The 144,179-nt window shown below is 42.3% G+C and overlaps 2 protein-coding genes across 3 annotated transcripts; one reads left to right on the top strand and one right to left on the bottom strand.

Moving 5' to 3' along the window:
* Window positions 1–28,230: 28,230 nt before the first annotated feature.
* On the top strand, window positions 28,231–88,368 carry FANCL (FA complementation group L). 2 transcript variants are annotated; one of them, XM_056853120.1, is made up of 14 exons: window positions 28,231–28,342; window positions 35,447–35,505; window positions 38,940–39,000; window positions 41,870–41,926; window positions 44,808–44,911; window positions 47,078–47,174; window positions 66,694–66,762; window positions 79,830–79,980; window positions 81,265–81,348; window positions 84,289–84,334; window positions 84,420–84,501; window positions 85,390–85,506; window positions 87,982–88,053; window positions 88,287–88,368. In XM_056853120.1, exons 1-14 carry the CDS (start codon window positions 28,247–28,249, stop codon window positions 88,350–88,352), a joined length of 1,161 nt encoding a protein of 386 aa, XP_056709098.1. In that variant the 5' UTR covers window positions 28,231–28,246; the 3' UTR covers window positions 88,353–88,368. The 2 variants fall into 2 exon arrangements, with proteins under 2 accessions (XP_056709098.1, XP_056709099.1); XM_056853121.1 differs by lacking the exon at window positions 41,870–41,926.
* Window positions 88,369–88,389: 21 nt separating this feature from the next.
* Window positions 88,390–138,454, bottom strand: VRK2 (VRK serine/threonine kinase 2). The gene is made up of 12 exons (XM_056853119.1): window positions 138,319–138,454; window positions 131,419–131,474; window positions 130,517–130,586; window positions 130,206–130,293; window positions 129,726–129,834; window positions 127,616–127,708; window positions 116,213–116,345; window positions 104,248–104,368; window positions 97,046–97,104; window positions 96,048–96,226; window positions 91,030–91,182; window positions 88,390–88,611 (listed from the first exon to the last, which is right to left on the bottom strand). The coding sequence occupies exons 1-12, from the start codon at window positions 138,452–138,454 to the stop codon at window positions 88,390–88,392; spliced, it is 1,419 nt and encodes a 472-aa protein (XP_056709097.1).
* Between the last annotated feature and the right edge of the window lie 5,725 nt (window positions 138,455–144,179).

Raw genomic sequence — 144,179 nt, 5'->3', positions numbered from 1 at the left:
AGGGCTAAGGAAGAGGGGAAAGGAACAATCTTCACTCTTAATGGGTCTAGAAATAGTATAAATACCAGCCACAGTCCAGCTTGCATTTTAGAATGCTATGGCTGGCAGACTGCAGCTGTCTGATGTAGCACTTCTCCATCTCAAAAGGCTTGAGATGTAAAACATTGAAACTCTGATCCTTGCGTGGACAGAAGTTCAGAGATATCTTGAAATATCAAGATCTGGATATTTCAACATATCTTACTTACAGTCTTCTTGTGAGACTGCTCTATTCCTAGAAGAGGATAGAGACCCTTAGAATTCCTATTCTTTGAATAGGAATCTAAGTGCAGTGATCTTTCCATGTAATGGAACACTGAGAGTCCATCAGATTTATGGATTCTTACAAACTAAGCCTATTTGGCTTACCAATGCTAAGAAGCATCCTGAACACAGGGCTAATAGCTAGACCTCTGGGATTGTGTCAGAACGTCCTCTACTTAACAGAGGGACTTCTGAACCTCCTCAGAGCAAGAGACCAGAGAAGTTCCTGAAGGGAAAGGAGATTCTCTGTACTCTGTGAGATATGCACAATGCACATACACAGATTGGCACAGCAAGGTATAGTGTGTCTTCTGTACAGAAATGTTATGATGTTTTGAATGATTTAAGTTAGGATGTTTCTAACCAAATCTTTCTCCAAAGAATTAACCATATTTTGACAGGATTTCTGTAACCTTATATTCTGAATGAAGGTGCATTGCACTAAGGATACTTTATGAATATATTCTGACTAAGATACTCCTTTATGGAGGCATAGAGAATGTGAATGATTACTTGCTACATAAACATGTTTAAGACTAATGATGTCTATCCTTATATGATATTTTAAGGCTTTGCAACCAAAAAGCATATATTGTATAATGTAAATAAATGTGTTTTTTATATATACTTCTACTCTTGTCCATTATTATAAATTTATTGGCGTGTTCAAGAGATGTCCTAGAAGCAATAACAAGTTTCTAGGAACCGTTGATTCCGGTCTAGTGGTGTCTCACTGAATAAGATAACTCCATTTCTCAGTAAATGGTACATTCTAAGAGTGTAGGCACTTAACGGCCCGAACCGCGACAGTTGGCGACCGCGGCAGGACAGAGCGAAGGGTTTGAATCCAGACGTGGGTTCAAATTCAGAGTGTTTTGCAAGCACACAATTTAAACCATTGGTATTTATTCCTGCAGGATCCTAAAGCATGGCTTAGGAGATTTTGGCTCTATATATTTGCAAAGCTTGTAGAAGAGACTACAATGACAATACCACAGTCAGGAATTGACTGACTTCATAAGGTGAAGGTAAAGGTAACATTACTTTGCAATCTACTGCCCTTTGTATACTGTACATTGAGCCAGGGCACAACTAAACCAATGGGCATTTCTCTAAGTACTTATAGAGAAATGAAGGCTACTATACTGTACTAGCCTTTTCAATAACAGCCTACAGGTGGCTGAGCAAGTAAGCAACTCTATGTGATAACTGTATGATATGCAGTCAGATATATTAAGATACATTAAGATGTATTGATGATTGTACTAAGGTACATAAGGTTTTAAATGTATTGATATGTTGAATTGAAGTACTAAGGTACACATACAATGCTATATGCCAGATTAGAAAATATCTGGAATTTCTGAAACATGTACTTATATAAGAGAATGTAAGACATGATGAATACAAATGAATATTAATGAAATGGAATGTATGTTTCTTTACTTGGTTCTTAACCCACGAGTGTTCAGGTGGTTGAAGGGATGTCTGCTACTCACTTTTCTGTTCCTCATTATGCTATTATGAGATTATTGTACTAAGGACAAACAGTTGTCTGCTGGATAGACAAACTGAAACCTGGGCAATTATGATCATAAATACAGGAGCGTTTGTCACACCCTAAGTAGTGGGTAAGTGGAGCGAAAAAAGGACAGAATGACATGTAGTATGATTGAACTCCTATTTGTTCCCCAATGTGTAATTACTTAGTAAATATCATGCATTATAAATATGATTGAAAGAAAATATACAATGATTCATTGTAAAAATATTTCGTTTTTATCTCCAAATAGAGTAAAAGGAATCTTGGTGTCTAGGAATTTGGATAAGGTTCAGCTGGTATTACTCAGACCAATGATAATGTTCAGAAACATGAAGATATTTTATATAAGTATATGTTATACTTTTCAGAAAGTACAAGTGTTCTAGATCTTACTTTCCAGCAGATGTGAAAGAAGAATTTGGTGAAATGCCATCACCAGACTGAGGTCATCTGAGAATAATGGACCATATATGTTTGAAGAAAATAATTGAACAATGATCTGAAGAGAATATTTTGAAGAGTTGTGAAAACCACATAGTGGAACATAATATGATGGAACACAGCCCAAAGGGATCATTGTTAAAGAAGTAAGTAAAACTGTATTTACTCCACAGCTATAAACAACAGACAGATGCCAGGCCTACTGTATCTGAACTGTATTGGAATCCATCTGCTACATAAGATGTGCAGCTGAAGAAGAGAATATACAGAGACTAACCTGATGAGTCTCTGATTGAATTGGCAGAAAAAGTCACCCCCCAGAATAAGTGACTAACTCTGATCTGGAACCTACCCCTGCTTGGTGACTTGACAATGGTTATCTACACCAATCATCAGAAGCAGGTATTGATGTCTGAAAAATGATGTGATATATGTTATGCGTGAAAACAACTGTTTATCCATCCAACCCATTTATATACTCAGAAGCAAGTATACCTCTAAGCTTGTGAGCAATTGATGTTTTGGGATACCACCCAGTATGTGTACATCGGATTGCAGCAAGTCAAAACCCCTGCATAGAGGACCTTTTGAGATAAGGACTCTCATGATAGACCTTTATGAGTTTGAGGCAAACTCCTCAGAGACAGTCTAAAATGCAAACTTATATGGGCTGGAGGAACTGATGATACCATAAATGTGATGAATCAATATTCATGTCAGAAGAAATATGGAAGAAACAACCATATCAACCATATTCGTCATTCAACAAAGGATTGAAGACAGCCTTGATAAAGGTACAGTGAACTTTTTTATATACTTTGCATCCAAGAAGAAAATGCAAGACTAGCATAAATGCTTTATGATAAAGAAGCAAGAAATAATTATGCTTCAGTATATTATAGTATATTCCAATGCCATTGGAAAAAGAATTAAAGATCAGTGAGTCTGTATGATGGAAGCTCCATATACAAGAGAAGCTGGAAGCTTTAACCTCATTCTATCCTAAGGAGAGGGACTTCAGTTTAGGAAGTCCAAGATATGTAGCTACGTAAACGGGACATTAAGACTCTTTTTTGTGTTGTTCCTCTTGGAGAAAACTTTGTGAATGGCCCACAAAAGAGTTCATTGCAGATGATTATCCAAGACTAAACGGCACAACAAGAAGAATTGTATTATGATGACCAGAATGAGAAATAATATTTTTTACAAAATGATACAGAAAGAAAGAAACTGTAATCTTATTCTTCCTGAAGATAAACTTAAAGTGGAAGATCATAGAACACCACAACAAAGTTGTAGGTTTATGCTCCAAAGAAGCTTTGGTGATAAGAAGAAATAGTCAAACAAGACTGTATAGATTTCTATATACTGATGTTCATATGCTGGCTAACATAGCTGAGAAAAGCTCACAGTTCAGCAAAATATGACTACAAGCAAGTAAAGTGCTTCAAAGAAGATATGTATCCAGAGATGGAAATAATATGGTCTAGAGTTTTGAAAGCTGAATACAAAAAGATTACGCCAAGGGTGTAAACAAGAATATTTCCTAGAGTATTTCATGACACCAGGTAATTGGAGGTAAAAATGATATATTTCCCACAGGGAATGTATGGCATAATTGATTATATGCCTAATTGAATGTAATAAATATACAATGTAATGTGAGGTATTGCCTATACTTGTATATTAAGAATGTGAAAGCTTCTCACACTTACATTTTACAAACATAAATTGTTCACCCATAATGAGTGCTGCCCACTAAGGGAGACACAAGTTCCTGGTCTCTGCAGTGAGCAGGTCTTAAGATTTGTGGGTGTGTGAGTATATTATAAATATACTATTCATGTTTGTTACAATTCAGAATGTATTAGTATTATACAGAATTGAACTATAACTGTACGGATGTCAATCTGAAGAACCCAAAACATGGTCTTTGACATATTTTTGTAGAATATTGCAATGTTAACCTTGCAGCTCCAATTTGTTTGAGACAAACGTTTGGCCATGCTTTTAAACCAAAAGCCAAAAAGACCAATTCTGGAATGGGTTTAATGCAATCCTACGAAATTATACATGATTGAGGGCTCATCTCAATCTACATGAGATTAACCTTTTTTAACAACGAACGAACGTTCTATCATTTACAGTACATTTTAAAACGACCACTTTTTTCCTGTGCCGAGGCTTGACTTTGGAAAAAATGAAGAGAGCTGTGTCTGGGCTTAGAGCCAACAGCTCCAGATAAGATATGCGTAAACTCCCTCCTCTCTCTCGTTCACTGAATAAGCTTTTGTGAAACCGAGGTTTCCTATGCAGTTATAACCATTGCTAACAGGGATGCATATATGCCACAATTTATATGTATCAAGCATAGAATGCTTAAACTATATATTGTCAAGGATTTTCATGGTCAAAGTTCTTGTAAATTATATGGGCTATATGACCCTGGTCTTGGTGTTTTCAGAGAAGTAACACTAAAGGACTATATGATTGCAGTTGCACTTATGAGCTTAGTTAAGCTTTAACGCTGGTTTGAAAAGTACAGCTACTGTTAAATGCTTTGGAATTGTGATTAACAGATTGTTTTTAAATACTTTCCTCCACTGAGGTAGGAAGAACTATGGATTTACAGATGCAAATGTTTGAAGGCAACTGATTGAAGAAGACATTATATTATGGCATGAAGACTTATGTAAAGGCATCTCCTTCATTGTACTTCATTGTTATTTTGTAATATTTTGTAATAGCCTACATGTAATGGCTCTGCTGTATAACAGTTTGATTTGTATTGTTATATGATAGTGATACTGTTTCTCACTGCTACTTAATTTTGGTGATTGATTCTATGGTATTCCATGAGCATGGGGGGGATTCATGAGGCATGCTATGCTCATGGATTCCCATCTCATATTCTTAAATGTATAAAATGAGGTAGAATACTGCTGTATTCAATACTTGGTTTCAGTACTTCTCTGAAATGTGCAGAGAAGCTTTATACAAAATTAAGTTCTTTTACTGTCTTGGACCCTTTAACTAAGGGTCTCTCTCTCCCTTAAGCCTCGGAGTGAGAACAGATAAGAAGATTTGCTTATGGACTATTTCCTAATGAACAAATGGATAAAAATGGAGGATTCAAAAAAAAAAATTGGAATGACAGATCCAAGAAAATTGAAAGACTCTACAACTTAATGAATGTACCTAAGTTGTGTTTTTGTATTTCTGTGACATGTTGAATATTTTGCGGGAATAAATGCTGCAAATGTTCATAGGAGAGGGTGTAGCAGTCTCTGACATGATCATGGTATCTTATGAACATGTGCAGAATTAATTCCATATAGGGCTTAAACACACATACACATACAGAGGTTTGTGTAATGTATAATGAAAGTCTGTGTCATGCTGACAGGCTAAGCTCTGTGTCGGGCTGACTGACTACTCTCAAGGTTAGCTCTATCAAAGCTAACTACTAAAGTTACTCTGGCTTTGTCCTTGAAGGGGCAGTGTAAAAGTCACCTTTCTGACTCAGCTGCCAGATGTCAGAATCTTAAATGGCCTTTTCAAGGTCTTAAGATATCTTAATGTACTAAGAGTGCATTAATAGTTGAACTTGTGCTTAAAGTATAGCCTAAAGGCATTATAAGTTCTCTCAGGATAAGAGTAACAAGCTTTCTTGCCTTTTGTAATCTGCCCAAGGCTGTCAGTTACTAAAAGATGTTACAAAGTGACAAATGTAAACAATAATTGTGTTTCATGAGTTCTATGGTTAAACGTTGTGCTACAGATTTCTAAGTAGTCTCATTTAATGCGTATAGTCCTAACGAAGAGGATGGTATAAAAATTAAATATGTAACTTGATCAGGTAACTCAGAAATGAGTATTTATACTTTAGGCACAGAGGACTGAAAGGGAAGGATGTCCATATTTGGACAACAAGATATCAGAAGACAGGAAAAGAAACCACTAAGCTCCTGGTATTGGATAAGAAAGGGAAAATAAAAGTACCCTTTTGAGGGCTAAGGAAGAGGGGAAAGGAACAATCTTCACTCTTAATGGGTCTAGAAATAGTATAAATACCAGCCACAGTCCAGCTTGCATTTTAGAATGCTATGGCTGGCAGACTGCAGCTGTCTGATGTAGCACTTCTCCATCTCAAAAGGCTTGAGATGTAAAACATTGAAACTCTGATCCTTGCGTGGACAGAAGTTCAGAGATATCTTGAAATATCAAGATCTGGATATTTCAACATATCTTACTTACAGTCTTCTTGTGAGACTGCTCTATTCCTAGAAGAGGATAGAGACCCTTAGAATTCCTATTCTTTGAATAGGAATCTAAGTGCAGTGATCTTTCCATGTAATGGAACACTGAGAGTCCATCAGATTTATGGATTCTTACAAACTAAGCCTATTTGGCTTACCAATGCTAAGAAGCATCCTGAACACAGGGCTAATAGCTAGACCTCTGGGATTGTGTCAGAACGTCCTCTACTTAACAGAGGGACTTCTGAACCTCCTCAGAGCAAGAGACCAGAGAAGTTCCTGAAGGGAAAGGAGATTCTCTGTACTCTGTGAGATATGCACAATGCACATACACAGATTGGCACAGCAAGGTATAGTGTGTCTTCTGTACAGAAATGTTATGATGTTTTGAATGATTTAAGTTAGGATGTTTCTAACCAAATCTTTCTCCAAAGAATTAACCATATTTTGACAGGATTTCTGTAACCTTATATTCTGAATGAAGGTGCATTGCACTAAGGATACTTTATGAATATATTCTGACTAAGATACTCCTTTATGGAGGCATAGAGAATGTGAATGATTACTTGCTACATAAACATGTTTAAGACTAATGATGTCTATCCTTATATGATATTTTAAGGCTTTGCAACCAAAAAGCATATATTGTATAATGTAAATAAATGTGTTTTTTATATATACTTCTACTCTTGTCCATTATTATAAATTTATTGGCGTGTTCAAGAGATGTCCTAGAAGCAATAACAAGTTTCTAGGAACCGTTGATTCCGGTCTAGTGGTGTCTCACTGAATAAGATAACTCCATTTCTCAGTAAATGGTACATTCTAAGAGTGTAGGCACTTAACGGCCCGAACCGCGACAGTTGGCGACCGCGGCAGGACAGAGCGAAGGGTTTGAATCCAGACGTGGGTTCAAATTCAGAGTGTTTTGCAAGCACACAATTTAAACCATTGGTATTTATTCCTGCAGGATCCTAAAGCATGGCTTAGGAGATTTTGGCTCTATATATTTGCAAAGCTTGTAGAAGAGACTACAATGACAATACCACAGTCAGGAATTGACTGACTTCATAAGGTGAAGGTAAAGGTAACATTACTTTGCAATCTACTGCCCTTTGTATACTGTACATTGAGCCAGGGCACAACTAAACCAATGGGCATTTCTCTAAGTACTTATAGAGAAATGAAGGCTACTATACTGTACTAGCCTTTTCAATAACAGCCTACAGGTGGCTGAGCAAGTAAGCAACTCTATGTGATAACTGTATGATATGCAGTCAGATATATTAAGATACATTAAGATGTATTGATGATTGTACTAAGGTACATAAGGTTTTAAATGTATTGATATGTTGAATTGAAGTACTAAGGTACACATACAATGCTATATGCCAGATTAGAAAATATCTGGAATTTCTGAAACATGTACTTATATAAGAGAATGTAAGACATGATGAATACAAATGAATATTAATGAAATGGAATGTATGTTTCTTTACTTGGTTCTTAACCCACGAGTGTTCAGGTGGTTGAAGGGATGTCTGCTACTCACTTTTCTGTTCCTCATTATGCTATTATGAGATTATTGTACTAAGGACAAACAGTTGTCTGCTGGATAGACAAACTGAAACCTGGGCAATTATGATCATAAATACAGGAGCGTTTGTCACACCCTAAGTAGTGGGTAAGTGGAGCGAAAAAAGGACAGAATGACATGTAGTATGATTGAACTCCTATTTGTTCCCCAATGTGTAATTACTTAGTAAATATCATGCATTATAAATATGATTGAAAGAAAATATACAATGATTCATTGTAAAAATATTTCGTTTTTATCTCCAAATAGAGTAAAAGGAATCTTGGTGTCTAGGAATTTGGATAAGGTTCAGCTGGTATTACTCAGACCAATGATAATGTTCAGAAACATGAAGATATTTTATATAAGTATATGTTATACTTTTCAGAAAGTACAAGTGTTCTAGATCTTACTTTCCAGCAGATGTGAAAGAAGAATTTGGTGAAATGCCATCACCAGACTGAGGTCATCTGAGAATAATGGACCATATATGTTTGAAGAAAATAATTGAACAATGATCTGAAGAGAATATTTTGAAGAGTTGTGAAAACCACATAGTGGAACATAATATGATGGAACACAGCCCAAAGGGATCATTGTTAAAGAAGTAAGTAAAACTGTATTTACTCCACAGCTATAAACAACAGACAGATGCCAGGCCTACTGTATCTGAACTGTATTGGAATCCATCTGCTACATAAGATGTGCAGCTGAAGAAGAGAATATACAGAGACTAACCTGATGAGTCTCTGATTGAATTGGCAGAAAAAGTCACCCCCCAGAATAAGTGACTAACTCTGATCTGGAACCTACCCCTGCTTGGTGACTTGACAATGGTTATCTACACCAATCATCAGAAGCAGGTATTGATGTCTGAAAAATGATGTGATATATGTTATGCGTGAAAACAACTGTTTATCCATCCAACCCATTTATATACTCAGAAGCAAGTATACCTCTAAGCTTGTGAGCAATTGATGTTTTGGGATACCACCCAGTATGTGTACATCGGATTGCAGCAAGTCAAAACCCCTGCATAGAGGACCTTTTGAGATAAGGACTCTCATGATAGACCTTTATGAGTTTGAGGCAAACTCCTCAGAGACAGTCTAAAATGCAAACTTATATGGGCTGGAGGAACTGATGATACCATAAATGTGATGAATCAATATTCATGTCAGAAGAAATATGGAAGAAACAACCATATCAACCATATTCGTCATTCAACAAAGGATTGAAGACAGCCTTGATAAAGGTACAGTGAACTTTTTTATATACTTTGCATCCAAGAAGAAAATGCAAGACTAGCATAAATGCTTTATGATAAAGAAGCAAGAAATAATTATGCTTCAGTATATTATAGTATATTCCAATGCCATTGGAAAAAGAATTAAAGATCAGTGAGTCTGTATGATGGAAGCTCCATATACAAGAGAAGCTGGAAGCTTTAACCTCATTCTATCCTAAGGAGAGGGACTTCAGTTTAGGAAGTCCAAGATATGTAGCTACGTAAACGGGACATTAAGACTCTTTTTTGTGTTGTTCCTCTTGGAGAAAACTTTGTGAATGGCCCACAAAAGAGTTCATTGCAGATGATTATCCAAGACTAAACGGCACAACAAGAAGAATTGTATTATGATGACCAGAATGAGAAATAATATTTTTTACAAAATGATACAGAAAGAAAGAAACTGTAATCTTATTCTTCCTGAAGATAAACTTAAAGTGGAAGATCATAGAACACCACAACAAAGTTGTAGGTTTATGCTCCAAAGAAGCTTTGGTGATAAGAAGAAATAGTCAAACAAGACTGTATAGATTTCTATATACTGATGTTCATATGCTGGCTAACATAGCTGAGAAAAGCTCACAGTTCAGCAAAATATGACTACAAGCAAGTAAAGTGCTTCAAAGAAGATATGTATCCAGAGATGGAAATAATATGGTCTAGAGTTTTGAAAGCTGAATACAAAAAGATTATGCCAAGGGTGTAAACAAGAATATTTCCTAGAGTATTTCATGACACCAGGTAATTGGAGGTAAAAATGATATATTTCCCACAGGGAATGTATGGCATAATTGATTATATGCCTAATTGAATGTAATAAATATACAATGTAATGTGAGGTATTGCCTATACTTGTATATTAAGAATGTGAAAGCTTCTCACACTTACATTTTACAAACATAAATTGTTCACCCATAATGAGTGCTGCCCACTAAGGGAGACACAAGTTCCTGGTCTCTGCAGTGAGCAGGTCTTAAGATTTGTGGGTGTGTGAGTATATTATAAATATACTATTCATGTTTGTTACAATTCAGAATGTATTAGTATTATACAGAATTGAACTATAACTGTACGGATGTCAATCTGAAGAACCCAAAACATGGTCTTTGACATATTTTTGTAGAATATTGCAATGTTAACCTTGCAGCTCCAATTTGTTTGAGACAAACGTTTGGCCATGCTTTTAAACCAAAAGCCAAAAAGACCAATTCTGGAATGGGTTTAATGCAATCCTACGAAATTATACATGATTGAGGGCTCATCTCAATCTACATGAGATTAACCTTTTTTAACAACGAACGAACGTTCTATCATTTACAGTACATTTTAAAACGACCACTTTTTTCCTGTGCCGAGGCTTGACTTTGGAAAAAATGAAGAGAGCTGTGTCTGGGCTTAGAGCCAACAGCTCCAGATAAGATATGCGTAAACTCCCTCCTCTCTCTCGTTCACTGAATAAGCTTTTGTGAAACCGAGGTTTCCTATGCAGTTATAACCATTGCTAACAGGGATGCATATATGCCACAATTTATATGTATCAAGCATAGAATGCTTAAACTATATATTGTCAAGGATTTTCATGGTCAAAGTTCTTGTAAATTATATGGGCTATATGACCCTGGTCTTGGTGTTTTCAGAGAAGTAACACTAAAGGACTATATGATTGCAGTTGCACTTATGAGCTTAGTTAAGCTTTAACGCTGGTTTGAAAAGTACAGCTACTGTTAAATGCTTTGGAATTGTGATTAACAGATTGTTTTTAAATACTTTCCTCCACTGAGGTAGGAAGAACTATGGATTTACAGATGCAAATGTTTGAAGGCAACTGATTGAAGAAGACATTATATTATGGCATGAAGACTTATGTAAAGGCATCTCCTTCATTGTACTTCATTGTTATTTTGTAATATTTTGTAATAGCCTACATGTAATGGCTCTGCTGTATAACAGTTTGATTTGTATTGTTATATGATAGTGATACTGTTTCTCACTGCTACTTAATTTTGGTGATTGATTCTATGGTATTCCATGAGCATGGGGGGGATTCATGAGGCATGCTATGCTCATGGATTCCCATCTCATATTCTTAAATGTATAAAATGAGGTAGAATACTGCTGTATTCAATACTTGGTTTCAGTACTTCTCTGAAATGTGCAGAGAAGCTTTATACAAAATTAAGTTCTTTTACTGTCTTGGACCCTTTAACTAAGGGTCTCTCTCTCCCTTAAGCCTCGGAGTGAGAACAGATAAGAAGATTTGCTTATGGACTATTTCCTAATGAACAAATGGATAAAAATGGAGGATTCAAAAAAAAAAAATTGGAATGACAGATCCAAGAAAATTGAAAGACTCTACAACTTAATGAATGTACCTAAGTTGTGTTTTTGTATTTCTGTGACATGTTGAATATTTTGCGGGAATAAATGCTGCAAATGTTCATAGGAGAGGGTGTAGCAGTCTCTGACATGATCATGGTATCTTATGAACATGTGCAGAATTAATTCCATATAGGGCTTAAACACACATACACATACAGAGGTTTGTGTAATGTATAATGAAAGTCTGTGTCATGCTGACAGGCTAAGCTCTGTGTCGGGCTGACTGACTACTCTCAAGGTTAGCTCTATCAAAGCTAACTACTAAAGTTACTCTGGCTTTGTCCTTGAAGGGGCAGTGTAAAAGTCACCTTTCTGACTCAGCTGCCAGATGTCAGAATCTTAAATGGCCTTTTCAAGGTCTTAAGATATCTTAATGTACTAAGAGTGCATTAATAGTTGAACTTGTGCTTAAAGTATAGCCTAAAGGCATTATAAGTTCTCTCAGGATAAGAGTAACAAGCTTTCTTGCCTTTTGTAATCTGCCCAAGGCTGTCAGTTACTAAAAGATGTTACAAAGTGACAAATGTAAACAATAATTGTGTTTCATGAGTTCTATGGTTAAACGTTGTGCTACAGATTTCTAAGTAGTCTCATTTAATGCGTATAGTCCTAACGAAGAGGATGGTATAAAAATTAAATATGTAACTTGATCAGGTAACTCAGAAATGAGTATTTATACTTTAGGCACAGAGGACTGAAAGGGAAGGATGTCCATATTTGGACAACAAGATATCAGAAGACAGGAAAAGAAACCACTAAGCTCCTGGTATTGGATAAGAAAGGGAAAATAAAAGTACCCTTTTGAGGGCTAAGGAAGAGGGGAAAGGAACAATCTTCACTCTTAATGGGTCTAGAAATAGTATAAATACCAGCCACAGTCCAGCTTGCATTTTAGAATGCTATGGCTGGCAGACTGCAGCTGTCTGATGTAGCACTTCTCCATCTCAAAAGGCTTGAGATGTAAAACATTGAAACTCTGATCCTTGCGTGGACAGAAGTTCAGAGATATCTTGAAATATCAAGATCTGGATATTTCAACATATCTTACTTACAGTCTTCTTGTGAGACTGCTCTATTCCTAGAAGAGGATAGAGACCCTTAGAATTCCTATTCTTTGAATAGGAATCTAAGTGCAGTGATCTTTCCATGTAATGGAACACTGAGAGTCCATCAGATTTATGGATTCTTACAAACTAAGCCTATTTGGCTTACCAATGCTAAGAAGCATCCTGAACACAGGGCTAATAGCTAGACCTCTGGGATTGTGTCAGAACGTCCTCTACTTAACAGAGGGACTTCTGAACCTCCTCAGAGCAAGAGACCAGAGAAGTTCCTGAAGGGAAAGGAGATTCTCTGTACTCTGTGAGATATGCACAATGCACATACACAGATTGGCACAGCAAGGTATAGTGTGTCTTCTGTACAGAAATGTTATGATGTTTTGAATGATTTAAGTTAGGATGTTTCTAACCAAATCTTTCTCCAAAGAATTAACCATATTTTGACAGGATTTCTGTAACCTTATATTCTGAATGAAGGTGCATTGCACTAAGGATACTTTATGAATATATTCTGACTAAGATACTCCTTTATGGAGGCATAGAGAATGTGAATGATTACTTGCTACATAAACATGTTTAAGACTAATGATGTCTATCCTTATATGATATTTTAAGGCTTTGCAACCAAAAAGCATATATTGTATAATGTAAATAAATGTGTTTTTTATATATACTTCTACTGTTGTCCATTATTATAAATTTATTGGCGTGTTCAAGAGATGTCCTAGAAGCAATAACAAGTTTCTAGGAACCGTTGATTCCGGTCTAGTGGTGTCTCACTGAATAAGATAACTCCATTTCTCAGTAAATGGTACATTCTAAGAGTGTAGGCACTTAACGGCCCGAACCGCGACACACTTAACTACCAGGAATAATAGTTCCCAATAGACCAAATCTTCATGAACTTTCCAATCCTTTTTTGTAAAGCTGTTTAAATAAGTGGCCCTCATCCCGGTTGGTTTTCCTGACTTATCTGTGGAGACCTGCCTATTTTCTAGGTCTAGAGGGTCTCCATAGTGGCATGTATAGGGTTGAAATATATCCACTGGGGGAGGGAGATCTCCTGCCCCCAGAGGGTGTTACCTGTTGGCTCTCCAGCAGCCAGTGTGAGGGAATTTTTGTTAGCCATAGAGTTCCCGGTGATTTCTGGAGAAGCATGACCACCCCATGTCCTCCACACACCCCTGGTCTCTCATTGCTTGCCAGGCCAGGCCTGACAACCCTATGTATGAAGCAACAACGGGTTCATACATGCAAGCCATCAATTGACACTGCTGTCATTGGGTGGGGCACATCCATGAGTGAACCCATTGCTGCCTTCTTACAGTGAGAGGAAAGAAAGTAGTCCCCCACACCCGTGTCAAATTGGAACCATCCTCCTTTTCGGTTGCTGCTGACTGTGAAATGAATGTTGTCCTTCCCAAGCACAGGAGATTAATTGTCAGTAATTGAACACAGTTTGGAGGCTAATTATGTAAAAATTGATATTAAAAGAATACTACTGGATTGATGGAGTTTAGCAGTTCATATTTAGTTTTACAAATTGCATGAGTTGAGAGGCAGCCGTAAGAAACAATAAAAATCCACGGAGAGCTGCTCAAGCAAATTAAGGTTTACTAGTCCTTTGAAAGACAAACGATCCAAGCGCTTGTAGTGTAGGGAGGGCAGTAAAAATTGTTCCTGACATTTACTATAGATTTAAAATATCAAACGGTCTTGGACGCCATATGTTGAACACATTTCATTCCCCCCCCCACCTCCTTTGAAGGTAAATGCTGTTTTATTCCAAAGGATGATAAGGAAGAAAGAAACCTGGGATATGATCTTCCAGATCTGGTTTTTCTACTGTTGTGGTAGAAGTATCTCTGGATCTGTGGGCTTCATACCAAGTCCTGGAGAACCCTAGGGTTCCCCAAAAGCTTATCAGGTGTTCTTCAAAGGGAAGCTTTCCTAAAGCTTGCCTACTACTCTACACTTCCCCTGTGGTGTGCTACCTTGTAATAAATAATGATTTATATTAGAGGTTTATTTTCAGAATAGGAAAGATGAGCTGTATTAATAATAAATTTAAATTTGATGCTCTGATCATGAGACCAGGGATTATTAACAGTTCCTACACTGAGGCGAATGAGAACTTTTCTACTCAGGGTCAGGTTTCTTGGTGGCAAAATTCCCACTCACCAGCCAGCCTACCTACATATTCATTACCATTATATGGCCTATTTATGACATTTTATAAATGCCTCATAAGATGCTATGTGTTGTACAGGATCAAGTGCTTAAAATTAGACTCCCTAGAGAGGGAGTCTAATCGTGACATGAAAAGGGAGGTATGCACTTGGGCAGAGCTGAAATCTTGTCCTTTCTTGCCTTACCTTTTCATAGACCATCATTTGAGGTTATTTTCTTTCAGTCCAACTTCTGCCCAATACTTCCTGTAAAGCTGGTCTTAGGGGAAAAGTAATTGAGGTGAGCAACCACTGGAGATAAGAAAGGGAAGTTGTGACATGGCCCTTCCCGGGGGGCTGCGCTCCCACTCTGGTGTTGGCAACTCTGAACCAGCAGGAGAGATAGGGCTGGATGCTGGGGCCGCCAGGGCCAGGAATCTGAAGATCGACGTATAGGCCAGGTATAGCCAGTGATGAGTGGTGGTATCCACAGCCCTGGGTAGGGAGGGTGTGCTGCTGGGGCCACACCACAACAGCTGTGTGAGGTGAGGGGAAGGAAGGGCCAGGCTCCAGGGGTGTTTCTAGTTGTTGGGGGCAGGCCTTAAAGGCAGTGGTTGCAGGAGCTGGGGGCAGCAGCTGGAAGAGAAAAAGATGGACCTGTTGAAGTACTGTGTATGGTGGAAAGTGAAGATGGTGTCCACCCCCCAGCTTACTAAGATCTTCCATGCTCCAAGATCTGGTGTGCCTGTCCCAGATGCCACTCAACCCCCCAACTGGGACCACGGACAGGTTCATGTTCCCTTTCTGTTTTTTACTGAAAAAAATTAGACATCCCCACTCTTGCTTTAGGCACATGAATAGCAACAGCAACTGCATTGTCATGTCTAGTTTGGCCCTTTATCTACTAAAATAGGTAGAGACCATATTACTTAGCAGGCTGGATGATGGCTTTTATTGGGATGCATTGTACAACAAAGGGGGGAAACCTTAACAGTGTTGAGGATCCCAGTGCGTGCGCAAAAGTACATATGCCATGTAAATTTCCATGGTTTCTGAGAGAGAAAGCAGAAGCTTAGTTAGACCAGATGGTAAAACTGGACATTGCTGAATGAAGTCACACAGCAGACTGATCTCTGTAATAAAACTGGTAAGCCAAGGATTTGTAGAGACTAAGAAGACCTGAGTAGAAGGGGTACAGGGAAGAAAAGCATAGGAGCTTAAGAATGTTTATGATGTCTAGACTTCAATATTAAGCGATTCTGCCATTTAGGATGCAGACCCAAGGTTTTAGCATGCCAATCTTTGTATAGGATGTACAGATGTGCTTCTGACAGACATTTTGGTAAGGTACTTGAAGTTCTCCAGAGCTTGGGGTAGCATCTAAATGTAGCATGTGTGTGAGGGACAATTCACACAAACTGTCACACTGAGAATGCAGGTTGAGAATGTGGATCTGCGAAAAGCACAGCTTGTGCCATGGCTAAAGTGTGGTTGATTCCACACCCACGCACACGCTCACAGAGTCTATAGGAAGGTCAAAGGGGGGGGGGTCTTGCCTGAAACTGTGTTTGCTCAGGCCACAGAGGACTCTTCTGGTACAAAAGGGATAGGGATGTAGATCATCAGCTCCTGTGACTGGCAGGCAATATGAAACCTCCAGATTGGCTACATCTGATATAAATATGGGAAGTCTGGTTCTCTGCTCATACCTTGGCAACACAGTAATACTTGTGCTCCCCACCCCGGACTTTAGCCTCCTTAAACTGTCACATTGATAGGGTTGCCAACCTCCAGGTACTAGCAGGAGATCTCCTGCTATTACAACTGATCTCCATCCAGTACAGATCAGTTCACCTGGAGAAAATGGCAATTGGCAATTGGACTCTAGACTATGGCATTGAAGACCCTCCCCAAACCCCACCCTCCTTAGGCTCCACCCCAAAAACCTCCCGCCGGTGGTAAAGAGGGACCTGGCAACCCTACACATTGGTCAAGTCCAGACTGAGGTATGGCTGATCATGGATTCAGCAGCCCAGTCTAATAGATCAAGCTATTCCAAAGAAAGAAATCAACAGTCCAGAGCCAAGCAAGAGTTCACCAAGGGTAACAGTGAGCTATATACACTGTAAGCCAGCCTGCCATGAGTTTTCTGCCATGTCATTAATGAGGACTGATGTGAATTCACTGGAACCAAGCTTTATACATGCAGCTGGATTTAGTTGCCTTGATGACATGGGCCAAAGTGGAAGGCTGGGAATGAATCCTGACAACAGCACAGTAGACATGAGCAGCCTTTGTGCTACATGTATGAGATGATTACTTCAACATGTGCGGAATTAACTCATATCCTAATTATATTCTACTTGGGTTGTGCCCAGCTCTCAAGCTAATAATAGATCCAGTAACAATGGGCTTAATTAAAGGGAGTTGTCATTCTAACTGGCTACGAATGTTGAAGGTTCTCCTTATCTGAAGATTTTCAAGGAAAAGTTGAATAACAGGAACATTTTCCATTCAGTTTCAGCTTTTTAGCTGTGGACATTACCTATTAAAAGTTTGCATAGTGACTTAAGTATTAAATATATACCTGTTTTTGGTGCACAGCCCTTCTTCTGGTGCCCCTGCCTTCTGAGTTTAGGCAGGTGGCCACCTGGGAGAGCGCCTTCTTGGTTGTGGCACGGGATCTCTTGGGACTCCCTTGGAGAAACTCATCTGTCCACTTATGTTGCCATCCTCTGCCAGTGGATGACAACTTTTTTGTTCCATTTGGCATTCCCTCTTTCCTGCTCAATGTTTTAATTGTTTTGTATGTGTATTTTAGTTCTGGTTTTATTTGTTTTAATGATGCATTTTTGTTGGTTTTAACGTTTTTTAAGATATGATTTTATTCTGTATATTTTGTTAGCCGCCTTTGTGACCCTCATACATTTTGTAAAACAAAGTAAAATAAATAAGCTATATCTGTTGGGAATTTTATGTCTTGGGGAAGAGAGTAGACTAGTGAACCTTTTCCACCTTCCAGGGCCAAAAAATTTTCAGTCTGCTTGGGGTAACTAGATTATGGTGTTGTTCAGCAATTATGGTGTTGAAGGAACCATATCATGGAATAGAAATCCATGTTATTGGAGTCAAACTAGAGAAGATGCTGGATGATCCATAAATAGCTCATTAGCATGTTCACCCCCCCCTCAGTAAATGGCAGCCATGAAGAGCCCTGATTCAGGCCAGAGGGGTTTGGGGGGAATGTTTTTGGGGGAGTGTATAGTTCTTCTACCCCACATCATTTCCCCAATTTCAAATACCCTCCTGGAATTATTTGATCTGCTGGGGGAAATATAAAGGCAACATTATCATGCATGTTTTAAATTGTTGGCCACCTTGGTTGTCCTTGTGAGGGCAGGATATAAGGCTTGTAAACATTAATAATAAATAATTACATGTAACTGTCTTTTGGCACGGACACCTCCAGTGTGTAAAAGTCACTTAGGAAAAAGAAAAACAAAACCATTTGCATTGAGACTTGCTACACATGTGTGCTTACAGTATCTGCCAATGAACCCAGATAATCTTGCAGTCAGTTCTTGTGATTACTTCTCAAATGGGTGCCTCTGACTGTGCAGGCCCCCAAAATGAGTAATAGTCTACTAATTTAAAAGATGTTTCCACCTGCGCACATACAAAGGGGGACAAACTACTCAAGATGCACTTTGCTAGGGATCATTGAGATCAGGAGCTCATATCATGAGTAAATAAGGGAGTTCACGCAAGGCAAATCTGTCCAGTGATCACATTTGTGTTGATGTTCTCAGCATGTCTATTGGATATCCATTCATGAATCTTCCAGCCTCTCATCTGGTTTGGCCTTCAAAGGTCTACAACAGCGTAGCAGAACTTGTTGCTTAGCTGAGACCAGTGAGTTAATGTTCTGGGTCTGTATTACATAGGGAAAATGGATCCAGTAAAGCATAGAAAACTATAACAGGTAGAGGTGATAGCCTAATCAGAACCTACCTCAATGAGAAGACAGATTATGAAACACTTTGATTAGTTGTTGTTTCCACACAGATCATAAATATAGGTGTTAAGCTAGGAAGTGTTAATATTTGTCCATAATCTGATGATCAAGAACAGATCTAGGCTAAGTTCCTCCTCCTGCTCCTTTTGTTGATGAAGGACCTCTGGAAAACTTCAGTCGCAACTTTGGTTGCTCAACTTTGTAAACTGTTTTCAATAAATCAGGTTCTTAGTATAACAGTAGGCAATTGTGCTTACCGGTACCTGGGTGAATTCTTCTTCTCACCCTTGACTGTAACTAAATATTAAAATAATCCCTTCCACGTGATCCCTTCTACCTACAAGGTCACCCTTCTAAGAAACATCTTCTGCTAGTATTTCCTTCATGGTTTTTAATGTTGCAGTTTAGTTAGAAGCTTCTTTATTTTTAAGACTTATTTTACTGTAGCATTATCACATCTTAATTTTCATGCAGTTTAATCACACTGGGTTATAAAGTATAACATCTTGGTACTTATGGTAGTATCTAGTGGAACTTACCCATTTGGTCCTTTTAGTACCCCCTGACTCATCATCTTACACAATATTCATTCATCAACATTTTAACAACCCTTCTTAAAATGTGATGTGATGGGATAATTTGGTTAAACATGTTTGGCTTTATTATTTCCAGGATGGTGTGGGGGAGAGATTTCTCCATAAACAGTGCTTTTTGAGCTGTAGGCTTACAAGGAACTGTGTCCCATTGAACTCAGTGAGACCTTATTCTGAGTAGGCACATCTAGGATTTTAGCAGCGAGACTGTTATGTTTTGTTCTATAGCACTTCTCAGCTTTGCAGTTTTTCCACTTATCCTGATAAATTTAGCAGATTGGATAGGCTGAGAGGCAACTTGTGGCTGAGGAGGGCCTCCCACATCTAAACTCCAAATTTTTATCTACTTTACCACATTGATACTTAAAGAGGAGCTGTAGCTCAATGATATAGCATCTGCAACTTTGCATGCAGAATGTCCCAGGTTCAATCCTTTGTATATTCGGGTAAAATGATCAGGTAGCGGGTGATATGAACAACCTCCACCTGAAACCCTGGACAGTTGTTGCCAGTTACAGAAGCAATAGTAACCTTGATAGACCAAGAGTCTGATTTGGTATAAGGCAGTCCAAAATACTGGGGAAAAGGATATATCACTGTAAAGTACAAAAAAACCCTAATATTTAAAACTTTAATTTAAATAATTAAAAACTGTACATCAAAATACAACAATCTTTGGTTACATATATACCTTTCCCTAGTGTAAAAAAAACCCTTTAGTAAATTTGGACTTGTACACATGGGGACGTCATATACTTACTAGCATTTCCCCTATGAACTCCCCATTAACTGCTCAAAACCAGTGGGTCATGGGAGCTAGGAAGGAAAGTAAAGTAAGTCTCCCTTTATCCCTGGAAGCCAGATCTCTATATTCTGGTTCTTCATATCACCTCATTGGCAAGGTATACATTGGGGTGGAGGGGCTCTTAGAATATATGAAGCTATAATACATATAAAATGGTGATTCTAATGAAATAATATAAGTGTATACATAACAGGACATAAAAGTTACCTGAAGAGTTGTAATGAATGAAAGAATGGAAACTGAAGTTGTGTTATCCCCCACCCCACCCCCCCACCCCGCCTTTGAAATGCTGAATGTTAAACCTGGTTGAGAGAAAATCACTTTAGTCTGATAACCGGATTACATAGAACAAAAAAACCAAAGGAAATTAAGAACTGAAGAGCATAAAATTAAGGTGGAATGCAATTTAAAGAGTAAGTACATGATGTAGGCTTTCATTTTCATCCCCCCCAGTGTCCAACTAATTAAAATTACAGTCAAAATGAAAGAGACCAAACTTGTAAATATCTTTTTGCTAATGATTTTGTCTTTTTAATCATCTTCGTATTCAAAGACTTTACTTTATTCATTTAGAGCTTTACAATTCAAAAACTGTTTTGCTTCAGTAAAAATCTCCTTTCTTAGTTTTCTTAAATGTTTCCTCTTCAAAAAGGAATTCAAAGATTTCTCATTTGCCTCTGAGGTTTGTGCCTATTCCAGTGAAATCATACATTGTATTGGTTTGCCTGGTCTCACTTTTGTTTTAAAATGTATTTTTCACATATGATCATAAATTTTACTTTGAGTAAGATGAACTTTCATTTCATACAATTTATATTTAAAGTACACTTTAATACACTCAAAATGTAACCATCACAAGCCCCTTATTTTATTTATTTAAGAACATAAGTTTGAGGAAGAGGCAATAGATGTTACAGAAACAGTGTGGTTGATGGTTCAGGATAAGCCATGCTTAAGAGATGGGTTTTGAGGAAGGATTGAAGGATCAGAGAAGCAGGAATTATATTGGGTTGCAAGATCACATCCTGAGCCAAAGGCCTTTTACAATTTGAATACCCACCAACCATTTTCTGAAGGGGAAATGTTCAGCGGACAGTTTGGAAAGCCTCCAAGTATTTTCAAGGTTTGAAAGGGATTAACCGCATCCTTTTGGGCCTTAAAAATCAGGGCAGCATATGGATTGGTCTGGTCTTCCAATGCTGCCAATGTCTGCAAAGGGAATATTTTTATAATTCAAGGAGATGTAAATGAGGCATTAGAGAATCTATGTTCTTTATGTGTAGAAGGCAGCTGATTTATATGGTTGCTATTGGACACCTGCCAGGAAGAAATAATTCTGGGGAGCCAAGATTGTGTTTTGCATACATGCACAGATACACTCAAGGCCACTTGGTGTTATTTTGTAAAGAAACAAATGCAGACAGCCATAACTTATTGGAATTATCCCCACAGTCCTCCATAATCCAGCGCTAGCATAGAAATTGGCATTGTACAGATGTCATACAGCCAGTTTTGGACAGGATGTTACTCCCCTTGAAGCATCAGATTTGGGGGTGCTCTAGCTGTGCCGAAGAAGCAGATTCCAGAGGTGGCCAGGAGTGCTTTTTTGCCACCTTAAATAGGTTTCCCAATGGTTAAAATGACCTGGCTGCAGTGACACATGCCATAGTAACATTATGATTACATTACTGTAATGTGCTGTGCTCTGTGTGAGGCGATCTCAGGAAAGTGCCCAGAAACTAGTTGATCGATCCTGCTCTCTTAATCAACTCCAAAAAAGCATTACAAAGTGACTACAGCATTATCCAGTGCAATAAAAACAACATGAGGTGATGCGGCAGGTGGATTGTATGGCATTATACCCCATTATACCCCGCTGAAGTCCCATGGTTGGGCAGGTATATACAGGATTAGGCATTTCTTCAGGTATGTTAGTCCCAAACCATGTAGGGCTTGGGAGGTCAAGACGAGCACCTTGAATTGTGCCCGGAAACAAATTGGAAGACAGTGTAGGTAGACCAAGACTGGAGTGAGATGGTGTTATGTATGTATGTGTTAGGCCGGTGAGCAGGGGAAAACCTAGGAGCTTGAGTCCCTGACGAAGGATCCTAGACCTGCATGTGCCATTGGCCCAAGCCGGCACACACCATTGGCCCTAAGCCGACACGCGCCATTGGCGACCCGGGGGTTGTTTCCCCCCTATCACTGATCGGGGGGGAGTGACCGCGGGCGGCAAGGGGGGCATATAAGCAGTGCTGGTTCACTGTATTCTCTAGTTCTGTTCACAATAAACGTGTTGTTGTTGGGATTCCGTCTCGACCTCGTGTGTCCTCCCCACGCGGATTTAACAGTGGCGACGAAGGCTGGTAGGCAGTCCGGCTATCCTGCTGAGATCACTCTCACTGAAATCACCTTCAATCTTCCGCAACCTCACAGTGCCCGGTAGGCAGGCCAGCTCGCCTTGCTGAAATCTCTTGACACATGAAGAGACACGCCCGACCTCGCCACCGCCTCGGAAGCCCCACGTTCCCCAGAGCCACGGAGCTGGAGCAAGTTGCGGCGTCGGAGACCGAGTGCGCCGAGGAGAAACCACCAGTGACTGAGGCATGTGCCCCAGAGACCCGTCTGGAGGAAGGACTGGCCGCCGCAAGAGCATCCAGCCCAGCCTCCGCCGAACTAGCGGCAGCTGCCGTTCCAGCAACTCCCGTCCCAGCACCGCGCCGTTCACAGCAGGCACAAACAAGACCAAGCCATCTCAAGGACTTTGTGTGTTCATGTATTGTTCGGACTTAGGGGGGAGGGGTGTTATGTATATACATAGTTAGGCCGGTAAGCAGGGGAAAACCTAGGAGTTTGAGTCCCTGATGAAGGATCCTAGACCTGCATGTGCCATTGGCCCAAGCCAGCACACGCCATTTACCCTAAGCCGACATGCGCCATTGGCGACCCGGGGGTTGTTTCCCCCCATCACGGATCAGGGGGGAGTGGCTGCGGGCGGCCAGGGGGGCATATAAGCAGGACCGGTTCACTGTATTCTCTAGTTCTGTTCTGTTCACAATAAACGCGTTGTTGTTGGAACTCCGTCTCGACCTCATGTGTCCTCCCCACGCGGACTTAACACCTACAACCCACTCCTGTCAACATCCTGGCTGCAGAGTTCTGTACCAATTGAAGCTTCTGAACACATTTCGAGGGCAGCCTCATGTACAGCGCATTGTGGTAATCTAATCTCAATGGAACCACGGCATGTACCATAGTGGCCAGACCTCTTCTGTCTATGAACGGCTGCAACTGGCTAACCAGTCAAAGCTGACAAAAGACACTCTTGGCCACAGTTGCCATCTGCTTCTCCAGCAGTTGACCTGGGTCCCAGAGCACACCCAGAATATGGACCTGTTCCTTCAATGGGGGTGCAACTCCATCCAGAATGGGTGACACCTTAAATCCCAGGTCAGACCTTCCGGCCACCTTGTCAGGATTAAGCTTCAGTTTATTATCCTGCATCCACTCCAGAACTGCCTCAAATGCACTGGCTGAGGGTTTTCACAGCCTCCCTGGGATCAGCTGGAAGTGCAAGATATAGTTGAGTGTAAATTGCATATTGGTGATAGCCCAGCCCAAATCTCTGGATGACCTCACCCAGTGTGGTTTCATGTTGATGTTAAAGAGCACAGGGAACCCCATAGATCAAAGAGCTGAGTAGCAGTCCCTCAGCTCCACCTTCTGAATCTTACCCTCCAGATAGGACCAGAACCACTGCAGAACGGTACCTCCCAATCCTAGTCCAGAAGGATGCCATGATCTATGGTACTGAAAGCTACTGAGAAGTCCAGGAGAATCAACAGAGTTGCACTCCCTCTGTCCATTTCCCGGCACAAGTCATTCACCAGAGTGACCAAGGGTGCTTCAGTCCCATAACCATGCCTGAAACCAGACTGGAAAAGATCTAAACAATTCACATCCAGGAAGGCTTGGAGTTGTCCAGCCACCACCTGTTCAGTCACCTTGTTCAAGAATGGAACATTTGAGACTGGTCGATAATTACTGAGATCTCCTGGGTCAAGGGTAGACTTCTTTAGAAGTGGACACACCACAGTCTGTTTCAAGGCTGGGGCAACCACACCCTCTCTTAAGAAAACATTAACTACTTCTTGAACCCAGTCAGCTAGCCCCCTCTCCGGAAGATTTAAGTAGCCAGGAAGGACAAGGGTCATACAAGGAGGTGGTAGACCTCAAACTTCCAAGGATCCTATCCACATCCTCAGACTGAATAAACTGAAAAGCATCCTATGGACAAGTTGGCACTCTGGCACCATTCGACCCTGTTAACTGCTAACGTAGAGTCCAAGTTGGAACAGATGCAAGAGATTTTATCTGCAAAGTGCAGATATTATATCTGCCCCTAGTCAGGTCATGGTTCCCAAACCCACTTTACAGACAGATGTAATGTTGAGGAACTAACATTCTGAAGCACTCCTCCCCTCAACAGTGCAAAAGCTGAAATTCCTTCTCCTCTTCCATGCTGTGCTCCAGAAATCAATCAGGCCCTGGAGCACTTGGAACGTTGGTTCCCTGATGTCACATCAGTCTGTAAAATGGGTGGGCAAATCCTGACCAACCTTGTGGCAGATCTAACACTTTGTTTGGCTCTGATAGAAGCAAGGATAGAGGGCCCTTGAGACAGGGGTTTGTTCAGCCTTTGTTCAAGGACTATACAGTGCTCTTTCTCAGGTTACCTCTTACTTCCCACCTTACAACATCTTCTCAAAGGTAAGGTCAATAGATAAGACTTTTTTTAAAGAATGAAAGAACCAGTTTCTAGCTTTTATTTATTTATTGGATACGTATGTATATTCTGCTTTTCTGCCCTTGCATTCAAGGCAATTTACAATTCAAAATAGCACCTGCAACACAAAAGGGAAAAGAGGATAGAAGGAAAAGGGAAAACAAGCAAATTTAGGTACATTTGATGAAGATACACTTAAATTACATTCACAGTGCTGCACCTGGTAAAACCTCAGAAATTGGCAAATGGGAGGAAAAGCAAAGATGGCCAGTTATTTTGATATGTGTGTGTATGTGTGTGTGTGAAGTGCTGTCAAGATGCTTCTAACTTATGACAACACTTTGAGTCAATGACCTCAAAAACATCCTATCATTAGCAGCCTTGTGTGGGTATTGCAAACAGAGGGCCGTGGCTTCCTCTGTAAATACAGTAAGTCCATCTCATGTTGGGACTACTTCTTTTCCTATTGCCTTCAACTTTTCCTAGCATTGTACCTCAGCATCTGGAGTTCCTTCTTTGGAACACCTCTCCTACCTTCTGACTGGGATATAAGGACTCAGATATCTCCATTCCAATTTGTATCTGACAAAGGGAGCTTTGACTCTCTAAAGTTCCCCCCCACCCATCAAGTCACAGTTGACTTATGGTGACCCCGTAGGGTTTTCAAGGCAAGAGACGTTTGGAGGTGGTTTGCCATTGCCTGCCTCCACATCACAACCCTGGTATTCCTTGGAGGTCTCCCATCCAAATACTTGCCAAGGTCGAGGCTGAGAATGTGTGACTGGCCCAAGGTCACCCAACAAGCTTCCATGGCATGAGTGGGGATTTGAACCTGAGTTTCCCAGGTCCTAGTCTGACACCTTAACCACTACTCCACACTGTCTCTCTCTCTACTTCTTGTAGCTTACACTCTAAAAGCTTACACTCTAAAAATCTTGTTGGTCTCTAAGTTGGACTTGAATCTAGCTGTTCTATTGCAGACTAACACAGCTACCCTCTAAAACGATCTTCATTGAAGAAATCCAAACAGTGCAAAACCTCAGCCTAACCATTCTGCTCTGTCACATTTTTTATCCCAGCCTTCCTTTGAGAACCCTACACTTCTTCACTTATCCATTTTATCCTCATAACAACCATGTGACGTTTTCAGGGCTACCTAATAGGATTACTGTGAAGATAAAATGAGGAAAAGAGAACCAGGCACCCCTGCCTTGGGCTCCTAAAAGGAAAGGATAAAAGTGTACTGCCCTGATCTGGATGAGCCAGCGTGGTGTAGTGGTTAAGAGCAGTGGACTCTCATCTGGAGATCTGAGTTTGATTCCCCGCTCCTACACATGAGCGGTGGACGCTAATCTGGTGAACTGGATTTGTTTCCCCACTCCTCCACATGAAGCCAGCTGGGTGACCTTGGGCTAGTCACAGTTCTCTCAGCCCCACCTACCTCACAGGGTGTCTGTTGTGGGGAGGGGAAGGGAAGGTGATTGTAAGCCGGTTTGAGTCTCCTTTAAGTGGTAGAGAAAATTGGTATAGAAAAACCAACTCTTCTTCTTAACCCGATCTTATTAGACCTCGGAAGGTAATCAGGGTTGGCCCTACTTAATGCTTGGATGAGAAACCCCACGCCCCAGGAAGTCGTGGGTTCCTACGCAGAGGCAGCCGGTGGCAAACCACCTCTAAATGACTCTCGCCTTGGAAACCTGCAAATTGATGGTCCTTTCCACCACCACCAAAAAAAAAAAAAAAAATGTATTGAATAGGTAGGTAAGGATAAAAGATTTAGGACAGTGTCCCGGGTTTTTTTAAAATCCCGTTTACAACTGTGCTAAAGCATCAACCTTAAGTTGTTTCCATTTGACCGTAACCCAGTAAGGGCAAACTCACCAACAGTCACAATTCCCGGAAGAAACCGACTACTAGGACAGGGGATAATTCACAGTGGGTAGCCGTGTTAGTCTGTCTGCAGTAGAAAAGAGCAAGAGTCCAGGAGCACCTTAAAGACTAACAAAAATATTTTCTGCCAGGGTATGAGCTGCCAGGAAAGCTCCTACCCTGCCAGAAAATATTTTTGTTAGTCTTTAAGATGCTACTGGACTCTTGCTCTTCTCTACTAGGACAGGGGAGACCGAGACTTCATGGAGCCCCGCCCCTCTCCTCCTCTGTCCAATCACAGTTAAGGGCGCGAGAGGCAGGAAGTTTTGAACACAACAAAACAGTCAACCCGATACCAGCAACCTCTTCTTGCTTCTAAATTAGGCGCGGTCTGCTTTTGTGATGTGGCCATGGGCCCGTTTCTCTCCACAGATCAGGAGTTTTTTTTTTTTTTTTAGTAGTACTAGTAGAAAAGGGGAAGAGTCCAGTAGCACCTTAAAGACTAACAAAAATATTTTCTGGTAGGGTAGGAGCTTTCGTGAGCCAGTGGCTCACGAAAGCTCATACCCTGCCAGAAAATATTCTTGTTAGTCTGTAAGGTGCTACTGGACTCTTGCCCTTTTCTACTACTGAAGACAGACTAACACGGCTACCCACTGTGGAATATACTAATGCTCGTCTGAATTCACACTCCTCTACTTAAAGACAGACGGATTCACATTCTAGCTGTATCTGAAGAAGTGAGCTGTGGCTCACGAAAGCTCCTACCCTACCAGAAAATATGTTGGTTAGTCTTTAAGGTCTACTGGACTCTTGCCCTTTTCTACTACTGCAGACAGACTAACACGGCGACCCACTGTTTTTTAGGAGCGTGTGTGTATTGGCGGGGAGGATGCCTTTCAAATGATTGGCTCTACTCATCGGCACCGTGCGCCTGCAGGCAGTGCGCATGCGCCCCCGCAATCTTTCATTTCCCCCCTAAGGCGGCGTCCGGTGGGGGTTTTGACAGGCAGTTGACGCATGCGCGCTACTTTCGAACCGTCCGGCGCGAGGAAGGGGGTGGGGGAAGGAGCGGGAAGCAGAGCAACGGCTTACCGTTTCCGTTTGGGGTGTCCGGCTGGAAGGCCGGCGGGGGGGGGGGCGGGCGAGAAAAGCAGGCAATGGCTGCTGGGTTCGGGTCGCTGCTGCGCGAATGTCCGCTTCTCCTGCCCCAGAACCGGGAAAAGACTGTTTACGAGGGGTTTGTCACCGCCCAGGTACGGAGACTCGGTGCTCAAGTCCCAATGCGGCGTGGGGGGGGGGAGGGGAAGGCGGGAGTTCATCCCGGCTGTCAAGGGCTGTCGGACTGACCTGCGCGGATTTTCTCACCCCTTAAATTTATCCTCCTGAAAGCCCTGCGAGGTGAGCCGCGTTAAGAAGGAGTGCCCAGAGACGACCCCCCCCGTCCTACTCGTGAGTTTCATGGTCATTGATGTGGTAAAATGGTCCGTAGAGGAGGAGGAGGCCCAAGACCGTTGTTTGCAAGGAAACAGTTATTTATTCGGAGCAGCTGCTACCCAGAGCACTCTACCGAGTAAAAATCTCTGAGCCCCGATTGTACTGAGGAAGGGATATTTATCCACATTCAAGATATGACAACCCATCAACATTCAGGGTAAAGCTGATTGCACTCCAGACATGGAGGCGGCAGTATAGTCACGGTTCTTGTTATAGTTTACTGTAACCCTCCATGACTCTTCCCCCAATTCCTTAGCACACAGACACACAGAGATATTCTGCCCAGCAACAAGCTATTCCCTGGCTGTCCTAATACATTTCAATACATTTTACAGAAAGGAAAAGAGATTATTGCAAATTGCTAAATCAGTGGCTCTTCCATAGTCAGGGGAAGTCTACCCTGTGTTGGCGTATGTTAGGAAGCGTTTACAGCTCAATAGACGAGTAATCACAGCAGACTCAGCACATATAAATGTGCTCTTTTATTAACAGTGTCAAAGTGCTCCGCTTGGCTATCAATAATCCACGACCAACATCCATACAAGTTCTGTACAACATATATACATTACTGGCCCTGTCCAGCAGCCAATCAACAGTTAGCCACCCAGTGGTCAGATCTCATCCTGTTTAACCCAGTTCAGTCCAGCTTTACTGCTAAGTCAGCAGCAGTCATGTGACACCAGCTGTCATCTGGCTGTCACTCAGATAACAGCAATCTACCTGCTTGCTATGACCAGTCTTAAATTCCAACACCCTGCTGTCTCACCATCCATTGCTCTGCCCTGGAAGCTTTCTGGGTGACCTCGGGCCGCTTGCTGGGTGACCTCGGGCCGCTGGGACAACCTCGGCCTAACCTGCCTCGTAGGGTTGTTGTTGAGGATAAAACGGAGGAGAAGGATGTAAGCTGTTTTGGGTCCTCGTTGGGAAGCGCGGCAAGGTATGAATGAAGGGAGTTTAAGTGAGGTGGCCCCTTGTTCCGCTGGCAGCCAAGTCAGGTCACTTCCCTACCTAATGGTTGTCGACAGGCGCTGAGAAAAATGTCCTGTCCCTTTGGCAGTGGTTCAAGGTTTAGAAATAGGGATGAGATAAATAAATCCGCTTAGTAAATAACATCATTTTAGGTCTGTATTAAAAGTCTAGGGCGTTTTTTTCACCAGGCCTGTTGGCAACCTAGCCCCCACCGCAGTAAATAAGGGGAGGATGAGATGAGAGTAGGCCCTCCACTCTCCTTACTTCATAGATGTTCCAAGAGGGACACTCTTTCCTTTAGCTGAGGGGTGTGTAATATTTTAGCTTCCCTGGGCCACATTGGAAGAAGAAGAATTGTCTTGGGCCACACATAAAATTCACTAACATAACACTAACATAATGTTTTAAGTAAGTTTACGATTTTGTGTTGGGCCGTCCTGGGCATTCATAGCCGTCCTGGGCCGCCGATTGGACAAGCCTGCTTTAGCTGGTCATGTGCTGGGGTGGGGGTGGGGCTGTGTAAAAATGTAAACTCCCTCCCTTAAAGAAAGAGTGTATGTGTGAATGTTTCTGTGCAAAACTGACAGATTATTTTTTTCAACGGGGGGAATGATTTGGAAAATCACTCTCGTGCTTCCCCTCCCCCCAAGGCAATGTGCATGTATCCTGTAGAGAATATGAATGTGACTTTCAGTGATCTAACCACTTGGGATGTTTACTGTACACTATTAAGGCTGGTCAAATTCCCATGGGTGGCGTTTGAGCAGCGTTGGTGGAACAGAACCACTACTGAGTTGTGTAAGGGCTATTTTCCGGCCTTGCTGTTAAACTTTCCCAAAACACTTGGCGTCCCCCTGTGGGAAATAGAATGCTGGACTTGTTGTCCCTTTTGGCATTCTCTCTCGCAACTGGTGGGGCTTCATTCCAAGTAATGTTGGAAGAACTGATTACCTGCATTTTTTCATCAGAATTAAGGACTGCTGTGTGTGGCAGGGGACCCTGTGCCACCACACACACTGTTGCCGTGATGTGAGCTTCTCTTTGCTGGAGGGGAGGGATCAGGGCATACAGATACCCATTTTGTGCCTGTGTGCTTTCCCCATATGGTGCATCACAGCTCTAAGAAGGGAGGATTTGGATTAGGGGAAGGGATTAATCCTGGCCCCAGCATTCCACAGCTTCGGTTTGGATCATGTGTCTTTAGGGCTGCAGCCTGAGGGTTCAATCCCATGGGAAGGTCTGCTTAACAGCACAGTGCAAGAGCAGTCCCTCTTACCCACTGGAGTTTGTGCAGGATGATTTGTTATTACTGCTACATCATTGTGCATAGTGCAGAGTATAGGACAGTTGCCTGCCCTAAGGAGTTGACAACTTATCCTATACAACTTAAACAATGAGACTTGTGAGGTCAGAGGCAGGTGTACATGGGAGAAGAACTGCGTTCATTTCGGTTATGGGATTTCCCAGCAGACTGTGCTTTCAGGATGCAATTCTGCTCAATTAAAATTGTGATAATTTTGCCATTGATTTCTATAGGGTCCCACCCTTAAAACACTTCATTATTTGACATCTGTTTGCTAGATTTCCTTTTTATACAGATATATGTATTTTTTTAATCGAAGGAGATAGTGAAGTAACTGGCTATACAGACATTGCTGTCACATATACAAAACAAACATTAAAAACCCATAACATAATTCCCCCCATTAACTGAGACTTACCTAAGCTATTGTATGTCTAGAATGTACAAAGTTTGCATATGATATGATATTTTCCAGGATAACTATGTTGTCTTAACTATGTTGTTTGCATATGATATGATATTTTCCAGGATAACTATGTTGTCTTAAAGGTTTTTTAAAATACCTTTCAGTACTTTAATGAACCACTGAATCAAAGATATTTGACCTTTACAAAAGGTCAAGATTACATCTGCTATTTTTAGGGGCCATTTAAATGTAATAGAGTGAGATTTACAATATACTATGAAGGTAAAGGTTATGGGCAACATTAATTGTTTCTCAGTTCTTCAGACGACACTGTGACAGCTTCTTGGAATGCCTTTGTGTAACTTCTGGAAATAATTATCAGCTAACCTGGTAACTGCTTCTAAATTTAGTTAAAATACTTCCCAAATAAGATTTGGGGAGGGGCCATGGCTCAGTGGTAGAGCATCTGCTTGGCATGTAAAAAGTCCCAGGTTCAATCCCCGGCATCTCCAGTTAAAGGGACTAGGCAAGTAGGTGATGTGAAAGACCTCTGCCTGAGACCCTGGAGAGTTGCTGCCTGTCTGAGTAGACAATACTGACTTTGATGGACCAAGGGTCTGATTCATTATAAGGCAGCTTCATGTGTTCAATTCTGTGGTCTATTTGATGCAAACAAAAAGTTCAAGTTTCATCAGACTTCCCGAATGTGATCAGTTGAAATCTTTATTAAAAAGCTGTGCCTTTTAAGACTGACTGAAATAACATTGAAAAAGCAAGAGCTTTTTCACAAATTACTATTTACTTCATCAGATGCTAGAGCGGAACTGGTTAAAAATTAGTTATTATTAAAAAGAAGGATTTTTTTGCCCATGAAATTTCATATTATTTTTGCCAAGGCAAAAATGTCTGTTCTCGAAAATCCTGATAACTTGCTAAAATTGAGCACAAGTTGCAAACCTTAACCAGTGTTACTACTGAAACTATTAACTAACTTTGGCTGATTTTCCAGTTAAGTCTGTTGGACTATATGAGATCACTCATGAGGGTCAAGCAGTCCCCTCTAAATGCTTCGCACCTATGGACTCCTGCAGTATTTTAATACTCTGAACCCTGCTTTGCGTTGGAAAGGCAGTATATAAATTTATTTATTTTTAAAGTTAAATGCTGTAAGACAATTTAAAATAATATTTTAGTATTCTTCATTATCTGAGATACAAAATAAATTATAGAAACGTAATGACTTGTAGGATTTTCTCTGAAGGCTGCAGGAATCTATCTGTGGAAGTAAATTCTGTTGAACTTAGAGATATTTACTGTGAAGCTGCTATCCTAAGGACCAAATTAGATTATACACACAAACTCATGTGTTTCAAACCAGTGACCACTTTGATTATGGAAACCATAGTTTGAGGACGGGAGAGAGAGCCAGCGTGGTATAGTGGTTAAAATGTCAGACTAGGATCTGGGATACCCAGGTTTAAATCCCAATTCTGGCAAGGAAACTTACTGAGTGATCTTGGGCCAGTCACATACTCTCAGCCTCGATCCTGGCAAGTATTTGGATGGGAGACCTCCAAAGAATACTAGGGTCATGATGCGGAGGCAGGCAATGGCGAACCTCTGTTTGTCTCTTGCCTTGGAAGCCCTATGGGGTTGCCATAAGTCAGCTGTGACTTGACAGCACTTTACACACACACACACACTCATACACACATACACAGTTTGAGGAAGGAATGATTTAGAGCAGAGAAGGGGGTGCTTAACATGTCCCCTCCCCCATGTGTTTTTGTTGCGTTTGGTTCCAAATGTGTATTTAACTCTGTAAATGCTCGCCTGCAACTCCATGAGAAAAAGGCTGCTGGCTGGCAATTCTGAAGCAGAAAGATGGTGAATTACGGAAAGTGTTAACATCACCTCTTTGCAGCCACTTCTCCGCTGTGTAATGATCCTGTCTCAAAGCCCTTTTTCCTTCAGCAGAGCAGGTGCTGGATTTTAAAAACAAGTTTGCATGAGAGATCTACCGTATATACTCATGTATAAGCCGACCCGCGTATAAGCCGAGGTGCCTAATGTTACCCCAAAAATGGGGAAAAATTAGGCACCCGTGTATAAGCCGAGGGTCGGCTTACACAATGCCCCTGCCCCAGGTCGCCCTCCCGCCCGGCCTCCCGGGCCCTCCACACCCACCCTGACCCCAGCGCCACCCTAGGGGGGAGGGAGAAGAGCCCCTGAACCCCTTACTCACCGGGAGGACGAGGCCCGCTGATCAGCTGGAGGTGGCGGCAGGGAAGGCACGCAGGCCGGAGGCGGCAGCGGGGCCCTGCCTGAGTACAGGCAGGCCCCACTGGCCTCTCCCAGGCCGCAAAGAAGGCGCGGGGGGGGGGGCGGCGGGGCCTGCCTGAGCGCAGGAAGGCCCCGCTGGCCTCTCCCAGGCCGCAGAGAAGGCGCGGGGGGGCCATGGGGGGGCGGTAGGGCCTTCCTGCGCTCAGGCAGGCCCCGCTGGCCTCTCCCAGGCCGCAGAGAAGGAGCGGGGGGGCGGCGGGGGGCCTGCCTGAGCGCAGGAAGGCCGCTGGCCTCTCCCAGGCCGCAGAGAAGGAGCGGGGGGGGGGGCGGCGGCGGGGCCTGCCTGAGCGCAGGAAGGCCCCGCTGACCTCTCCCAGGCCGCAGAGAAGGCACGAGGGGGGCCCGCGGGGGGCCCCGCGGGGCCTTCCTGCGCTCAGGCAGGCCCCGCTGGCCTCTCCCAGGCCGCAGAGAAGGCATGCAGGATGGCGGCGGCGGTAAGTTCCCCCTCTCTCCCCCCTCCCCTCGCCTACCGTATTGACCCGCATATAAGCCGAGTTGGCTTTTTTCAGCCCTTTTTTGGGGCTGAAAAACTCGGCTTATACACGAGTATATACGGTAGCTTGGTGCTAAGTATTCTCATTGTACGCTGCACTGAACCCCTACTCTACCTCCTTATTGACTGAGTGGAAAAACAGCATGTCTTTTGCACACATTTAACAAGCCACTGTAAGGGGATTGCTTGACAAGTTAGACTTGTGTCCTACAGGATACCTTTGTCTTTTGATCCACAATACAGACGCTGCTGTTATATTGTGCATGTTTAAATTTGCAGTTTATATAGATCTCTAATAACAGTTCCCACTTTAAAAAAAAGGCTTGTATTGATTTTATGAGCGCTGAAGCGGACTTGCATGACTGACTTCAGTTCTATGGAAGAATAAAAGGATGAGGATGTTATTAAGTTTGGGTCTTTGCATCCAATGAGGTAAAGTGTGTTCCACCCACTTTTCATCTTTTAAACTGTATTCCCACGAGCAGCAGTCCAGGAGCAGTTCTGCAGTTGGTATTCCACTCACATATGCTCCTGGGGATGGGGAAATTACTGCTATTTCTTATTATCCCCCCCAAAAACTCTTTAGATGCTCGCTCCTGTTCAAAAGAGGTGGTGGTCTCAGCCTCAGAAGAACTATGAAACCTCTAATCCCCCTAATGTTACTAAAAACAATGCAGCAATGATGAGTCGGGGCATTGCTGTTCTTTTTTCTGATCCTAGATTACTGCTTCACTGCTTGATTGCTCAGTGGTAAACCATGCAGCCACTGGTTAGGTTTTTTTTTTAAAGCAATTAAAATAAAAGCACCTCATAAAATTGTGCAAGAAGGTCAGACTGAGTTGTTGTAGGTGTCTTAAAACTACTGTTACTCCCTTTGAATTTATCTATGACACTTGGGCAAGTCTGCATTTTCCACAGCAAGCACAGTATAGCAGTCAAAATTCTATGTAGGAAAATGAGTATATTCACCCAGGTGTTTGTTTCTTTAAATGGGATATCCGTATTACAGGCATGGCAGTATACAGTTTATGGGTTGCGCAAATATTAACTCTGTGGTTGATAAAACTGAAAATAATCCCAGCTACCTTGTTGTTTAGAGATTTTCTAGCAATGAAGGATGTAGTAAAAATGGTAACATCTTTGTATCTTAAGTACAGAAGTCAAAAGGGAAATGAAAGGTACATCAGTGATTTCTAAAGCGTTTTTATGTATTTGTACATTTGAAGATTAGTTTTTGTCTTCCAGTTTATACTGTGTTACCATAGTGTCTTGATCTGAGATTCTATGGGTTTGGAGAGTAGATGTCTGTAGATGTGATGCCTAATGAGCGGTTACCGTACTTTTTCCAGGGCACAGACTTTCATATAAGGATATTGTTGCCAGTGGATCTTCAGTTGAAAAATGCAAGGTGAGGTTCATGATTTTCTACAACCCCCGTCTTTTATTGCCCAGTAATTTTTCATTTTGATGATATATCTTGTGTGATGAGCAGTGATGTCTACTACAGTTTGCAGAGATCCTGAATATCAGCAATTTCAATTGAATGACTTGCCACTAGTTAGTTTACTTAACATTGCTGGTGTTGAGACAGAACACAAGAAGGCTGGGAATGTGCAGTAATTTTCTGTTTCTGAAGACCAGAGTGCAGTCACCGAAGAATGAAACCCTGAACATTGTATGTGGCCTAAAAGCCAGTCAGGCTGGAATTATAAGCCAGTCAATGACTGTTGCAAAACTGAAATGTTTTCGGTTAGACCAACCAAGGGATAACGTTGTAGGGCCTACACCTCGCAAATCCTGGGTCTCCAGTTCATAGCCCACTGATTAGAATCCCAATTCCCTCTTAAATTCTTTGAAAGGCTACTAGATACAGATCTCCGGGGGGGAAATGGCGGCTCTTAATTTGAAGATGTCTCAGCTCATTGCATGTTGTTTACATGAAGTGCCTGCATATGTGGTGACTATATGGACATGCGTGTCATTCAGATCCCAGAATTAAATAAGTTGAGGTGGCTTGGAAGCATTGGATTCTGTGCAAAGAAATAGCTTCACACCGAAATTGCACTTCCGGTATGAATTGGGGTTGCCACTGCTTGTTCAAATTTGAAGTGACTATGAAGTCTTAAATTGCTCTCCATCAGTTCATAAATATCTGGGAGTCGGGCGAATGGGTGGGTTGTATGATCATTATGCTTTTCTCTTGATCACTAGCATCATGCAGATCAGGAAATAAATTTTTGCCTAGCATGGGTTGGCTAACACTTCTGGTCTCTGTGTGGATGTGTTGTATTTGACTTTCTCTGCAGTTGTATGTAGGTTGGCTCACTTCCTTGAATCAACTGGATTCATGTTGTGACTTTATTTTATTTTATTTAGTTTATACCACCTCCTTTCCCAATCTAGGCAGGCTCAGGACAGCTTCCAACAGGCAATATATGTGATACAATATAATGTGAATTAAAACATAAGATTAAAACATAGAATTAAAAGTATTTTTGTCCTTTACTACTCTCTGCTTATGTAAGAGAATAATTTGGAATATGTACAATAATCTGAAACTATCACTGTGTAGATCATTGTGGTTGGGGCAGGAATTAAACATATGTATGAGTTATTTGTACAGTTTTATGTATAACAGTATACACAGGCAACCATACACTGTTTCTCCCTATATCAGTGTACGCTGTATGAAAAATAACACATGTATAGTAACCCTGCAAAGACTACCTTGTGGTAATATTTTAATCTTATGGAAATCATATTATTTGGAGATAGTGGTTATAAAATTTAAAGTATCACCAAACAAGCTTGATTTGTAGGAAACATTTTAAATGTTTGTCCCTTTATTATGAAGCCGTTGGTAAGATGCACACAAACAGCAGTAAGTTTATTGTTTGAGAATCTATGACTTATACTGCACACTTTGAAAGGTACATTGTTCTCCGAGATGCAAAGATTAGATGGAATTTGTGCTACAATTGAATGAACATAATAATAAGAACTGATAGAAGTGGATGGTTACCCAGGTTATGAAGAAGGTTATGAACCATTTAAATTAAGCTCAATGGTCAGTGAAAACTGGTTCCTTTTCTCTTTTCAATTATTTCACCCTATGTGTTTATCTGAAATTATGTACACATGTATCATGCATATAAAGGTATTATAATAACTACTATATCTGAACGACTTAAGTTGGCATACTTAATGCCATATTGTTTCCACTGGTGTCAATAGCCCTATTGTAGGTAGCCCTATTTAAAGATTTTATGGTTCATGTTGTAAAGGAATGTGGTTTTGCCCCAGTAGATTTTTTTTTTTTTTTTAGCTTGCTGGAGGTGCAGCATGTAATGTTGCAAGCCGCCATTTCAAACATGAATTATAGTCCTTACTAATGAGGCTGTTTAATTAAAATAGGGTAATGATTGATGTTCATTTTCCTATCCCCTTGAACAGATGTGGCCTGATTGAGGCATGCTGTCTGTCCCTTATAGCCATTGGAGAACATGTAGCTTCAGTCTCTGTTCCTGGGGGCGTGGCCTCCTGGATTAGAAAATAATGAGGGTAGCATAATTACCCTTTCAAGATTCATAAAAGAGGTTAGTGTGAGATCAGATATAGGAGATTCATGTAATGCTTTAAGAGCCATTTAAATATTTTTTTCTGGAAACAAGTTAAACTGCTTAAGCAGGTCAGCACTCTGTTAACAAGCATCCTTCTGAATATTGTCAGTAGAAGAAAAAATATTTTCATGTCTAAATACGGTGATTTTTTTATTGTGCATTATTTGAATGAGGAAAATTGGACACGTTTAGTTTTATGAAGGTTTTTCTGAATGTTCTGTTGAAATTATGTTAATATTTGCATCTTTTTATTGATCAGGTAGTCATAATTGGAGATTACCTGCACCAGGTTACATATAGATAAGTTCAAGACACAGGCTTTCTGAAATAATGTTATAAGCTCATGTGAGTTTTCCAATATATTGCTGTGATTCCAACAATATCAATTCCTCCTCTGAAGTTTGATATAATGAAGTATAGGTTAAGGAGAGACAGAACACAATAACTAAGGCCATTTATGCATGGGAGGTTTTGCCTTGGATTTGCCGCTCTCTAGACGCGCATTTTCCCCATCCGAATTCTCAGAACTCTGTATGGGGGCTTATTGTGGAGTTTTGAGAATTTGAATGGGGGAAATGTACATCTAGAGAGCGGCAAATCCAAGGCAAACCCCCCCCCCCCATGCATAAATGGCCTAGGTGGAATTTGTAAGAGCTGTTAATGTTTGTACACCTTTTTAATTTCAAATTTGTAGCCTTTCTAAGTGCATCTTATCCCCAACTTGTTGAACATGAACTCAGAAAGAGTTGGCCATATTTACTCTTAGGAAGTATTATTTTCAACACAGAATTTAGTATTGTCGAAGGCATTAGCACATTATCTTGATACTTACAGGACAATACTTTTGCAGGACAATACTCAGCTCAAACCCAACCCCTTTCTGACTATATATTACTCTTCCTACACCCTTGACACTGAGAGACACTGTCCTTCAGTGTTACTACTCTGAAGATGCCTGCCACAGTTGCTGGCGAAACGTCAGGAAAGAAAATTCCAAGACCACGGTTACACAGCCCGGATAACCTACAAGAACCAACAGAATTTAGTGTTTCTGTAGCGAAGTGCACTTGACATGTAGGAGAGCAGTGCCCGAATAAATGCCACTTCCTCTCATGCCCCTTCCCACATATACAGTTTTTCAGTCTTACTAGAGGGGATTGTCTTGCTGTTTGAATGTTGAACAGTTACTTATTTGATCAGGATTAAATATTATGTTTTGTAGGATACAGTGTAGCTGGCAGCTGAAAAGGGTGTTGGGTGGATACCAGCAGATTCTAAAACAGGTATGTTAGTGAAATGTGCTAGTCGGAAATAAAAAACAACAGCAAAAACTTGTCAAAATATTTATGGTAAGAACTTGCATCTCTAACTATTTACTAATCATGCCTGATTAGTAGTAGTATAATCCCTTACATCAGAGTGCTTCAGACCTGGTGGATTACAAGTGGGGGAATCTGTAAAGATTTGCAGGGAGAAATTCATCCCACCCTCATATTCTCTTCCTGCACTATTTTTTCTTTCACTTCCCACCAGCTCCCATAGCCTTTCCCATTTCCCTGCTTCCTTCCCTTCCATCTTTTACCATTTTTACACACACACCACCTTTAACTGTGAAACCTAGGTTCAGAAGGCTTGACAATATTGTTATGGTTGCCGAGCAACCCCCCAAATGGCCACCAAGATCTTAGAGCAGGGGTGGGGAACCTTTTTCCTGCCGAGGGCCATTTGCTCATTTATAACATCATTCGGGAGCCATAACCAGGTGTAGATCTCCTGGCATGGGGGGGGGAGAAGCTAGGGTTGCCAGGTCTCCAGCCACCACCTGGACGTTGGCAACCACAGGGGAGGCCACGCAGAGAAGGCCTGGAGGGCACCCCCCCTCTCTCCCCCCTCCCAGGCGGGAGGGCAGCCAGCAGTGGGCCCCAGCAAACAAGGTGCCAGGGGGGCGCAGCCCGCAGCTGATCCTCAGGGAAGGAAGGAAGCAAGGAAGGAAAACAGAAATGGAGGGGGAGAAAAGGACGGAAGGAGACAGACAAAGAGATGAGGGGGAGAAAGAGTGACAGAAAAAGAGGAAGAGAGAAAAGCCTCCCCCCCCCCCACACACACACCTGCATACGCCGGCCCCGCGCGACCGGGCCCCAGCCTCCACACCCTCCCACCCCGAGTCCACAAAAGGCCCTCCAAGCCCGATCAGCTCCCGCGCGCATGTTCCGCTGCTGGGAGCCACCGGCCTTCCTTCCCCCGCCCCGCCGCTTGGCAGGTGGCAAGAGGGGCTTACAGTGTGCTGCTGCTTTCCTGCATGCCACGACTGTAGGGGGCAGCCTTGGGGGAAGCGCCCCCCTGCCTCTCGCCGACAGTCGAGAGGAGGTCCAAAGGGCGCCGCGGCCCCAGGAACACCCTCGGGGAGGGCCGCGCTGTGCTGTTCCTCTGCGTCTGGGCCCTGAAGCTCCCGAGGGCCACTGAAAATGTCCTCAGGGGCCGCATATGGCCCTCGGGCCGGATGTTCCCCATCCCTGTCTTAGAATGTAGTCGCATGAGATCTCCGTGAGAATTCATTTCTTAAAGCATGGACATTACTTCTGATAATTTGGGTTTGTTTAGTCCTGCAAGACTCCCACCCACCCTCATCACAGCTCCAGGCCCCCACCACCTACCTTAAGCCCAGTGAAGGTTCCTGGGAGCTGGTCTGAGCACACAGCTGGGCCTGGAGAGGATTGTGGTGGCGGCCAGTTGTCAGTTCAAAAGCTAAGTGCATTGTGTGCACATGCACAGACAATCCTTTTTTAAAAAAATCAGAGGAATTTAAACTCCCTGTTTTTGTTTTGTTTTTACTTTTCAGATTTTTCTGCACACTTGGGGAGTACTTGGGGATCACATGTTGCTATTAGTTATGTAGATTGCAACCAGCATGATCCAGTTGTGATAATGAGCCTGCATTAGTGGGGAGAATCCACCATCTGGCTCTTGTGCACTGTTCTTAACTACTGTTCCCTATTAGGTAGAAGCTGGTGCTCAGGGTTGGAGAGTGATTGGAAGTTGCTCTCCGGTAACCCAACCTTTGAGGCTGGAGAAGGGAGGGAACATAGCCTTAGTGATGGAACTTTTTGCTGCACTTAAAGGTTCTCTATTGTGGGTTGTGTGCCTTTTGGTCTTGTCTGTTGACCTGCTTTAAATGAAAAATACTTCACAATCTAATATGTTTTAAACATTTATACTTCACCTATGTATATCTTGCATTTATTACTCTCTCAGTATAGGTTTAAAGAGGAAGAAAATATGTTTAAGTTTGTATGCATAATTTTAAAGTTTTCTGTTGCTGGAGATCCTTTTTTTAAAAAAAAGATGCTTTAAAATGGATGCTCTCAAATGGAAAGAATTATATGAAGTTTTTTTATATATTAACTAGACATCTTTATTACATTAAAAAACAGGAAAATGCCTTTTCAAAAGGACCATCAATAACAGGTGCATCTAACCTCATATTCACATGCTGGTGCTATTCTAGTAATAACAGGGATATTAAAATGTCATGTTTCTCTTAGAATGAGAAATAAATAGAAGATATGTACATGTGAATTTATAAGCTTTTCGAATACGTTACATTTAAAAATATTTTTCATTAAAAGCAGGTCAATAGACAAGAGCGAGAAAAGGCATTCATCCCAGAATAGAAAACCTTCACTAAGGCAGAGAGCTGTATTGTCATAGTAGTTGACTCGTGACAATTTTGAAAAAAATCACTAGAGGTCTTTTTGGAGCCTAAGTTTCACATCTGTTTCACCAGGTACAATTGGTAATGTGATGAAAGACACTTGAAACTATTTGTATCATTAACTATAACTATAATTCCAGGAAACATCCATTTCAAGGCTTTTTTGCTGGCAGTAAGACAGTTCCCACATACATTCTTCTGTAGAATCGATGGATGAATGGCATGTGAACGAGCTGTTCCAAATCAACTTGTTCATCCCCTCAAACACAGTACTTCAGTATTTTTCACATTCACGTGTGATCAAATGCTGATCATTGATCAATTAACTGAATCATTCATTTGCTATATGATAAAAATGTTTAATAGAATAAAATCTGTATCATCAACTAATTGTAAAAACTAGTTTCATGAAGTAATTAAAAATAACATGTATTTTCCAGAGATTGCAGCACTCTTTGGATCTGGTCAGTTTTATGGTGGAGCTGAAGACTATTTTGGTGAGGAACTATATTATAGGAGGTTGTGTGTAGGAATACCTCATTATTTGTTATTTATCTTGTTTAAACAAGAGACCCTATTTGCTAACAATCTGGCAATTTCTTTGATGATCCTCCTGGAAATAATTATGTGTTGGCCGAACAATGCAAAGGCCAATACCATAGCTTCCAAAACTTTATTTTGTAAATTCATTGAAAGTCGAATTTTTTTTTGCTCATACAGCTGTTGTAAACACATCTGTTTCATGTGTGATTAGTAAGCATATACTTGACATGGAAGCAGGCGGATTAGCAGTTATCCAGGACACACCACCAGAACTCCTTGCTTTATAGAAAACAGTGTTGTTTAATTTACAGTGCACAGATAAAAGACAAACCGTCACGTACACTTCTCTCCACCAAACTTCCCAACACAGAGTTACAGTTACATAGGCTTATATACAAAACTCCACCTGAAACCAATAAAGCCACCTGTAGACCTGGCCACAGTATTATATCATCCTTACTGCTTCAAACCGGTTAGTTGCAGTTCACCCTAGATCCTGCAAGGCTATTGCTGCCTCTTGCATCCTAGATGCCTCTGATCTGACAGCTACCTGTCAGCTGTCTCTGTCAGATTATTATGGGCAACTTGTTACTCTGACAATACTCTAACTGAATATCTTTCTGCATAAGGTTGTAATGGTGGAAATTAATGCTGAAATAAAGATCCTGTGGTTTTTTCCTGTATAAGATCTATATTGGAATATTACTACACAAGGAATAACTGAGACTGTTCCTCTACCTTCTGTTTCCTGTCATTGGCCCATTATGGGGCATTATAAAGCCATGTGGATACTTTTCTTATCTGATTAATTGTTTGGGAGCACGTAATGTATATGTAGAGTGCAGGATTACTGTATTATTGTGTTAATTGGTTCTTGTAGGTTATCCGGGCTGTCTAACCGTAGTCTTGGTATTTTCTTTCCTGACGTTTCGCCAGCAGCTGTGGCAGGCATCTTCAGAGGAGTAACACTGAAGGACAGAGAGACACTGTCCTTCAGTGTTACTCCTCTGAAGATGCCTGCCACAGCTGCTGGCGAAACGTCAGGAAAGAAAATACCAAGACCACGGTTACACAGCCCGGATAACCTACAAGAACCAATGAACTCTGACCGTGGAAGCCTTTGACAGTATTGTGTTAATTGCCTATGTGGCACTAAATCTACACATGAGAGGCAAGCTTTATTTTCTTATTTTAAGAATATCAGGATAATGTTTCCCAGTTCACAACTGCCAAGCAGACATGGGATGGCAATCATTGTAGAAAGAGTAAAAAACTTCCTGGTCACAGCTTCCAAAGAACATTATTTCCATTCACATCAAAATATGAAGTTCCAAAACCCGTGAATAGAAGGAGGAAAAGCAGAGTGTCCTGAGCCTTTACTACATTTGGATGCGCTTATCGGAGCTTGACAGAAGTTTTTCTCAGCCCATATTTAGGCTCTTTGTTGTTTGATAGTGCAATTAAAAAATTTCTCAAAGTCCCTTTTCTTTTCCTGAATGTAGTTTCTTAAACAGTGTGGCAAATTCCCTTAGGATTCTCAAACTTAGAAAATTTGTCATGTAACATTTTCATTACAAAAAACTTGCTGTGCAATTATTGCTCTTTAAAGTCTTAGCTGAAGGCTGCAATCCCTGTACTATTGCTATACTTTTAGTTAATTTTTCATATACTTGAGCAGTTGCTGGTGTTTGCAACTTTCTCTATAAACTCTCGCACGTTTCAGTGGCTGACAGCACAATCCTAGATCAATGAGGGGTGTAACCCCATTTATGATTGCACTATGAGTGAGGTAACAGTCAAACTCTAAAGAAATATGATCATTTTTAAGTAGAACATAAATTACTGCACATATAGAGTTGTACTCGTCATATGGGAGATACCATAATCAGTATCCAATAGTGCCCTCACGCAGAAGCAAGGAATCCACTATCTGATATTATGATAAAGATTATGGCCTTTTATGCATGGGTTGGATCTCCCTGGTTGGACCTGGGTTCATTGCACATTAATGTAACCCGATTTGGGGGAAACTGTATGCATTGGCTTGAATGATCAGGGACGAAACTGTGTGCTAATCGAGCCATGAGTACAGAAAAATGGTCTCCCAAGCTCAAATCAAGCCCCACCCCTTTAAATGCTGCTCTGTAATTGGCTAACTTCGCAGTACTCACCGTGGGATAAGATTTCCTTCCCCCCAAACCCAACTGCTGCGTAAAAAAGCATTTTAAGAACAAAAAACAAAGCAATCTGAAAGCGCGGGGGGGGGGGGGAATCCAAGCCTCGTTTTTAAAAAGCCTTTCTTTTGCTCAGAAAGAGCTCTGAGGTAGCAGGAAGCACTTGAATCCCCGCCTCTTGCTTTGTGATTGGTTGTGAGAGAAACAAGTCTTCTGTGTTTCTCCTGCTTGTCATCTGCACGTTGCTTGGAACCGGGCTGAGCTCAGGGTATGGGGAAAAGTCTGATTAACAGAGGAACGGGAAGGCCCAGGTTGGTTTTGCGTTCGAACAGCGTCGAGCTACCAAGGAATGGGATATTGTGCATACTGAAAAGTTAGATCCTGGCTGAAACAGGGAATATAGGAGGTTACAGCGACCATGCATAAATGACCTATGATAAAGGCTATTAGCATTGTTTTCAAACAGGAAAATCATTAAACAAAACAAAAAAAATCAAAAAGTGAACCTACCACTAACTACCACATGACATAACTACTGAAAATATTACTTGTTGAAATCCCTTAGAAATGAAAGTGAATGCTAAATCCAACAAAACAATTTTTAAAAAGGCATTAGAAACAACTGCACAACTATAGTTAAGATGTCCTCTTTTTTTAACAGGAACTTGCCTTGAAGAACACCCGGGAGTTGCAATCACCAGCTCTGCCACCACAACAACATTATTCTGGTCTTATCAGTGATATAGAAACTTTGGGTTGGAATAAGTATGCTATTTATTATTAGAATTCTTTTGGGAAAAGGTTAAGTACAGCTTGCCCATTTAGGAAGTAATCCTGTTTGTATCGTTACAGGTAAAATTCAGTATTTTTTATGAATGTTCCCTGAATCAATGTTCCTAATACATTTAAAGAACTAACTGAAAAGATTCCATATAAAAGTCTAGGTTTGTATTCCCCTTAGGGTAGTTAGAGAGGAAACAAAAGCAGCTTTGTTGGGCTCCTCTGGATGTCCTGCAGGAGGTCTTGCACAGTTAACGCTGCCTTGCAGCAAAGTGGTCTTAGTGCTTTTTGCCAGATCCCAATTACAAACACAGTGAGAAGGTCAGAACTTTTTTCTTTTGGAGGTGGAGGATGTCCTTATTGAAATGCAATTTCTACTGTTACAAAGGCAGGGCTAACTTCTACCTTCCTGTCTCCAGTAGTGGAGGTGATTCCCCCTCTTGGTTTGTTTCCTGCCTTGATGTAGGAGAGAAGGTTTCTGTTGGACTGTTTTAGCCAGTGGTTCTTGGTTGTTTTTTCCTTTGTCCCTCGCATATGTACCTTTTTTAAAAAGAGGCAGGTTTATTTTTTTTGTTGCTTGTGTCAGGTGAAGCAGTGGTAATGTAGCAAGCTGAAATGAAGCTGTTGTCAGCTCTTTCATCTGAAGGCACTTTATTTTAGCCATTGCCCAGTTGGGCTTGTGGTTGGCAGGTGATTTGTACCTTGAAACAACCACTGGCAGAGGGACTGGAGGGCAGGTAAACTGTGAGCCTCCCTGAACTGCAGGTCTTGTTCCATGAATGGAAATAAAGGGCCTATCCTCTCCATTGGGCCCCACCCCTCTCCACAGCCTCTGCATGCTCATCTCAGCCCTCGGGCAGCTACCAGGAAGAGAGCAGCTTGGCCACAGAGGAAAAGAGAGTAAAACCACCATCTCGCCAGCCACCGGGGAAATGAACAGGTTAGCCACGGTGGGATAGTGGTGGTTTTACTCCCCTTTCTCCATGGCCAATTTGCTCTCTCACCTGACATGCTGTGCCTCATGCTGAAGTAAGCATGGAAAGACAGAGGGCGAAACTCTTTCCTTCTCTCAAAATAAAAAAAGACTGGTTAAGGTTCAACAGTGGTAGGGAAAGACAACCCTACATGCTCAGAGGTACTCTGGGAATCTTAAAAACACGTAGTTATAGTTACATATTATTAACAGATATATCTTATAGTATTATATCTATGTGTTCAGTGAGGTGGTGCAAAGGCTATGTAGTAGTCATGTGGCTCTTTTGATTGATGGTAATTGTGAATGTGGCTCTTTGCAAGCTACAGAGTGACTACCTCTGCTATAGAAAGATTGCCCCATATCTTTCTTTCAAGGAAACAGAGATATCATAGGATATTTAGCCACCCTATCTTTTCCTCCTGTAAGTGGATAATTCAAACCAGAGAGAAATCTGGAGCCAAGCACATATGTAGCTATTGATCAAATGTAGGACCATTACCATCAAGTCATTATACATAGTCTGCCTAGTAAATGTCGGGATGTGACACCACCCCATGGGTCAGGAATGACCCGGTGCTTGCACAGGGGACTACCTTTAAGCCCTTGTACTTTCTCACTTGTTTGCCATGGGACTTCTGTGTACATTTGACAGGTAACTGTTAAAGTGTTATACATTTAAAATCTCACAAATTGCAGGTGAGTTTGCAGCTACAATTCAAAATGTTATTCCAAAGATCTCTTTTAATATATGAACCAATATCCATTGAATTGTCTACAGTGTATGGATTTACAGTGAAAGAAGTTCATTGAAAAAAACAAGCATACAAAGTCTTCTACTTTAAGAAACTGCAGAAATGGATCAAATAGTTTGACAGGAAGTTTAATGTGTACATAAGTAGTGGCTGACAGGAACATGCTGTGTGTGCCAAAGGTTCCAGTGATGGAAAACTGAAACATAGCGCTCACTGACCACAGCATGAGCCCTGACACACAATGTAAATAACCCAGAGATATATGACTGTATTAAGCAGCAGACTGGTGTATTAACAGCAGTAAATCTACAACAGCAGAAATGGCTGTCATATGGATGATTTCTGATTAATATATTTGTAACAGACATTTCAAGCAAGTTACAAAGGGATTTACACAAGAGCTTGTTTCCTTTCTTCTTCCAGGGTTGTGTTTGTAGATCCTAGTTTTACTACCATCAAGTTGAAAGCAGAAGATTCTTGTGGTCGGCATCATCAGATCACCTTGAAGTTAAATCCAAAGGTGACTATTTTGACAGTGTTGGGGAGAGATAATGTACATGTTAACAACATTTGTGCCCCAAATACACTGTGTTTTGTTGGAATTGATCAGTTGATTAATGTTTTTTTTCCAGAACTTTTATTGCTGGATCTCTAATATAGATAGCTACACCTCTTTTCTTTTCCAACGCCGAAGACGCATAGACTTTACCGAGCCTTTTATCATTGAGTAGATAAGTGTACTTCCTTTTTATATGCGTTTCCTGCAAACATAGTATGTTTGCTTTATATTTTGCCAGACCATGGAAAATTTTCTTCCTCTTCTGTGGTGTGTTCAAACCATTAACATTGAGTGAGATTATCTGTAGACCTTCCATTGTATATTCTTATTTGTATGCTACAGCTTCAGCTGAGCAACCATTGTCATGTCCAGATGAGTGGCTCTTCCCATTAGTTTTTTGCGGGCTTGTTTTGCCCGATTTTTCACCTTTCTTTTTTCTTTCTGCCAGAAGTTCTTATTCTAACTCTTCTGCTTCCTCCGCATTTCTAATTAATCTTCTTTCTCTTGGCAGCTGAACACTCAAAAAGTATGGCCCAATCCACTTGTACCAGATTTCTAGGTCACGAAGTAGTTTACGTAGTGAGTCAAATTCTCGTCGTTTCTTTCTCACTGCTAATGGGATATCTGGAAAATTGCTATTTCTTTACCTTTGAAAACTAGAGGTTCCTTTCTTTGTTTGGTCATGATTTCATCCTTTACCTTTTTATCAGAGAATTTTATCAAGATTTCTCTTGGTAGTTTTTTCTTAGATGCATACGCCGAGTTGACTCTGTATATATCTCTTATATCTATCAGTTCTTCCTGAATTTCCAAGTAGTCAGCCAGGGTCTGGGACATTGTTTCTTCTAGAATTTCAGGCTTTACTTCTTCCGTGACCCCCTGGAAACGAAGATTCATCTCTTTCGATTGCATTTCTGTGGATGCCAATCTGTATTCCGTATCTTCTTTCCAGGCTCTGTGTTCTGATTGTGATTTTTCTACTCTGATTTGTCTTTCTTTAAGTTTTTTGATATCTTCTCTATTAGATGAGATCTCTTTAGTATTTCCTCTAGTTTTTTTTTAATGTCCAGTAATCCTGTAGTTATTTCTTGTTTAACTGTCTTCATTTCAGTTTGTACCTTCTGAACGTCCGTCCTGACTGAAGAGCATTCCCTTGTTAGCGATTCCAATTCTTTGTTCACTCTATCCATCTTTTTGCTGACTTGGTCCACCTTAGCATTTAATCTTTCTTCAGTTCCTGCTATTTGAGTTGTGATAGCTGCAAGTTGGGTTGCCAGCTTTTCCAGGGTCTTCTCCATATTAGATTTTGTACTGCTACCTGAGGGCTGTTCTGCTATCTCTTCCTCTTCTTCTCCTTCAAATTCCTCGTCCTCTTCTTCGGTTTCTTCTTTTTCTCGAACCTCAAGTTCTTTTTTGGAGGGTATGATTTTTCCCCCTGTTTTTCTGTTCTTTCTCATCAGGTTATATCTATATACACGTCTCCTGGTTTGTAATTCCTTGAAAGTGTCTGACATGCACAAGTATCTACAGTAATAGCTTCTAACTGTGTTTGGTATAGATATTCCTATTACTTTTAAGAATCTTATAAATATACACAGGATTATCAGTATTTCAAGTTATCACATGGACTAGCATTTGATTAAGTATTCACTTAATTTTTCACATGTATCAAATCACCCTTAGCTAGTGGATTTTTGTTTTTTATGGTATTTTCAGCAAAACAAATTAATGCAATTGGATTACCAATAAATAATGAGAAGTTAATGCATCAACCAGTTTTATATAATTAAGCTAATTAATTCCAAAAATTAGTCACTGATTTAATTATTATTTCAATGCAAAAGTTTATCTGTCTTAATTCTTCACATCACTATTCACCCACCAAAGATCTTGCATATCAGAGAACTTTAAAGTTGTACTAGAGTTAGTATCAGGCTAGTTGCACGCTTGCCCGTGCCTTAATGCTGCAAAGCCACCTGGGAGATGTAGTTTTAAGCTTATATTACTGTTTAAGTGGCCCCGGAGATCCTTGTTGAGCCGCCAGAAGGGAATGTGTTAAGGTGACCTGCACCACTTTTCAACGACAAGCAGGACCCGCCGGCTCTTTCTCGCTGCCCAGGCAAAGCCAGTCAATTCTGGAACCTCTGCCGCTGCTTTTCTTCGCCGCCAATCGTCACCAGGTCTCTCCCTGCTTCCCGTCCGCCGATTCCGCCTTCTCCGTGGAGTCCCCTCTCAGGCCGCCGCCTCACGCCGCTCCCTTGGCCGACCTTCGGGATCCGCGAGCCTCCGCCGCCTCAAGTCGCCTCGGCCCTCCGTCCTCTCCACCAAATGCCGACCTCTGTAAGTCACGAGCCGCCGCCTCGGGTCGCCGTCTTCTCCCTCTCGGAACTCCAACAGCCCTCGGTAAAGCAAAAAACAATAATTAGTGATATACTTATCAGGATAATATCTTTCCTTTACCACGTTCAATACAATAATAGGATTATTAAAGGGAAGGGAAAGGGGAGTGCAGGGGGTAACTAAGGGGGGGGTCGGTTGGTAGGTTGGAACTGCAAGGACTTGCCTGAGTTTGCCTGCTGGTACGTCTGTAGCTCTTATGGAGTCGCGACGTTCCCCTCTCTATCGAGAGCCGGGTAATGTGAAGAGAATCTTCTAACCCCGGGCTAAAAGGAGTAGTTTTTAGCCACAAAACAGGCAATTTCAATCCCGCTCCTGCGAGGTGCGGTCATTCCTCCATCTTGACCAACCGGAAGTTCCAGTTGATTAATGTTAACTTGTTTGTCTGTTTCAGTATTTCAATACTTCTGCTTGCAGTAGAAATTTCTGTAGCCCAGTGGAGATTTGTGAAGATCTTTAATGTGAAGAAATCAAGCAGCACAAATAGTAAGCATTCCCGCCAAAGGAAATTAGTGATTCCACTTATTCTCAGAACCTTTTTATGCTGGTTCGAGAATTCAGTTTCTCTCTTCCAATACATGGTTACTGGGACCACAGACCTCTGAGTGAGGAGCATCTGCCAAAATTAGGCTTTGTCAGCTGGAAGAGCATCCTAACTGGACTTGGCCTGCTCATGTTACCTGCTAGAGGCCAGGAGTCTGTTCTCTCAAAATGGATTGGTAGATAGGGTCCCAGTTCCCTTACGTGTAAATGGAGAGCAGGTCAGATCCCATCTCTGCCCCTCTGTAACACTGTTAGTGTAGCCCAGTGGTCGGCAAACTCATTAGTCCAGAGAGCCAAATATTAACAGTACAACGATTGAGATTTCTTTTGAGAGCCAAATAAACTTAAGGGGGGGGGGGAAAGGTGTCAGGAGGGGGCTTAGTCCCAGCCGTTGGGAGGTTCTCTGCCCGGGAGGATGTCGGGGCTGAGACAGTCTCTTCCGCCTCAGACCAGTCCGAGGGGGAGTCAGAGCTCAATTCTCCCTCGGACGTTTGTGCAAAGAAAAGCCGCGTGGGCAGGAGCTGCCGGCGGGGGCGGGGGGACGCCCCGGGGAAAAGAAGAGGCACCCCAAAAGCGAGTGCGTGCGGGTGGCGGCACTGTTCTGCTTCACCTTAGTCCTCGGGAGTGGGGGTCCGGGGGGCCACCCTGGCCGCGTGTGCCTGGGGACCGGCCGCGGCGCGTTCCTTGGCTCGCTCCTGAGCCCCTTACCAAGCTGGAGTTTGAATCAGCCGCCGCCGCCAGGCATCCCAGCCCAGGACGCAGGGCCGCTGGATGAGCAGGGGGCGAGGGTTGTGTGGGAGAGTCGGGAGGCTTGGGCGCTCCGTCACCTTCCCCGCCTGCTGCTGGGCCAAGAGTCTCTTGAGGCCGCTGCTGGCCCTTCCTCCGCCGGACCGAAGGAGCGGGAGAAGGCGGCGGCGAGGAGGTCGCTGGCCCGGCACTGGAGACCTCCCTGCTTCCTGCGTTGGGAATGGAACAGTCCGGCGACGGGAGGCGCGAAGGGGGACGGGCCCGTCCAAGTTCCGAGCGGGGCTGCTGGGGAGATCAGTGCCAAAACGTTGGCTGGGGCACCCTCAAAGTAGTTGCAGGGGTCGCCCGCGTCTTGCGCTACCGGGACAGAAGGCGCCTTCTCCACCTTTTGGGGCGGGGAAGCGGTTTAAATTAAAAGTTTGCCATTTGGGAGTCTTCCGCTGGGGAGAGAGACAGACCCGTTGGTGCCGCCCTGGATGAGATGCTGGTGAGTGAGGGGGCAGAGCCGCACTCAAGGGGCCAAAGAGCCGCATGCGGCTTGCAAGCCGCAGTTTGCCGACCACTGGTGTAGCCATACAGTTTAGTTCAAGCAGAGCCCTCCTGTACTTAGCATAAGACTGTGAACCTGTTTTTCTCTAATCACCACCCTCCCTCCCATTTACCCAGCAGCATCTCCATTGTCTGTATGGCATTGGTTTGGGAAGCAACAGGCTACCTAAGTGTAGGTGTGGTGTTGGCGGCCTCTGCTTGAGATGGATCACCTGATCACTTTGGAATGTTCCTAGCATGATAGCAGCCAGGAAGGTGAGGAGAGGATTCTGCTTGACGTCTCCTGAAACAAATGGCTAACAACTTGCTGATCATGTGTGGGAAAACAGGATTATAGGGTGGGTAGGGTGAAGGTAGGGATATTATTCTTTGAATCTTACTCTTCTGGCTACAGTCTCTAGGACACTGTTATCCAGGGAATGAGGAGGTACATGTGCATGGCCATTCACACAAATGCTGCCTTTAGGGACTTCTGTGTCTGTATACACAGACTGCAGACTGATGCGGCATTTTCCCCATAACAAAATGAGAAAAATTGTCTTTAAAAGGTTTAAGTTTTATTAACTGCAAATGGATAGATTTAAGGCAAGGCAGAAAGGAAATTTGAAAGGTAGTTGGCAATCAAAATACTTTTTTTTTTTTGTTGTTATTTTATTTATATATTTGAGGGGTACAGGGAAAGAAAAAGGGAACGGGGTAAACGTTAACATTATAAAAACAATACAGTATTGTAAAGTGATTTCTAAATAAAATATAGTTACAAAATAACTTTAGTTTGTTATGCTTGCATCAGGGTAATCTCATTTTAAAAATTCTTATTCTTTTTGGCAGTTAATTAAGATAAAAAAATATAAAACAGAGTTTATTGTAATATTTTAGCATACTTCGTTCGTGTTAATTGCATTTCATATAGGTATAAAAAGATGCCCACTTCTCGAATTGCTCAGTGGATTCACAGGATTTGGGATTTAGTTCATAAGTCATTTTAGCCATTGTTGCATATTCCAGAAGTTTTTCTTTCCAATCATCAATTTCAGGTATATGGGTTTGTTTCCATGTTCTTGCTAAAATTGTTCTGGCAGCTGTTGTGGCATATTTGAAAACGTCATGCGATTTCGAAGGTAAATTTGACGGTACTATACTGAGTAAATAAAATTTTGGATCAAATATGAACTTCATATCTAACATCATTTGTAGTTCTCGATGAATTCTTTTCCAGTATAGTTGTAGTTTTGAACACGTCCACCAAACATGAAAATAAGAGCCGTCTGATTCTTGACATTTCCAACATGCACCTTTTTTCCCTGGAGTTGTCATCTGGGAGAGCATATTAGGAGTCAGATACCATCTGTAGAAAGTTTTATACCAATTTTCTTTCACTTCTTGACAGACAGTATATTTCAATTCGGAAGAACAGAGTTTTTCCCATAAGTCCATATTAATCATTTCTCCGAAATTTTGCATCCACTTTATCATATTTGTTTTCACTTGTTCTTCTTCTGTATCGTATTTCAAGAGAAGCTTGTATATTTTTCCTAATACGTGTGAGTCATTTTTAGATATTAACTGCTCAAATGCAGTTGGTTCACGAAATGGTTGTGGGTATAAACAGTCTTTTTGCAAATTGGACCTCAATTGTAAAAAAGTTAACCAATTCAACTTTTGAAATTTTTCTTGAAGTTTAATCATGTTCTTAATTTCTCCCGTAGGCTCTATCATGTCATTGTAGGTAAAATGAACACCCGGTTTCAGTTTAACATTATCGTGATAAGCTTCAATTGGTGACATTATAGATGGTGGAGAAGGACTTATTCTCTTTTTGTATCTTTTCCATACTTTCAATAACACTGTTTTGACATCGCAATCTTCTTGTACTTTGTCTTTTTGAATTTTTGATTTGAGGTCCCACAAAGCTTTATGAAAGCCTTGTCCCAAGTCCGCCCGTTCTAAAATAACATGCCGACTTTTAGGCTGTTTTATCCATTCGGTTATCCAAGTTAGGCAGGCAGCATGGTAGTATAATTTGAAATTGGACAGTGCCAGCCCTCCTCTTTTCTTTTCGTCTTGAAGGACTTTAAATCTTACTCTCGGTTTTTTTCCATTCCAGACAAATCGGTTAACTTGTTTTTGCCAATTTTCTAGTATCCTGTCAGGGATGTCAATCGGCAAAAATTGAAATAAAAAATTTAGTCTAGGGAGAACATTCATCTTTATCGTCGATATCCTTCCTATCCATGAGATGTTCATCTTTGACCATAAACTCAAATCTTTTTCTATTTCTCCCCAGATTTTCAAGTAGTTTGACCTTAAAAGTGTATTGTTTTGTGAGGATATGTTGACACCCAAATATTTCACTGATTCTTTAGTAATTCGGCATCCGGTAATGTCTTCAATATGCTTGTCTTCATCTGCTGTTAAATTAAAAGTCAGAATTTTCGTCTTTGTTTTGTTGAGTTTATACCCGGAGTATTTTGCATATTCGATAAGATGATTATAAACATATGGGAGTGTTTGCTCAGGGTTTTGACAAATTAAGACAACGTCATCTGCATAGCTTTTAATTTTGTGTTCTTCATTTTCTATTGTTAAACCTTTAATTTTTGGATCATTTCTTATGTAGTTTGAGAAGACCTCCATAGATAAGTCGAATAGAGTTGGAGAAAGAGGACAGCCTTGTCTAGTACCTTTTGTGATGTTTAGTTCTGTGGACAACTGACCGTTGATCAAGAGGCGAGCTCTTTGCACCGAATATATCGTGTTGAAGACTTTAAGTAAAGTTTCTCCACAGTCCATTTGTTGTAATGTTTTACCAATAAAGTGCCAGGAAACATTGTCGAAAGCTTTTTCTGCGTCTAAAAATATCATTGCTGTTTTTAATGATTTTGACTTTGCATATTTTATTGCACTAAGAACCAGTCTCACATTGTCTCTCATTAGTCTCTTAGGAATAAAACCTGTTTGATCTGGGTGTACAAAATTTCCGATATATTTTTGAAATCTTTTAGTGATTATAGAGACAAAAATTTTATAGTCAATGTTCAATAACGATATTGGTCTGTAAGCTTGAGGAAGATATTGATCTGCAGCTTCTTTTGGGATCAGTGAAATATGTGCTTCTTGCCATGACGGGGGAATCTTGCCGTATTCAATTACCTCGTTGTAAAGAGAGTAAAACCGGAGTTAGTTGATGTTCTAACAGCTTGTAGTATTGTGGCGTTAAGCCATCCGGACCGGGTGCCTTGTCTAATTTTAAATTATTGATGGCATCTACAATTTCTTGAGTTGTTATCTTCTGGTTAAGTATCTCTTGTTCTTCTAGTGGAAGTTTGGGTAGTTGTGCACCTACTAAATAAGTTGAAAGTCCTTGTTCTCGCAGATCATCTTTCAAATAGAGTTGTTTGTAGTACTCCAGAAATATTTTTTCGATTTCCTCTTGTTTATTGTAAGTTATCCCATCAGCTTTAGCACCGATTATCTTCCTTTTCTTCTCTTATTGTCGAAGTTGATTGGCTAAAAAGCGGCCTGGCTTATTTGCTCTTTCAAAAAACCTTTGCTTGGCATATTTAACTTTTATTCTGATTTCTTCTGTTTCTATCAACTCTATTTGGTGCTTGGTCATCTTAATATCATGTAAGATGGTTTTATCTGACTTAATTTGGACTTTCTTTTCCAATTTTCTTAATTGATCTTGTAATTCTTTGAATTTCTTCTGTCTTTTTTTTTTTTTTTTTTGAATTCAGGGCTATCATTTTCCCTCTTACAAAAGCTTTACTGGCGTCCCATATAACAAGATCAGACATGTCTTCTGTTTTATTTAAAATAAAAAACTCTTTCAAATCATGCTTACATTGTTCGAGTGTTTGCTTGTTCCGGAGTATTTGTTCATTCATCCGCCATCTTCTGATCCCTATTTTGCCTCTTATTAAGGTCAGTTCAATTGGATTGTGATCTGACAGTATCCTGGGTGCTATAAGTATCTTCTCCACACTTGTTGTCATTGATCTAGAGGTCCAGCACATATCAATTCTTGAGTGTGATTTATGACGATTTGAATAGAAGGTATAATCTTTTGTTTTTGGATTTTTCGTTCTCCACATATCAATTAAATCGAATTCTTTCATTGATTTAAAAACACTCTTCGGCAACTTCCCAGATGTGCTGCTATGAGTCTTGTCAATCGTAGGATTCGCGACTGCGTTGAAATCTCCTAGGATTATGATTTCTCCTTGATGGCATTCTGCAAGATTCTTAAACAGTGCTTCGTAAAAAGTTTCTTTAGCGGCATTCGGAGCGTAAATATGTACTATTGTGAAGCAAATTCCATCTGATCCAAAAAGAATTAAAATCTGATAGCGTCCATCCGGGTCTGCTATGTGGGTTTTTACTGTCAAAACTTTCTCATTGATGTAAGTAGCAAGGCCTCTCTTCTTCACCTTCGCCGATGCAAGATAAGGAGTTCCAAGATGATTTGTGTGTAGAATTTTTTCATGATTTTTTTTTATATAGGTTTCTTGAAGACAAACAATATCTTTCTTTTGCTTTTTTAGGCTATGAAAAACTCTTTTTCTTTTATTAGGAGAGTTAAGACCATTAATATTCAATGATGTTATCTGCAGATGATTCATGATGAAATTAAGATTCAGTTCTACAGAGCAGCTGCTTGATTTAGTTTGTCTCCTTCGGAAGTCTTCTTGTTTTTTCTAAGTTCTCGCTTCTCAAGCGGTTGTTTTTTTCCCTTCTGAGTCGGTTGGAGTTTGCTAGGGCCTTCTCCTGGGGAATCTTCGGAGTCTTTTGGAACAGTATCTCCTTGAGTTTTTATTTCTTCAAGTAAATCTTTTGCTTGAAGTTGATTATGGATTATCCTTTTCCCTTGCGGCAAGGAGCTCTCTAGTGAATATGGAATTAGCCAACGAAACCTAATTTGTCGCTTATCCAGTTCTTGCTTCAGATCGTTATACTCTTTTCTTTTTGTTAGGACACTTCTCGGAAGATCGGTTAAGATCTGTATTGAGTTCCCTTCCCAAATCAATGGATCGTCTCTTTGTGTCTTTAACAGCAAGTCTCTGGTTCTTTTATGAACGAATCTCACCAATATATCTCTTGGTTTTTTATACTTGGTGGCATAGAATGAGTTTATTCTATAACAGAATTCCAGAAGAGTATCGTCTTCTTCAAAATCGTAATTGTCATGGAGTAATGACCTAATATCTGATTCTAGGCTTTCTTTCCCGAAGTGTTCAGGAATCCCGCGAAATTTAATATTCTTATCCCTAAGCTTCACTTCATGAGCATCAGCTTTAATTGAAAGATCTTGAATTATTTTTGATTGTTCTAAAAGTTCTGTGGTGTGGTGTGTTACTGATGTCTCGATTTCGTCTTGCTTCTGTTTAATTTTAACAATTTCTTGGGAATTGAGTTCAAGTTTCTCTTCAACCTTGGAAATACTTTGAAGAACCTTTTGTTCTGAATCTTGTATTGATTTCTGTAAAGAAGTTTTCATATCCGGCAATCAAAATACTTGTCAAGTCGAAATAAAACAAATATCTGCGTTGGCAAGTCCTAATCAAGCAATTACTAAAAACTTTGATAATTAAGATTCCCAACTATATCTCATAGCTAGTCCATGAGAATGTGAGAAGGCTTGGAGATCTGCGTAGGAGGGTTATGCTGGAGATGTTGAAAAATAGAGGTGAGGTGGCGGGAGTCAGAGCCAAGGGCCTGGTGAGGGGCTAGACCAAGGAAAACTTCATGGCAATAACCAGGAGCCATGTCAGAGCAATGGGGAGGAAGGGCATGAGGACCATGGACTATAGTGAGAGAAAGAGAAGAGATTCAGAAAAATGGAGATGTTCATCTTCGTGACTTCTGTGTAGTCCCACATGGGGCTGTATATGCGCAGGCCAGCCACAGAGAAGAGAATTTCCAAGCTTTCTAGCCCAAACGAATGCAGTATTTTCCTGCCCAAACTGGCATGTGACGGAGGCAGGGAGAGCGCTCTTCCCTCAGTCCTCCCTTTGCAGCTGTGAAGAAGGACCATCTCGCTCTTCAGCTTTCTTCTTATCTCAAAAAGTTTTTTTCTGGTGAGACTAGTCCCTTTTCTTTGGTGTTAGAATGGCCTTGTTTAAAAAGTGAAGGGAGCATGGGTTAAAAATAGCCTAGTCAGATGATCATGAACAGTGCCTGACCCGTCTGGCACAGGTCAAGCACTGTTGTGGCTTGCCTCATCCGCCAACAGTTCACCCATAAGGCCAGATGAGAAAGGGCATCTTGACTTAAAACATTTCTTTGGAAGAAGGCATTGGGGGCCTCAGATAAAGACCAGCCTGTTCGGAAGGTCAGACGATGGGAGACTTGGGTCTAAACTGCCTTGGTGGGATCTGCACCCTCTGTTTCACTGTTGGAATCCGGAGCCCCCTCAACTCTGAAGCTGGTGCTGGTTCCTCAGAGGGCATCTGAACCACCTGCAAAAAAGACCAAGACCAAAACCAAGCACAAGGCTAAGGACTTACCTTCTAAGTGTTCCTTGCCATCGAAGACTTCTGCTCCTTAACCAGCTTGGCCCTGGACTCCCATCACTGCCTCCGATATTGGTCGCAAGTCTGCGGTTGTCAGATGATGAGATCGTGGACATCCAGCCATCTTTTCTTGAAGCAGTTCCACAATCTGTTAAGAGGAAGGAGTCAGTCTCTTTGGATCCATCAGTCACTGTGTTTCCTTGTGGTTGGGGCCTGCCCTAGGCACCATGATTTCCATACCCCTTAGCTCTGTCTCCTATGTACTGGCTGTCTAATGCCCTGGGAGCACCCTTTCCCGTATTACCAGGCTCCGAATCTTGCACCAACTGTCAGTTTCAAGTGGGCTCCATTGGTTCTGGCTTTGACATCTTTTGCCCAATAGACATCGACACAGTTTCACACCCTACTGAGTGGGAACAGCTGGCCTCTGACTCTGAAGAAGCCATGGAGCCATCTGAGGTGGGGTCAGATGCTCCATTGGATCCATCCCTGGATGAAGTCGTTGGAGACTCAATACCTGTTTCTTCAACAGAGGATCTTCGCCTCTAATGAAGAGTTCATCAGAATGGTGAAGTTGCTAGAACTGGGTGTCTGCTGGGATCTGCAACCATTGGATCCAATTCTCAAAGTTTTGTATTCATCAACCCCAGGACCTGAAGCTTTCCCTATGCTAGAGGGGCTGCTGGACATCACACAGGGAGTGTGGTCCAGGCCAGCTTCTGTGTCCCCCTATGCCAGAAAGCTAGAAAATATGTACAAAGTGAGGGAGGAGGGATGGGAATGTTTGTTCTCTTATCCAGTGATTAACTCTTTAGTCACTGAGATATTGCTACCCAAACACTTTTGTGGGGCTCACACTTTGCCCTTTGACAAAGAAGGGCAGAAATTAGATGGTTTGTGGAGAAAGATCTAATCCTGAGGTGCCCTGACCCTTCATATGGCTAACTTCAGCACCATTATGGGCAGATAGCAAATGTTTCTCTGGGATATGGATGTTCCCTGATAATTGAAAGACCTTAGCTAAAGACCGGCTGTAGACGTTAAACGGGGCAAACAGCAGATCAACGCTGCACGCCATGTGGCAGACTCTACCTGCATCAGCCATTGTATTTTAACACCATTCATGGCTACGTTCGACTCTCTGCCTAATGACACCAGGACATGAGTGGAAGACCTTGGTTTGAGGACAGGGAACATTTTAGTGCCCAGATCAATGAAGTGCTGGATAAGCTTCATAAAAATAAGCTTACTGCCAAGACTCTTGGTATCACTGGCCCACCTGCATGGATGTCCTGGCTTCAACCTGTTTTCTGGTCCTGGAGGTTCGCATCTGTGGAACTGTTTTATTCTGTGACCAACACCAGATGTGCCCTTTTCTGCTCCTTGGGGGTTTCAGACCCAGAGTCAGTGGGGGATGCATTCCAGATTTGCTGGTTGGTACCCATTTCTACGCCCTCTCCCCCATCCCAATACTGAGCAGAGTTACTTCAAACCTCAAAGTCGAGAGTACCACCTGCATTTTGGTGGCCCCTTTCTGACCCAATTGGGTATGGTTTCCAGTCCTGCACAGCCTATCAAGGGGAAGGTATATCCCCTTCCCGGTCAGGGATGACTTCCTCCACATAGGACTCCTTTTACATCATGGGGTACATGCAATACATCTCACAGCTTGGAGGATCAGGGGACTCTAGTTTATTCTGATTGGGTTGCTTTGGTATTTAGTTCAGCGAGTAGACCCTTGACCTGGAAATCTTACATTTACAAATGGGGCAAGTCCAGCCAGAGGTCTGTCTCCTACATATTTGAGTACCCAGTGAATCTAAAAATGAGGGGTTAGCTGAATTTTTCGTAAGAGTGCATGTAGCAGCCATTTTGGCCTTTCATGTTGATGGTTTATTGGTTTTCTCGTGTAAAATGTCTAAAAGGGTTTTTGAAGAGGCTGTTCAATACGTATCTTCCAATGTCCCCATCTGTTCCACAATGGAGTCTTTCTCTTGTCTTATCAGCCCTTTTGAATAAACCATTTGAGCCTCTGGCTACATATGACCTATATTTTCTGTCATACAAGAGCATTTCTCTTGGCTGTTGCCTATGCTAGGGGTGTTGGGGAACTGAGACCCCTCAGTTGTTCACCATCCTTCACTAGATTCCATGGGGACAAAGTGGTACTGTGTACAAAGTTGGGTTTCCTCCCTAAGGTTGTTTCCACTTTCCATATGGCCCATGATATTCTCTCTGTATTTTCCCCCTTCCCCCCAGAACTGGAGGAACAGTCACTACACACCTTGCATGTGAGCACAGCGTTACTTTTTTATTTGTATTGCACTAAAGAATTCTGTAAGTTGGATAACCTGTTGGTGTGTTTCACTGGCTCATAGAGGGTATGAACTGCCTTGGCGATTTGGCATACCTCCTCATTGTCCAGGGTAGAGTGTCCTTTTCCAGTCAAGGCACATTCTGCCAGGGCCCAGGCTTTCTCAGCAGCATTCTTGGGGAAGGTACTGTTGGTCAACATCTGCCAGGCAGTGACGTGGTTGTCAGCTTCAGCAATCATGAAGCACTGTACCATTGATGTCAACTCCAGGAGTGATGCTGCTGTGGTGAAAGCAGCGCTGTGGTCATTGTTCCGCTAAGGACCCCACTCCTTCCTCCTGCAGTAAGTGAGCTTGCTACTCTCCTATGTGGGACTGCACCAAAGCCACAAAGTTGAAAACAGGGTTGCACATACCTGTAACTGCTGTTCATTAAGTGGTCTTCTGTGCAGGCACACATCCCTTCCTCCTTTCCCCACTGTGGGATCCTCTGCTGTGTATGTCCTTCTCCACAGTGGTGAAAGGAAGACTGATGAAGGAGAGCTCTCCCTGCCAGCATGCACCGGAAGGGTGTAAGAGCGCTCTTGTAGCTTAGAAAGAGCTAGGAATCGTGAGAATTCTCTTCTCCATGGCTGGGCTGCGCATGCCGTATGTGTCTGCACAAAAGACACGTGATGGAACGACAATGACAGGTAAGTGAAATCCTGTTTTAGATCTTAGCTACCAGTCTTGAAGAGTGCGGGTCGTCTCCTTAGCACTGGAGGTAGGCTTAGAAGGAAAGACCTGATCTGAGTGGTTAAATCTCAGACCTTACATACCTAATTTCCAGAGGGAGCGAGTTCATGGAGTGAAATAAAATTATCTACTAGTTCAAAGCATCAAAAAATTATTTTCTGTACTAGAAGTGTTTGAGGCTAAAGTTGGCTTATGGGAAAAGGTAGTTCAAACACAATATTTGATTCTCTTTTTATTGATGTGTTGGTTTTCCAATACAAAAGAGTAGTTTGCCATTATGATTAACTCAGGAAGGAGACTAGATTGCCCTCTTCAATGTGCCCCAAAACAGTTTAAGTCTTCTGTAATATTTGTCTTTTTCCTGTTATTAACACTGACCATTCTTTATGTGGCTGGAATGATCTTAACTAGTCAGGATGTTTGCCTTTAGGATAAATTTTCCTGCAAATGGTAAAACCTTTGCATTCTGCCAATTTCAGCTGGTGTTTTATTTCTTTATCAGATTGAATTTGATCAAGGCTGCTTTTCCTCCTGGACTTTTGGCATCTGTGGTTCTGAAAGCAAGATTCGTGTATGTGTGTGTGTGTGGGGGGGGGCTTCACATGGCCCTCATGTTCTAGAGCAGAGATCTCCAGCGGTTGGAGCCTGCGGGCACCTTTGGAATTCTGACACAATATGGGAAGCGCAGCCACAAAACAGTTGCCACAAATTGGCTGCTGTAGGAGAGCCAGCCACAAAATGGCTGCTGCAGCTTACCTTCTATCACACAGGGATGATCCTTGTGCAGTGGTGACAGTTGCTGCCAGAGCAATATTTTTAAAAATCTGCACCACCAATCAAATTTCCATTGGTTAATCAGAAGCCTTACTTGGCAAACACCCTACCTAGCCCTGCTCAAGTTCTTGGGTGCCAGGAAAGGTGTTAGCAGGCGCCACATTGGGGATCCCTCTTCTAGAGCATCATATGGCACTACATGTCTATAGGGATCCTGGACTAACAGTACTGTTGCCTAATTTGCCACACCACTTTTTCTCTCATAAGATATCCTTGTCGCCTAGCTCTAAATGGAGAGCAGACTGTCAGGAGGTGTGATCTCTAAACTAACATTTTGATTCCTTTGTATAAATTTAATGAGAATTTACAGATTGGAATTCCAGTGCCTTGGATGTATGTATTAAAGTATTCCTCTCACACTAGTGGTCTCATTAAGTAGTAATCTTGTAGAAACCAAGCCATTTGCAAATATGGTTCTTCTCATGCTAATTCCCTGTAGCTTTGTTTTATCTGAAGCTATTATGTTTGGTAAGAAACTAAGAGTATTAGTTTTGCTGTTCAGTATCCAGATTATGCAGGTTGTCCAGATATAACTAGTAGTCATTAACTAAAGCGAATATGTTGCTTGGTAAAAAACTAACAGTATTCTAGCTTTCCTGCGCAGTCAGATTATGCAAGTTGTCCAGATGTAACCAGTGGTCATCAATCAACTCTGTTTCCCAAGATTATAGTGATGAAAGGATCAATTATGTTTGTCCTTTTTAAAAATGTGTCTGGCATTTATACTTGCCATGAGAGAAAATTAATATATAAAACGTGTGCCTGGTGACATGGGAATTTGATTTCCAGCAATATGTGTATTAAATAACAGAGCAGTGATGCTTATATGTTGTATTTATTTAAGAAGGCAAGAAGACCAGCCATACTTAGGCACATTTATATCCCGCTAAAATCAATGGGAGAGATTTAAGCATGTGTTTGAAGTCCCATCGAGGTCAGTGGGTTTAACTGATGCTTATATATCTTCTGTTTATTTTATTGGGACTGAAACATGCTTGACTTTGACTAGATCTTGCCTGACATCGTTTACATTATAAACCACCTCCAAAAAGTAGAGACCAGTTTTTACCTATACAACCTGCCACTTATATAGTGATTGAGAAACAAGTGTGTTCTCTTCCTGTCTGTTTTTAAACAAAATATAGATCTGTATAAATTATCGCAAATGTATATATTATATTTAATATAAAATTATAATTTTGAAAATGAAACATAGATATATTAAGACATATAGACATTTAGACAATCTGAGGTGCTTAAGCACACGCTCAGGATTTTTTGCCTCTTTTGCATAACTAGCTGATTCAGGTTGCAATCTTAAACCTTCTTTGGCTCAAAATAAGTCAATCTCAGTGAACTTCTCGGTAAATATGATTATACTACCTATTATGTTTTTGGTCGTCTTTTCTTCCTTTTGTGTATCCTTTTTCTAATGCAGAACTAACTAGTTCTGAATTTATACTAATTTCACATTGACTACCTGATTATTGTGCACTTTTTAGACTCTGGCTTTAATTGCATTAAAAGCAGAAAGGGAGAAAAGCTATCATTCTGTACACCTAACTAGAGAGAGAAAATTTCTGGAAATATTGAAGCAATGGGATAGCCCACCCCCCTTTAAAAATAAAAAATTGTGGGGGGAAATTATTTTCCTGACAAACTGAAACTTCTTACTGCCCCCCCCCCCAAAAAAATCAGGTCATATTTGACTTATGGCAGCCCCTGGTCGCCATGAGTCGGAAGCGACTTGACGGCACTTAACACACACACACACAGCCCCTGGTGGGGTTTTCAAGGCAAGAGACGTTCAGAGGTGGTTTGCCATTGCCAGCCTCTGCATCATGGCCCTGGTATTCCTTGGAGGTCTCCCATCCAAATAATTGCCAGGGTGAACCATGCTTAGCTTTTGAGACCTGAGAAGATCAGGCTAGCCTGGGCTATCCAGGTCAGGGCCATTTTATTGTTTAGATAGCATTAAATGCATCACTTATAAATTAGTACAATTTTATATGCTGATTCTTTGGTATATTTATGGAATTTAAAAGTATAAATATCTTCGTTTTCTGTAAGAAAAAATTGTAGCATACCCAATACTTAAGAAAGAGTTTCAGACTTCTGCATTCCATTCTACCATAGCACATGTATCTTAATGTTTGCCATCCAAGCGGTAGTAAAAAATAAAAGTTGAAGGTAGGAAATAATTCTGTAGTAAACAAGTAAGTATGTTTATTTCAACACACACTCTCCCACAGTCACAATATGTAGGGCTACTAACATATCAGTATTGAATTAAATGTTGTAACTTTTAAAACAACGAATTCTTCAATGTAGGCTCATTCAACATAGCATATTAATTGTTGTAATACCATCTAAACCAAAATTTACCGTATATACTCGCGTATAAGCCGAGTTTTTCAGCCCAAAAAAAGGGCTGAAAAAGCCGAACTCGGCTTATACGCGGGTCAATACGGAGGAGGGGGAAGGGAGAGGAGGGAGGGGGGAACTTACCATTCTCACCGCCGCCACCGGGCCCGCGAGGGTTTCTCCGGCAGGCAGGGGCCTCTGCAGGGCCGGCAAGGCCGCTCCGCCGCCCCCGCCAGGCCCGCGAGGGTTCCTCCGGCCGGCAGGGGCCTTCTGCAGGGCCGGCAAGGCCACGCCGCCGCCCCCGCCGGGCCCGCGAGGGTTCCTCCGGCCGGCAGGGGCCTTTTGCAGGGCCGGCAAGGCCACGCCGCCGGGCCCGCGAGGGTTCTTCCAGCCGGCAGCGGCCTCCTGCAGGGCCGGGAAGGCTGCGCCGCTGCTGCCGCCGACGACTCTCCTGGTGAGTAGGGGGTTCAGGGGCTCTTCCCCCTCCCCCCCTTGAATGGCACTGGGGTCGGGGTGGGTTGGGGTGGGTTGGGAGGTCCCGGGAGGCCGGTGGGAGGGTGACCTGGGGCAGGGGCAAGATCTTCCCTGCGCTCTAAAATGGCGGCCGCCATTTTAGAGCGCAGCTTTACCAGAAAAGGGAATTTCTTATTGACCCTCGGCTTATACGCGGGTCAATAAGAAATTCCCTTTTCTGGCCTCAAGTTTGGGGGGGTCGGCTTATACTCGGGTCGGCTTATACCCGAGTATATACGGTAAACCATTTAAACCAAATTCAATATTCACTGGAATTATCATTATCTAATGTTGTGGATTTCTTATGTTAACAAATTCATGCTACACATTTTGACTTAAACCCTCTCTTTTATTTCACTCACTCCAAAAGGGGAGTTTTTTCAGCATTCCCTCAAGTAATCCTCAGACTGTTTCACTTCTTTGAATGAGAAAACCCTTGCATTTTCACTCATTCTAAATGATAAAATGTCCCTTTTTTTTTTAACTTTGGGGGGATGGCCAACAGAGGGAAGATATCTTTCCCCCCTGAATTTTAACCTTCCCCAGCCCTCTATATCTCTGCACCTAACCCAAACATTATTCCCTTCCAGTTCTAGAAGTTTACATGCACAGGAATGTTCTAACCAAGACCTTAAGGCTGGGGAGGGGTGTTGGTGGTAGTCCTCATCCGCTTCAGTTGAGTCTCCCTAACCCCTTCCTCACTTCACTTCACAACTTGTTTGAAAGTCATTAGTGTAACTGACTGAAAAGAGCATGATAAAATGGCAAAGCGTAAGAGCTTTCTGCAAGCCATAAAAGTTTCCTTTAAAAACTGGAAGTATAGCAGGGAACATAAACCATGGTAGGTATAATAAAATATAAGTGTAAATTTGAATACCAAGTAGCCAGAGAAATAAAAATAAATTTAAGTGTAACATAGGTGAGGAGCAGGTGTGAGAATCAGGGAGAGATTACCAGAAGCGGATATAAAGTTATAAGAGAAGCTAAACTTCATTACCATAAAAGCCAATTGGATGTGGTCTACTACTGAATTAAGTTTAGCAGGGTCCATAGCATTAGAAAACAAAGTAGGATGATAATACATTCAGAGTAATAGGTGGCAAGTATTCAGGATTAATGTTGGGTGGATTCATTTGGAAAGGTTTAAATTGTATTTATATTTAACCTTACTCCTGCCTAACATCTCAAATATTCGTGTTCTGCCTCTTAATCATGAGTTTCATTAAAGTGGATTAGGTGAAAGGTAGTAGTCTTTTCTTCTGTGCTCTTATTTTTCTGTCCTCCAAACTTGATGTTTTCAGTTATGCTCAGTTATATATATCCCATTTATATTAGTGGGGTTTGTATGTACATAAAGGGTGGTCTTTAACAATTGAAACTGATGGAAATTCCAGCACTCTTTCTATGACATTCACTTTGTCACCATCAGTTTCCTCACCATAGCTTTGACGAAATGTATATGGCAGCAATAGTAGCTGTGTACATTTCAAAAGCATTGGAAGACTTGTAGGTTATCTGGGCTGTGTAACTGTGGTCAAGACCACGGTTATACAGCCCAGATAACCTACAAGAACCAATGAACTCTGACTATGAAAGCCTTCGACAATACATTGGTTGTGGTGATAGAAGCTTTATGCAAGTTCAATATAATTTGGGGTCAGATCTGGCAAGTGGCTTACAGATATTCCTGACAAAGCAAATATCCTTCTGTGTTTTACAAGAAATGTGATAAAATATATATTCCTGTACGCAGGGTAAGAGTTAAAGGTAGAATTGCCACCTCTGTGTTTCCTTAAGGAGGACCCATGTAATTGTTTATGGCACCCTAAGATAAACTGATTGGTTCAAATTGTATTTACCCCCTTTCTTCTGATTTGGATTTATTTAACCTATTCTCAGTTATGTGTATGTTACAAAAATTATAAGAAGTAAAAACAATTCAGTAATTTTCTCTTCTCTCCCCACTTACAGTATCCCGCAGAACCACCAGATTGCCTTGTGGACTTGCCAGTTCAGTTCACTGTTACAGTTGATACCCAGGTACGTAACTTTTGAAAGCATCTCTCAAAGTTTATGTAGCAAAGTATAACAAAAATGTATGAGCGTATTTCCTGTTTCTTTTTATTGGGTGAGAAAAGAAGGATAATTAACTGGATCTTCAGTTTAGTATTAATAGGCTAGGATCCAAAAAAACTATGAAATTAGCTTTGTGAGTCTAAGAGGCACTTGTTCACTTCCAAAGTAATATTTCCTACCATTCGTTCCCTGCCTCATAGCAAACTGCTTTTGATAGTGAGGGGAATTCGAAAGTGTTTTGTGACTTGGTGGTGTGAGGGGGAGGGAGGTATTGGTTCTTCATTGAAGAAAAAAAATTCCACTGGGCCTAAGTGCAAGTGCCTTGTAGTGAATAGCAGTGGGCCATGCATTCAAGCGACCAGTTTCTTGTGTCCCGTTTTAACGGCTCTGACCCTAATTCAGCCACAAATGAAATCAGAAGAATACAGACTTCCTTAGCTTCTGCAGAGCAAGATTACTCTTTCAAAGACTTACATTGTGAGAGAAAGATTATATGCTTAATCTTGGGTCAACTGGAAAAGTATTTGCAAAGAAGCAAAAGAGAATAATAAATAAAGCTTCCTTTGAAAGCATGGGTCAGATCTTATCAGTCCACCCTGCTGGCATGAGTGTTATTCCGCCAGCGCAAAGAATCTTCTGCTAATGCAGTAGGCTGTCCTGACTGCAGAGGGGCTCTTGTGCCAGTCAAATACACCAGCAGAAAGGACTAGAAGGATCCAGCCAAGGAATTTTAACTGCCTTGAGCACATTTGTTTATATAAGTGGAAGCAGTAAATTCCCTAATTGTATGGGACTATGTAAATGTAATAAGTTATCAGAGGAGGGAAAAATGCAAACTAATTGTAAAGAACCATATTTATGGTAAGGAAAAACAGAATTGTGTTATCGCAGCAACAATACACTAGACATCCACCCTCCTCAAAGCATCCTCAACTTACAACTGAAGCTTTCGTTACCTCAGCAGCTGAATTAAATAATTGGACAAATTTCCATTTCTGTTTAAGGGAAATGGTGAGGTTCATTGATGATTCACTCTGTTTCTTGATCAGATGGGGTTCCTCAAGTGCAACACAGTGATTTATGTTAAAATAGGAAATGCTGAGCAAAGGCCTAAGATGAATTGTATAAATGTGGTTGAGAATCTTTGAATTTCAATTCAATAAAATATGTTCACATGAAAATATTTTTATATAGGAAAAAGCTAGTATTTCTGACAGGTTGTAAATACCATACTCAAACCTGGCAGAATGCATCCTTGCTAGGAATCTTTTCATCCTTGTCAGATATAGATATTCAAGTACCATAAATTACCTCTACAGAATTAATAGTTTGTGGAAAGAAAATGCCCCCCTCTGGCAAGAATGCAAAATACTTAATTTTGCAGAAATTTCTCATATTGAAGACATAATATCATACCATCAAAATACACAATACTTTACAGAAATAGTATGAGCAAAGTAGCTAGATCTGCACATGGCATATGTACAGAGCAATCCTGGGAACTGCAGCTGTGCCTCCACAAAGGCTTCCCGGCTGCTGTGGAAGGAAAAAGGGGTTTAAACACAATAAAGATCTTAAAATGGGGGGAAAGGCCCCATTGCAAACAGTGATGCTGCACCACCAAAAATGGTGGCGCAGCAATGCTGTTGCATTAGGGGGCGTTCCCAGTGCGACTGGGGTTAGGAAGCTGCCTAATGGCAGCTCTGCTCCCCAGAACACTGAGGCCATTTATTCATGGTCAATTTTGATGCTCACTCAAAGCTCTTTTTAAAAATGCTACTTTAAAAATGCCTATTCACAGTCCCGATGCAAAAGGAGAAATTCCACCTCACCACTCGTCTGCTCCTTTGTTCCTGATTGCAGAGTCATTAGCATGTGTATAGCTAATGCGCTGCTGTTGTTTTGCATGGTTCTTTGAGGAGGATTCTTCGAGGCAAACTCCAAAGATCGCATTAAGTGAGCTCTTTAGTAATGCGAAGTGGCTTCGCAGTCACTTCCAGAATGACGGTTCAGCATGTAAAATTTAAAAAAAAAAATATGTGGGGCAATTCAGCCTGGAACACGCTGCTAATTACCATGAATAAATGGCCTGGGAGAACACCAGTGGGAGGCTGCGCAGGTGTCCAAGGGATGCACTGCTGGTGCAGTCCAGGGGCGGTGGTGAAAGTGGCCCTGTGCTAGTGTCCATGCCAGTTGCGTGGCACAAGTGGCATGCATGAGGGCATAAGGGTCTCACTGGCTTCTAAGAGCATTCAGCCTCCCCCCTCAGGATTGCACAGTAAGGCACTTAACAAAGGTGAGACCTACATGTTCTTTGGTTAATGCAAATCAGAGATCTGTAGAAAAATTACACATAGGCAAAAATTGGCATCCATGTTCACCCCCCCCCCCCAATTTTCAAATCAGTTGAGATTTCACAGAGTTTGCAGTTCATGTGTTTAATAAAAGGAGTGGATAGTGGTAGATATATGGATATGTCCCTATTTGGGAGGCAACGATGGTTAATTTGAACTGCTTCTTATACAGCCTCTAGTTTTGGAAGCATATTCACGGGGCCTTTCAACACCCTGGCTTCCTTTTAAAACATGTTTTAGTCAACTGGAGCTGCCAGTGGTTGAATTTATTTTATTATTTCATTTCTTTTTATTTATGTTATTTATAGTCAGCCTTTCTCCCTGAGACTCAAGATGGATTACACTGTGTAAATCAATGCACTTAACAGGATAGGACATCCAATAAGCAATGTAATAGGATTAGGACTGCATAAATCTGAAACAAGACATGAGTGTTAACGTATGTTAAACTGTGCAGAAATTACATAGTAGGATAGTATGCACTCTATACAATAGTATGCACAGCCCCTTTCTGTTTCTCAACCATATAGCCCTTATCACCTTTGTAAAAATGCCCTCCTGAATAATTCAGTTTTACATAGTTTGTGGGATGTCAGGAGAGTGGGAGCCTTCCTGACCTCATCAGGCAGGCCGTTCCACAAGGTGGGCCCCACAACAGAGTATACACTTATACGGGCAGTTGGTGATATTGCCCATTTGCCGGGGGGGCAGTAGGAGGCCCTGATCAGATGAGCGAAGCTGTCATGGTGGTGTAGAGGGGGAGAGGCAGTCTCACAAATATGAGGGTCCAAGGCCATGAAGGGCTTTGTATGTTGTACTGCAAGCAAAAAGTCTCCAAACATGCCCCATGTACAATTCTCAGTCCCCTGTACTCCTTCACATTTCCAACGTATAGCCCTTTCTTACTGTAATCTGAAAGACATCTTCAGAGGTGTCAGCTTTATTGTGTAACTCAGGTTGACACTTTAGAAGAAAAGTTTCGTTAACTTTCTTAAATAAAGAGCAACACAAATATCTTTAGTAAGGCTCTCCTTTATTTATATATTTGATGTATATTTATATATTTGATATCCCATAATCTAGGTTTATAAAAATCACAAGGCAGTTTACAGCAGTAGCGTCTAGAGCATTTTTATTCCACCTCTCCTCTGTTAAGGACTAATGAGATGATAACAGTATACAACAGTTGTTTCAGCTGCCACTCGGTGCAAGGGGCCTTTGTCTCTCTTTCCCTTCTGTAGGATAGTGGGCCGTTAAGAGAGAAGGAAGGCCAGGTGACAGTAGGCTAGGCAGGCGATGGAAGAAGCTCGTGTTCTTTTCTCTCTCTCCCCACTGCAGAATACCAGGCTTCTGATGGAGTTCAGTGGTTTTAATACTAATCTCTCAAGAGCAGCTACCAGCTAACAAAAAAAAAGTGAGGAATAAATGTTATTTGACAAAGTAGAAGAAGAGGAGTTGGTTTTTATACCCTACTTTTCTCTACCTTTAAGGAGTCTCATAGTCATTCCTGAGCTTTCGGCGGCCGGGGACAGCGTGGCCAAGGCGCTGCCACGGTGCCTCCTAAGCCGTTTCCTGGCCACCGAAAAGCTTTAAAAAGCCTTTGAAAGGCTTTTTATTTTGAAATGGGGCTTTTTGCCCTTTGAGAACAGTGATGCTGCGCCTGCAAAAAAAACAGTTGCAGCAATGCCGTTCTCCCTGCTGGCATGCTGGGCCGAAAGGGAACAGGAAGCTGCCGTGGCAGTGCCAGGAGACCGGTGTCCTGGCCTCCCCACCGGCGTTGGGGCCACTCAGAGTGGCATAAGTGGCCCTGGCACTGGCATGGGGGGCCCCAAGACCGGCACAGCCCCTTTTTGGCCTCCTGAGGACTTTTGTCCTCAGAGGTCAGGAATGGGCTGTCAAAGCAGCTTACAATCAATTTCCCTTCCCCTCCCCACAATAGGCACCTTGTGAGGTAGGTGGAGCTGAGAGTTCTGAGAGAACTGTGACTAGCCCAAGGTCACCCAGCAGGCTTCATGTGGAGGAGTGGGGGAACAAGCCCAGTTCTCCAGACTGAGTCTGCTTCTCTTAACCACTACACCATACTGCTAAGGATTATGGCCATGCTCTGCTCCAGACTTCTGCTTTTGACTAGCTGATGTTCAAATGCAAACTGTGCTAGCCTTCACATATTCAACAATTTACAAATGTAATATTCTTGTATACTGTGTTAAGGAGAACAGCTGGACTTATCGCTTGATCCTAAACACCTGTTATGGAGCATTTATTAGGGATATTTGCATTAAAGCTAATAGGTAGTGCTTTGATACTGGTGTAGCTGTTATGACCCATCATAAACACTTTTGTGATGACCCGTTAAATCTCTATCTAAAGCTATTTGTGCACACTCAGTATACTTTTAAAAATTACAAAAAAATTACTCTAGCTGATGGAGGGGCTGATTTTTTTCCTAATCTTGCTGGAGATGTGAAGACCCAGGGGAAATTTTTTCCAATAGAAAAATTGGAAATTTGGGGGAGTACTGGAAAAAAATAAACTCCTATGAAATATGTTCTCTTTTAGAATGAGTGAAATACTTTTAAAGACAAGGGGACATGTGGTTGACATGTTTTGTTTTGCCATCAAGTCACAGCTGTAGGGTTTTCAAGGCAAGAGGTGTTTGGAGGTGGTTTGCTATTGCCTGCCTCCGTTTCATCCTGGCGTCCCTTGGAGGTCTTCTGTCCAAATACTGGCCAGGGTCAGGGCTGAGAGTGTGTTACTGCCCCAAGGTCACCCAACAAGCTTCCATGGTGCAAGTGGGGATTTGAACCTATGTTTCCCAGGTCCTAGTCTGAAACTTTCATCACAACACCATGCTGCCTCTCTTGCACAACTCTTAAATTCAAGATGCATTTCTACTCCTAGAAGGATACCTAATCTTCATGAGGGGAGCCTACAGAGCTGTCAGCTGTTTCAAGCTTTTCAGCTGTTTCAAGCCTTCTGTTGTCTTTTTGACCTGACTTGTGATTGACCTTTTTGCCTATCCCTCAAACCACTGTGATACGTTTAACTACAGACTGGGTAAAAAGTAGCTTATTGCCCTACCTTGCATGAGGGAGGAAAAAGATCGGAAGGAGGTGGAGCAGAAACTGCATCAAAGCCTCAGAGGAAAACTGAACATCTCTAGCTGTCTCTAACCACATAGCAAAAAATAAGGTACATGTGCTAAGAAAGCATCGGGTGCATCAGCTTGCAGTTTTCTCTCAGGTATTGGGTATAGTGGCAATTTTCTTTGTATAAAACTTTAAGCATTTATAATTTTTAAGTTACATACATATATAAAATATAACAGTTTTATATGATCAGTAAGTTATAAATGATGCATTTGATGTGTTAAACCAGTAAAATTAGTTTAGGTTTGACAGTAAATATTACATATATTTCCATTTACCCCAAATTTCCACTTTTTCCTGAAAAATGCCCCCCCCCCTTTGTGGCTTCCAAATTTCTGGAAATTTTACATCTCTAACTCCGGCAAGTGTGCTGAAATGCAAAATACAAACATGCAGGGTATTTGGCTTCCTGCCGCAGCTGAGTTTTTTACAAAGATGTGCAGCTAATTCTACATGTACACACCCTCCACACTTCACAGGGTACACGTTTTGTACTTTGGTATCTAAGTACAAACCATAAAGGGAGAATCCTTTGACATTGTGCATGCCACATTTTGAAAAGGATACTTCTTTGTGGTATAGTGTGGTGTAGTGTGGATGCGTGGCAAGAATATATGGGATGGCTGTCTCTTGGTTTAGATGTTTTGGGTATTCAGCATGCATGTTCTAATCCTTGATAGGCATTTAATTCCAACATCTGTAGGTCACCTTAATGAAAACATTGACAAGACCCTGAACTCAAACGGTGCTAATGTCACTGTTAGAATACCAGCACACTCTTGTTAAAGAAATGTAAATAGATTTCAGGTACCATAATTGATTTTTTTTAACCTAACAGCTGTTCCCTGCTTTATGTTCTTCAAGTACTTTTGGACTTTAGACTTGATGGGGTCCCCCCCTCACTTTATATAATAATAGACGTGGCTTTATGGCATCTGTATTAAAAATGGGTAATTTTCCTTATGGTCCCTGTCTTCCTGCTGGGTTGATAATGTTTTGATGTATTTTTCTTGTGCTCTGATGAGAGGTCTGCTGCTGCTGCTCTGACATATTCATTTGGATGAATAATTATAACGTGCACAATGTCAAGCTGAAGATGGTAGGGTTTTGTGCGTCATGACAAGCCTAGTAGCCAGTGCAGGTGTCTCACAGCATGATCAGTAACAGCCAACGTATTCTGGCTCAGAGGAGACATTTTAGAATAGTAAGAAATCAGCACCAAGGGCAAGGCTGCTGCCATTGTTCCACGTGCCAAATAAATGGAGAGCTTCCCAATGACATGTGCTAGAACATTTACTTGCGTCGGTCGCATGCTTTATTTTTTTTAATTAGCCAGATACGTTTGCTATCTGCTCAGTTTTTGAAAGGAAAAAAAATAGTTATTGCATGTAATTATTCAGGGTCCCTAATTTTAAAGCCTTGTCTTTCCCTTTGAAATTTTAGTTAAAATATGTTCGGTAAAATATGCTATACTGGATCTTCAGAATAAGCTGGGTGTATTTCTAGCTTCTATTGCTAAGCCTGCAGTAGGATTGTGGAATATTGAATCAATAACACGCACAAAGGCTTGGATAGTTGACAAGGGGAGCTTTTTAAAGATTTCAGATTCAACACTGTTTTTGCTGGTGGATATTAGGGTTGGGAGGGGGTGTAGAAGAAGGGGTTCAGCTTCAGTAAATGACAAATGGAAACCATTTTCCAAGCAAATCTGAAAGAATCATAAATTACTAATAGAAGAGACCTAGCAGGTCATCCAATCCATACCCCTGCTGTGTCGGAACCTGTTCGCCGCAATGCATTTTTCTCGTGTTTTTGTCTTAATCCTCCAATCAATGTAGTGGATATTGCCTAGCCCAGCAAGTCTTTCCCACCCATTATTTAGTTGAAAAGAATTTTAGTTCCCTCTTCAGTTGTAGTTATAGACTTTTCTTCTCAGTTAGGAACCCAAAGGGGAGACTGCAAATCATGGAAGAATCTAAAATCAGTGGATTTGAATTTACAGGGACGGTTTGAAGCTTCCACATGTGTGTGGCTGGCGCAAGCAACCTGTCCCTAACAATTTGCAATAGACTCTGAAGAAGCAAGAGAAGTCCACGATATAAATCCTGCTTTGTGATGATTTCCACCTTCTGTATATTTATTGTCAGTATAAAGCAAGGGGCTAGATGTAACAGTCCTAAAAGATCTGCATCCCCTCCAAGGTAAATCAATTTAGTTCAAACTTCACTGGTAACTAAAGCAAAAGCAGGTATGTAATTTCATTAAATAAGCAAAAACGTAGCTGTGAATGTTTATAGGTGTTTGAACCGCTTTAACAGGAGTGATCTGTTATCTTGGATTGTGTGTGCACTTTTTATGAGCCGCCTTGAATTCAGGAAAGGCAGGGTACAAATCGCTTAACTGATGAATAACATCAGTTAAATATCTGTGATCATCTTTATATGTTATGAAGACTACAGAAGAAGGTACCTATTTGCCTACACCTCAATAGAGGGGCTGTTCTATTTGAAAGCTGTTCATTTCATGGGGAAATCTCAATGTCAGCATCAGTCACTATTGGGGTTGTAGTGAAAGCTCAATGTCATTTCAGTGTTCTGCAGAAGTGCAAAAGACAAATCTGGTGCTAATAATTAGCAAAATTATTGAAAATAAAACTTCAGCTACTGTTTCATGCCATTAAATAAATCTACGATGCAGCCACGTTTAAAATACTGTGTGCTGCTCTGGTTGCTGCTCCTAAAGAAATACACAGGAGCCTGTGAAAGTAATACAGTGATTAAAATGGTAGCATGTTTGGTATACCTTTCCTGCAAGGAAAGCATGCACAGTAGCAGCTGAGGCTGCCAGTAATCATGGGAAATTTAGCTCTCGTAGTTCCTGAAGGCATCAGATACGCCAACAACTACTGCTCCCACGGTTCTTTGCTGCCCCCCACACCACAGAGAAGGGCAACTAAGGTCCCAGCTCTGACCTCTTGGCAAATATGGTTCAGAGAAAGGGGTTGGTGAGGGTGGAGTGGCATCGAAGCCTCTAGGCCCCATCATGCTCCTGATAACATTCTTGGAAATACAACAGGGCCAAGACTTCAGCATGCCCTTTATTTTGAAAACTACTTTAATCAACCCATCCAAGTCAGGTGGTGGTAGTGGGGAGCTTTCCTATTGACTATCCAAAGCTGGCTTTGATATTGCAATGCATATATACTCTCACTAGGGCTGCCAAAGAGGCAACAGCTGGTTTAATTAATCCACCAATTCTGGCAGCATGTCCTTATCTTCTGATGTCCTCCAGGTGAATAGAATGATATTTCATAATTTTTTTAAAAGGAATATTGACCACAATCCAAGGCAGAATTAAGCAGCCTTAAGCGCATTGGAATTAGTGGGGTTTGACAGAGTTTAACTCTCTTTTGGATTGTGGCCATTGTGTCTCAGTTTATGGTGAACATGAGCCTGACATATTGGAATGCAGATAAATGCAAATTGAGAATTTCTTTCAAGTAGAAATGCTATTAATTTTACTGGGTGAGCTAAGCGTGTGCTGAACTTCCCTGAAGGAAATGGGGCATGAGTGATTAATTCTGGCTGGATTGTGTCCAAAGTAAACAGAAGTGTAAATTTAGCAACTTTCTCTATATATTTTTTAAAAATACCTAGATATTCAGTGTATAAGAAAACTCCCTTCAGAATTGTTTCTTCTATTTTGATACCAATGATGCCCCCTCATATGTCTACCTGCTGGCATAATGTTGCTGTAATACTACTATACTGTGGTGTTTTGTAACTAGTGGCAGTGGTGTGTACTTATGCAAACACTTAAATGTTGGTGTACCATCTTGGGATCAAGAGTTCAAAATACAACTTGAACTGGGGTGTGTGTTAAAAAATCATGCTTCTAGATAATAGAAAGATTGTCCCTTCATAAATGGATCACTGACTAGCCTGAGACATTTGCTATATCTGAATAAACGAGTATGGCGAGAATTTTGCAAGGATTTTATTTGCGAAGTCCCTGCTAGTATAAAGCAAGTGTGTTCCAAGAAACAGCACTGCTATCTTGTCTAACTATGTTTTGTTTGACTAGCATGAAAACTGATATTTGGCAAGGAGTCTTTTGTGACTACGGCTGCATTCCTGAAAGGGGGGGACTCCTTAGGAGCCAGCGTGACCCCATGCTGGCGTAGGTGCCACCTTCCCATAGAAAAAGGCCACGGGGCTCCACCGGCCCACACTGCCTGTGCAGCCACACTGGCATGGATTTCCCGGAAGGGAAAGCCTGTGTGTGTGTGTGTGTGGGGGGGGGGGGCGTTCCAAGGGGCAGAGCTGACATTAGTCAGCTTTTGCCCCGGGAACGCCCCCTCAAGCAGCGGCGTTACTATGCACCTTTTTTGGTGGCATAGCCCTGTTGCTTTCTATGGCAGCATTTCCCCCTTTTTCATTTTAAAATGACTTATCTTCCCTGCAGCAGCTGGGATGCCTCTGTGGAGGTGGCATGGTTGCACTGCTCCCGGCTGCTGCCTAACTGCCCCCTCCTTCAGGAACGGGCTGCCCAGAAGCAATCTGATGTGTACTTACCTGGGGGTAACCTCTACTGAACACCTTGAGCCTTACTTCTGAGTAAAGATGTGTAGGATTGTGCTGCAAGTTTATATACTGACATGCTATCAGTAGTACAGAGCATGATGGATCCAGTCCAAAGGGGCCCGTGTACATGTAGGTGGAAGCATGGGGCTTGCTATAGAACCTGCCTATTATAGCCCTGCCCAGATACTCCACTTTTCTCATGGTGACTTCCCTTTTGCTCACCCTTCTTTAAATCCAAGCCTTCATAGCTTGTCACTTTTTACATTGGACACACAGTGGATTGTGACACTGCAACTCATTTTACAGGAAATCAAGCAGCAGATTGACTATTTGCTGTATTACCAAGCAGTTTTCACAGACAAAAACAGGAGCCATGCCGATTGTTTAAAGGAAAAAGTGGTTAGATATAAACTGGTTGAAATGTAAAATGGGTGATAAACTCTTCATGATTTGCATGACAAAGTAATATGGCTGATTTTAAGATAAAAAGATTCAGATATGCATATGGAATGTCAGTTGGCGACATCAATGATGCATGCAAATAAGATCAGATGAGCAGATCATTTTAAGAAAAGATTTGGCCACCTTTTGCGGAACATCATTGAAAATTGCAATTAGTATTAAAATTAATTGGATTCAAAACTTATCTGTGGATTCTAATCCCTTGATGTTTCTTTATTTCTACTGGAAACCCTTTCAATTCCCTAAAGATAAAGATAAAAATGATTATTAGAGGATTTATCTGTATGTGATGTAGGAAAATGTGAAAAATCAAAATGGAAAGCAACTGTTGCAAGTACCAGAAAATTATGCTATTAATTTAAGTGTCATCAGAGCACAAAAGATCACATTCCAAGACTCTGTGAAAATTATTAAAATACTGGAAATACAAGTACTTAAGATGAAGATATTATGCTCTAAGATCTGGTTAAGTGACTGACACTATTATATCACTTCAGGTATTATAAAAGTAACAAAATGCTTTTAAAGATAATAAGTGTTACGTTTTGAGATTGGCAGTATTCACACTTTTCTGCTTAAGTGCTTTCCTACTTTAATATAATTTAATAACTGTAGGGGGAAAAATCCAACATTTTTCTCAAGCTTATACCCTTCCTCTTCCTCAAGGTTTTCCTCATATATAAAATAAAAAGCCATTTAAGCAATTTCCAAAACCCCTAAAACTTCATGTGTCTTTAGTAAAAAAAAAAAAAGGCACGTTTGGGAAAAGTGTTGTTTTAAAGTGCAATTCTAACATGCCCTACTTTAGAACAAAGTGCTATATAATTTTTTTTAACTCACATGCCGTGTCTTTTCCTACCATAACTAAATATTCATATATGCCACGGGAGGAAAACTCTTTAGTGTACATTTTGGTGGAGTAGAAGCTTTACCAGATGTGTTTGCTAATCCTGCTGAAGCACCCTTGCCATTTGAGTGCCTGTTTTTAAAAGGGGTGTTAAATGTAACAAGAGAATAGCCATACAAGTCTCTGCCTCCTATGTGAGTCAGTAGTTGTTTCCTTTAACATATTTTGGTTAAGGAGAAAAGGCTGATATTATTGGAAGCAGTGGCCCCAGACTTACCTGGGGCCACATTTGCAGGCCAGGAGCATGGAGAGGGAGGTTGTTGGGCCAGGCCTGCACAGGCAGCATGGCTCCTTTTTCTTCCAGGGGCAGAAGGGGGGTGGGAGTGTCAGGCGGTCCTGACAAGAAGGGTCATCTTCTGGGTCTGCCCCACCCTCCTTACTTAGCTGGGCAGCCATGTGTGTCTCGCCCTCTCTGGGCTCGAACTCTCCCACCCAGTGCTTGGGGCGTTATGGGTGGCATTTCAGATTATCTTTTGTTGCTCTTAGGCAGATCATGAGAAGAAGAGCAGGAAGGGATGAGCCAGTGCTTGGCTTTCGTGGCCCTTGCTTACATGCCCAGGGTAGTGCCGATCACCACTTTGGGGTCAGAAAGGAATTTTCCTCCAGTCCAGGTTAGCCAGGGATCCTGGAGGTTTTTTGCTTTTTTCTGGAGTGGGGGTCACTTGAGAGTGGAGGTAATTGTAAATCCCCTGCATTTGCAGGTGGTTGGACTAGACGACCCTTAAGGCCCCTGCTACCTCCATGTGTAGGTATGCTCTACATCTTTGTCACAGTTTAGTTGGCAGTTTGAGCACTGGGATGGATCCATGGGGCTGGGGAGGTGCCTGCAAGTCCACCTCCCCATTTTGGGGACTCTCTTAAGGGATCCAGACCCTTGGTCCATCAAAGTCAGCACTGTCTACTCAGACCGGCAGCGGCTCTCCAGGGTCTTAGGCAGGGGTCTTTCACATCACCTACCTGCCTAGTCTCATCTGGAGATGCCGGGGATTGAACCTGGGACTTTCTGCATGCCAAGCAGATTCTTCACCACTGAGCCACAGCCCCTCCCCAACTGTAAGGTTTAATTGCAACATATTTCTAGACTTCCTGGTATTTCAGTTAACTTGATATTCTGAATTGTGCATAAGAATGAGTTACAGTGAAACTGTGATGCAAACCATCCTGGCCATGATCTCTCAAGTAAATGTGATAATGGGGTTACCCCTCCCAATGGAAAACTCTAGAACCCATTTGTTATGAGTTAATTAATTAAATGGTACTTAGTTTTAGAATTAAAATAGCTTTGAGAAATACCTGGTTTCAGTAGAAAGCAGTGGAAATTAAAAACAAACAAAAACTGAATCGTAACATAGCCAAAGAAACACAGCATTTGGTGGCCCATTCAAAACTCAAGTCTTCAGAGGAGAAAAAGTAGGGGAAAATTCCAATCTTTTTACTGCTACACATTTTACAGCTTGATGTGGCAAGACTTTGAAGTGTTGGAGTGGGCTCTGGTTTGTTTGTTTTTTAAACTATTCTCTATTGGTCTTGGTAAAATGCCATCTATAAAATTTGTTACAATTTCCTTCTCTCGTAGAGCTCCTTATTAAGCATTCACCGTCAGTTTTTGGCAGCGTTGGAATCATTGAAGGCATTTTGGAATGCTCTAGATGAAATTGATGGGAAGACCTGGGTCCTTGAGCCAGAAAAACCCACAAGAAGCGCCACAATGCGAAGAATTGCCATCGGTAAGAAGCATAGAAAGGAGAATATGGTTTTGGCTGTGGATTCACAGACAGGAAAACCAAAAAGCAAGATGTTTAAAATTATTTTTCTAACAAATACATGATTTACAATGGAACACCATGATGAATGTCAACGAAGAAATCCAATGTGGTTTCTAGCAGTTCAGTATCAAATAGTAACATTTCAGAATTTAGAGTGCAAGTTCCTCAAAACAAAGTTTTTAGAAATGTTCACATGTTCTGTAAATTGCCACATAGATGAACTGAGCTGTGTCAGCAATCTGACTGCCACCCAATTAATCAGCTAAGCTGGCAATTGACTAAAATCTGAAAAGTATTCTTTCTGTTTTTAGGTGCTTGATTCTCATGGGTGGAAAATAGTCAGCAAAGTCATTAAAAGGCAGGCTTTTTTCATCTTGGTCAGTAATTTGTCAGGTTTTTTTTTTTTTTAAATTGGTCCATAAAGTCAGTATTTCTATGTTTTTGTGACTGCAATTTGTGGATTTTTTTTTCTTCATTACTGCATTTTGGGGGAAACGTGATGTTATATCTGAATGGGGACGGGAAAAAGTGAAAAACTGTTTTGTGTTGTGTGCGCTAAAGGATTTAGTATCAAATGGGGGTTTGAAGCACTTGAACAGCATGCCCCATCTCGTAAACATGAGGATAAGTGCAGAAATCAACTGGTTGGCTACATCTGTCAGCGGTTCATCCTGGTGTGCCGGAGGAAACTAAGTTCTGGTAGCCATGCTGTGGCTAAAGATTGCACAGGAACTACTCCACTTTACAGTGTCAGCGATGGTGCAACAAGAGCAGAACTTATCTGAGTATTGAAAAGCGATTTCAGCTGACTTTGCTTTTGAGCCGTCTTGTGAACATATTGGGGAAACCTTCGAGTTTTTGGTTTCCAAATGCAGTGACCCAAGATTTTTCCCTCTCAAGGACAAAGGCACGGTATCTAACAACAGATGCATGCGCTGGCCCCATTCTTCAGAAAGCAGTTGCTGAAGGATTTTAATGGTGCATATTACACCTTGGGCTATGATGAAACTACCAATGCAGCGGCTAACAAAGAATTACAATTAGCTGTTAGATGCTGATCACTAACCAAAAACATGATCGTGACCAGGCACCTCCAGACTTTTTTTATGGGATCAGCAACCGCTAAAGATATTTATAGTCAACTGGACACAGTTTGGGATTATGTTCCTTTTGAGTGTGTGTCAAGTGTTGAGTGAGAATAAAGCTGTTTTTGATATTAGATCTGTACATCCATTGCAATTTCAGGAAACAACGTTTCAATTAATGTAGAGATGGATCCCAGACACCCCACCATGCCTCCTGAATGCTTCTTTCTTGGACCAGATCACGGTAGGGTGCCATCTTTCTTAAACAATTTTTTATCAGCCACATTAGTTTTTCTGTAGCAATGTATATGACTGCTTACTTCAAGTGAACTTCTTAGCAAATTGACAGTGTCATTCTAAGCACAGTAACATTCTTCAAAGTCCAGTTGACATTAATGGCCTTAGAAGGGTGTATCTCTGCTTTGGATGGCACAGTGAGTACATTTTTTTCAGTCAGACCAAGCTGCAATCATGAGATGAAAATTAATTTTTCAAGAAATGTTGTGTTGCTCAGAAAAATGTTTGAAGACTCACTCAATACCCATCCTGAAGATGCATTTAGAGAAGATATCATGTACTTCATATCTTCCTTGCTGTGCTGCGTGTCAACAACACTATAACAAACTAATGCATGCATGGATGAAGTATTGCTGGTCCTGCCATGTCCCTTCTCTGTACCAAGTAACATTTTGGGTGCAGACCTGTTATTGTTCAGTTGGTTTCACAGTGTGGAGGTACTAACCAGTCTTCCAGTTAAGTTCATATTTCTGTACCATCCTGCACAATCGTTTCATCCATTTTCAGCATTCAAGGTAAAATAATTTGTCAGCAATGACAAGGCAGAAAAGATGAATCTCACCCTTCTGCCCTGGTTTCTTTCTCAGCTATTGGAGGGTACCAGGGATGCACCAAAAGAGCCATCTCAGTATGCCTTGTTGGTTGGGCTCCTTTTGCCAAGGACTGGGTCTGCCCCACTGCTGAGTGTATTGCTAAGATGTTCACCTGTTTTCCAACCCGATAAGAACATAAAAAAGGGCCTGCTGGATCAGACCAAGGCCCATCAAGTCCAGCAGTCTGTTCACACAGTGGCCAACCAGGTGCCTCCAGGAAGCCACAAACGAGTGCAGCAGCACCATCCTGCCTGTGTTCCACCGCACCCAAAATAATAGGCATGCTCCTCTGATACTAGAGAGAATAAGTATGCAGCATGACTAGTATCCATTCTAACTAATAGCCATGAATACCCCTCTCCTCCATAAATATGTCCACTCCCCTCTTAAAGCCCTCCAAGCTGGCAGCCATCACCACATCCTGGGGCAGGGAGTTCCACAATTTAACTATGCGTTGTGTGAAAAAATACTTCCTTTTATCTGTTTTGAATCTCTCACCCTCCAGCTTTAGCAGATGACCCTGTGTTCTAGTATTATGGGAGAGGGAGAAAAACTTCTTCCTGTCCACTCTGCATGTGTGTGACTTCTAAACCATTTGGGTAGTCAGAAAAAGATCCTAAGCTGGTCTGCCTTTTCCCCTGTCTACAGAGGCTAAATGAAGCTGACAACGTTGCTATAGCAGTGTTTTGCCTTCTAGAAAGAAAAATCAAGCATCGTAGATTTGGTCTCTCTCATCCTCCCCAATAAAATACATATGGTTCCCTTGGGTAGAGGTGAGCAGAATTTGGATAGCCCGTCCACTTTAAGTTGACCATCTTTCATGCAGTGGTTGTTGTGAATCTTCTGGACTAGGTGCCCTTTGAGGTAATCCAGCAAGGCACTTCTTTTGTTCTGGAACAGAGAGCATAGTCAGGATTGCTGAATAGAGATTAGTTAAAATTGTGTTAAGAGAACCCCAAGTATTTGTTCTTGCTGGATAAATTGAAAACACATCAGTGGGCCAGACAGATTGTAAATTTTCCAAAGGCAGGCCAGAAAAGCCTAAAGTCAGCCCATCACTAGCCCTTGGGACTCCTGCAACTTACTCAGGGCCTGCTGAGGACACCCCTTTTTCCTGTCCGCTCTTGCTGTTTTTCTCAAGGAAGTTAATAACATTCTTATAGGTCCATCTGTTTCAAGGAACCAAAGATTTCTTGATGTGGGGACTGGGTAAATACCAGAACACCGTCTGCTGATTCAGAAGCGCAGGCTTTGAGGTTTTCCTGGCTGCCCTGTCATTACTGAACAGCGTGGAAGTTTCCAATAAGTTCATGGTTTTGTTCTAGTTTGAAGGCAGTAATAAGGTAACCCATGTTATAGCAGGAGCCTGATTACAGATTATATCAACATTTGCATGTTCTTGCACAGCAGGTTCTGTAACTAGGCAGAGTCCTATATCTGTATCCTTTGCAGCCGTCATTCTTAACATACATACAGAACCCATGGCTAAAGGTGTGGAAAGAGTACATGGATGCAGCCCCTTCTAAGCTAAATTTGAAGGCGATAACTAAATACTTGTGTGATGTTGCTCACACATACTTTCTCAAGCAGTATGAATGAACAAGTTTCTTCCATTGACTGTGTATATAGTCATGGCCAGAATTTTATTTAGATATATATCTTGCTTTTCTCCCAAAGTGGCTTATACCAGTCTCCTCTCCATTTTATCCTCACAGCAACCCTACGAAGTAGGTTAGGCTGAGAGCGAGTGTCTGGTCCAAGGTCACCCAGTGAGTTTCCATGGCACAGTAGGAATTGAGATCCTAGCCTGACAGTTTAACCACTACACCACTATAGCAAGACTATCTTATACAGCTTTCCTAAGCAGATAGTATTGAGGCTACTTTGCCATCTTTTGTGGGCCACTGTGTGAGAACGGTGGATGTAAAAAGAGAAATAAATATGTTGGATCCAACCAGCTTTTTCACTTAACCTCATGTAATTTCCCTCCTTGCTCCAGCCCTAGAGCCACATGGCATTTGTCTGTGTAGTTCCCCAGAACACTTACTTTTTTAGCAGTGGAAAAGCCGGCTGGATCCAACTCAGTGTATGCCCAGTCACTGAGAACATGCTCTCTGCAACCAGACAACCAGCTGTAACTCTAGCATGAAATATTAGCTACAGCTAGTTGTAGCCGCACTCCTAGGCTGACTCTGTATCATCGGTCCATACTGCTTGCCCTAGAGTATGGATTTTTTATAATTAAATAAAACACTTCTGTGAGTAATGTCAAAACATTTACCTTCTGTTTTTAGTTGTAAATCCTTTGAAAATGAAGCTGAACAGCAACATACATATGTGGTAAGATGTTTGGATTTACATTTTTAATTCACAGCTTTTTTTTCAGTGGGTACTGACATTTTCTGTTCCTTTTTCCCCCTTTCAGGGATCCAGAAGTCAGTCTGTTACAAAATTTGAAAGAAGTTTTAGAAGTGGATTTTCCATCCCAAGAAGCTCTAGATAAATCTGTATGTTGGTTTGTGGTCATGTTCATAATATTTTGAATACCTTAAATTGGCAAAAAAACGCAATGAACATTTTATGACCATTTCTGGAAAAGAATGGAGGCAGTTAATAGGATATATTTTTTAAAAAAATATTTAATTACTAAGATTATTTCTGTGCTACTGCTCCATAGTTCCTGCTTGAAGTGACTTACAAAGTATAACACACAATAGAATATAAAGCTGTCAAACCTTACAAACTTTTAATGTAAATATATCCTTGGTGTTAATAATAGATTATAAGTGGCAGGCATCACTATTTACAAAACACAAAAGAAGGTAATACTGAATCTAGATGTGATCTGGGATCATCCTAAAACTATCTTATGCCATTCTTGGTAAAAGTCCAGTAGCAACGTAAAGACTAACAACATTTCTGGTAGAGTATGAGCTTTTGTGAGTCTCAGCTCACTTCTTCCGAGCTGTGACTCACGAAAGCTCATACACTACAAGAAACTTTGTTAGTCTTTAAGGTGCTACTGGACTCTTGCTCTTTGCTGCTGCTACAGACAGACTAGCATGGCTACCCAGCTATCTACCGACCGTGATCTATCATCCTTAGTAAAGTTAGAGTCCTAAACATGTAAGCAAGTGTGTAATCTATTTATAATTTACTGAAACTGACATGTCTGCTTAGGCCCCTTTCACACAATGTGGCCATTAGATAGTGGCCAACTGAGACAGAATGGGTCTAATCCATATACCAAGTTCTTTATAATCACCTATGTCGGTTTGTATTAGTACAGTACTGATAGCTTTCATATTTAAGTTCTCTTACTATCCTAGAACAAACATATCAGGGTTTGTGATGCATATCAGGGTTTGTGGTGCCACTCTATTTTGTCTTTTAAGGATTTCTCTATGGACTGTGGGATCTGCTATGCTTACCGACTTGATGGGACTATTCCAGACCAAGTCTGTGACGATTCACGCTGTGGCCAGCCTTTCCATCAAGCTTGTTTGTATGAGGTAAGGAGATCCAAAGTGTCCAGTCAAGTAGTGGTCCAACCTTTCCTGACCTGGACAACTCATGAAAGGAAGAGGGAATGCCTGGTTTCTAGGCCAGGGTTACAGGTAGCAAACAAAGTAAATTTTGGGACAGGAAATTCAAGATGGTGTACCATAGTGAGGAAGAAGTCAAGGGCCAGAGCCATGGAGGTATCCTTTTTGTCATTTAGTGACCTCGTTTTGCTGTCCTGCAGCTCCTCTCAATAAGGCCTTTTGGAAAGGCAGCCCAAAATGGCTGCTGTGCAAAGGCCCGTGACCCAGCAGGTGGGGCTCTGTAACTCAGACTAGATCAGGATCCCCAGCCTCGTTGAATCTGTGGCCACATCAGAAATGTTGATAGCTGGTAGTGGATGAGTGGGACCAATCACAAAACGGCTCCACAGAATGCTAGAAGTTCCAGCCTAAGCATCGTCCTCTCATGGAGGCAGCTGTTTTTGAAGGGGTGTTCTCTGCAGACACAAAGGTGATGTCCCAGGTACTTCTGAAGTACCTCAAGCTCTAGTGAGCTGGCAGAAAGCCAGGAGGGGATCTTTGCTATGATGAAATGCTTTGGGGAAGGAACTAGCAGGCACCAAGAAACTTACTGGTGGGTCCCCATAGGCACCATGTTGGGGACCGCTGCAGTAACGTACCTGTTCCTGCAGTGTCTTCCCACACGTGAACTGATAAAAATTAGGATGTGATTCAATATTTTAAAAGTGTATAGCAGACTAAGGAATTATTGATTAGGATGCAGTACTCATCGCTGTCATGGCTTGTATACTCGCACCATCTTTTAAGAACTGAAGAGCCTTGCTGAATCAGACTAGTGATGCATCTAGTGTAGCATCCTTTTTCACAGATTAGCCAACCAATTACATTGGAGAACCAACAAACAGAGCACAGGAGAAGGCCTTCCCTTGCTGTTGCCTCCTAGCACTGGTACTCAGGTTCACTGCCTCTGAATGTGGAAGTCCCAGTCACTAGTAGAGCCATCTTCCATGAAGCTGCCTAAATCCCATTTTAAGGCCATCTCTGATCATGGCTGTCACTAAGTCCCCTAGCAGTGAAATCCTCTTTACTATGCTTGGATTTAGAATAGCTTGTGAAGTTTGAATCTACCTGTTTAATTAACAAGTAAAATGTTAAGTTTAACAGTTTTCAAGTTTTAGTAAATTGTAAATTTTTAAAACGAATGCTTTCTTGACTGATTTAATGATTTTGCATAAGTTATACCCTGTCTTTCAGGCCTCCATAAGGGCCACCAAGGTGGCTATTTGTGTCACACAAGATTTGGTAGGGCAGTTGTGTTGGGTGATTTGACATTATCCCAAGAGACGCTGGTGTGGTGCCTCTGCTCAAAAGCTATTTATATTTTAAGCACAGTTTAAGGGGGCTTATAAAATACAATTTTAAAACCCATTAAAACTTTTTTTAAGAAGGCAGTTAAGAACAACTTCTAAGCAAAAATGCAGATCCCAAGGGCTTGGCACAATAAAATTACTTTCACGTGATTCCAAAATGGAGTGGGAAAAGATTACAAGCAGTCTGCCTGAGGAACCACATTCCAAATTTTGGGGCCCACAAGGTGGAACTTGTAGCAATGTCTCAGTGGTTGATCTTAATTGTGGGAGGGGGGAAGAGTATGGGAAAAGATAACTCCCCACATCACTCTACATGTAGGTGGGAACTGTTTGAGGTCATTGTGATAAAAATGATATAGCTAGTACTGTTTCTGTTCTGGATTGATCAGACACCCTTTAAGTACGGTTGAGGCAAAAGAGCTCGAGGGAGCCAAAAGTGTGAGTTTCCACATTCCCAGCTTCTAATTTAAGCTGAGATGCTACTTGTGTAAAGCATCCGTGTGTGCTCACTCAGCATGCCAGTGCCTTTCTACGCCGTGGATCTCTGGTCTGCTAATAAAACATGCACACATAATAGCCAAGGTTACAAGTGATGGCGGTGAGTGCAGTTGCACAGCCATTCTTGTGCCTCACCATTATTTTTGCACCAGGGCTCTGTGGAACTGACTCAGAAAGAGCAGTGGTTTGAAGCGGTGGACTCTGATCTGGAGAACCGGGTTTGATTACCTACTCTTCCACATGAGCGGCAGAGGCTAATCTGGTGAACTGGATTCGCTTCTCCACTCCTACCTTGGGCTAGTCACACTTTCTCAGCCCCACCTACCTTACAGGGTGTCTGTTGTGGGGAAGGGAAGGTGATTGTAATCCGGTTTGATTCTTCCTTAAGTGGGAAAGTCGACTTATAAATACCAACTGCACTGCTTTACTAATCAGAACAGGTCATAGAAACACCCACCAGGCATTCTGTATGTTGACTTCCTGTAACTCAGCAGAGCACGTTGTGCTGATTTCAGACACTGAGTAGCGGAAGCCCTGCCAGTATTGAAGAGCTGTCCTCAAACATAGTCGATAATAACCTTGTGTTTCTCAACAGTGGTTGCGAGGACTCCCTTCTAGTCGACAAAGCTTTAATGTCATATTTGGTGAATGTCCATATTGCAACAAGGTAAGGCAACAGTTTCTTGTTGAAACATAAGTTGGAATGAAAAGCCTTCATTGCAAACTTATAGTTGTAAACACTTGTATTTGAAACACTCGAGTGAGTTTGCTTTGTAGGTAGATGAAATTTAATAAGTTGACTTAAAACTGGAAAGAAGTCTGATACATTATTCTTTGTAATCTATCAAATACACTTTCTAATGACCTTCCCTTTCCTCTTCTGCTTTGTAAAAATTCCAGCAAATCACCCTGAAAATGTCTGAAGAAAGCTTGAAGTGGAGGTTCAGACAACCGGTAACTGCCTAGCCCAGAACTCTTGAAAAGAGACACACTGAAGGTGATCTCAAAGGAAGTACAAAGCAAGCGGTATCAACAATAGGAGAACAACAATGGCTATAATATATTGGTACAGTTCTTCACTTAGTACAGGAGCGCTGAACCTGGAAGAGCTAGACAAAGGTTGACAGACTGGTGAATAAGTAATTCCATTTTGTATGGATTTTTCTTCAACTTTCTGGAAAGTCTTGTGGAATGGACATGTCCCAGGTGGAGGTTCTTTTCTTTCCTGAAGAACAAATAAGGTTTCCATCCTTGAACACAATTGAAGAGCAAACATTTACAGCCGGTATCCTATTGTCTCATATCATAAAAGTTTGTGTCTGATGGCTATTGGGGAGGAAGCCAAATGAATGTGGGATTTCTACCGAGTTAGACTTGTAACAGGGAATACCATTTTCTTCAGTGGTAATAAGCAGAGTGCATGCAATTAATTGTAGCATGCCTTTGCCTGGGCTGAAACCCCATACACTCAGTTCAAGGGGTTCTTCAGTCATTTCAATCTTCTCTTCTACAGCAAGGGAGAGGAATGGATTCAGTCATTCTCTGCCCTCCCACCCCCCACAGAAGTGACTTATGCCAACTTTATGCAGTGGCACCTGCAGTTGTACCTTCCTGTGGGGTTGGCTGAAATGCAGAGGAAGGGGCTGAAACACCCCATTTATCCATGTTTATGGTGGGGCAAAAGTGTTCTGAGGAAGAGCGCCAGCCTTCCACTGTCTCCATTGACCTATTACCTACTTAGTAGTGCTCTGTTTTATAGCCCTGATCAGCAGCTGCTTCAACTTAGGTTTTTCAATTATTTCCTAGGTTGAACAAGATTATCTGCTTGCTAATGGCCTCTTGTAGACAGAAAAGACCTGCCTGAAAACAAATCTAGTCAGAAGCAGCAAGCCAGTACAAAAAAAAGTTAGATGCCAGAAGTCATATGGTGAATATTTTAGAGGTTCTTTGCACAGACCTACATTTTCTTTTGTGTTATTCTCCAAGCTCCTTTAGAAGCTAGCATACTCTGACAAATATTTGCTAAGGGGTAAGTAGCATCAATAGTGCGCAAAAAAAAAAAAAAATGAAATGGTTACAATCAAGGTTATTGTATGTGTGTGTATATATCTGAATGTAAATGTATGCTGCCAACTGCTAAACTGTAGAAACCTTTGTTACATCTGCATTAAACAGCATTTTAAGCTTTCTTTGAAGTGTTGTACTGTGGAACTTCCATTTAAAGTGACACTGCAAAGCCAATCCCGACATCTTTTGTGCTTTCATTCATAGCTGATTAAGGTTTTTGTTGGTATGAGGCTGTTAGATCGTATCTACAAGAGAGACTTTGAGCTAATATTGTAGGCACCTTACCTTAGGTGAAAGGCATGGAGATAGTAGCAGCTGTGTCCAGCAAGATACCAACTGTATGCCCTTTGCAGAGACTAAGGATTGGCCACATGTCTACCAACTTTTGATGCCTAGCTAGAGGCACTGCTGTTGCCAACTGCTGTAGCTTAAATTGGTCTTGGAGTCTGGAGGCCAGTAACTGACTGGTAACCCCAGTCCAACTAATTTCTGCTGCAGTTTACAGCCCTCAACTACTTGCTGGAGCTATAGATCAGCCACAGCTGAATTTTTCAAATCTACCAGACTGTTCTATGTCAAAGCAGAAAATTGACCATTGGGCATTCTGAAGGAGATAAAGCTGGATTTAAACTTGCATATTTTAAGTCCAGGCCTGCTTTTATAGAATATGTAGGCAGGGCCAAAAAGAAAGCCCTTGCCCATAAAGATGTTCCACATATGGCCAAACATTAAACATACTTGCCATCTGTGCTAGTCAATTTGGCAGTAGCATTATTAGGCCAAAGATGATGGTGAGGCAGGTGTGCCATTGGTGTAGGTATACTTATAAACTGGACACACATGCAAGTAAAGGGTTTAGTTCTGCCCTATATAAATGAGACCTAGTTTTCTCAAACTTTCTCAGCATAACAGAGAATAATCCAATGAAGTTTCTAAATGGAATGTACAACAATTTGAGAAGCACCATACAAAGTGGATGTGTAAAACAGATTCCAGTGTTCTTGTATAAGGCATAGATTCACCATCCTATACTACTTTTAAAATGCATAGACTGGGCACACACTCATCTGAAAGCACCTCCTATTGAGAGCTCCCGGCACACAGAAAACTTAATTTCACAAATAAACCTTTGGTTGTTGTCCCTCTGTTTCTCATCTGTATTTAACCTTTGGGGAGAAGAGGGAAAAGGCAGGGCAGCAGAGCTGGACAAGCAAAGGTTTAAGAAAGCCACATACAATTTAAAGCAACACTAAAAAGTAAGCCCCGTGGCGCAAAGTGGTAAGCTGCAGTACTGCAGCCAAAGCTCTGCTCACAACCTGAGTTCGATCCCAACGGCAGTCGGTTTCAGGTAGCTGGCTCAAGGTTGACTCAGCCTTCCATCCTTCCGAGGTCGGTCAAATGAGTACTCAGCTTCCTGGAGGTAAAGTGTAGATGACTGGGGAAGGCAATAGCGAACTATCCTGTAAACACAGTCTACCTAGTAAATGTTGGGATGTGACGTCACCCAGTGGGTCAGGAATGACCCAGTACTTGCTCAGGGGATAATCCTTTACCTTTTAAGAAGGAAATAACTCACCACTTGATTCTGAAGAGGTTTGCTCACTTGGGCCTGCAGCTGCTCATCTTGTGTTCTCCCAGTGGCTTTTCTCTGATAGGCAAGTTTCTTGTTCTCCTGCTTGTTCTCTTTTGCTTTTTTCTCCGGTTTTGGAATCAGCTTTGGCAAATCTGTCTGTGAAATGTACACATTATGTGACCCCCCCAGACACATGTGATCAAGCACTGCTGATATTGCAGTTTCTATTTAGCAGAATGAGGTTGGAGTGGGAGCCTTAAGCAAATTCTTCTAAAACAAGTCATTCTGCTGTTGCAGAACAGTAATTTGCACACTTCCAGCGAAGGAGACACTAGGAATGCACCCACCCAAGGAAATTCCAACAACCACAAAAACAGTCAAAAATATAAACTGCCTGACAAGATTGACAAGGAATACCACAGTTGTGCTGTCCAAAGGCAACACTTACTGTTGAAGGCTTTCACAGTCAGAGTTCATTGGTTCTTGTAGGTTATCCGGGCTGTGTAACTGTGGTCTTGGTATTTTCTTTCCTGACGTTTCGCCAGCAGCTCTGGCAGGCATCTTCAGAGGAGTAACACTGAAGGACGTTACACAGAAGAAAATACCAAGACCATGGTTACACAGCCCGGATAACCTACAAGAACCAATGCAACACTTACTGCAAAATTGTTTCAAGAATGCTTTAAGAACTCTAGATGACTGTTATTAACCTTTACTGGATGTGAAACCAATACGTCTGTCAATTAAACTCCTATTAACTATATCTTAATAAGTTCTCTCATTTCAGAGATTGACATTAACTAGAAGCATTGCAATAATAGAAAATAGTCTGGACTTATTCCTTTAGTGATTTGACCTCTAAGTTGGGTTGCAATGTTTATATCTTCTCCATGCCATGCTGATCAGCGTACCTGAAGAGGTCCCCCAACCACAGCCTTCTCCACTTGTATTCAGAGAGTTGATTCACTGACTTTTTATCTGCTATCACATTTTATGCTGCCTTTGCTGGGATTGTTAATTTACAGTAGCCCTATGAGGTGCAGTAAAGGACAGTGACTTGCTTCTAGATCACCAAGTGAGGTTCACTGGCTCCGCACAGTTTTGAATCTAGTTATTCATTGGCCAAGCCAAATACTCTGTTACATGAACCAAATTGTTGCTTATCTGTCTCAACTTATATATTGGGCTAGTTCAATGGAAGTAATCTGTCTCCTAAATATAGGGGGGCAACAAACAATGCCGTAGCTTACTTGCTGGATTCTACCCATGTCTACTACCAAACCCTTTCTTTCATGGAAGGCTTCAGGAAACGTAAGGATTTTTATGCATTGGAGGATGGTGTAATGGATTAGAACCTGAAAGACCCAGGTTTGAATCCAGTTTGCTAGGGAAGCTTGCTAGGCCAGTCACTCTCTCTCTCAGCTTATCCTACCTCGCAGGATTGTTGCAAGGATAAAATGTAAGTCATTTTGGGTCCCCGTGGGAAAGAAAAGTAAATAACAAAGGTAAATAAATAACAATGGAAAGACTCTGCTGTTTCTTCTCCTGCACAGGGGAAGGAATGTGTTTCACTAGGCATCTTCGCCAGTGGTACACACTCCTGCCGAGTAGATGTAGATGCATGCCTAAATAGCATGAATAACTTAAGTGATTGCAACATCTTGTAGGCTGCAGCTGATTCTGCCAAAAAACTCATGCCATACTGATAGACATGAAAATAACTCTTTTAGAGAAGGGCGTTTAGCAGCTGAAATGGTAACCTGTAAATAACTGCTCCAACTTTAGATGTGATTCAAGCCAACATCTGAAGTCATGTAGCAACCTATGAAAATTAAGTCATCCTACCATCTGGAAGTTGTTTGTTACCCCTTTGTTACTTTTTACATATCTAATTTATTTTCACATGCAGAATTGAGTGAAGCACAATATTTCCAAACACCAAAGTCATCTGAACTTTTCAGAAAGAGGACTTAGTGCTTTTGGTGGTTCATATTACATGATTTGAAAATTCTCCTGAGTTAAAAAAAACAACAACCTTAAGTTAGAGGTGATAAAAGTATGCATTTAATTCTAATGAAAAAGAATATCTGAAATCCCCACGAAAAATGCAAAGGAAGATAAGCACCAGGATCCAGTAATATGCAAACAGCACAGGTCTCTCTGACCTTGTTATTGGCCATTAAAAAATGCTTCTGCTTCTGTCTAAGGAACAGAAGCTGTGATAATTGACACTCCTCCCTCATGGACTTTAAATGGGGTTATGCACTTGCAAACAGGAAATACTGTCACTGATCTCCATTTTCTTACTCTTCACACAGCCTTGTGGTTCAGTAGTTAATGTGTTGCACTTTGGGTTTCCATGTGCCTTTTTAAAATAATGTCCCAGCACAGCCGCAAGTACAATTAACTTGGTAATACTTTAAGGTTCTGAATAACCCAAGAGCACAGCCAGAACCAAGTTACATTCTAGTTTTCTTCTGTGTGTGTGTGTAAAGTGCCGTCAAGTCGCACGCAACTTATGGCAACCCCTTATGGGGTTTCAAGGCAAGAGACTAACAGAGGTGGTTTGCCAGTGCCTTCCTCTGTACAGCAACCCTCGACTTCCTTGGTGGTCTCCCATCCAAATACTAACCAGGGCTGACCCTGCTTAGCTTCTGAGATCTGACGAGATCAGGCTAGCCTGGGCCATCTAGGTCAGGGCCAGTTTTCTTCTAGCCTTATCCTAAAATATAGTTTGTATTTTATTAGCAAATTACATCTCACCTTTCCAATTTACAAAATCCCTAAGGTGACTCGGGGAGTCTTAAGCAAAGAATGTATATCAACAAAGAAGATGGTGTAGTCAAGTTCCCTACAAGCCACTCTAATTTTGTCCTAAAGAAAAGGATAAGCACAGCCATGAAACTTGTTCAGTGAGTCCAAGGGGGATTTAAATTCCTCTCTGCTCCCCAGTGGAGGGGACAGAACCGTGTCCCCTGAACACACTCCAAAGTAGTTCTTTAGATCCCAGCCATTATCAGCAGATATAAATGCCTGTCTAATGCAGCAGAAGGAACACCGGCACCTTCACTTTCTCCCTTCAGCTGCACAATTTTGAAGAAATAAATGCAACCCGACTTATAATGACTTCATGAGGGCAACTGCTCTGGCTTTCATAATCAATGGCTAGTTCTTACATCACTATTTTTACTGGGGGCGTGGTGACACATTAGTCAAAACCCATATTGGATAGTGGACGCTTTAACAAAAAAAAGCTGCCACAACTGTTATGTTTCAGTTAAGTTTAGAAAACTACAAATTGCAGGAACAAAAAGCTGCTGTTCAAATTAGCATAGATTAAATGGTGACCACAACAGCAAGCAAAATACTGTCAAAGAAATGGCTTTTTGCTTCATTGTAAAAGTGATAAAAAATACCAAAGTCTATAAAACTCAGAGGAAAAAAGTCTTTGTAATTACCAGGATCAAAATCCAGTGGCTTTTTATTAAACATGAACTTTTGTTCCGCTTTTCCACACAACGTAAATAGTGCTGACAATTGGGTTTGCGAAGGCACTCGCTACAATAAAATGTAATTGTATCATGAGAGAAAGGTGACAATCGGGAGATCATGAAAAAATTACATATTCTCACTGGTAGTTAATTAGCCATGCAAAAGCCCCTCAAACAGACATTCTCTTCTATTAGGAATGATTACTATGCAGACCTACAGATGTCAATACCGGAGTCATTCAAATACTTCTTTTGCTACTAATTGAAGGTTGTAAAGCTCTGGTGCCAAGGTTTGGCTTCCAAAGAGCTAATTTATGACTAGGCGGCTATTTTATGTCTTCAGTTGCTGCAGCTACAAAAAGTCAGCAAATCAGAACCATCTGTGTGCCGAGATTTGAATCGCCATTCATCTCGCAGCCGATCCGTCACATTAGTTTGCATCCTGCATTTTTTTTGGCTTGTGTCTGTCAGTGACGGTCCAAAGTTCACCAGGAATATTAAAAGTGAGGGATGCCACGGAGCTGCCTTGTTGAACATACATCAGCAGAAGGCTGCGGCCTTATCTGTACAAGAGAACTGCGCCGGAAATTTCTGATCAGGCCCAGTCAATGCTGCTAATGACATCAATATAAGTTATTAAAAACAAAGGGATCTGATCTGGAAAATGGCAAGAAAGGAGAATTCATCTTCTGTCTTCGGTGCAGCCCCACATGTGGGACTGCGCCTGCGCGCAGGCCTGCCGCCGGAAAATATTCAATAGCCTTAGTCCTCAACCCGGGGATGCCCCTCCCTCACAGGCTTCATCAACTAAGTCTTGCAAAACCATCAAAATCCATGTTTCCCCCCCAAAAAAAAGCCACTTTCAGAAGGCTAAAAAGAATCACAGTTGCACCAATAAAGGCAGTGTTGCTTTTAAGCTGTTCTGTGAGAGAAACCTGGCATCCAAGCCTTCCCCTGTGATATTAGCGAACAAGCTCCTTGACTTCCCCACTGCCCTGAAAGTAAATGAATCTGCAGATTTGCCGCTTTCAGGCAACAGGTCAGAAGGACTTATGGTAGTTTCCTCCTCCATAAGGGCTGACAACCAATTTTTTAGCCAATCCAGGGAAACAGGAATTAAGAAATGTATCTGAGACACAACAATTGTTGCCAGTGTATGGTTAGATTTCCAGCTAGTTCCTTGAATAAGACGTTGCGGGGAAAAACCATCTTCAAATTGCAAATGGAGCCTTGGACACTTACCGTAGAGGCTCTTTCTCCTCTGAGGCGAACAGTTCATTACACACGTTAAATAAGTAACTCTTGAAGGATAGTAGCACTACTTATCTATTAAAAATGATAAATGCGATTTGATTTTTGGCAATTAATTTACAAAGAATAAAAGTTAAAGTAAAAATTCACATACCTACAAGTGTAGCTTTCCCCAAAATAACATGCTCCCTTTGGAAAATGCTTACAAGACAACAGAAACGTTTCAAATAATAGTTTCTGGTACTTCTCTGGTCTTGACCATTTTTGTTTCATACTTACTTTCCGGGGGTTAGCTGCATGTTCAGTCAGAGCACTTGTAACAGTGGTAAAATTAAAAGTTTCAGAACAGTGTCCTCTGTGCTCTAGGCTGCTCAAGAGGATTTTCCTCAGCATCTCATACTCTGGCTTTTCATTGTATGTTAGTTGATTAACATTTTCCAAAAACGTGGCTATTTCACCTGTAATACACAAGGTTTTGCTGGCTTGAGATCAAAGGTTTCCAACCTTTCTTGGGTCAGCTATTTTTATTTATTAGCAAGCACTTGTATGGCAAGTCTACAATCAGGTTACAATCTTGGGAAGCATTTGAATTAGGAAGCAACCGGGTACATCACAGCCTTGCCTGATCATTTTCAGTGGCCAGTTGTAAAATGGATTCTGAAGTTTAGCTGTCAAGTCACTCCAAGATAAGTAATTGTGAAACAATATTTCTATGACTGTTAACATTTGAGATTTAAGTGATGCACAGTGGACACTTGCAGAGGAACATATTGATATCCTTTGTGGATTAAAAAATGTGAGGCTCGGGGAAAAGTAAAAAAATGTGGGTCCACGGGAATAGCCTGAGTGCTCTCCCACAGGCGATGGGAATTGGCAAGAATCACCCTCTTTTTGTGCCTGCAGAGATTCTAGGTAGTATTCGAGGTAACAGAATTAAACCATTGAGTATGGAGAATAATCCAACTAATTATCTCCTACTACTCTGCTCATTTACTTATGGTGCCTTCCATCAGTAACTGACCAGAGTTATAAAATACTAGGGATTGGCTCCTGCTGAAAATTGGGGTTCTTTTTTTTTGGGGGGGGGTTGCCAATTCCCCCATCCTGCAGCAGAATTCTTGAGCCCAAGCTATAAAAAAGCACAAACCAATTTGATAGTTAAACTAAATAGACAGCAAAATGTTGGCCATTTGACTTCACAAAATTGAATACTTTGGGTTCTCTGATGAGGAGGAAGAGGAGGAGAAGCAGAAGAACCCATGTGCTTGACCCCTTACCACAGCTTGTTCCTGGAGGAGCCCACCTGGTCACTGAATCTGGGAGTTCATCCAGAAGCCTGAAACAACAAGAAAGCATCAATAGCAAGATGAGGAGGGGAAACAGGCAAGTCACCTTCAGGGAGTTGTAGACTGCTGGACATCTCAACTCTCCCAAGGGAAGAGAACTTCTGAGTAACTGGCAAGTCACTCCAGATCTTCCTAGCCACTAGTTTAACAGTTTGGCAAGTGCAGCTACCAGAGCAGTTGTCTGAGCAGAGTTACAGCCCCAGGAAGCACAGTTTGCTCTCAGGAGTTCTTGCCAAGTGCCTTGTAATTTTATGGGAGGGAGGAAAAATCCCTTGGGATGAACTCACTTTCTTTACTCAGAACAAGATTAATGGTGATCTCTTCTGAAGTCCAGTACAGTTCACTAGCTGCTTCTTGTTGATCATAGCTAGTTTATGTACACTAATGGCAATATGTAGATATGTAAATTAACTATAATTCTAAAGTCATGCCAAGTTACTTGCCCTTCACAGTGAGTTGCTCAATTCCTTGGGAGCTTTTCACAGTGGCATTGTGACCCAAAGTATGTTGTACCAAATATGGTGCCCATGATTTAATGACAAGATCTAAAGGACATTCACATGTCTGAACATAGAGGTGTACCTATCACATGCTTTCAGATTCATGAACACCCTTGAAATGTTATAGGACAGACCTGTTTCCCCCTTCCTTATACCACAATTGTCTCCTCTCCACTCCATATTCCAGCTGAGATGGGGGGTGCTTACTTAAAAACCAGCCCAAACTTTAATTTTCTCCTTGATAAAAACATAAATTTAAAGGTCAGACAACACATGGTAGACCCACTGTGGGGAACAAAGGGGGTTCCTGTTGCTTGCTGTGAAGTGAAAGGTAGCCCTTTGTCTGAGATTGTGTGAAATTTATAACCTACCACCTTATTTTAATCTCCGACAATTTGCCTTCCCCAAAAGTTGGGTGACCTTGCTGGCTTGCCTGTTGATGGCTTAGAAGAAACTTACAGGATACGTTCATGTTTAGCAGACAAACACTCACACACACACACACACACACACACACAGAGCATGGGTGCATTCAGATACGAAGACAAATCCATGGGCTGTTATTACAAGGACGAGCCTCAGGAATTCTTAGACTTGTGTGGTCTCCTTGTACACGGCTCAGACACTGAAGGCTTCTTTATTCCAAAAAGGTGCAGTTCATTCTCTTGCCTACAAATTAAGAGGAAGCAGAAACACCAAAGGGGATACTTTCCCCACTGCACGGAGCTTCTCAGCTCTAGTGAGGGTAGGAAGAGGTTAAGGACTAGTCTGGAAAACAGAAAGCTTAGCAAAGGGGACAAGTGTGCTGAGATCCACCTTAGCACATACCCAGATGTGCAACACCGAGTTTGAGTATACTGCATGTTCAGCAAGTCACTTGCATCCTCACAACAAAAACAAACCTGTACCTAACCGGCCCTCCGTGATATTCATACCCCAGGATGAGAGCTCCTGACCTGGGTTTTGAAGCAGCGATTGGAAGCCGACCCAGGTGACCCCAGGCCTGAGCCAACAGCTGGTCAACTCGTCTCTCTCTAATGAATCACGGGCAGCTTCCCAAACTCGCTTTGTTGACATTCTCCCAGCCTAACCTATCTCAAGGGGCTGCCAACATGACAACTTTCCCGGCTGATTGTTAATTATGCTTTTATTATTGTTTTCATCTCTGTGAGCTTCTTGGTTCTTTGCAAATTAAAGGAAATGATTTGAAGACACTTTTTACAGCACATTGGAGGTTTCCTTGGTGAAGTTGAGAGAAGCTTTTATTTACAACCTGAAAACTCCAAAAAAAGCAGCTTCCCCTTTCAAATAAACTTGAAAGCAGCTGATGACGCTTGGCAAAAAGACAGCAGATTGGCAAAGCAGACTTGAATACACCTTGCCAAAATTTGGAAGGAGCTGTATGTTTGGACACCCCCTGTGCTTGTGGTTCCTCGTGCCAGAAGGCATGTCCACTTGTGCCTGGAAGCATCACAGATGGACATTAAGCTGTGTCCTCTCAACAACCCTCTGAAGTAGACTAGGCTGAAAGAGTGACTGGCCAAAGCTCCCCTGGAAAATTTCAAAGCCAAATGAGAATTTGAAACTAAGTCTTGCTGGTCAGAGTCTGACACTAACCATGCCAGCTCTTAGACAGATTGAAAACAATGCTTCACACTGAAATGGAAGCTGAAATTCTTCAAGCACACCAATGTTTTACAATTAACTTACAACACTTGAACGCTGATATTGACATGCCAACACTGACTGTCCCAGATTAAGTTTTGCAAATGCACTGCAAGAAATATCTATTTCCGAATTTTCAGACACACACAAATGAATTCTGACAATCACATTTAAGTAGTCCTCAACATCCACCTATATACTGCGTTTTCAATTATTCACCAAGTCGGACTGAGATTCTTGAAAATCACCATATTTTGAATAGTCACAGGAACATAAATTCAATTGAAAGTTGACATCTGGATTTCTAGAGCGGTAACAGGAACTCAGAGCCAGCAAAAGCCAGCACAAAACTAAAGCAAGTCTTGTATCCACACAAGGCACGGCTTCAACGAGCCTCCAGAAGAAATGCCTTTTGGAGCCCATCAAGACTGATGGTACAATCCTAGGCAGAGCTGCCTAATCGACAGCCCAAGCTACATGTTATGATTTGTAATGAGTAGGGTCTAGTTTCCCTGATCTGACTGACTAGGCTACATCTGCAGATATTAATGGGGCAAATATCACTCCCCTGGGCACAAGAAGAGGAAAGTTCATTTGAGTCAGGAATGCTGCCACCCCGGTACCACTGCTCCCTCCTTCATTTCAAACCACAGAGGCATAAAATAAGTAGGAATTAAGTCTCCCACCAATTATACTCATTGCACAGCATGGCGTAGTGGTTAAGAGCACTGGTTTGGGGCAGTGGACTCTAATCTGGAGAACAGTTTGATTCCTCACTCCTCCACATGACTCTAATCTGGTGAACCGGGTTGGTTTCCCCACTCCTCCACATGAAGCCAGCTGGGTGACCTTGGGCTAGTCACAGGTCTCTTAGAGCTCTCTCAGCCTCACCGACCTCACAGGGTGTCTGTTGTGGGGAGGAGAAGGGAAGGTGATCGTAAGCCGGTTTGATTCTTCCTTAAGTGGTGGAGAAAGTCGGCATATAAAAAACAACTCCTCTTCTTCTAGAGGCTGACCTAAATTATCAAGAGTTCATCACGGCTTCCGTGCAGTCCCATATGAGAACTGCGCATGTGCCGGCCAGGTGGCCTGCGCATTTGCAATTCCCATGCGGGCCTGCACAGAAGACCATTTGATGAACAACAGTTACACGTAAGTGCAACACGGATCAAGAAAACAGTGTTGCACTTACCTGTAACTGTTGTTCATCAAATGGTCTTCTGTGCAGGCCCACATGGGAACTGAGCATGCGTAGGCCACCTGGCGTAGGCCATCTAACAATTTTTAATCCGATTTTTCTCCAAGGAGTTCAAAGTACCACACTTCACAACAATCCCGTGAGGCAGGTGAGGGTGAGAGGGACTGACTGGCCCGAGGTCACTCAGCAAGCTCCATGGCACAGCGGGGATTTGAACCCTGGTCTTCTAGCCCCTGATATAGCACCTTACTCTCTATGCTACATTGGCCCTCAGCTGCACAACTGAACGCCACCCCTGCTAAGAGAGCCATCCTGCAGAAACTGCCAACAATCCATTTCCAGTGTAATCCTGTAACGTTTCCTCCCCAAGACAAATGGCAGCCTGAATGCAGCATGAAAAACTGCCCCAGGTTTCTAGAAAGATTTATGCTCTTAAGTTGCCAGTTACAACTTTTACCCCCTGCTCGTACTGAAGTCCCCATATGCTACAATTCCTCCCTCGATCGCCACCAATTTTCAGGATTACAGAGTGAAACGGATTCAAAAATTGTACGCGCTCTGAGCATATGGATTGACTGTGTGTTTGTGGTGGGGGGGGAAAGAGTACTGGCCCTCTAAGGAGCTAATTCTCAGCTGCACAATTAATAAAGCAGCTTGATTGATTACATCGATCGGACGTTGAACTGCATAAATGATACTTTGTGGGAGACTCTGCTGATCAGAACTACTATAGGAGAAGTATTAAACAATACTGCATGGAATCAGCCTTTACAGATGCCATCTGTATTATCCACAGCCTGCAGAGTAACCTCTCTCTCTGCAGAGAGGTGGTGCCAAACTGAAAGTGCAGACTGATTTCTGCAGATCACCCATCCCTATTGTGTACCTCTGTTGTGACCTGCTCTACTTAGAAGTTTGCGGCTGCCTTTGCCACCTATAAATGCCCCATGATGAGGAGCTAGTTATGGGGCAGGGGAGAGCGTATGAGAAACTAGCTTGCTCAGGTTCCACCAGTAAGAGCAAAGCGACAACAGCATGCTGGGTGTCTGAGCATGGACTAAGTACAACTTACACACTCGGGATGGTATTTTCCTATACATTTTCTTTTACATCTTAGGAATCAGCTTTCTGCAAGCACCCAAAGAGTCATACAAGCAATGGATAAAAATCACTTTTTAAAAAACAGTGGTTTTAGTAAAATCCCCCCATACAACTTCCAAATCAAGGCAATATTAAAACACTGGTGTCAACTGAGCTAACAGGTAGCTACAATTAAATGCCCTTGAAACTAATGGATCAAGTTAGTTTCCAAATCTAACTTTAGCTCTATCAGGCCAACGTAGTATTTTCTCCTGAAGTTACTACTGATGAATTTTTCAAAGGTAAATCATTGCTTCTGGTTTACAAGTTACCATCTGATTCAGTATAAGGCAGCTTCATGTGTTCATGTGGCAAACCGTGGTTTGCTGATGCATGAATACAAATGGGGCTATTCTCACACGCAGTCCTGACCTGGTTATCCCTGGCTAGCCTGATCTCGTCATTTCTTGGAAGTTAAGCAGGGTCAGCCCTGGTTAGTATTTGGATGGGAGACTACCAAGGAAGTCCAGGGTCATGGCCCAGAGGCAGGCAATGGCAAACCACTTCTGAACGTCTGTTGCCTTGAAAACCCTAAGGGGTCGCCACAAATCGGCTGCAACTTGACAGCCCTTTTCACCACTGTCAATCTCACACATATGCCCTCTCCTCCCTGCTTGTAGGTAAAAGGTAAAGGTTCCCCTGTGCAAGCACCAGGTCATTCCTGACCCATGGGGTGACGTCACATTCCGACGTTTCCTAGGCAGACTTTGTTTGTGGGGTGGTTTGCCAGTGCCTTCCCCAGTCATCTTCCCTTTACCCCCAGCAAGCTGGGTACTCATTTCACCAACCTCGGAAGGATGAAAGGCTGAGTCAACCTTGAGCCGGCTACCCGAAACCAACTTCCCTTGGGACCGAACTCAGGTCGTGAGCAGAGCTTTTGACTAGGGCTGTTGGAAAAAAAAATTCGGTATAGTTCGGATTCGGCTATCATAATATCAGCTATCATAATAGGTGCAGTCTCGCAGTGGACCAGAGCTTTAACATTTTATCTTGTCTTTTTGAGACCTACAAAGAAGTATCTCTGGTCCACTGCGAGACAGCACCAATTATGGTTTTCATTATTATATTTTCCTGTTGAATGTGTAGCTGATGAAGCCCGTAGTGAAACGTGGTCACATGATCTAGACGACACATCCTTGAACATCTCTTGTGGCTGTGGATTTATTGCCGGTTGTTTTCCAGCCTAATCATTGATTCCTGTTTGAAAAGACAACAGTACTTATAATCTCAGGACTTTTAGTCTATTTAGAAAAATGTACCTGTTGGATTAGGATCTGTTATATTATAACGTGGTACAACGTGCTGGAACAACCTTTTTGTCTACATTGTGCATACCTATTTTGTACATATTGTATATAGTTATTTGTCTTTTATCACTTTATTAGCACCTTTTTGACACTTTGTATAAATTTTTTCAATTTGTATTTGTGTGCTGTTTTTGCTTGCCAATACTTACTTTACGGCACAGAGCCTTCTTTCTTGTTTGTTAATATAAGAATTTCAGCAGCAGCCAGTTTCACCAGATTAAGCAGACAGTGACACAGAAGTCAGAGCTTTGGACAACTGAGGAGATCTGGGTTCAAATCCCTGTTTAGCCACCATGTTCACTAGGTATCCTCAACTTAGACAGGCAAATCAGTAAGTCACAGCCTCACCGGGTCACTGTGAGGCTGCTCAACATTTCTTGGGGGAAAGTGAGACACAAAATGCAACTGAACATATGATACAGCCTCACATAGCATCAGACTATGGGTCCATCTAGTTCAGTATTGGGTACAGTAAATACCAGACTCTCTCCAGGGTCTGAGGCAGAAATCTTTCATGTCATCTACTACCTGAGCCATTTCAACTGGATATTAAGTACATACGAAAAGCCCTGCTGGATCAGACCAAGGCCCATCAAGTCCAGCAGTCTGTTCACACAGTGGCCAACCAGGTGGCCCTAGGAAGCCCACAAGCAAGATGACTGCAGCAGCATTTTGCCTGTGTTTCACAGCACCTAACAGCCATACTCCTCTGATCCTGGACAGAATAGGTATGCATCATGACTAGTATTCATTTTGACTAGTAGTCATGAATAGCCCCCTTCTCCACGAACATGTCCACTCCCCTCTTAAAGCCTTCCAAGTTGGCATCCCTATAATCTGGGGCAGTGAGTTCAACAACTATAACTATATTCTGGGGGTTGAATTTGTCTGCTTGCTAAGCAGATGCCTTACCACTGAGCCACGACCCATCCAGCTACTCTCTGGATCAGTGGCTGTTGAGAAATTAATAATTCCATGAAAGGATCCACAAGTCTCTTCCCCCTGCCACTAGCTGTTCATAAATATAAACACACACATGAACACATGAAGCTGCCTTATACTGAATCAGACCCTTGGTCCATCAAAGTCAGCATTGTCTACTCAGACCGGCAGCGGCTCTCCAGGGTCTCAGGCAGGGGTCTTCCACATCACCTACTTGCCTGGCCCCTTTAACTGGAGATCGAACATGAGACCTTCTGCATACCAAGCAGATGCTCTACAAACTGAACCACAGCTCCTCCCCCCCCCATTACATGTGCAATGTCCTGAGTGTTAAGGACAGAATAAATACACATTTGTCAATACAAAGTACTTGTGTTTTACTTTGTTTTTGCTGCTTGGACAGCTTCAGGATCCTTCAGCTTCTGCTCCCAGGGCAGCTTCCCACAAATCCACTGCAGCATACAGTAGCCCAGGATTTCAAGGTCCCCTCGTCTGGATGGTGCTAAATAAAGCAAGTTTAAAAGGAGGAGGGAGAGAGGGGAAATGAGCATTAAGATGGGGCTTCTTTCTCCTCCTACATCCCTCTTTTTGGGGGGGTTGGGGGAGAAACAGAAACGGTTGTGGCTTAAAGCTACAGCGAGATGAAACGAGGAAAATTGTGTTGTGTTTGTTCAGCTGTCCCAAGAACTCCGAATGGCCGGGCTTTTGGCAACGCCCACAGACAGGCAAACGATTTGTTGCCGTTGAGAGGCGAGGGTCACTTTCCTCACCTCCTCAGACTTCATCCTTCCCTCCGCTTTGGCCTGTCACATGAACTTGATCCCCGTGGCCTCTGACATGATCCAGACAGCCCATAACCCGGCACCAACACTTTCTCCAAGAGCCAGGCAGTAAAACAAAGAAATAAATGTCTGCTGCTAAATTGCTAACACATGTTCCAGGAAGTCCATGGGGTCCACATTGGTCATGCGGAGACCCTTCGAGAGCAGACTAAACAGTGATGCCCTTTCCTACTCCGCTGAACACGAGCCGTTTGAAGGCCGACGGCATGGCAACAGTGCCCTCTAGTGGCATGAGCACTTCGACGCCTCCGACTGTGCCACCGAGAGTTTTCTTGCCTAGGCTGAAATAACGAAAACTCCTCTTGGCTCTTTCGAGTGAAAGCCTTTGTTTAAATTTAAAGCTGGACTTATTTCCAAAGCATTCAAAAAGCTCAGTGTTTACATTTTGCAGCCAGTGCTGGCTGGCCTAACCTACAAATTGAGTTACACAGACAAATGCAACTCTCTCTTTTGTCTCATTCCCCCCCCCTTCCTTTGACAAAAACCAAAACATGCATCACAGGCAGATAACTGAAAACCACACAGAACGGCTATCCCCAAGAGCAAAAGTCATGAGGCTAGGACGTGGGGCAGAGAGACACGGTAACGTAATCCAAGAGCTGTGTTATCCATTGCCATTTTTTACTTCATTCTTAAAGACAGGATTCCGCACTTCTGCAGCACATATTGGAAGAATGTTCAACTTTTAAAAAAACGATAAAGACAAATGGCTGAAAATGTATTGCACAAATTCACTCTTAACAGGGAAACTGAGGTTACCAATGAAGGAAGCTTTTGTAAAAACTCACCTTGCTATCTCCCACATTAATTTGCACCCTGCACTAAGAATAAAAGTTCTTATTCAGGGGACAGAGAGCAGAAAAGTGGCAGAATTACAACCTTCAGAGGATGTAGCCGTTAACCTGGCAGGTATTGGCTTATGAACTTTCAATAAAGGAATTCCAACAGAGGCCCTCGGCACACTTTTTAATTTGAAAAAGGTGACTTTGTGGAAGTCCAGCAGAACTCTGTTCCCACTGTCGCCTGCTATCCACCAACCCACCCCTCACATGATGAAGCACGCACACAAATTCTGACGTGTTCTCTATATTAACTGCTGCTAAACCAATGCGTTAGGATAGGCCTCCTCCGATCTAGCAGGATGCCATCTTATACCCTTGGGTGCCGTTTGTATCCTGCACAAGCTTGTAATGATGTCCAAAGGCTTAGCTTGTACAGCGGCAAGGAAAACACAATCTTTCGCACTTGTCATCCTGCCGTGATTTCCGGAGTGAAAGCTGCAGCAATGAAAAGGGGGCCAAATATTTCCATTCGAACTCTAAGCCTCCCTTCAATTATGGCAATACCCAATTACGCTTGCCCTTTTGCATTCCTCCCCTTCCCCCAAAAGGCAACTCTGAAACCCGTTTTGTTTGAAATAGACAAAGCGACCACTGACCCCTAAGAGAAAAGTTGTCAGAATTATAATGAACGGGTTCCTTCTCCTTCTGCATCCTCCTCCCCCACTGGAGGGTGTAATTGATATGGAGAGGTGCATAATGCTAAATCATTTAGATTTCTGTAGCTAACCTACTGTAACTGGTCTTCAACTGAAAGAGCCCTCAGAGAGTCTAGTTTTCTTCACTGCTGTAGACACTAAGCAGCTATACCAAAAATGTGTTTTTTTAGTTCAATGCCTTTTATACCCAACCAACCCAATTTCTTCACGTTAGGTTTTTAATTTATTTTTTTTAAAACGGCACTTTCTAGACATTTAGAGAGGCGGCATGTTCTCTAGTGAGGGTTGCCATTCTGTTCTTTATTCACTCTTTCTGGTCTTCCAAAGGCACACACATAAGGGATACATAAATGAACTGCAAAAAATAAGAAAAATTAAGGGTTTTTTAGACAACTATGCCTATTGAATACAAAATAAATACTTCCTCTTATATTCATATGTATTAACGTAATGTAAAGAGATAAGATCAATCTGACACCTCCCACAAAAAACATACAGCATTTTACGCGGAGGTGGTTGTACCGCTTTTATCCTGCTGTATTTTCCTAGGATATTTCTACCATTGTAACAGAAATTTATTGGCAAATAATCAAGTTCGTCATTATTGGAAACGATAATATATTCCCCCAATTAATCACATCAGTGCCAAACCTATGATTATCCCTCAATGATTATCTCTATAAATAAAATAAATGTACTTTACCCAAACTAATTAGACTGAAAAGTCTGAAAGACATCTCCAGTAATTTCAAAACAATAAATTTGAAGGGGGGGAGAGAAAACTGTGTTGCTTCATTTTTAAGATGTCATAAACAAAGCAACAATTCTGATAATTTCAGTTCTGAAAAATCCAACGTCACCAGTCTATAATCTGTCACTTTTACAGGCCTATATTTCTTCCCAACAAACCCCCAACTCCCATTCTGAATCAGATTACATTTGATTTCTTTGCAGACAAATGCCTTGCCAATTGGTGTTGCAAAAAAGCCAGGCATGGCCTGCTCATTAACAACATAATTCTCCAGCAACCATTCTAAACTAAATAAATAATTTTGGGAAGACACAACGGAGTAGTAAATAGTAAACTAAGTAAATTTTAATATAGATATATATTTTAAACTTGTGCATTTTTAGAGCTGATGTCTGCCTTTATTACATCAAGGCATTTTACAAGAATAACTGGCTTTCACAGAAGCATCCCTACCCATAATCCTTTTTGACACTCATGTCAGAATCAGGCATATTACTCCTATAGCAATTTAAAGGGGAGCTGGGGTAGACTAGGAAATGTGCTGAGGAAAAGCAAGGAAAGTTGTATGTGGGAGAGGGAAATAATGAAAATGCCAACTGGCCATCTCTGACAATGGAAACGGGAAGTGATCACTGTGGACCACTAACTGAGTAGTGGGGCTTTAGCAGCACAATCCTAAACAGGGTTACACTGTTCTAAACCCGCTGAAGTAAATGGATTTAGAGAGGTGTAACTCTGCTTCGAATGCACTGCAGAACAGGCTCTGCATATTCCGCAGTTACTCCACCCAAACACAACCCTTGTAGACTTGGACAAAGAATTCCCTGCCTTGACACTATCAACTTTCAATTTTCTAGCCCTTAATGTTACCCAGGGGGAGAAAAAACTTTGTAGATAGCCCAGTGAAATTTCTGAAGCCAGAACTTAAACTTAGAAAGGGCATAAGGGCCACTTCATTAATATGCATCTCATAGATTTAAACATTGTTCATCTCACAACTCTTTTTTTTTGTACTTTTTTTTTTCATCTCACAACTCTTGAGGTCTTTTTTTAAGGGGGAAAAAAGCTGTATTAAAATACAATACAACTACCTGCAAAGAAAACATGATGGGGAGAAAAACACCCACATAGATGGGGCGGGGGGACATTTTCATATCACAGTAGAAAGGGTAACTACCAGCAGGAGAGTTTCAGAGGCAAGGTACCACCACAGAGAAGGTCCTGCCTCTGAGGATAGGGCGCATAGGAAAGGGTTTCTCCAGAGATTCTTAAGTGACAGGGAAGTATATGCTGAAAAACTATTCTTTTGCAAGTCTCAGAGAACGGTAAGCCTTCTCGATAAATGAAACTTATACAAGCTGTGTTAGTCCACTTGGAATTCCTGCCCCCCTGCCCATGTGTTGAGTATACATTTATGTTTATGTATTCTGCCTTAGGATTGGAACTGGAGTGGACAACACATGAAATGTCTAGGACTGCAAAACAATGCTCCTTTAGAAATGGGCTGAGCAATGAACACAGCAAGAAAAATCTACACCCTAATTGGCCTGCTATCATCTCTCCTGAACTACAGTGGCTCCCTTTGGCAGATGACTAGCCTAGATGCCAGGATTGAACCCAGGTCTTTACAGAGGTCACCCCACAGAGCTCCACCAGTGAGCTCCCAGGCAACATCCTCTGCAACCTTACTGTCTCTCCAACTATCAAAAGCTTATGCCCAAGTAATTTAGCCGGTCTTTTAGGTGCCACAAGATTTTTTTGTTTCACAGGACCTTTAAGGATGTCCAGAACTTCTCCAATAGTATGGGAAAGGGTAGTTGGAGAAGGCACAGCTGTTAAAACGCTGGCCAAGGAATTGCATTCCTGCAACACAGTGGTTTTAAAACAGGGAGTTGGATCCAGACTAGCATCTCCCTGGAGCCCAAAATGCCACCAAAAACCCCTGGGAGAGAGGGGACCCAAGTTCTGGGGAGCGTTTTGGGCTGTTGCAGGAGGAGAGGGGACAAGAAAATCACACTCCATGGATCGAAGTTCTTGCATCCTCAGAAGTGCTAGTCTGGATGCAGTGCCCTGGCTCAGAAGTTTATCAGGGGTTCCTCAGTGAGGAAATAATAAGTGTAAATAAACTTCATTAGGACACATTCCCCCCCCCCCAACATTTTACACTGTAGCCACAGTGGTATGTTGGGGGGGTTTGAGGGCACACTCGCCTACTTCTCAAAGGGCACTAGTAGATTGCCTCAATCACCTAATCCCCACCCCCCCACCCAGAACCCTGCCCAAACTGCACTCTGTACCCCCTACGACATTAAAGCCAGTGTTCTGGGTAAGATTCAACCCGCACAAGGGGAAGCAGAGGAGCAACCAATGCATCTGAAAGTAAAAATACACACTTTCTCTATTGGTTTGGTTTGGTGGAACTGAGCTCTTTCCCACCACACATTTAGAGAATAACGAAAAAAGAAACCCTCCTCACTGAAAGTATTATGGTAACAATACTTAGAACAGGTTCATCAGAATGCAGTGTTTCTACTGCCACAAGGTAATGAACACGTTAGTGACTACTGCTTTTAGTCTAGCCAAATGGTGGCTGCACCGTCGTAAGCAAAAAATTATAGTCAGGGTGAGGACAGCAACAGAGGCATTTTATTTTGGGTCAGACTAAAATGGCGCCATGTCTAACAAAGCCTTCAGGAGGGTGGGGGAGACTTGCTAACAGCCTCTCCCCTCCCCAACCACAGAAAATCACATACCTCATACAGTAAATTAATGCAAACTTTATGAGATCACACCATTGAGCTCACCCCACCCCATACTTCCATTCAGAATGAGTCCACACTTGGGAGACCCAGACAGATACGGAGCTTGCTCTTGCCACTTGTGTTTCAGCCTCTGCAATAATGTGCAAGCTAGTGGCACATCAGAGTACATTTCATTTGCATTATCTGTGCACTTAGCAAAACTGAGATCCTTTTAAAATTCAAGCTCCAATATCGCTATAAAGCACCTCAAGGAAAGCACTTCGGCATGGCTTTGCCAAATTAATAAAGAATATTGAGATGTTGATTTCTGCCTCTCTCAGAGAAAAGAGCAAATCTGTTAACATTAGTTATGTAATTTACTTGTTTAAGGAATAGGACAGAAGGGGCATTTTGACCCCCCCTTCCTCATATACACAGAGGCAGAAATTTAATTCAGACAGTTCATATTCTTCTTATGTTCATCAATGATAGCAAATTAAAACTGGTCTCATGCACTTGGTGTGCAGGGCCTAGAGTATTTAAAAGAAGTTCGATACGTTAAGCGCAGTATATCTCCGGAGAAATTAGGTATTGACTGCATGCCTCAGTGAGTAGAAAATCTACAAAAATCCATACGGTACATTGATCCAAATATTACTTTTTAACACTACTAACAATGTAACAAATTTTTAAGAGGTATGCTTGACGTACGTATAATTCTCTTTAATTATCAAGGAACAAGCAGGAAAACTAACACTACTTACACAACGCAGTTTGCAAAGTGTGTGTTCAATAGGATCTGGGCAGAATCCATGTTATAAACACAGAGAGACACTTAGACCATCAGTTCACATCATAAGAAGATTAATTTGGGAAACCAAAGAGCGTGGTAATGAACATGCTAAATGTTCATTATTTATATAGTACGTTTTATGGCTTTACACTGGTTTTTGTCATATATTTGCTACAAGGTAGGTTGTTATTCTGCATGAGAAGGAGCCTACGGTTCACCATACTCATGTATGCACATGGACAACGGGAACTTGTTTTTACGCAGATCAGTCTGAAGCACCATGTTGCCAACCACATCTAAAAAATTCTCCATTTCAAGCAGCAAGCAATGGAGAAGGGAAGGGGAAAACCTTAATGTGTGTTCAGGTCTTTGGACCAGCCACCTGGGTAGACTTCAGGTCTCAAGGTCCCTTCCAATGTTACACCACTTCAACTCACATGCTACTGAGGTATCTTTTTCATGCATAATGGGAGGGATAAGGACATGTGGGAGGAGATAAACGTACATGAACAATGATGGCAAGGTAACAATGAAAGAGGGCAAAGTCAAGCCCATCATATCTCACTGGACCATAGGTCATGATGGGTAGCCGCGTTAGCAAGAGTCCAGTAGCACCTTAAAGACTAACACAATTTCTGGCAGGGTATGAGCTTTCGTGAGCCACAGCTCACTTCTTCAGATAGAGCTAGAATGATCACATGTTCTCACTTGTGTCAGCTGAAAGCATCATGGAAAATTAGGCTTGCACATGTGATGGCTAAAATCATAATACAGCTGCATTTGGAATACTGCACGCAGCCCTCTTCTCTTATGAAGCATTTGGCTCAATCTGTATACAACTGCAGAATCCAGCTTTCCCCCCCCCCACCCCCCATTGCCTACCCCTAGACTGCTCTGGCCCAGAAGTTTAATTCCTTATTTTAGCACAGGAGGCACAGTGCTCACTACAGGTATGCCTTTGAGAGCCCTCTTAAAAATATCACACACAGAGGAAGAAACACAGCCTACGTTGTGGCTGTGGGCTAAAAAACACTACAATACCCTTGGAAATGAAAAGTTGCAAAAACTAAATAAAGACCACACTACTGCCAAATTGCAATCATACTTAAAAATGGCAGCCCCTTTCCCTGTACCTTTGATTGTCTGAAGAGAATCAGAGACAGCAAGTCCCCCTACAGCGATCAAGGACAACCTGTCCACAGTGGCGGTGGTGCTCATTAGGACTCTGTTTCCCTGCTAAAAGTCTCACCTTGCCGGATTCTAAAGCAGCTCCTCTTAAAGGGCCAAGCTATTAAAAGACACCAGCTGTGATCCAAAGGGAACAGAGAGTCTTGCACTGGGGAGACTTCCCATCATCTTCTCCAAGAAGGGGAACATCGCAGACAAGAGGGGTACTTCCCACCCCAAATGTTGATCTAGCAAATATCTATCCTGCCATTCTTGGGCACAACAGGCCCTAAAAGGGGCTCACAATAAAGCCGAGCTCTGGCACAGAGCTGGCCACCCTAAGGAATTCACAGGACATTTTCTTAAACAAAAAAGTTTCTAGCTCTCATGAATGTGGACCCCTCCCTTCCCCCCAATGTGTACTCTCTTTTGTCAATCCCCTCTAACCAAAAATGATACCACATGGAACAAATTATCGAAACAGACTTCATTTTACACTTCCATTTTGTCACAGAATGTAGGTCTGAGTGGCTGGGATATGATGCTCAGCCTTATTCTGATGCTTGTTCCTACGCCACTCTGACACAGCAAGAGCTCCGATGCCATCCAACCAGCACCCCCCACTTCTCGTTTTTCACCCAATAATTCCTGTACGAACGGAGAAAGTTCCTCTCGCAGGCCCGGCATGCCTGCAGCCAAAGAGCTCACAGCATCAGTGGATTTAACAGATTTCTGTCGTCCTTATCCCACGGCACGGGTCAAGAACTGCTTGCCCATTACAGCCTCTTCACTCCTAAAACGTCTCCAGCGGGTCAAACAGCGCAATCGTCTCAGCATCAGAGTCGCGCGGAGTCCCATTTCGTTTTTCCTAATGACCAGCGTTAAATGACTGCAGGTCTTAACAGTGCTGGCAAATTATCAAAGCCTCTACATTACATGGTCAATGGTCCTTTTAATAGAAAAAGCAATAATATATAGTTGTTTGTGCCAAGTAAAACTCGTTAGAAAGTATTAGTTTAAGATAACAGTTCAGCGGCTATTAACGTTCGCAAATGTTTGTAGACTCTCTCTACTAAAACTGGGCAGCAGGAGGAGGAGGGAGGAGAAATATTTTTTAAAAATCCTGCTCCTTTAGGTATACAAGTTTTCTTGTAACATTATGCTTTAAGGGGTGGGGCAATAGTTCAACAGCAGAATACGTACTTTGCATGCAGATGGTCCCAGGTTCAACCCCTGGCGTTTCCAAATAAAGGATCTCAAGAGACAAGACTGGGAGACCTCTTTCCTGGAGAGCCACAACCAGTTGGAACAGACCATACTGGGTACATGGACCAATGATCTGACTTGGTCCAAGGCAGCTCCATGTATCCCTGCCCCACCCCTAGGAGCTGGTCATCTAAGTTTCAACAGAAAGCAAGTTGGAAAATGGTGGCAAGGCTAAAGGGAGTGAATATGTACAAGGGAAAATGGGGGAGAATGCTAATGGTCGAGATTAAAGGCTCAATGGAAGAGCAGAGCTTTGATGAAGGAACAGAGGGAAGGTGGCATCCCACAGCCATCTGGGGAGGGAGTTGCGGGCGTCACTCCAAAGAGGCTGAAATATCTCAAGTTAACAAAAGTTTGGCAATAATCACCTGTATTTTTTCACACTAGCATAACATTAGAATTGACTTTTTGTCTTGCTGACATAGCAACTAAGAAAGTCGTGTTGCATTGACCATATTGATTGCGAGCAATGCAGCCAGCCATTGGGGGAGGGGGACACACCGTGCCATATATTTCCAATATTGACCTTCCACTCCCTTTTCTATGGCTCCATGGGCCTGCTATTGAATTTGGACTGCAGTGTAATAAACAGCTGAGGTTTAATTAATGGTAAATGAATACAAGACACAGGTTATGACTTTAACTAATTAGGGAATTGTTGAATTAAGTCTGCCTTGGAATGCAAGGCAGTACAATCGATATCCAATAAAAGGACTATGTATGTAATTTACCTGCAAATGTGTTTCCAATACCGTCAAAGTGAGTTTAAATAAGTAAGATATATGAAAGGCTACTGGAAAAAAAGAGCTTTTTTGGGGGGGGGGGGAAGTTAACACTTTACACAGCTAGCAACAGGATTCCTTGAGATATTTAGCGCAGCAAACATAATTAAGAGTCATCTTGCCACAAATCACAGTATAACAGAGTTGGAAAAGACTAACTGGCAGCCAGCAGGCCATGTCTAAGGGGACTTCTGCAGTCCTCACAGTGTGAGATGAGGGACTGGCCAGGTCTGGAAACAGCAAGGGAAAGCCATGCGACACCTGCCAATTTGAGTTGCGCTGCTACTTGCTTGGAACAGGCTGCTGGGCTGCACTGCTACCCCACCTGGGGAACCGTAGGGCTCAGCCCTACCGCCTTGACCATGTGGGATCGATGGTGGACACAGGTGAACTACTACTTTGGGCCAGTCACATAATTTCAACCTAACCTACATCGCAAGGTTGTTTTATTTATTCTTTATTTTATTTAAAACATTTCTATCCTGCCTTTCCACTCAAGTAGGGTTCCCAAGGCAGCAAACATCAAAACATTAAACCATTTCACCATTTAAAGATTTTAGACATTAAAACAGCATTTAAAATAAATAACATATAAAACATTTAAACAATTAAATAAAACATATAAACAGACAAACACACATTAACAGAACAAGGGAGAGGGCCAACAAGAGTGAGCTGGGGAAATGTCAAACAAAATAAAAAAAGTCTTCACCCACTGGCTGAAGACGATGGTTGAGAGAGATGGACAAACCTCCTTAGGGAGGGAGTTCCAAAGTTTCAGCACAATGACCAAGAAGTTCCTTTTGTCAGGTTGCCACCCGTCTACCCTCAGATGGCAAAGCACCTGAAGCAGGGCCTCCAAAGATGACCGGAGTGGATGGGCAGGTTCATATGGGAGAAGGTGGTCCTTCAGGTATGTTTATGCCCCCAAGCCATATAGGGCTTTAAAGGTCAATAACTGAACCTCAAATTGGGCCAGGAAGAAAACTGGGAGCCGGTGTAGGTGGAACAGGACTGGAGTGATATGGCCCCCACAACCCCCTTCAGTCAATATTCTGGCCGTAGCATTCTGTACCAACTGCAGCTTCAGAACACTCTTCAAGGGTGGCACTATGTAAAGCACATGGCAGTAATCTAATCAAGATGTTACCAACCACGCACCACAGTGGCAAGATCTTTCCTGCCCAGGAAGGCATGCAGCTGGCTCACCAGTCAAAGCTGGAGAAATGCACCCCTGGGCCTCAGCTGCCAACTGTTTCTCCAATGGGAGGCCTGGATCCAGCAGCACACCCATCGACAAACCTGTTCCTTTAGGGGGAGTGCAATCCCATCCAGAACATGAGAGATCTCAATTCCTGGGTCCAACCTTCCTCCCCACCAGTGGCACCTTTGTTTTGTCAGGATTAGGTTTCAGTTTGCTAGCCCTCATTCATCCCAAAACTGCCTCCATGTAGCTGTTCAGTTTCCACAACTTCCCCACAATCCGCTGGAAGAGTGAAGCAGAGCTGAGTGTCATTCGTATATTGGCGGAAACTCAGCCCAAATCTCCAGATGACCTCTTGCTGTGAGGACAAAGTGCAGCGAGAATGCTGCAAGCCACTTTGGGTCTCCACTTGGGAGAAAAGGGGGGTATAAACAAGATAAATAAAAGGCCAAAAAGTACACACCTTTCAACAATCATATATATGTTAGGGCAAGAATATTACTTGCACAATGCTCTACAACACTGGCCTCATTCACTCTCGCAAACCTGCAAATGCATTCATGCATCTGCATTTCACTGCACTGTGAGGTATAAAGCCATTCTTAGACTTGCCTATTCCCCAGTGTGCACATGCGCTGAGAAGCTGCAACCAAATTCTAGCCACTCTGGGAATAAACACAGCTGTATTTTTTCCCCTGTACAACTTGCGCAATTTCATCTTGAGAGAGAAACAGAACCAAAGATGGCCACATATCAGGTGCCCAGTCCCAACTGAATACCTGGAGCGAAAGGCCAAGCGACAGCCAGGAAATTTTGAGGGACACTCTAAGGGGCACCCCCAGGAGCCGAGCCTAAGGCAGCACAGCAGTCCTTGGGGCTGTACAGCAGGCAGCATCATCAGGCTCACCTGACCACCAGGACCAGGAAGACTGCACCTACAGCAACAGTATTCCAATGATCAGCAGCTCCAGGGGCAAAGGGAACTGCCACCCAACCCATGGAGCTCCCAGCTAAATCCCTACAGTGCATAACAACAAAGCACATTCAATGGTCACATTTAAAAGGGGGGGCTTGCCTTGCAGCCTTCCTCAGAATGTACTCTGCTTTATATCATATCCTCCTTTCCCACAGCAGGGATAACCACATTGACCCGAGCAGGACAGGAGGTCACCACACATGGGCACATAAAGCCGCACTGAAATCCACTGCTATTCTTGTATGCTTCACGCAGCCTGACTGCTCATTTCTTCTGAAATGTTTGAAAGAGGGGGAAGGGGGGGGAAGGGTAAAAGAAAAACCTACCTACTCCCTTGTGGGCATCTAAGCTGGTAAACTCTATTGTCCCATTATGGCCCTTTTTAGGATTTTCTCGATACTCTTTGTGGTTCCCATTGGGACAATATCTGTAGGCGAGTCCATAATCTGCAAGATAAACCTGGAAGACATGAACAGAAAAATGAATAATGCTGTTTTTGTCCTCTGAAAAGTATAACCTTTCTAATTAAGCTGGAGGAAAATGGTGGCTTAAGGACACTCTAAGATCTGCATTTTATTAATCCAAATGGCACCTCAGGATAAAATATATACATCTGGGGGCTGTAACATCTACCCTCCCCCCCTTCTCAATGGCTTGTCTCCTATACCCCATCATATTTCAGAGTACAATAGGATTTCAGCCTATTTTGTTCCTAAGCTCTCTTCTCTCCAGGTGGGCATCTAGACATCATAAAGTGCAATATGTCTTTTATCTGTCTTCATGCTGCTTATGGGACCCCTTCTCCTCCTTACTAAACACACTCACACACACAGACCAGACAGATCCAATCTTTCAACAGCCAGCCCTTCAACAAGTTCATAACGGCCACGGTTACAGAAAAGAGCAGAAGAAAAAGTTTCACAAACAGGGACTCACATACTAATTTCTATGGGGGGGGGGGGAAAGAGAGAGGCTGCAGACTTCTCTCAGAGCCTTCAGAAGGTTCTGGGATGCACACCCTCCCCCAAAGGGACAGCATGTCTTCCTGAAAACCTGCCATTAATTTTGCCACGTCTGAATTCAACAGATTTAAAAACGGGAGTACAGAGGTGGTGATAACCAGCTGATGTGTTAGAACCCTTTCCCCTTCTTACCCGTCTCTCAGTATTTAACAAGCGTGCATGCTGAACAAATCAGCCGTGGGGGGAAAAACCATCAAAGCCCTCTTTAGAACAGCCCTGGAACAAAATGCGGGCCAAACTCCACAAAAGGTATGAAACAAGCAGCTTCTCTACCATTATCAATGGTAAGGAATGATAAAAGTTCAATACTGTTTTGGAAGCATCCACAGCACATGGGGAAAACAACAAGAAGAAAACAAGAAGCCACTTTTCATGCTTCCCTTCCATCTGAATTCTTTCTGCTCCTCATTTTTATCCAACTGGATCAGAGCCTTACCTAAACCCAATGTACTCAGAAGCATAAAAGTGCATTTTTCAGCAGTGGTCTACATTTCCCCCTCATCCCGTACTTCCCTTCTATTCCTTGGCACATGTTCGCAATGTTATTATGATGCTGCCTTATATTCAGGAAGACCATTTGTCTATCTAGCTCAGTAGTTTCCTCCAACTGGCAGTTGCTCTCCATAGCTTCAGAAAGAAAAACTTGTTCTGCAACACCGGCCACTCAAGATCCTTTAACTGGATATGTCAAAGATTGAACCTGGGGTCGATCTATCACTCCATGTCTATCCTGCACTCCCCCGAAGGAGCTCAGAGCAACATTAATGGTTCTCCTTTCATCCATTTTATCCTTATAGCAACCCTATAAGGTAAGTTAGGGTGACTGTTTGTCACAAAGTCACTCAGTGAGTTTCTAAACCAAGTAGGGATTTTGACCTGAGTTTCCCTGGTTCTTGTCCAATGCTCTAAGTGCTGATCTTCTAGATGCAAAACAGGGGCTCTACTACCAAGCCATAACCTATTACTTCTATTCAAATCCCACCTTCCCACCCAAACATATCTCAAGATAGTTTGCACAATTGAAACCACAATAAGTTCTCATAACAAACTACAGAAACATACAACAATTACAAAAGTATACAATCATCAGACAGTAGTAAGGAGTCTTAAAAGAATAAGCACCCATTTCAAAGCTTGGCAGAACAATAAAACAACAGCAGTCATACTGGATCAGACCCATGGTCCATCTCGTCTACCATGGTAGTGGCTGCAACCACAAAATCATCACCGCAGAAGTTAGGACTGGCCACAAAATGTTGGGAGGTTCCACGCCAAGCAGCCTCGTGTGAGGTAAGCAACTATTTCTGAACAAGAGCTCCCTACAGACCCAAACAGGATACCTCCTGGGTCTTCTGAAGTACCTTTTACTCCAAGGAAGTAAAGGAAAGCCACGAGTTGTTCACTACATTGGGTATGAAGCAAATAGGTGCCAAGAAACTCATTAGCGAGCACCATATTGAGGGATCACAGCCCTACAACATATATGACAATGCAGAAATAAATGAAAGGTGTAGTAGAAACAAACAACAGACTGCAAGTGCATACTATAGCTAGCAGGCATAAACTGTAGCTCTCCACTTGCTGCAAGAGCTCTCCTACGCGCTTCGTTTTTACCAAGCAGTGGATTGTGTGGCCAGCCGGGACAGAGTTTTCTACTCAGTTGTCAAATGTCTGTGACCAGCGTTCTGCAGTGGAAACTGGTTCAAACAAATCCAAGATCCCATTCCACAAACCCACTGATGCCCTGCTCATTAGAACAAATGCTCAGTACCCAAAATGGCAGTGAAAGAAGAAATGGAACTCGGAGACCATCGCATCCAACAAGTACAAGCAGAGGAGCAGAGGGAGTGAACTGTGGGAAAGAGGTACGGGACATTATGGTGACCCATTCAACTATCTTGTCACTTAGGCCATATACAATGACTTCATCTGTCTAAACTGCACAGAGCCAGGAAGACAAGACCCATGCACTCCCTAGTACAAAGCCAATGAGCATGAGTTTCTGAGGGGTGCGCCTAAATCTTTGCCAGAAGCTGGATTCCAAACATGTTCCTGCTTCTCCTGCCAACAGCTCTAAACAAGGAACTCTTAACCATTTCACAAAGCCACTTTCAACCACACCTTTGAAGCAGATTCTTTTCAACAATAGCCACGGCCAAAGACAAACCGCAGCTCCCAATCTGTAGCTTCTAAATTCAAAAACTAGTTTCTGTGTCACTCTTTTAACTAGTTTTGTGTTCTCCTGGGAGGCAAATTCCTGCCCTGAAAAAATATGAGCAGCGTTAAGAGTGACCTGGCACTTAATTTAATTATATTGCTCTTGATGGGCTTCTTTTCCTTGTCTCCTTAAAAAAAAAAATGAAAGGAGAAGAGAGGCTATCTTGTAGCTGATTCTGTTAAAATTACTGATTCCTGTTTGTGCTCCAGGCAGCTTTACTATTTTAGGATGGCTGTCTCTGACTTTAACCGTTTCTTGCTCCGGCATCTCCTGTGCTGATTTGTGTGGTATTGGGACTGCAGCTCTCTCTTCCTGCAGGGGCAACGGCTTTTTTTTTTTTTTTTAAAGATTATACTGATTATATTTCTCACCTGATGTCCTGTACAAACTGTGATACAAAGATTAAAGACTGGAGGCAATGTTTGGAAAACTGGGACAAGGCATAAAAGCTTTGTCAGGTTGACCGACTCTATTTTCTCCTGTATCCTCCAGTGGATTCGTGTTGCTTGGTACCCAGCCTAGCTGAGCCCGGAGACAATAATGCATCAAGTCAGTGTGACAGAGGAAGCGACTTAGTGGAACAGACTGAATCCACCGTCTCATTGGAGCTTCACAACATGGGAGGCGGCCTTTCCCAAATATCATGTCGATCTAGGGGAAAAGGCCATTTGCTTTAAAATAAAAAAAACACTTGGCCAGCCAGCTGCAATTTAGACTTAATTTAAATGTAAAATGCCTTTTTAAAAAGGGTGCCTTCCGAAGTAAATCAAAGCAACTCCTTTCCCAGGACAAGGAGGTTGCCATAAAGTCATCTCAAACACAGGGGAGCCCCCTTTCGCCCCACTGTCTGACCCTAAGACAAGGTGCTGCCTCTTTGAAGCGACGACGTTATACATGAGGAAGAGCTTCCCAACTGTGTGAGCAATTTAGTAAAGGGAATCAGTTGCCTAGCTTTGTAAAATCACGTTCCTTGAAGGTCTTTGAAAAAGAAAGTTATGGATGTTTCAGGTACTGAATGCCAGTTACAAAGCAGGCGACTCCTACTACATTCCCAGGGCCCCCGAGATGAAAACATGAGCAAAAGCAAATAACAAACAGTTAAACAAACAGTTTGACCAACATCCACTAAGTCCGAGGGTATGGTTGGAATGCACACAATGCAGCAACCTATCCTGAAGATAATCCAATATGGGCCTGGATGGGATTTCAATAAGACCCCTTGGGTGAGCTACCCCAAGTTCCAGGATGGAAGAAGGGCAGGATGTAAGAGCCAATGTGGTGTAGTGGTTAGGAGCTGCGGGCTCTAATCTGGTGAACCGGGTTGGTTTCCCCCCTCCTCTACACGAAGCCTGCTGGGTGACCTTGGGCTAGTCACAGTTCTCTCAGAACTCTCTCAGCCCCACTTACCTGTTGTGTGGAGAGAAAGGGAAGGTGATTGTAAGCCGGTTTGTGACTGCTTAAAGGGAGAGAAAATCGGGATAAAAAAACCAACTCTTTTTCTAATTAGAACTTTCCTTGCAATGCATAACTTCAAGAACATGTTGGATGCAAGCCTCGACAAATCCTCTGCTCAACTGCGCATCATGACATAGTTCCCCTCTTTCCATCACTGGAAGAGCAGAACACTGGAGAGCAGAGGTCAGATTCCTCATGCCTCTCTGCTAAACCTTTTTGGAGCAAGAAGCAGCATTTCAAATCCTAGCACAATAGGAGATCCCCCCTCCCCATAATTACTGAGGACTTGGAGATAAGAAGGTGAGGAGTCAAAGCAAATTTGCAGGCCCATAGCTGGCCATATTTTATTGCCAAAAGAGTCCTAAAAGAAGTATGTCTCAAAACTGTTAACCTCTTTTGTGTACAGATTAAACTTCTTCCAGTTACATGATTTTATTATTAAAAGAGATTATGGATGCTTAGTGACACCATGGAAGGATGATGGCAACAGTCCTTAAAATCCAAGAGGACTGATGTAACTGTGACTAAGGGAAAGAGATTTGATTCACAAAGTCATTTATGAATGCATGATAGTGTTGCTGCTAGTGTCAGACAGTGAATAACTGGTTTCAGATCCTCATTCAGCAATGAAATCTGCTGGGAGACCTTAGGCCAATCACTTTCCCCCAACCTGAACTACCTCAACTTTCCCAATGATTGTTGTGAGGTCTGGCCCCAATGAGTCCTCCTTCAAAGGCCGAAAGAACCCCAGAAAGAGCCCTGAGACCTCTGCCTCGTACTGACAGAAACCAAGACTTGAAGGCTGGCAATACTTCTGTGCTTGTCTAGCAACCCCCAAAATGGCCCGAGAGAGCATTCATTTCTTAAAGGTACAGGTATTGCCTCTATTATTTTGATTGTTTTTTTAAAAAAACAAACAAACCCTGCAATGTATTTTTTAAAAAAATATTTCAGATTTTTTTGGTGTTTTTTTTTATTTTCAGATTTGTAGAAAGTTCTTGTCTTGTCCATTCATGGCTCCAATCTCTGGATAACAGCATCCACAGACCTGGCCATGCTGAGAATTCAATATTATTGATGCATTAAGAGCATTGCACTTTGTATGTACGGTGTATAGTTAGGACAACTAAAATGCTTCAATACTATAAGAAAAAAAGAGGCTGCTGAATCACCTTTTTGAAAGATTAGTTTAAAATAAGCAGGAAAAACTGTTTTATAGCATTACAACACTGTATTAATCATTATAAAATATTCAGTGCAAAATTCACACAGTTAAGTCCAACAGAATAACCAACTGCAGCAGATGACAGCTGTGCATGCAGAGTACAAAGAAGTATTTAAAAATAATCAATGTTTTCATTTTAAAAAATATAACTGAAATATGTATCCAAATATAAAAAAACCTGAACGCAATATGAATATATTTTAATCTGCAATCACTTTCTTAAAACTGAATGCTCAATCCTCTACCAAACACATTGTGTTAGAGCCTCCCTTTCAATATAAAAGAGCTACCCAGGCACAAAAACTGCACAAGCTGGGTAAGCTTCGTTTCCCACCATACCCTTCAGCGTGGTATAGTGATTAAAAGCGGTGGTGTGGAGCGGTGGACTCTAATCTGGAGAACCGGGTTTGATTTCCCGCTCTGCCACATGAGCAGTGGACACTAATCTGGTGAACCGGGTTGGTTTCCCCACTACTCCACATGAAGCCTGCTGAGTGACCCTGGGCCAGTCACAGCTCTCTTCAAGTTCTCTCATCCCCACCTACCTCACAGGGTGTCTGTGGGGAGAGGAAGGGAAAGTGATTGTAAGCAGGTTTGATTCTTCCTTAAGTGGTAGACAAAGCCGGCATATAAAAACCAACTCTTCTTCTTCTTCATGCATGGCATGCTAAAGGGAGGGGGCGGGAACAGACAGAAAAGATCCACTGAACACACAGATTGCTGCACCCTTTGAATCCTTCACATATTCCAGTAAGTGTCCTTACATATATACACACACAGAGAGCCATACAGAAACCCTTAATTTCAGAGATGTAACCTTAAACCAATGAAAATTCTGTAGTTCTAAAAACAGGCAGACTATATAGCCAGGTAGTTTTTGATCATGTTTCTGAGCAGTACAAATACTGTTACCTGGTTTACTGTATTAGTTTGCATACCAACCCATTCGTATGCATCCAGAAATCTATGAAATTAGAAACTTCAGTTTGAAGCAATGATTTGACTATGACCTTGATTTAAATCAATCCAGACCCTTTGTGTGAAAAAGACTTTTACTTCCAATAGTGGAAGAACAAAAAAATAAGGGGGGGGGGTAGGTAAATCTTCCTGGGAAGCAAGTCTCAAAAGCCAGGTTTCACAACAGTCACATTCCATTTCCAAGAATTAAGGCACAGTCTCATTGCTGACTTGAGGAGGAGGATCATATCAAGGGTTGCCACCTTCCAGGTGAGTTCTAGAGATCTCCTGCTATTACAATTGATCTCCAGACTATCAAGATCAGTTACCCTGGAGAAAATGGCTGCTTTGGAGGGTTGACTCTGTGGTATTGTACCCTGCTGTCCTCCAAGGAATGCAGGGTGATGTTCATCATTCTCCTCTCCTTCTTTTCACCCTCACAATATCCCTATTAGGCTGAAAGACAGAAATGAATGGCCCAAGAGCACCCAGTTAGCTTCATGTCCAAGGATAGATTCAAACCTTTGTCTTCCTGGTCCTATTCTGACACTAATCATTACTTTACACTCATTCAAGAGAGGTGCAGAACAGGTTTACAAGCAAGTCTCCAAGTTGCCTCAAGGCAGAACACATCATCTTCAAAATTTAACAGATGACCTTCAAAGGGACAGCTAGAAAAGTGACCCTGAACCTTCTCAAACCTAATATTCGGTTTCCTAAGACAAAACTAACCAATTATGCCACCACACCAACTTTTTCCATTGCTAAAATTTTCTTTTTCCATTGCTAAAATTTATCAAAGATAGGACATTTTGGAGGACTTTCATTCATAGGGTCGCCATGAGTCGGAAGCGACTTGACGGCACTTCACACACAAAAAAATGTCTTACTCCCCACACAAGATTTAAGTGAAATCTATGTAAAGCTACAATCCTATAAATGCTTAGGTGGAAGGAAGCTTCACTGAATTCAGCGGGATGTTTGAGTAACCGTGCAGCCTGATGGCTGTAAACAAAAGCCAAGGATTTCACAGCTGATTCGCAGGGACAACACAGTACCAGTAACGTGAAGCTATTTTAAGAGAGTGTATTTGAACATGTTGACTGAACAGAAGGATCAGCACCCTCTTTTAACACACTACACCAGCCCTCAATTGTTGCAAGTTAAGAGGCTTATTGACAGGAGAACAGCTCTTTGGCTATGAATGCTGGTTGAATGGCTTTGCCCCTCCTTGCAAGTGAATGAAAACTGCAAAAAGATGCCCTATGGAGGCCAGCAGGTTCTGTTCGTTCTACAATTCCCTACACATCATTTAGGAGGTCAAAGTAACAGAATGCTGGCATTACATTTTCCCTTCATGTAAACAAATGGTGGTTGTTAACTTATTTTACACCTTCCATTTTTTCTTAACAGACTACACTTTCGATAGGCTGTAATGCTAGCTTTTCATCCAAAAAAAAAAAAGTATTTTGGTAACTGTATAATTTAAATGTTTTCAAGACAGGTTATTTGGAGTGGAAGCGTCTAGCCCGGATAACCTGTGATTTTTACATCATGCTAAATTGTGGTGGGATAGACTTAAACAACAACAGGGGTTTAATATGTATTGTGCTTGAATTGGAAGGAATGGTTTCAATCTGGCTAACCAATCAGGATCAGAATCCATTCATTTGGGATTGCAAACCCTTGTTTACTGTGCTTGATAAACCAAAGTTACAGCTATTGCTCCCCCTTTGAAGTCTACTGCTGAGTAGACAGAATGTGAAAGCAAACAACATGCTCTTAGTTTATGCTTTGCCTGCTGTATGTTTGGAATCTTAAGCCATGGCTTGGGTTTCTAAACTGTAGTTAGCACAAACCATGATTTTGTGGAATAGTTGAATAGAAGGGGAGGGGCTTTAGCCCAGAGGCAGAGCATATGCTTGGCATGCAGAAGGCCCTAGGTTCGATCCTCAGCATCTCCAGCTAAAAGGATCAGTTGGTAGGTGATGTGAAAGACCTCTGCCTGAGACCCTGGAGAGATGCTGCCAGTTTAAGTAGACAATACTGACCTTGATGGGCCAAGGGTCTGATTTAGTATAAGGCAGCTTCATGTGTGTGCTCAACAGATATACTATGGGGATAGATTGTTCTTGAAGCATAGAATTCACTACGACATTTGAATAAGCAGCATGGAGAGCTCTGCTGGTCTACATGGTACTCCAAAGAAAGTTTCAAGAAGATCTGTATTATTCAGCTCAATTTAAATGCATATGTTTCCATTTCAGGACCTCACTGAACTGCTCCAGCTGCACATGCAAAGACATCAACAAGCTACAAAGAGAAAATACGGGTACAAATGTAAAACTGGCTCTTCCTCATATCCTCAATTTAATAAATGGAAGTAAAATTTAAACACTTTCTGGAGATCTTTATGCACCGTATCCTTGGTTGAGAGTTCTGCCATCCTGGCTATTGTGCAATGGGTAGCCACCAAACAGCGCCTGGATTCAAAATAATTTTGGACAGCATAACATAACACTTACCATGATGCCATCCATTTACTTGTTCAAAATGTCAAAGATCTAGGAATCCAGATAAAGTGCTTTTCTTACAAAAGAAAGAGAATGGATATAGCCAATAATCTGGTTTTAAATATCATGTGTCTTAGTTATGGAACCTGCTGTCAGAGTACCAAGAGAATGGCAGATAGGAGCTTGAAGGGAATGGGAAAGAGGGTGCTTTTTAACATGAGACATATTTCATTCTTTCACTTTTTGGCAATGGAGCTGCCATATACACCTTGTGAGATATATTGCTTTGTTAACACAGTAATAAATTTGGATCACCGGTGTATTAGCAGCCCAATTTAATTAGGCCACAGAACTCAATGACGGTGTTATTAGCAGTAAAGTGGCAATCAACTGCAGCCGCAAGACGTAAAACCAAGTCTTCCCAAAGCTCTCATCCTCCAGGGAAGGAATTCTCCCACAAACCCCAGTGGCATTGGGAAACAGGGAGCCTGGCCCAGCTGTTTTCATGCATGTGCAGAAGGTCCAATGTACACACAGAGTTCTTGTTTGTCCAAAGGCTGTCCAACCTGCCAGTGTCACACTGCTGATGCATTCCCACAAAATACAAAAAGCAGCACTCGGCTCTGAAGCAACTGGGGAAGTCTGCTAACGTAGGAGCACCTTATGCCTATAAAAACACCCATCTGCTTGTCCTTCTCACACACACACACTTTCAAACCACAAACATTATACAAAGTAAGTATTGCATTCTCTCTCAAAAATATACCGTATATACCGTGTATAAGCCGACCCGCGTATAAGCCGAGGTGCCTAATTTCTCCCCCAAAATGGGGAAAAATTAGGCACTCGCGTATAAGCCGAGGGTCGGCTTATAACCCCTCCCCCTCCCCCCCCCCCGCAGGCTTACCTGGGCTCCCAGCAACAAGCGGCGCGGGTCTGGCGGCAGCGGCCCGGCGGGGGCAGCCTCCCTGCAGCCGCAGGGGGCCGCCCCAGCCCTCCCCGGCCGGTGAGAAGCAGCGGCGTGGCCCGGCAGGGGCCGGGGCAGCCTCCCTGCAGCTGCAGGAGGCCGCCCCAGGCCGCTCTCGGCAACAGGAAGCGGCGCGGGCCCAGCAGCGGCGGCGACAGTAAGTTCCCTCCTCCCTCCTCCCCCCCCAACCGTATTGACCCGCGTATAAGCCGAGTTCGGCTTTTTCAGCCCTTTTTTGGGGCTGAAAAACTCGGCTTATACGCGAGTATATACGGTACCAATTTTCTTCAAACGACTCATTTTCTGGTAATCATTTTGAGCTCTTCTCTTTTTTGCATTTTTAATTGCTTATCAAGTCTGATAATTTTTTGCATTCTTTCTAAGGAAAAAAAGAAGAAGAGTTGATTTTTATATGCTGATTTTCTCTACCTTTTAAGGCAAATCAAACCAGCTTACAATCACCTTCCCATTCTCTCCCCACAACAGTCACCTAGTGAGGTAGGTGAGGCTGAGAGAGTTCTGAGAGAACTGTGACTAGCCCAAGGTCACCAAGCTGACTTCATGTGGAGGAGTGGGGGAACAAACCTGGTTCACCAGTTTAGAGTCAGCTGCTGATGTGGAGGAGCGGGGAATCAAACCCGGTTCTCCAGATCAGAGTCCACCACTCTTAACTACTACACCACACTGGCTAACTTTTGTGGCCCTAGTGCTATTGCACTGATCATTGGATGTCTCAAGATATTTGACAGCACAGTTTATACCGTGTAATCCACCCTGAGTCCCAGTGAGAAAGGCAGGCTGGAAACTATATAAATATTGCACGGAATAAGTTTCAATAACTTAACAAGAACGGCATAGAATCTCACCAGACTCAGCACGTCTCCATTAATTTGAAAGAAAGGCATTAGAAGATACTGTACTGTGAGCTACTACTACAGCTAATTTTAGGTGTAATTTCAGCTTGGGTACATCTGAATGTACACCCCTTGTTTAAAAAAAAAACACAACGGCACCCTAAATGCACACTTCTGTTTTGAACCCTTGGCACACCCAGCAATCAAAGTTCTCTTTTGCAGCTTGTTCCACTGATATAAGCAAAAGAACCAGCCCCTTACACACAGGAGTTTCAGGTGCACATTGGGGGAGTTTCCACACCAAGCCACTCCCGTCAGCATGGAATGACACGGCTCAGATATTTCACCTGCATATGGAGAACACAAAACTAGAAGCTTTCTTTGCCCTCAAACAAAGGCAGCCTTAAATCACCAGCTGTTCCTGCAGAACACTATGAATATTTTTTAACCAGCCGTGAACTGTAGCACCAGTATAAACAGTATGTAACAAAGCAGAGGGGGAAAAACGCTGTGCTTACCTCATGTGGATTCCTGTAGCCGAAAAGCAAATTTGCCGCTTTAATGTCTCCATGAACGTACTCATTTTCATGTATATATTCCAAAATATCCAGCTAGTAGAAAAACATATTAAAAAGCAAACTAGAATTGTTATTTATATTATGATCATCCCTCTAAATATTCCTTACTGGCTCAGCAAGTTGTAGGGCTCATGTGAGAAGCTGAAGGGAAAAGGATGATTTCGAAGACAAGATAGAATTTTCTTAACTTGGGGTGAAGGGGCTGAGCAGCTGATTAAATATGCAGCTGTTTAAGTTTAACTACAATAATGCTTAGACTCTTTGTGGCACCTGAGTATTCATGGGTACTTGAGTGTACACCAGTGTTGTGTAGTGGTTAGAGCAAGGGTGGGGAGCGTCAGACTCGGGGGCCGTGTAAGGCCTGCGAAATCATTTGGTCTGGCCCTTTATGGGTCCTGGCAGATCTCTAGCTCAGAAGGATCTAAGACTAGCGATCCGCCCCCTCCCGCGGACAGGAATAGCCTCTATTCAAGGCAGATGTGAGTTTGTTTTGCTGAGAAAAGGAACCTTCCCCCCCTTGCAGAAGAGTCATTAGCTATGGAGCTGCTAGGAGTGCCCAAGAAACGGTGTTAACCCTTTCCCACCCAGGCCGTGGAGAAACGTATTCCCTCTGTACTACAAGAGGGCTGGGGGCGGAAGTGGCAACAATGGAGGGGTTAAAGGGGGCAGGGCCAGAATGTGCATGGGGCGGGGAGTTCTTAGCCAGTGTGTCCTCATTTCACCCCTGCAGGCAGAGGTAGCAGAAGCTGATTGTAGAATCCGGCCCCGACCATGCGGAGCAGGAGCAACTCCGTTGTGCGGCTGGACGGCTACGCCTGGCTGGTGCAAAGACCATCCTGTGCCACCAGCCGAGCGAGTGGGGCACTGGTTGGATGCCTGCCTGCTTGCCCACGCGGAGGGGTCATCTGGGGCAGCTGCCTGCTTGGGGCTTGGTTGGCTAATTTTTAAGTTGATCATTTTGTATGGCCTGTGAATGATGTTATAAATATCCAAATGGCCCTTGGCGGAAAAAAGATTCCCCACCCCTGGGTTAGAGTGTTGGACTAGGATCTGGGAGACCCAGGTTCGAATCCCTACTCTGCCATGGACACTTGCTGGGTAACCATGGGCAGTCACACACCCTCAGCCTAACCAACCTCACAGTGTGGTTGTGCAGATAAAACCAAGGAGAGGGAAACGATGAAAGTCACTCTGGATTAAAGGCATGACATAACTGGCCCTATTTGATCTTAATAAGAGTGTGGTGCAAAACATTTTGCTCAGTTTCACTTGAAAGGAAGAAAAATATTTCCAAGAAGAGTTCAAGAATCCACGTGTTAATATGATCACTCTTGTCAGATTTTGTATGTAAAATGCCTGGCCAACAGAACCAGTAAGACACCAAATGCCTCTCTGGTCTAACTGCCTTTTGCTCTCATACCTCTCCCACTTCATTCCACATGGGCACACGAACGCCACAACTGCATAGCCCTTATAGCAGCTTTATTACACAAGCTGCACAATTAGCAAAGGGGCTAGATTCTGAAGCAAAGTTCACTCTCAGCTCCCCGGCTGGAGATCAGAGTATTTCCTCAACAACAATAACAAAAAAGGAGAGAGAGAGATTAGGGAGGGGCTGTGGCTCAATGGTAGAGTGTCTGCTTGGCATGCAGAAGGTCCCAGGTTAAATCCCCAGCATCTCCTGTTAAAGGGACTAGGCAAGTAGGTGATGTGAAAGTCCTCTGCCTGAGACCCTGGAGAGCCGCTGCCAGTCTGAGTAGACAATACTGACTTTGACGGACCCAAGGGTCTGATTCAGTGTAAGGTAGCTTCATGTGTTCATAGGATTGGCCAGCTGCCATTTTAGTGACAAGGCTGCACGCTTCTTATTCTTTGATCAGGGAACAAGCCGCTCAGGAAGGCGGAGGATTCTCATCCCTTAGCAATCATCCAAGCAATAGTACACAAGCATCATCATCTTTGGGAAGCCGATATCCAAGACTCCGGGGTTAAAGTCAACAGCTTGCTACTTCCCTTCCAATGTTATATTGCTACGGGAATGGATACTTACCATTCGTGCCCCAATCTGAAAAGCAGTTCCCTTGTCAAACCTTCGCCCATTTCGTTCAAAGGTGGTCTGAAGGTCCTCTCCTAACCTTTCCATCACCATAAATCTGTAACTATTGAAAAGGCACACACAACGCATATGAGTAGGTGTCAGAATGAGACTGAAACGGCAGGCTTTACTTAAGCAACAACAAAACCCTGTATGTCTTAACCTTCTATGCTAACTTGTACCAAAACAGGCCACTGGTGCACATAGCTAAGTATGCACTGTTCCAACCAGTTGTGGCTCTCCAGGGCTTTGAGTAATGGTATGCTTCTGCAGGGAGAGCTTCATCTCAAGAGGTTAAGAGTCAAACCTGGGACCATCTGCATGCAAAGCTTGAATTCTGGACTCTCTCTTTCCAGTTTCAAGGAAAAAATAAACTCCCCCCCCCCACAATTATTATTTCTATTCACCACCGTTTCTGTGTGCATATCCTCTTACCTTTTGCCATTGTGTTCTGCCTGGCCTGATCCCCAGAAGATAGGAATTCCTAGAAAATCTAAGCGTTTGCGCTTCATCCATGCCTTGACTAGTGAAGGGATAAATTTTTAAAAATCAGACTTGTGAAGTATCTTTTACACCATTTTAGAAAAGAAACATGTTTGAGTCAATGCTTTTCAAATTGTTCTCAGATCATAATAAAGTAAAAGTGAAAATACAAACACTTTTGTGTTAGCGAAGACATTCTAGTTTAAGGGCCTACTTGTGCTCATAATAATTAGCATAGGGATCATTTTGCTGTGTCTACTTACTGCACTCCTGTTTTGCAGCTCGTTGGTAGAATTTCAGTTCAGAAAACAATGGCCCATTCTCAAGGTATTCCTATATAAAGAAAGCAAGTTGGATGCAGCACATTTTGGAATGTCATTCTCAACTAAGGTTTAAATGTTTCTAAGAAGCTGAAAATCATTCCTTCAGTGCAGAAGAAGAGTTGGTTTTTACACCCCACTTCTTTGTCTATCTTTAAGGAGTCTCAAAGTGGCTTATAATTGCCTTCCCTTCCTCTCCCCACAACAGTCACCTTGTGAGGTAGGTGAGGCTGAGAGAGTTCGGGTATAAAAACCAACTCTCCTTCTACTCCATACAAAACCTTTACAACTTATCACACATACATGCATATATACCCTAACTAGCTAACTCTCTCACTAAAAGCCATTTGTATGATAAAGCATGACTTGAACATCTTGTGCTTCTTGCCCAAAGAGATTCATCACCCTGGCAAAAGTCTTACTATAATACTGAATCAGGAATAATTAGCCCAATATAGATCAATAGTAAGACCAGAACAAATTTTTCAATATCCAGGAATTATTTTTAGAAATTCATGTTTAGATCTATAATAATAGTTATCTCCACTTTAAGTTTATTATTTTATCACCATTTGTTCTCTAATATTGTTCAACATTATTACTATTATTATCAATTATCGTATACATACATGTGTGTATTTTCTCTTATTCTTTTTTATCCTTTGCGAAAATGGACTAGGTCTTTATTTTCTATTTTGTACCTTCCTTTTTTTAATCAATAATAAAAAACAAACAAAAAACACATTGAGGCCAGAATGCAACAGGAAAACATGCAATGCAGCTGGATAAGTAACATGCTGCTGAATATCAAAGAAATTAGTTTAAAAGCAAGGTATGACCCTTACCACTTTAACGACATGTGCTGCACTTTCTTCTACAGGAATATCAAGGCGAGAGGAAGCTGCATGATAACCGAGTAGGTGAGGAGAATAAACATAGTTATGACAACAGAACTGAGCAGAACAAGAACTCAATAACAAAAATTCCAGCAGACCATGGCAGCATTATTTTTTTTAAGTTACCCAAGGAAATAAATATCCTTTTGCTGTTCAACAAACAACATGCTGCACATAGTTTAAACAATTTCAGATACTTATACATGTAGTACCTAAACCTTGTTTGCCACATTCAGGCACTTTGTAAAAGAAAGCATTGCTGTATCTTTTATCCTGGTTTTCACATTATGGAAAGAGGTTGTGTCTCAGTGGCAGAGCATCTGTTTTGCATGCAGGAAGGGTCCCTGGTTCAATCCCTGCCATCTCCTGTAAACAAATATCGGGCCACAGGTGTTGGGAAAGACCTTTATCTGCCTGAGACCCTGTAGACAATACTGAGCTAGATGGAACAACGGCAGCTTTGTATTTTGGCCAACGTTGCCTCCTAGCACTGCTTCTGAATACGAAGGTTACCTTTAGTCAACTTGGCTAGTTGACATTGATGGCACTATCCTCCATGGATTAGCCTAATCGCCTTTTAAAGCCATCTATGCCTGTGGCCACCTGTACATCCTCTGGCAATGAATTCCACAATTTAACTATTAATTGAATAAAGAACTACTTCCTTTTGTGTACCCTGCATCTATTGCCCAACAACTTCACTGGGTGCTTCAAGTTCTTATATTATGGGACAAGGGGAAAAACTGCTCCAGGTTGTTTAGCATTTCCTCACAGGAAAGATGAACAATTTCTCAAGGACCGTTCAGCAAGTAGATGGCAGAGATGGAATCTGAACCCAAAACCCTTTTCAACTGTTATAAGAGCACATGTATTTATCAGAGGACAGGGCTCTTATGTACTGAATTGTTGGGCACAAGAGGGCAGCTTCCACACCTCAGCAACAGTGGGGTACGGTAAAACGGACCAACAAAAATTCCCTCTTCAGCACTGGTACAGCAGATTCCTCAGGGCAGTCATCCGGTAGCCCAAAGGCAACAGCTTCCTAGCAGAACAACCACCACCCTCCAATATACAATTCTCTCCCCTCCCCCTTTAATCCTTCACCAATTTCCTTTCATAGGAGAGAAACCTTATCCTTGTACTCCATTCTTCACCCAAACACAGGCAATATCACCTCACAGCCAGAGACTCCCCTTGCATGCCACCTCCACCCACTCACTCACGCCTACCCCTATGGTCCTTCTCGCTTATATTTTCATTCCACTGCTACTTTGCTCCACCCTGCCTTTCTCCACTTGGTGCATGAAACACATTCCTATCCTGTTCCAAAATAAATGGAAAACACTCAGATAATCACATTAAGGACCACCTACTCCCATATACTCTACATGGCTTGGGACTGGGGTATCTTAAGGACTGTCTTCGCCCATATATTCCTGCCTGGGAATTAAGACGGCTGGCAGATGCCTTACTGACTGTCCCACCAATGAAATCACGATGGGTGGCGGTGTTAGTCTGTCAGTAGCAGTAGAAAAGAGCAAGAGTTCAGAAGCACCTTAAAGACTAACAAATCGACATTTACATGCTATTACCATTGGGTGTCTGAATTCACTCTTCTCTACTTAAGGATAGATGGACTCGCATTCTAGATGTATCTGAAGAAGTCAGCTATGGCTCCCAAAAGCTCATACCCTGCCAGAAATTTGGTTAGCTTTTAAGGTGCAACTTGACTCTTGCTCTTTCCTACCACCAATTAAAGAACCTTGTTTGCTGGGTACACAGGAGAGGGCCTTTTCCACAGCAGCCCCACAATTATGGAACAACTTCCCTAGGGAGGTGTATGTATCAGAGGCTCCCTCATTGTCAATCTTCAGGTGGCATTTGGAGACAGCTTTATTTAGGACTGCATTTTTGACGGACTTTTATTACTGGCAGCCCTAACTGGAGTTTTAAAACAGCGATTTTATAGGCTTTATACCTGTTGTTTTTATTGTGTGTGAAATGTTTTATTTATACTGTAAGCTACCTTGAGCTCTGCAAAGGAGAAAGATGGCGAATCAGTGTTTTAAATAAAGAACCTACACAACTACGGTCACCTTCATAGGCCCTGCTTGGGGTACCTCCGCCATCTGAGGTTAGATAGGTGGCAAACCAAGAACAGGCCTTTCTATTTGTGGCACCAAAATTATGAAATTCTGCCCCACAAAGATCCATTTGCAAGCCTCTATCGCTGTTTTCTGCTAGGAGAAAACTCTTCAGTTTTGTTTGGCATTCCCTCAGTAACCTTCCTGTTTATGTGTTTGTGTAAGTGTCTATGTGGCTGTGCTTTGCTGAACCGCTTTAGCTTTATTTATATTTACACACACTCTCTCCCTCTCTAAAATTTGTTTTTATGTTTTGACTGTTCACCACCTTTAAAACCCTGAACTGGGTAGAAAGGCAGCATAACAATGTTTTGAATTAAATTATATGAAGCTTCTTTATTCCACGTGCTCCTTCTGACCAAGTCTTGCTTATGCCAACCGGTCTTTCCCTCTTTTGAACTGCTGGAGACTAAACTTGAGGCCTTTGGAAAGCAAAGCCCATGCGTGGACCCTGAGCCCCTCCCCATAGGTTTTACTAGTTTTAATAAACAAAAGTAACATTTACTAGCTTTAATAAACAAAAGTAAAATCGGAGCACACTTCTGGTGGAAATTGCCTCCCCACCTTCTTGCTGACAGCCTGGCAACACAGCGCATAGAAGTCCAACAAAAAGTAACTTGCAGGTTTTGTTTGCCAGCTGGAGCCTGCCAGTTTTCACGTTCAGCTTCTCATTTTGTGGCAATCATCTTTTGGAATAATGGAGGAAGCACTCGCAGTACATCTCGGGGAGTCGGTTTTGTAGGCAAAGTTTACACAGTGGGAAGAGCAAACGCTGCACCGAATGGCAATTAAATAAAATTCCCAGCTCCTGTCCGCAGCTGATCTCATTGGTAGTGCTGGAGGTTCTGGCAATGAACAGCCCGTTTCGCGAGCATAGATGGCCTCAAGAAAGTGGTGGTAGCAGCGGTTGTGTATACAAGCTAAGTGGGGATTTTTCAAATCCAATGGTTATGAAAATTTGAAGAGGAGTAATTTCCTCTAAGCTGATCTTACATGCCTAACATCACAATATCTGTAAATATATTTGCTGAGTGGGAAGTTATCAATGGTAAAAGAGTGTAGCCCTTTCCCCCTCAAAAGATCATATTTCTGGAATAACTGGCTCCCCCAAAGCAACTGCTTCCCCTCAGATTTTCTTTCATGATTTCCCCATCCTTGACCCTTTTGCTCTTTGCCTGTTCTCTTCCTCCCCACATGTAAATTAGCACAGTCAGTGGCATGGGAGCTTCCAGTGCTGGGCCACTGCTGAAACTAAGTTAATACGAACTAGGAGCAAGGCTAACTTTCAAGACGGCTGGTTCAGTTTCAGTATCCTTTTGATTTTTTGTTTCTCTTGTGGGGGAAAATGAGCCTGTAAGGCTCTTCTATTCCTAAAGGAGCTGTGTGTTAATGCATGGCAGGGGGAGGGCACGTCACACCACAAAAATGGCAGTGGTCACAACTGCCACATAAAGGCATCCATGCCACACACTTCCAAAACAATCAACAACAAGAGATCAATGCAAGGTTGATACTGGACTCTTGCATATAGCTTTATAGGATGAAAGAGCGAAAGCTGTTAACAGGAGCATTAATATCCACTCCTTCTGTTCTGCATTATTTACAGCTTATCCTGTAGAATGAGATCCCCAACACGGTGCCTGTGTGTGCTATGGCACCCGCCGACACCTTTCTTGGCGCACAAAGTGTTTTTTTTTTAAGAGGGTTGTGCTAAATGGGGCTTGTGCCCAGTAGGGCTTCTGATTGGCTGTGCAGATCTTTTAAAAAAACATTGCTTTGGCAGCTGCTGCTACTACAGCACAAGGATCTTGACTGCTTGACTGAAGGAAAGCTGCACAGCCATTTTGTGGTTGGCTCCACCTCCTGCACCAGCGATTTTGTAGCCGCATCTACCAAGCTATGTCAGAATTCCAAAGGTGCCCACACATTCAACATGGTTGGGGACCCCTGCTGTAGATTTTCTTGGGCTCCTTCCCACCTTTAAAGCACACACCTTTACATACAAATATAATAAATATATGATATATAAACATAAAGCCTATACAACTGACCTCCTCTTGTGTGTAACTATTTTAGATCTGCTGCTTAGATACAAACCCAGAATTTCATCTTCTGAAATCCTGAAACCATTCCCAATATATCTGCCAGGAGGTGAAGAAAGAGGAAGGCAGGGCCGGAATGTTTGAGGCACCAACGTTTCCTCTTCTGGGCACACCCCATAAATCCAAAGCTGCTTTAAAAAAGCATTCCCAGATGAATTAGTCAATGTACCTTTAAAATTAAGCTCACTCCCAAAATTTCTGTATGTCTGTAAACATCTTAGAAAGTTTCCATTGGGGCTATAGCTCAGTGGTAGATCATCTGCTTGGCATGTAGGTCCCAGGTCTAATCCCTGGCATCCCCAGACAGAAGAATTAGGAAGCATGTGGTAGACAATGGAAAGCTACTGCCAGGTAAGTAGACAGCACTGTCCTCTGACAAATGGTCTGACTCAGCATGAGGCAACTTCATATTTTTAATTGCTATTGGTTTATGGGGGGAAAACACCTTCATTGCTAAAAAGAAACAAAACCTGCAGCTACGGAAACCATTATTTGACTTTCAGAGCTGACTTTAACCTTAGGATCAAAAGTTATATGCTCTGGCATTTTTCTTTGTCCTTCTGGGCTTTGGAATGCTTAGCCGCAATAGGCCTGGTGGCTTCTGGCACAGCTTGGCTGTTGACCATCTGCTGTCCTGTCTCAGTGCCCATTCAGACGGTTGCGTGCCAGTTTCAACAGGGTCTGGATGCCACTCAAGAGACAGGCTGAGGAGTTGCAGAGGGTAAGCCAGATTGGTCTGCAGAAGTACAGCTACATTCAGGTCCAGCAGACTAACAAGATTTTCGGGGTATGAGTTTTCAAGAGTCACAGTTCTGACAAAGGGAGCTTTAACTCTGACAAGCTCAAATCCTGAGCATCTTGTTGGTCTACTGAACTGGAATCTAGGTTCAGAAGTATCCTGCACCACTAGATCATAAGCACCTAAGGAAAAGAAAAACATGTATTTTGGTTTTTTTTTGCATTCCCCTTTCTAACCCTCTGGCTTATATCTTTACTGTTGCTCTTCTAGATCACTCTTCTCCTTCCTCAGGAATGGGCCAAATGAGACAAGGGCCAAATGAGGATCCCTTACAATTCCCTTGCAATATGCTCAGGGCAGCACATGTCAGGATTCTGCAGGAATGCAGGGGGGGGGAAGCTTTGAATGTGGTCATGGGTTCATCTCAGAATCTAGACCTTTATTTGAAAAGGAAAAAAAAACAAGTTTCTAGCCCATATGTTTGTGAAGATATACTTGAAAGAGCAACAAGAGAGATGTGCTTCCTTTGTTGAAGCCAATTTGATGGCAAGATTTCCAGCTAAAACGATAGCACACGTACACACACAAGCAAATCTACAAGATTAGCAAAAAAAGCAAGTTGCAATTACCAATATAAACACCACAAGCATAGACTCAAACATTAATTTGGCAGCAGGCCACATGGGAGGGCACAAAATCTTTCCTAACGATGACAGCAGCTGAAACAAATAGTACAACTTTGTGAGCTAATTTCAAATCTTTACCATCTTCTAACTATTCAAAATAGCTTGCAAACGTGTGTGACAATGACTGCTGAAACCTCAGAAGGGGGACAGAAAGTAATCACCACCAGTAGCTAGCCTTTAGCCCACCACCACCCATGCTGCATGGTGACTAGCAAGACCAGAACAAAATATACAAAACAGTAAAGTGACAACGTGATGCAGATAAAGAGGATGTGAATAAATTATTCAAATTAGGCAAGTGCGCACATCTCAGAATTCAGCTTTCCCTGCAGCAGAAATGGGATAATTTCAGTAAAAAATAAATAAATCAAGTTTTCCTTTTCAAAATATAAAGATATTTTTGTGCACGTCTCAGATCACATTAAAGATTTCAGAGGGCAAAACCAATCCCATTGACCCCTCTGCTCACTCAAAAACAGAAATGCTTCTTTTATAAATTCATTGAAATAGCATTAGCAATTGAATTAGTTATTACTGCCAGGACACTACAGTGAATAAGACATTGGACTTGAATAAAATAAACTTGGATTCAAATCTGTGCTCAGTTATGAAGTTCGATGGGCCTGACCTTTGGCCAGTCAGATTCAGGTCAACGTGTCTAATCACAAATATGTTAATGCTTGCAAACCCTAAGCACCAGGGACTGCTGGAGTGTGTTATTTACAGGTCGCATACTGGCTCTGCCATAGGGGATTCACACCTGAATATATGTAACTGCCTTGTTCAGAGTCAGACCACTGGTCCATGTAGCTCAGTGTTCTATTATTTGAGTGGGTGCAGCTGTCAAGCGGAGGAGTCTTCCATCCTCCTTACCAGACAAGTCTTTTAAACCAAAATGCTCTAGATTAAACAACGGACATCTTACATGAAAACCATCGCTTTTGCTGAGCTATAACCCCTCTCTGTCAGTTGTTATCTCTGAGCCTAACGTACAACATAGGGGTTTCCTGTATGTGTGAAGACAGCATGGGATAATAAGCCACGATATGTAATCCTGACCTCTATGGAAGGCAGGTTAAAAATGTGACAAACAGTTAATAACACAGCCACTATTATTTATTTCCATGGTACCATGCATGCTGGCTTCTGTAAGTGGGGCTGTGTAGTTACTGCTTTACCTAGATAGATCAGTCCAAACCCTCCCTGGGCAATCATACGACCCAGTCGCCACTCTTTCTTCTCAGTATCCTTCAGGATTATTCCTTCTGGAAGAGGAAGAGGAAGGTTGTTTTTTCTATGTCTTTTAGGAGGCATCATACCTTAAAGGGGATAAGGAAAAAGAGAAGACAACACTCATCAGAAAAACATTCCAGACTTTCCAAAATGGTTCTTATATTTAACACATATGAAGAACCAGGGCTACATGGGCAGGAGAAGACTAGATTCTCTAGGCCTAGGCCCAAGGCTAGCCCCACTGTCATCTCTTTTACTTCGATCCATGTGAGTCAATGCTTGCCTAGGGAAGAAAGCTAATGCACTGCACTCAGCAGCTACCTAGGCACGAATGCCACAAATGCACACACATCCACACAACAGGGCTTCCCAAAGAGACACACACAGAACAAACCGCAACACCCAACCCCATTGCTCCAACTGGCAGCAGCAGCTGCTCACCAGGGCCTCAGGCAGAAAGGAACTTTTCCTCCCAAACACCTTTAATTGGCAGTGGGTCGCCGTGTTAGTCTGTCTGCAGTAGTAGAAAAGGGCAAGAGTCCAGTAGCACCTTCAAGACTAACAAAAATATTTTCTGGTAGGGTATGCGCTTTCGTGAGCCACAGCTCACGCTGTGGCTCACGAAAGCGCATACCCTACCCGAAAATATTTTTGTTAGTCTTGAAGGTGCTACTGGACTCTTCCCCTTTTCTACTACCTTTCATTGGAAATGCCAAGTATTGCATCTACGCCCTTCTAACGAACCCATGAGCCGCAGCCCCTCCCTACATCCTTGCTATCATTTTCCAATCCAGATTTGCTAAGGAGTTTGGGGTGGGGGGGGGCACATTGCTCTGCTGTCCATTTACAGCGGGGGGCGGGGAGAAAACAATCTTTGCAAACTTTCTCAAGAGCCAGTTAAGTTCACTCACGCTCCGTGTTGGCTTTTCCTGCGCGCGAGGGGAATCCTCTTCCCCTCCCGAGGGGCAGCCTGGCCAGGCAGCCTATCTCTGAGGCTCAGCTCCCGGGCAACGGTGGGAGAGCCTCCTGCTGCTGCTGCTGCGGCCCACTTTCCCCTCTCCCCTTTCTCTTTCTGTTCCTCTTCCTGCGCCGGCAAAAGCCAGGAAAGCCCCCGAGGGGAATGCACGGCTGCGCATAGCGCCCCGTCACGTGGGACGCCCAGGCAGACAGCCGAGGGAGAATGAATGAGCCGAAAGTTTATGCCTCCCCGTGACTCAGCGAAAGGGGCGGGGACGCCGGCCGGCCGGCCACTCAGCGCGCTCCTCTGCGCGTGCTCGGCCCAAGGCTAGCCTATCAGAGGGGTCGGGGGAGGAGTCGGCCGCCGCCCCCGGCTTTTCCCGCTCTCCTACAAAAATCCCGAGCCCAGCGCGCTTGAGACAATGCCGGCTCCCGTATGGGCGCGCGCGGGTTGCTTGCTGTTTCTTTTCTTTCTTTTTTTTTGTAATATTTTTTTTTATTTTCTTCATTTAACATATCAACAAAAACAATATCCAATACTAAAAATAATGGTAATAATAAAAATAATAGTAATATTTTTTTTATTTTCTTCATTTAACATATCAACAAAAACAGTATCCAATACTAAAAATAATGGTAATAACAAAAAAAACAAGTATATATTTTTTAATTTTCTTCATTTAACATATCAACAAAAACAATATCCAATACTAAAAATAATGGTAATAATAAAAAAACAAGTAATTTTTTTTTATTTTCTTCATTTAACATATCAACAAAAACAATATCCAATACTAAAAATAATGGTAATAATAAAAAAACAAGTAATTTTTTTTATTTTCTTTATTTAACATATCAACAAAAGCAATATCCAATACTAAAAATAATGGTAATAATAAAAAAACAAGTAATATTTTTTTTTATTTTCTTCATTTAACATATCAACAAAAACAACATCCAATACTAAAAATAATGGTAATAATAAAAAAACAAGTAATATTTTTTTTATTTTCTTCATTTAATATATCAACAAAAACAATATCAAATACTAAAAAGCAGATAGCTCTTAAGCGTTTTTACTGAAAAGGAAGTCAGAAAGGATAGAAATAAGCCACGGGGTACATTTGCCCCCACCCCCCACAGGTCAAACCGGGAATGCAGCGAACCCTTCCCAGCGCAATCTAAAAGCAGACCCGCCAGAACTTTTCTTCTAACCCAAAGAAGAGGAGGAAAATGGGAAGGAGGGAAAGGACAAAGGCAATGTTTTCATTTTTCTTTTGCATGCTTTTTACTCTATAAAAGTAGCAACATTCTAGTGCTTTGTTCAGCCCACATGCTCTACTGCACTGCTTCTCTCCTCCACAAATTGCGTTCTGCTGCGTATTAGGGGCAAGTAAGTCTGCTAGTTATGCATGGGAGGTTTTGCCTTGGATTTGCCGCTCTGAATTCTCAAAACTGCATGGGGGGGTATTTTTGAGTTTTGAGAACTCGGATGGGAAAATATGCATCTGCACAGCGACAAATCTAAGGCAAAACCTCCCATGCATAAATGGCCCTATTGTCCTAGATGCCTGGCAATTTTAATACGAAGCTGTCTACGAGAAGCTACACAACCGCTCTCCTCCAACTGGAAGTAGCTCTCCAGGGCCTGAGTCTGATACAGTTGGGGACTGAGCCTACATAGAGACCCTGTTCTCTGTCAAGGAGCTGCCGGCCTTCCCAGGCTGTTCAACCACTGCACCTAACTCTGCGGTGTTATCACATTTAGCTAGGATAAAGCCTAATGAAAATAATGGGACGTGCTGTCAAGTAAACATGCATGGAATCAGAATCCACTCTGCCAAGCCATTCCCACCGCACCTTCCCTGAATACATCCATTTAAAGCTCTCCGCTGTACTCCAGTTCTGCCCCCAGAAGCATCTAAATGCAAACTCCATGTTCAGAGGCAATATCTCTCTAAATACCACTATAAACAGTGGAATGCTGTTGCCCTCCTATTCCGCTTGTATGTGTCCCAGAGGCCCAGCAGTGGGAACAAATCATTGTACTAATTACCTTAAATGTTTTAATGTAGTGTAAAACATTGTGGTTATGTAGTGTTTTATAGCCATTTGATTGTTGTGGGGTTTGTTAGTCGCTTTGAAAATCTATTGATTGAAAGAGTGGGTTGCAAATATTTGAAACATGCAAGTGACTTTCCAAATCTAAAACCATACTAGGCAGAGGAAACACAAACACAGCAGCCCATTCCTGGGGTGGGGGGGTAGATCTGTGGCAGCCGGGAGCGGCGCAGCCGCACCGTCTCCTCAGAGGCTTCCGGCCACCACGGAGGAAATAAAAGAATTTAAGAAAAAGGAGGGAAATGCCCCATTGCAAAAACCGAGGCTGTGGAGGCCAGCACAGCTCCCAGGTGCTGGCATGTGTGCCACCCGGGATGGCATAGGTGCCCTTTATCCCGGGTTAAATGGGCACTTACGCTGGCGTGGGGTCACACCTGCTCCTATGGGTTCCCCCCACTCAGGAATGCATGCTAAGCCTCCAAAATATTACCCATTTCACAAATTACCTGTCCTTTGAGCCACCCTTTGCAAGGATGCCCTGCCCTGAAGTGCTTTTGTTCCCTCACCTTTCCAGATTCCTATTCCTTAAAGTCATGTGATGCATATTCCTCTTCTTGCAACAGTATAAATTCACAGCTGCAAGGTTCAGTGATAACTGCTAATTTAGATTGCCTTTTAGAAGGACTGGACAACTTCATGGAGGCGAGGTATAAACAGCTAACCTGTAAGCCATCATAGATAAATGGAGCCACCATATTCAGAGGCAGTGTACCGCCGGGTACCAGATGCAAGGGACAAGCATCACCTTTGCGCTGTGTGAGATTTCCAGAGATATTTGTGTGGCTGCTGCTGGAAACAGAGTTGCATATTTATTTAGTGCGTTTTTATCCCACCCTTTCTCCAAGGAACTCAGAGCAGCACACATCAATTTCTCTTCCTCCATTTTGCACTTACAGCAACCCTGTGAGGTAGGTTTAGGCTGAGAGAAAGAGAGTTACTATCCCATGGTCACCTGGGGAGCTTTACAGTAGAGATTCAAATGTGTGTTGCCCAGATCCTAGTCCAGCCACTCGATCTCATCCTCAGGGCTCTTATGTAACAACCAAAGTCAATGATGACTGCTCTACTCCATGTGAATATTTTCTGCCTTTACAGATCCATTTTCATCCAAATTAATTCTCCCCTGCTGTCCTTCTCTCCTTCAACCCAAAAAGAAAGAAAAATACCTATTTTTCATTCATGCCAGCTTTGTTTCCCTTTCCATCATCTTTGCCCCTGATTTCCAGTTTTCTCATTTGCCCTTCAGACTTCCTTAATTCACTAACCCCCTCCCCCATTCCTAATGTCTTCGTTCCCCTGGCTCCGCCTTACCACCTTGTTTTTTCATTCATTTCTGACCTACCCCTTCTTATAAGTGGACTGCAACAGATTGAGTTAAATATGAAATTTCCCGCTGAATTTGTTGAAATCCAATAAAAGTAGCTACCGGTAATAAAAACTTAACTGTTGCTAGAAGCCCCAAACCGCCTGTCCAAGGATGAAGAAAGAGACAGTGCTGAAAGGTAATCCTGCGTTAACCATGTGACTTCTGCTCAGAATGTTGCTTCTGAGGGCGAAAACGCATGGTCGCTTTATCCTCCTTTAATCCCTGATTCAGCCTGGATCGAACGCATGCGTTTCACCTAATGCGCATTCGATCCTGGCTAAAACAGGGATTAAAAAAGGATAAAGCGGCCATGCGTTTTCGCCCCATATGTTAAATCTGAGTCCAGAGTTCTGTTTGCAACAGCTGCCAGTGAAGTGCTCACAAGCAAGGTATTATGGTCCCCTGTTCTTGGCTGTCCCTGGCATCTGGTTCACTGAGGCAGACTGCCTCTAAACTTGGATATCCCATTCTCAGGTCTACTGGCTACCAGCCTGCAACACACCTGTCCTCCAACAATTTCTTTAATCCTGTTTAAAAGGCATTTAAATTGGTATCTTACCCAGCATCTTGTGACAGTGAATTCAGTGAGTTCAGTATATGTTGAGGAAGAGGAAGCAGAGGCATGTCTGTCCTTCATCACGCTGGCTAATGCTAGTGGTTAAGAGCGGCGGACTCTAATCTGGAGAACCGGGTTTGTTTCCCCGCTTCTCCGCATGAAGCCTGCTGGGTGACCTTGAGCTAGTCACAGTTCTCTCAGAACTCTCTCAGCCCCCACCTACCTTACAAGGTGCCTGTTGTGCAAGGATGGGGGAAGAAAAGCAATTGTAAGCCACTTTGAGACGCCTTACAGTAGAGAAAAGCGGGGTATAAAAACTAACTCTACTTCTTCTTGTCTGCTCTTTCAGTCCCAGCTCTGGGGAACTCTCACTTGCCCCTTTAAATGGCACAATGTGGTGCAAGAGAAATTAGAATTCTCTTGTGCTGCCTGTGACTTTCTTAGTGCTTCAGGTCAAACAGGAAGGGTGGCACTTTGGGGTTTGGGGGTCCTCAGCTGGTCTCAAGGCCCCGTGTGATGCCCAAGTGCACCACTCTTTGAAGCCAGTTCTGCTTCTCTGTATTCTGATCCGGGTAAAGTATTCTAGAACTGGCACAATAATGGAATATGGAAGTCGAGCAAATCATGTCATGCACTGGATTGGAGGGGCCATGGCTGAGTGGTAATGCACATGATGCTCATGTAGAAAGTCCCAGTTTCTATCCCTGTGTTAACACCAGTTAAAGGGGCTCAGATAGGAGGCATTGGGAAGGACTTTTTTCCTGCCTGACACCCTGAAGAGTGGCTGCCAGTCAGATTAGACAACA

The sequence above is a fragment of the Euleptes europaea genome, chromosome 7, assembly GCF_029931775.1.
Source record: "Euleptes europaea isolate rEulEur1 chromosome 7, rEulEur1.hap1, whole genome shotgun sequence".
Taxonomy (NCBI): Eukaryota; Metazoa; Chordata; class Lepidosauria; order Squamata; family Sphaerodactylidae; genus Euleptes; species Euleptes europaea.
The sequence above is the reverse complement of the archived record's forward strand: the minus strand, read 5'-3'. Positions and strand labels throughout refer to the sequence as shown.

Coding starts and splice junctions, on each gene's coding strand:
- FANCL (XM_056853120.1), top strand. CDS start 28,247: ATGGCTGCTGGGTTCGGGTCGCTGCTGCGCGAATGTCCGCTTCTCCTG. Junction 41,927..44,807: donor TGGAGCTGAAGACTATTTTG/GTGAGGAACTAT, acceptor TTTTTTTAACAG/GAACTTGCCTTGAAGAACAC. Junction 85,507..87,981: donor ATCAAGCTTGTTTGTATGAG/GTAAGGAGATCC, acceptor GTTTCTCAACAG/TGGTTGCGAGGACTCCCTTC.
- VRK2 (XM_056853119.1), bottom strand. CDS start 138,454: ATGCCTCCTAAAAGACATAGAAAAAACAACCTTCCTCTTCCTCTTCCA. Junction 131,475..138,318: donor GTTTGGACTGATCTATCTAG/GTAAAGCAGTAA, acceptor GTTATCATGCAG/CTTCCTCTCGCCTTGATATT. Junction 127,709..129,725: donor TTCAGATTGGGGCACGAATG/GTAAGTATCCAT, acceptor TTTTTCTACTAG/CTGGATATTTTGGAATATAT.